Source organism: Lithobates pipiens, unplaced genomic scaffold (genome assembly GCF_037356315.1).
Source record: "Lithobates pipiens isolate NorthernLeopardFrog02 unplaced genomic scaffold, aLitPip1_a1.2 Scaffold_8, whole genome shotgun sequence".
NCBI lineage: Eukaryota > Metazoa > Chordata > Amphibia > Anura > Ranidae > Lithobates > Lithobates pipiens.
In genome coordinates, this window is record NW_027507903.1 from 222,320,626 (window position 1) to 222,464,804 (window position 144,179).

Below are 144,179 nucleotides of genomic sequence, written 5' to 3' on the forward strand. Positions count from 1 at the left end.
GACAGGTCCAGCATGCTGAGCCACTTTTTGCTGCATCTGCATCCACCAGAGTTTGACCTATAGAAGTGGGTGCACGGATCCAAATGCAGACACTGTGCATTCGGATACATGCATCCCTTCCTGTCTGCATGTCAAATTTAGACATTCGACTGTCTATGCAGCTGCTGCGTCCCAATTGACTTTGATTGGACTGCCTGCACAGTGATGCACAGAACACTGTGCATCCCCACACGGTACAAGGCCATCACACTGGGTATGAACACATATGCTCCATGTAAATGATGCCTAATTGTCACGTGGGCCAGAGAAAAGATGTCGGGTAATTAAAAGAGAAGTATGGGAATTTTATTTATGAATCATACTTACCTAGGTAGATGCTGCATCTGTCCCCCACCGGCTCTAAGACTAAGAACCGAGTAATCAAGCAGTCGATCACTCAGTTCTAAGTGCTGCCTAAGCAGAGAGCTGATGGCTGTCAGTCTCTGGCTCTGCTCTGCTCCCCCCGGTGCTCACTAAAACACTGGGCTGTGGAGGGACGGGAGTGGCCAGCTCAGGCTCTCATGGGCTCGCTGAGAGCCTGAGCTGGGTGCCGGTCCAGCCATGTGAGCAGATCCCAACAATATGGTTGCGATCTTTCCACAGCCTGGACTGATTCTGTGACATCAGCGGAAAGCAGGCTTAAGCCTGCTGTCAGTTGAAAATGGGTTACAAGAGTGCAAAACAATCTGTATTGATGTGATCAACAGGAGAAATACAACCAAACAGGCTTTGGCTTTTCTTCTCCTTTAATAAATCTATCACACGACCTGTCTCTCTGCTCCTGTTTGGCATTGTGACAATTGATGTTGTGAACGCACCCTCCAGGGCCCAGGCAGGCTCTTTCTCAGCCCATGTTTTAAATCCAGGCTCTCTCTCCCTGAAGTCCAGAGAGCCTCCAAGTCCAGAGAGCCTCCAAGATCCCCCTCTCATAGTCCAAGGCCCTCCAGACACCCACTGCCCTAGCCCAGGGCCTCTAGACACCCCCTCTACCAATTCTGGACCTCCAGGTATCCTCTCACCTAGTCCTGTATCTCCTTTGTCCCCCACCTATCCAGGGGCCTTTGCCACACCAACCACCATTTCCTAGTCAGTGGCCTACGCTGCACCCACCCCCCCCCTAGTCCAGGGCCTCTTCTGCACTCCTCTGCTAGTCCAAGTTCCCCTTTACAGCCCACCCCAAAATAAGAGCATCCTTTGCACCCTGCTGTCCTAATACAGGTCCTTTATCAACCCCACTTTTTAAGTCAAGGGCCTCCTCTACATCCCCCAGTCCAGGGCCTCCATTTTACTCACCTCCTAGTCCAGGGCCTCCTCTGTATCCCCCGGTACAGGGCCTCCTCTGCACCTCCCCAGTCAAGGGCCTCCTGTGTACTCTGCTCCTAATCCAGGGCCTCCTCTACACCCCCACTCCAGCATCTCCTCTGCACCCCCAGTCCAGGACCTCTTCTGCACCCACTCTAGCACCTCCTCTGCACCCCCCACTCCAGCACTTCCTCTGCACCTCCAAGTCCAGGGTCTCCTCTGTTCCTTCCCCCCAGCCCAAGGCCTCCTCTGCACCCCCCCTTAGCCCAGGGCCTCCTCCGCACATCCGCTCTGTCCAGGGCACCCTCTGCACTCCCCAGTCCAGGGCCTTCTTTGAAGCCTCCACTTCTGTGGGATGCTTTACGCAGAAAAGACATAGGCTCTTTGGGCACTGGGCAGGACCAGGAGGAAGACCTGCCTGTCTATTACACTTGATTGGCGGCAGTGACACCCTTAGAGCAGTGGTTCCCAGTGCGGATGGGCACAGCACCCCTGGCGGCACCCCCCTAGATGCCTCTCCCGGGGCAGGCCCCCCCGCCCCTCCATTAGTTTCGGCCCTTCCTGTGAGAGCAGTACAGAGAGAAGTTCTCCCTATTAACTGTCACTTTTTGAAATCAGCGTGGCCATGCAGGGCTCCACCTACACAGCCATGTCATTCATTCACACAGTTCTGTATGTAAATGAACTATAATTCACATTGTCAATGTACTACCATGGTGCTGTGGAGCTCTTTGATAGTATATTGATTCTTCCTGTCAGATTGTATCTGCTTGCCTGTACGGGATGTTAAAAATTTGCATTTATTCATTTTTTCTAAAACATAGACTTATCCTTTAACTAAAGGCAAAACTTTTTTTTCCATTGTGGATAGAGTAAGGTAGAGTTATAACCCCTGTCAAGTTTTTTTTGGCCCTTTGGTCCCATTGGGGAAATGTCTGTCCCAAAACAGGAAATGAGAGGAAATACCTCCAAAATGAGCGAATCCCGGTGTGTCACCAGATCTAGTTCCCCATTAAAAGATATCCCTTATGTTGGTGTTCTAATTTCAACCTTAATTTTTGGATTTTCTTTTACTTTCACTTTCAATGAAAATAGTAAATGGGACAAATAGAGAGGGTGAATCTACCTAACTGGGTCACAGACAGCAATAAAACTTGTCAAGTGGTCTAATCCCTCTCAACTCCATCCAAACTAAAACAAGTGCATTTTGCCTTTAGGTGCACTTTAGTGAACATCTTTCATCAGAATTATAACAATATCTCCCACCAACCATATAATAGTAAAATTCACCTTACACTGAGAGAATTTTTGACGGTTCTTGATGAACCGCACAAAACTCTTTCCATAGGTGGCCCTTTCACACTCGGAATTCTTCGAATCATTCAGGACCTGACCAGAAAATTGTCAGCCAAACAGTGCCTGCATCCAATCAGAGGCAGGCTCTGTATGGATATTTTGCCAGTCATCCAACAGATAATGGCTGCCCGAATACAACAGCGGCAGACTGCAAGAAAAAAATCCATACAGTATATCTTAATACGTTCTATGAAGTGTTTTAGAATTTAGCCATGCTTGCTGTATTTTTGTATGCATGTATCTAACAATCTTCTCATCAAGATCACCTCTCATATATATCACATCTATTTTATGATATCAAACTGTTATTATCCTTTCGATCATTTATTTCTATTGAAATGCTATTTTATATATCTCTATTTTGTCTCACATCTCCTTTTCTGCAGCTGCCTTATACTCCGATGTATCTATTCCTTGAAGATTGCGCAGCCCCACGTGAGATACGTCAGTGACATAGTGAAGACTGCATTTCCAGGGATGCTTATTGTGAAAATATTTGTGCTTAGCCTCCTTGGTTATACTGACATATTTATATACATTCCTTTTGTCATACCTTAGGGGAAAATACATAATCCATCATCATTTACAAACTGAATGTTATAATTTTGCATGAAACAATATCCTTGCGCCTCCACAAATGTGTATTTTCTATTGCTGGATTGTCAGAATCAATAATAATGGACAGATTAAATTCCAAAAGTACTATACTTGTTTCTGTTTTCATAATTCAAGGTGAATTATGGCTATTTGTCGCTGTCAGGTCTCATACATAACAATGGTAGATTGCCCCATCCCGTAAAGCAGATTTTTTTTTCCATCTAGTATATGTAGCTATTTGGTACTGCATATCACGTAGGCACCCCCATGAATATCTACATCTCTCTTATGCTAGCTGATATGAATAGCATTATGGACAACATTTTTACAACCAACCTTTATTAGTTTTTCAGGTAATTGAGTCACTTCTAATGCCCAGATGGTAATATTTTCACACAAATAAAATCCACTGTATTGCACAAAATTTTGACTTCTTTATGAGTATATTGTTATTTACAACATGTACATTAGGGGAAAACTTGTCTGAAGAGCTTTAAGCTAATCATTTACAGTATTGTGTAAACCATGAGAAAACCTTGAGGGATTGGTGCCAGTGAAGAAAAGTTGATGGGAAACCTTTGATTCTATATCATTTTAGCGCCAAGATAATCCAGACCTGGGGTTATCAGGCGGGGGGGTGATTAGGACATTTTGGCCTGGGAATCAAACAACCACTTGACCTTTTCATAGTGGAGATGATTTCCTTTGGCCTTAAGTTCACCACACAAAGTGTCCCACAGTGCTTCAGTGATTGGTACCTAAGGTGAATGGTGGGCTTTCTTTTAATGAACATGTTTTATTGTAATACGCCTTTTTACATTCAAATTCTGAAATTGGAGGATTATAAGGGATGCATATGAGTTCTTTATTAGCTAACCAGGATGTCTGCAACTGTGTAAAATTATATGAACTTTCCTAAATAAAATAGTAAATAAAATACCATGTCATTTGAAGGTCCCTGCTTCTCTCCTTCTGGAGCTCAGAGAGGTCATGCCTGATGAAGCAGGGGTAACTGGACAAGAATCTGCAGCCAGGTAAGAAGCCCACCAGTTTTAGAACCAGTGTGCAAGCAGCCAGGCAGGAGCATAATAGCATTCCGATTCTCCAGAGGCTACTGAGGAGAGCCCTTCCCAAAATGTTACCAAGGTACTCTAGTTCTAGTGGGGTGGCCCTTTGTCCTTGGGCCTTGGATCCCTCCAGCTGTTCACTTATGTTACCAGAGCTACCCTGGGCATTTACTGTGGAGGATGAGGTTTCTGATGATAATACCAAATAGCTTTGTTCTGAACTGTTTTACTGAAGTACAGCTATAATCTCTGTTGTTATCGAGCCTTACAGAGACTAATCTTTGTAGCTGTATGTTAGGACAAAGACTATTCTATGCAGCCATACGTTACCCTGAGTGAGTCACAGAGACATTGTTGTAAACATTCCATGTTTGTGCAGCTTTTATAATCAGATTCTGCAGTGTATAAATGTATGCCATCATCAGTCTGTATTTTATTATTCTGCAGTGTATGTATGGTTTTGCTACCCTAAACCATTTAGCATTATTCCTTCTAACTTTACACCTGTTTAATAAACTGCAAGTCACACTTACTCCCTGTTTGATCATTCAGCCGTTTACCTATTCTGTTTAACCATTAACATTAATAATCTCTAGAACGCAGCTTTCGTTAACATATAATAAACATATTTCACATGTACATATTCTTCCTGCAATGCCTTCCTTTGCAGCTCTCTGCATTTGACCCTATAACATTTCAGAGCTGCAAAGAAAGTCAATCTTGGAAGACTTCCCTTCCTTGCAGGTCTGAACAAGTGGCAGGTAGATATACAGTGCCTTAAAAAGGATACATAGCCCTTGAAATTTTCCCCATTTTGTCATTTTACAACCTAAAATGTAAATATATTTTATTGGGATTTTACATGATAGACCAACACAAAGTAGCACATAATGGTGAAGTGGAAGTAAAATTATAAATGGTTTTCAGATTTTTTTACAAATAAATATCTGAAAAGTGTGGCATGAATTTGTAATCAGCCCCCCTGAGTCAATACTTTGTAGAATCACCTTTCACTGCAATTACAGCTGCAAATCGTTTTGGGTATGTCTCTACCAGCTTTGCACATCTAGAGAGTGAAATTTTTGCCCATTCTTCTTTGCAAAATAGCTCAAGATCTGTCAGATTGGATGGAGAGCATCTGTGTACAGCAATTTTCAAGTCTTGCCACAGATTCTCAATTGGATTTAGGTCTGGACTTTGACTGGGCCATTCTAACACATGAACATGTTTTGATCTAAACCATTCCATTGTAGCTCTGGCTGTATGTTTAGTGTCGTTGTCCTGCAGGAAGGTAAACCTCCATCCCAGTCTCAAGTCTTTTGCAGGGTCTAACAGGTTTTCTTCTAAAATTGCCCTGTATTTTAGTTTCCCTGTCCCTGCTGAAGAAAAAAATCCCCACAACATCACAACATGATGCTGCCACCACCATGTTTCACGGTGGGGATGGTGTGTTCAGGGCGATGTGCAGTGTTAGTTTTTTGCTACACATAGCAATTTGCTTTTAGGCAAAAAAGTTCAATTTTGGGCTCATCTGACCAGAGCACCTTCTTCCACATGTTTGTGTGCATTCATTAATAGAACACATCGCTCGCCGTGGTATACTGTATATAGCCGAAGCTACATACAGTATTACCGTGCATCCAGCAGGCTGATATCCAGCATGCGGCATTTAATACCGGCGTATAAGGAAACCCCCGATTTTTGGGGGATATGTTTAAGTATAAAAGGTCGTCTTATACGTTGGAAAATATGGTAGTTTCCTTTGTTGGTGGGCAATGTTGCTTCTGGTGCTTCAGCTTAATTTTAATTAATTTGCGAATTGTCTGCAGCATTTAATTCGTTGATCTCCTCTGCATCCTCCATCCAAGGGTAGTCTTCACTTTCAGACTCCATATTGCTTTCTGTACTGAAAGTAGAAAGTAGACAATTTGTAAAAATTGGTAAAAATTTTGTTATACCGTGCACTCCTAAAAATAAAAATGTAACATTAGACAATTCTATATAAATAAAAACATTTTCATAAATGTTGTTATACTTACGGTCTCATTTCTATGATGGGCTTCAGGCGGTGTTAATTTTGGACGCAAATTTCGATTTAGTTTTAGTCTTAGGACTAAAATGGCATTTTAGTTTTAGTCTCATTTTAGTCTTCTGCAATTGTTTTAGTTTTAGTCATATTTAGTCAACTAAATCTCCAGTACATTTTAGTGAACTAAAACTCATTTTATTCTGAAATTGAATGGATGTAATTAAATTGTAATGCATTAGTTAACATTTCTCTATAATTTCCAAACTCATTATATACTGCTGGAGTGAAAAATATCTTATGTTATTATTTAAGGTATTGAGGTATGAACATGCACTAAAGGCCAGTGTTAATTTTGAAGTCAAATTTAAATTTAGTTTTAGTCTTAGTCTTTTTACTAAAATGCCATTTTAATTTTAGTCCCATTTTAGTCTTTTGACTAAAATACCATTTTAGTTTTATACGTATTTTAGTCATCTCAATTGTTTTAGTTTTAGTCATCTTTTAGTCGACTAAAATAGTATTTATTTAGTCGACTAAAATGTTTTAGTCATTTTAGTCGCCAAAATTAACACTGGCTTCAGGAATATGAGCTCCTCGTAGTAACAATAGACTCTACCATTTTTCTTCACACCAGAACCACTCCGTATCTTAGTTTGTATATTGTGTTCTCTCCTATAGTTTTCCCGCATAGTCTTCAACCTTTTCTTCAGTAGTTGTACTGAAAGAAATAAGATTTTTTTTATTACAGATATCTTGCCACAGGAAATACCTACACATCATTACACTATGAATTCAGAACAGGAATATCGACATTTGTAGAAATTGTGAAGCTAATATGTGATGCTATATGGAATTTGAAAAATACATTCATGCCTATTACAAATAAAGAGAACTGGAATGATGTTGCTAAGCAGGTCTGGAGCAAAACCAACTTTCCGAACTGCCTGGGAGCAATTGATGGAAAACACATTCGGCTAATAAAACCCTGTCACATTGGTAGCTGATATTATAATTACAATTTCTGTTGTGCTAATGGCTGTGGTTGATGCAAATTATAAATTCATATTTATTGATGTAGGAGCATTTGGGAGGTCTGCAGACTCTTCTGTTTTCCAGAATTCGAAATCTGAGAAGCGTCTTAAATCTAAACTACCGTATATACTCGAGTATAAGCCGAGATTTTCAGCCTCTTTTTTGAGGCTGAAAGTGCCCCCTCGGCTTATACTCGAGTCACCGCTGTCTGACTGCTCGATCAGCGTATCGAGCAGACAGACGGCGGACATTAAAATTCAAAAGCCGCGCCTCCTTCTCCGCCTCCGCCTGTGATAGGCGGAACACTGAATTTCCCAGCAGTCAGTGTTCCGCCTATCACGGACATCCGCTCATTCTCATACTACGGACGAGTATGAGAGGATGTCCGTGATAGGCGGAACACAGGCTGCTGGGAAATTGAGTGTTCCGCCTATCACAGGCGGAGGCGGATGATTGGCTTTTGAATTGTAGAATGGCCGCCGAGAAGAGCGGCGATCCTGGAGCAGCGATCCATCGGCACGACATGGGACGGAGGAGGCACGGGACGGAGGAGGCACGGGACGGAGGAGGCACGGGACGGAGGAGGCTCGGGACGACGGCGGCTCGGGACGGAGGCTTGGGACACAGGTAGGCTGGACACACACACAAGGCTGCACGGACACACACACACACACACACACACACACACACACACAGGGATGGATGGATGGATGGATGGATACACACACACACACACACACACACACAGGGATGGATGGATGGATGAATACACACACACACACACACACACACACACACACACACAGGGATGGATGGATGGATGGATACACACACAGGGATGGATGGACGGACACACACACAGGGATGGATGGATGGATGGATGGATGGACACACACACAGGGATGGATGGACGGACACACACACAGGGATGGACGGACACACAGGGATGGACAGCCATGTCTCACCCTCGGCTTATACACGAGTCAATAAGTTTTCCAGTTTTTTGGGGGTAAATTGGGGGCCTCGGCTTATATTCGGGTCGGCCTATACTCGAGTATATACGGTACTCGATTTGCCTGAAAACCGACCATTACCCGGTACAGAAAGTCCAGATAAGCCATTTGTTTTCGTGGCTGATGAGGCTTTCGCTATCAATGAACATTTAATGAAACCCTACCTACAGAAGAATATTGACACACCCGAAAGAGAATCTTCAATTATCTTCTCTGTCTGGCACGTAGGCTGTTTGAATGTTCCTTTGGTATTCTTGCCAACAAATGGCAAATATTCCTTAAACCTATCAATTTCAAGGTCGAAAATGCATGCAAATTAATAAAGGCAGCATGTGTGTTGCACACATATGGTAAAGGATAGAGATGGCGTCAATTTTGAGGACACATTAGCTCACAATTTGGAATCTGCTGATTTCCCTCATGACTGTGGTCCAACAATGGGTTTCAGAATTAGGTATGAATTGGCAGATTATTTTATGAGCCCTGCTGGAGCAGTAAATTAGCAAGGAAATATGATTTAAAACTTATACATATCAAATAAAAATGATCATTACTTTGTTTCATTTAATATTTTCTCTTATTTGCAAGTATATACTTTCAAAAATAATTGCATATTTTTATAGATTCTGTATATTTGTTTATTGCTGTATTGATTAAAGACAATAAAAACATGTTTACTTTGATGTTGTTTATACTTTCTTTAGGAGTACAATAATAATAACATATATAAATTTACAATGAGTTTGGTTTGAAGGTTTGGGACTATGGGACTGGGATTATGGTTAGGGTTGGGGTTTGGGACTAGAGGGACTGGGATTAGGGTTAGGGTCGGCAGTTTGGGATTACCGGGACTGGGATTAGGGTTAGGGTTGGGGGTTTGGGACTACTGGGACTGGGATTATGGTTATGGTTGGGGTTTGCCACTACAGAGACTGGGATTAGGGTTAGGATTGGGGTTTGGTACTAGAGGGACTGGAATTATGGTTAGGGTTGGGAATACTGGGACTGGAATTATGGTTGGGGGTTTGGGACTATTGGGACTGGGATTAGGGTTAGGGTTGGGGTTAGGGACTAGAAGGATTGGGATTAGAGTTAGAATTTAGGGTTTTGAGACTAGTCTGACTGGGATTAGGGTTTGAATTATGGGTTTTGGGACTAGTTTTACAGGGATTAGGGTTAGAATTTGGGGTTTTGGGACTAGTCTGACTGGGATTAGGGTTCGAATTTTGGGTTTTACAGGTGTTTTAAGGCGCTTTTAAAGGGCTTCCCATTTATGTCAATGGACTGGGGTGTTTTTGAAGCTCTTTTTTCAGCGCTACAAATAAGCTCCAAAAATGCTGCTTTCAGGACTTTTCTCAATACCCCAGTGTGAGATGAATGGGAGGCAGTTTTCAGGCACTTTACAAGTGATATTTTTAGCGCTAAAATTCCTGTAAAGTGCCTCAGTGTGAAAGCAGCCAAATTGTAATGAACTCCTTTACTTTTACTTTAATACGATCACTTCTTGTGGATCCTCAACACACTGAGCTCCCAGTCTCTCTCGCTAGACTTGCTGATTCACTGCCACTGAATCCTGTGAGCTGTTCTAATCTTCTTACTTTAGTATCTCCCTTAAGCGTCACCCCCACTTCCCTGCTGGGTCCCTGGCTTGGCACTCCAGATACACCTTAAGCGTCACCCCACTTTCCCAATTCTTCACTGTCCCCGGTTGGTGAAAATACTGCTCTGGTAATTGCTACTCGTTGTGGTCCCTGGTGACAAGGTGAATGATCCCTTAGTGGGGACAGCTTCCCCTCTACCTCCGACCACAACAGGCTCTCTGGCCAGCAGAACCGTCACTTTGGGTTGGACTACAAGCCGGAATCCCAACCTTACGCTGCTCTCTTGCTTCTGGATAAGCCCTCAGACGGCCTAGCAGCCAGATGTGCCTGGGATAGGCCCAAACTATAGCCTAGCAGCCCGGGCAGCACAGCACATGTCCACCCAGACAGCAGTCCAGGTGGCACAGAACCCTGATCACCTGACTCCACCCAAATATATAGGTTATCCCAGCAGGCTCAGGGGCCCAAGAAAACCCCTGCTCATTGGCTGACACACCCCATATACTCCTAATCTGTCCTTGCATCTCCCTTGTCTTATCTAATGCCACCAGGTACCTGGCCACCCAGTGACAGAAGAGGGAAGTGCAGCAATTCCAGACTTAGGGTGAATTTAACTGACCCCTAACAATTGGTCAAGGTAACTATACCTGGCAGGTAAATTTAGGAGCAACCCTGCCTAAACTTCAAGATGCTACATGTGTCTTTACAGGAAAGTGGACAGAGTACTCTCCAGCCAATCTGTTAGTTTGGAGAAGGGAGGGGGAGGAGGGGGTACGAGCTGGGCAATCCCTTGCCATACTAGGCTATGGAACTGTGTGTTTCTTTTGCTGCAAAAATATTCCTGTATTTGTTATTCACATGATAAACATATTGTTTATCATTATCTATGTATTTACTAAAACTTTCATGCGCTTTGCACACTGTTTTCGTTTTGCAATTGATCTCAGAATAATCCCATTGTACTTTCCCTATCCTTGCGTACCTTAAAATGCCATGTAAAATGTGCCAAATAGCATTAATTTAATTTACTTGGCAATTGTTGGAGTTATGCTGAAACCACAATGTGTTATATGACTCACATTGAAATTGTTTCTCATCGGATTCATGACTCAGCACATTTGGAAAGACAACGACAAACCTTAATGCACAGATAACTTTTCCAGAAACATATTGACAGTTTTGGAGCAGAGAATCATTCCTGACTTTAATCAGAGGCTGAGACAAATGTCTTCATGCAGTATTAATCAGTATAATGCACAGAACTGCAGTCATGAAAAACAGAACAAACTGTTTATTATGGTGTTGCCTAAATGTAAAATTTTTCCAATCCCTTTTTTTAGTGAAGCACACACCTCTTCAAACTTAAAAATGTACATTTAAAAAGCAGCTAAATGTATAAACAAAACAAAAATACCTGTATACACAATACAGCTAAAATAATTACCAGGAATCAAGTGTACCAAGATTAAAATACTCTCTGTTGTGCTAAAGAGCCCTAAAGCATATACAGCATATACAGCAATATAGTCTACAAGCTCCATGCCACTGCCACAACTCCCACTTCTTTGAAATGTTAATAGAGGGTCACTGCTGTAAAGTTGAGTATACAGGTATCATAATTTACTGCTGAACTGGCTGGCTTTCACTACGTGTGTATGTATGTCTAACGACCGGCTTCTATTGAACATTCATGCTGGAAAACCGTCAATCAATCAGAACTTGGAGCCAATGATTGCAAGCACTGATCTATGTATTCTAACAGGAAGGGGGGGGGGGGGGGGGGAGCCCCTGCCCCCATTGTCAGAATACAAAGACACTGTGGGAAAGAGCTTGCATCAACATTGCTTGTGTCCAGGGGCATTGCTAGGTCTACAAAAGATCTGGGGATAGAGCCCATAGCATCGTAGTAAAGAAAGTCATACACTTGGGCGGGCATACACATGTATATACAGTAATATACGTGTGTGTGTGTGTGTGTGTGTGTATATACCCAGAGAGCCCCCCACTTACATCAGGGTCCCCAGAGAGCCCCCCTTACATCAGGGTCCCCAGAGAGCCCCCCACATCAGAGTCTCCAGAGAGCCTCCCCTTTGCGCCAGGGTCCCCAGAGAGCCCCCACTTACATCAGGGTTTTCAGAGAGCTCCCCTTACATTAGGGTCCCCAGAGAGCCTCCCCCTTAAATCAGGGTCCCCAGAGAGCATCCCCCTTAAAATCAGGGTTATCAAAGAGCCTCCCCCTTGCATCAGGGTCCCCAGAGAGCCTCCCCTCCCCTTTGGGACCCCTGCAGAGACTCAGGGCTATGGGCCCTAGATTCGGGGCTATAGCCTCAAAAGTCACCCCCTAGCGACGCCACTGCTTGTGTCGATGCTGGGATCAGCATGTATACCCTGCTTAAGCATTCTTCTTCCTTTACAACCTGCTAAGTACCCCTCCCATCCATTATCAGCATGATTTTGTAAAAAAACATTGTGACTTTCAGCTTATGCTTTGCTACTAGATGTCAGAGAAACTGCTCTAACTGGATGTACAAATAATTGGCTTTATATGATTAATGTGTAACGCTCAAGCTCGAAGGGGCTGCTGGTAGTAGGTTCTCCCTAGATAGTACAGAGGCCACCAGTCTCACGAACTCACTCTAATGCCGCGTACACACGTTCAGACTATCCAGCAGACTTATGTTCCCAAAAGTTCCACCTGGTATGGACTTAAAGTTGAAGCCCTACGCCGAAAAAAACGGGGTGATGTCACATGGTGACCGCGCCCCCTTATGATGTCACAGTCCCAGCATCCTCTGGGGGACATCACCCGGTGACCCCGCCCCTTGTCCCTATATAAGTCACCACACAATGTGTCCCTGCCATTGCGGCCAGAGACAGCGTCGTGTCAACATCTCAAGGAAGAAGAAAAGAAGAAGGTGAAAAAGAGAAGAAGGCAAGAAGGCTGCGGCGGTGGCGACAGCAACAGAAGACCGGGCCAACGCTAGTAAAAGAGCTGGAAGAAGAAAGCGGAGGCTCGGCAAGAAGAACCGAAGAGGGGGACAAGACCCCCGAAGAGCGCAACAAGAAGTTGGAAGAAGACCCCCGGACTGTGGCGACGATGAAGAAGAAAGCCGGGCTCCTCCGCTAGTAAAAGAGCTAGCAGAAGATAGCGGAGGAGTCCGGCGAGAAGACCCCCCCAAGACGGAAGAAGAGAAGACCACCGGAGCTGTCCAATAAATTAATTAAAAAACTTGTGTTGTGTTTTTTTATTTACACTTTTTTTCCCAAGGTGAATGGGTAGGGGTACATGGTACCCCATACTCATTCACATGGGGTGGGGGGCCAGTATCTGGGGATCCCCATATTAAAGGGGCTCCTGGATTACAATAAGCCCCCTGCCAGCAGACCCCAACAACCAACGGCCAGGGTTGTCGGGAAGAGGACCTTGTCCTCATCAACATGGGGACAAGGTGCTTTGGGGTGGGGGGGCCGCAGTGCTCGCTCGTCCCCACCTCCTTTCCTGACCAGCCGGGCTGTGTGCTTGGATAAGGGTCTGATATGGACTTTGGGGGGGCCCCCATGCCGTTTTTTCGGCGTAGGGTATCCCCTTTAAGTCCATACCAGGTGACGGGGCTCTTGAGGTGTCAATCTCACCGATGGAGACGGCGACGTTGACTTCCTTCACTAGTCCCGTATACCTGGAACCGTGTTCAAAATGAACAGACTTTTCTCTGTGTGTGGGCAAGTCTGTTCATTTCAAAAGTCCGGCGGACTCCTGCCATAGTCCGGCAGATTGTCCGCCGGAAAAGTCTGGTCGTGTATGGGCAGGTCCACTGCACTCCACTGCAAAGTCCGGCGCTTTGTCCGCCGGATAGTCCGATCGTGTGTACACGGCATAACAATTATAGCTCAGTCTAGGAAATGTCTTTTAGGATTTATTGCAGAAGAACTTAAATGGAGAAAAGGGTTTTAGGGGCATGGGATGCTCCAAAACGATCAGCAACCACAACAAGATGAAAAACTTACTCTAGTCCCTCAATAGCAGCTTCTCTGGAAGTACCAGGAAATAGATAGTAGAAGTAGGGCCTCACAGCTGCAGACCAAAGGGCAATCTCTGACAATGGCTTCCCTTTCAATTTGCACAATTATCAGTCCCCAGTAAGATCACAGTGCCCCAGGAGCTGCATGCAACCCAGCCTCCACAGGTAGATCCACAGTAAATGGGATACCAAAGTCCTTCTATAGACCAGGACTCTGGAACAGTGTCCTTCAGCAAGTAGAACTTTCTTCCAAGAAAATCCATCCATTGGTTGTAAGGATGGAAGTCTGTGAACACATACTAACTGGAAGGATCCAAAGAGAACAGTATATTTGGATCTTTCCAGCTGGTATGTGTTCACAGACTTCCATCGTTACCACCAATGCTGGGATACCTTTGAGTGTACAGAGGCTGGATGTGACCTGGTTTCTATACAATTATGAATTGTTTTACTTATCAACAATTCATTTATCATTGTCATATGCATGTCCCCCATGCCAGTGAGCAGCATACAGGCTTTATTTGGAACATTTCGATCCCTCCAGTGGATTGCTAGCAACACGGTACTGTGGGGTTAAGATTACATAACTATTTGCCCAGGTGATTTAGTGCCTTTTGTTCCTGTTGTGGTCCTATTTGGTTTGTTGTCCAAATATGGAAAGGTTTCTTTACAGTAAGAGCTATGAAAAAATGTGGACTCCCTCCAGAGGTGGCTTTAAAAAAGTCCTGTATTCTTTCCTAAATGTACATAATATAACTGGATACTAACATTTATAGGTAAAGTTGATCCAGGAAAAATCTGATTGCCTCTCAGGGGATCAGGAAGGACTTTTTCCCCCTGCTGGAGCAAATTGGATCATGCTTTGCTGTGGTTTTTCTCCTTCCTCTGCATCAACTGTGGGCATATGATTGTGTATATGGGAGTGTATTTTTTTTTGGTTAAACTAGATGGACTTGTGTCTTTTTTCAACCTAACTATGTAACTAGTAAAAAGGCTTGATTTAAATCAACTAGATTTAAATCATAATTTTTAAAGAGCAACTGTCATCTCTGTCACACAGCGGCTCCTCCTCTGACCTGCTGTTGACTCACCGATTCACTGGTAATGCGGCAGTGACACAACAAGGTGAGGGACGTGGCGGCAACAGGTGAGTGAATGCCCACTAACAGGCGCTACCATGATGAATCTCAAATGACAGATGTTCTTTAAATGTAAGCACTTATTCTTGCTGGTAGTTAGAATCTTTAATATTTGCAAACAAAATGAAGGTTTCCTATTCAAAAAAATAAGCTGTCAAATTAGTAAAACAGCGATAAGAGAACCAATTAAATCATACAGTTTGTAGTGTACATAGATTTGAAAAACAATGGGATAAAGGAATATTCCTAAACATTGTTTTATCTCATGGTTACTGTGAAATTGTGTGAATGCATCCATGCAGTGCATGTTATCTCGGCTTGCAGAGCTTGGATTCATTAAATGAGTTTCCCAAAAATGTAAATATTGCAGAATATACAGCCTCATGCATAACTAAGGTCCATTTCATGCTGAATAAACTAAATTATTAATGTATCTTAAATAGAAAACTATCTTTAGATAGAATTTTACTCCAAAAGCATTTTCTTAAAGAAAATTTGATAAAAATCAAAACAATCTGATTTAAATAAAAATAAAAAATCTATTAGAGGCTGGCATAGCACACTGTGTATGTTGTATTTAAAAATGAGCACTGTAAATACTGAATATCATCTGTCTTCAGGCCGGTCTCATCACTCGTGGCTGCTTTCCAGCTCTGATAGATGTCTTCTGTGGGAGGGTCTGCGATCTCCCTCTGACGTGAGAGGGACATCACGTGGGCGCTCGTCTCCTCCGCAGAGGACACCCATCAGAGCTGGAAAGCAGCCGCGAGCTACGTGACAGGCCTGAAGACAGCTGATATTCAGTATTTACAGCACTCTTCATGCCAGAGACAGACAGAGAGGGAGCTGACAGGGAGAAAGGAGGGAGTGAGCGGGGAGAGAGGAGAGCAGAGAGCAGGCAACCTATCACAGAGGGAGGCACTATGACCATGGTGATCAGGGCAGAGCTGCCCTGGTTATCGTGGTATGTTTATAGAGGGCATACAGGAAGTGATAGGTTTAGGTGTTTTTTCTTTTTTTACAGTTTGGGGGTGGGGGGGGGGGGGGGAGATTACATAACACAAGTGCTGTGCTGTGTAATCTGCTTTAAGGGACCAGAATCAAATTGTATTTTTTGGGTTAACAAACGCTTTAAAGGTACATGAGTATAAATACCTTTAAATTGGCTGTGAGTACCAAGACATAGACACAAAAAAAGACTGTTTAGTGGTAAAAGAACTCTGTGTACTGGTTAGAATAAATGGTGATTTGTGCATAAATGAACACACAGGAGGTAGGTTCATACACGGTCAGCTAGACAGTATAATCACTATTCCAAGGTAACTTAGTCTTGTGTACCACTAGACTGGAATTAACTCATGAATCAGCAAAGTCAGCAATAAACAGTTCATATAAGCATTAAAGGAGTTGTAAACCCTGAAAGGTTTTTCACCTTAATGCATTTTATGCATTGAGGTGAAAAACCTTCTGCGCTTCAGCTTCCCCCCCCCCAGAGTCCCCCTTTTACTTACTTGAGCCCATCCGATCCAGCGACAAGCATGAGCCCAGCAGCTCCAGCCGCTGTCTTGAGTCCTCATTGGATAGATTGATAACAGCAGGAGCCATTGGCTCCCACTGCTGTTGATGAAATCCAGTGACACGGGAGATGGGGCGGGGCCGAGTCCTGCTGTCTCAGTCAATGGAGCATGATCGCATGGGTGCCCCATTGGAAAACGCCTCTCCGTGGGGCACCCGATGAAGAGGGGGAGCCAGGAGCACCAATGGAGCACCCCAGAACAGGAGGATCGGACTACTCTGTGTAAAACCCTTCTACAGAGCAGTTAAGTATAACAAGCTTTTTATTTTACAATAAAACAAGAAAAAAACAAACAAAAAAAACAAGCCTTTACAATCACTTTAAGTGCAATGTGAATAATATTATAACTAGTCTAGAGTGCACTCTAGTAGAATGGCTACAATATGATGCAATGTCACCTGAGAGGTACATCTTAGCATAAGTAATAAGGAAAGGTCTCTGTAGCAGCTGTTAAGGGACAGTCTTTAGTCCTAACTATTCAGCTGGCTAGCGTTGGGGCCCAGTTGTACCTTCAGTGCACATGAGAATCCCCATAGCAGCAGCTCGCCAGTCCCAGCGATATTGCAGCTCACCCCCTTGCCACACAGTCCACTTTCTGCTCTGTACCAAGGTGACTCTAGCTGTCGACACATCTGGACTTAGAACTCTGAATCCTGCTTAGGTTGCCATTATGCAGCGGTAGCAGTGCACAATGGGCAGCGATGGAAAGAGGAAGCTGTGTCCTCTACATCCTGAGAAAACGCAGCCCTTTCCCCTGCTCCTGGCAATCTCCCTCTGGGAAATGCAGTTCATTGGTCAATAGAAGTCCACATTATGTCTCCCTTTCTGAACTTCTTTTCTCACATTCCACTGTGACCAGCATAGAAGTCTATGGAGTTCCTTGACTTCCCAGCTTCCCCTGCTGGCGGGAGGCAGACAGTGGGATGAACCAGCATATCGGTTCAGTGCAAACTGCTATAACTTGTTCATCATAGCCAAATATTTGGCTACAAAAGCGTTTTCAGTTTGTGGTGCTAAGATACTGTTAAGTTCTGCTTTAAGTGCTAAATGGCATAACAAGTTGTGTTATTCTAGTTTTATGTTTGAATTTCAACTAAAAATCTAAAACATCAGCTCTTCTAAATTTAGCTGTCTCCACATCCCAGCTACATGGGTATGCTTTAATTCACTCTTCTCGCTACTTATTTTTCTGAGTTTATTATACCCTAAAAGGTAATATTGTTTTTCCTATAATTGGTATTACAACAAACTTGGCAAATGTGAATCGATTTCAATCAACTGTTATGTTTATATTTGTTAAAAATATAAAATAGTTTATCAAAAACTGATTGTATCACACTTCTTTCTAGATTCCTTTAAAGTGCCACTTTGGATATCATTATATTATAAAGTCTCAACATTCTGGGAAACAATAAGTTCAAACATTTTTGTGGAAAACCTGATAAAAAAAGGGTGTGAAAAGCAAATGATTCACAAAAAAGCAAATAAGGACTTAATAGTTGTAAAATGAGTTATGCCACATCAAAGGTCCTCTAGAATAAAAAGACGTTGATATACATAAAAGAAGAAATAACTAGTCAAAATAGTAGTAAAAGTAGATGAAAAAAAAATAAACATGAATTAGCAATACAAAATCAGTATATTGTAAATTATAACAATCTGGACACATATGGCCTGTGAGTGATGATGTTTTTTACTCCCTTGACAATTTTTTGTGTAGGGTGTGTAACTTACAAGTAAAGATTTTTAAGTAAAAACATATTAGTGATATTACTGACAGCTACTGTGGTAGAACTTAATGGTCAACAGAATTGTATTAAAAACAGCTGAGTAAGCAAGAATAGCACATTCCTCCTCATTGAAGGACTGTAGAGATATTAATTCTGTTTTTACAAGACAGCTAAATATCAAATGAAAATGTGCTAAGCAATGAGTGATTGGTTTGGGATTAACCCTACATCGAGATAATTCAGTAGGCAGAGTTTTGTGGTTATTTTTTAAATCATCTACTCATCTTTCTGTTTTAATCCTTGGGGATTTTTCTATAGTTCACATTTGTTAAAGCTTTTTTTTTTTATTGGATATGTGTACTTTCAGATGGTGTATCCAGTCTTGGGAGATAACCCATTTCAGCTCGATAAGATAAGATCAAATAAGGTAGGATAAGATAAGATACGATCAGACAAGGTAAAATGAGATAAGATCAAATAAGGTAAGCTAAAATGAGATTTATTTTCATTGTGAAATAAAATTAACAACAAGGTTTAAAAAATACTCACAATTATTAAAGCCATAAACAATACTCCACACACACATCGCTAAAACATTATAGAAAGTAAATAATAAAGATACCTAGTATAGCAAACAGTAAACCCTAACCAGTTGCCCACCGAACTTGATGTGATTTTCACATGTATGGCTTTAATAGCCTTCAAAAAAGATTTCTCTTAATCTGTTTGTTCTAACTTTATTATTCCTGTATCGTCTACCCAATTACAATATTCAAATAAGGCTCCATTCACACTAGTTCGATTTCAGATGCAGCTTGAGTCCCACAGAATTGCATGACAATGGGAATAACATTGTTTTCCCATTCACATCAATGCATCTGTGCATGGCACAATTTTGGAAAAAGTCCCTGTACTAATTTGGTGTGATTCCAGCATGATTTTGACCCCATATAATATGCAAACCACTTCAAAGTAGCATCAATGTAGCTTCCAAGTTACATCACATAATTGAAGTGACAGTTGAATCAAAATCAGATTGCAGCAGTGTGAACCTAGCCTAAATGGTGGCTGAGATGGGACAAATCACTCACTATTTTCTCCACTCTGTAAAGGCAATGGGACTGAAACATTTCAGCTAGGGGTGGAAGTTTACAGACCACACTATAATGGCTCACTGTGCAGGTGTAGTCAACAGGTAAAAACATTTAATCTAGAGGATACAAACATCGGGGCAGACCATGGCTGTCCTGCAAAGGCAAGTAAGCAGCTGGAAGAAGATTTTTTTCTGGGCAGAATTGTCCATTTTTGGTCCCTTAGGGCTCATTCAGAGGGATGATCAGTCCTATCCTCTGTACAGACCTGCTGGTAGGTTTAATTCCGTGTTGGCACTTTGAAATAAATAAGTGGGTTTTGTGTCACTGTTTGGTCACTTGGCCTCAAAAAGATGCGCCATCACTGCTTTATAGTATGTACTTGTCTCAATTAAGAGCACTAAGTGTCAGTTTTGTCTGCTGCTTAGTTCCACTGCTATCAGCATGAATCGCATATGACAAGTTTTCCTGACACCAAGAATAAAATGGTGACAGTGGAGGGATCTCCAGCTGATTGACAGCCTCAGCTCTGTTTCTGTGTGCTGTGTGGAGGGGTGTGTTTCTCTTCCCTCAAATTAGTTCTCAGAGCTACCCTCACTGAGCTCTGAAGTGTGCAATTTCAGCTCTTTGTCCCCTTTTTTTCTAAACTTGCAGACAAGCTTTATAATTCAGCACTTTGAATGGCTGTATAGAAGAGATGAGGGCAGATAAGACAGGTAAAGCTTATGTAGGGAGATTTGTTTAATCCCTGTGTATCACCTGGGGCCAGTCACTTCACTGGGTATATATAAGGGTTTTCACTCAAAGGTCATAAGGTATATGCAGGGTGGATAATTCAACCTTGTCATTTATCCTTGGAAAATACGACTAAAATATAAATACATGATAAAAACACTTCAAGCATACAACCTAGAATGAAGCAATTGTGGGCTCCTACAGACCAGCAAGCTAAACGTTTGCTTGATTTAAAACTGACAAACATATCATAGATAATAATGCAACTTGGATTGTGACTGGTGGCCCACTGCAGAACATTCATCTTTGTTGCAATATATTATTTTCCTCCTCCCTATGAATAGAGTTGAAATGGAGCCAAACCCAGCAATTTAACAGTTTCCCAAATGCCTTGAATGATATCTGTTACAGTTACCAGTGTGCTTATCTTGGCTTCCAACCAAACTGTCAAGCCATCAAATGGCTGGTGTCATAGCTGATCACATGTGCAGCACCACAACAATTGCAGGTCAATCTTCCTTGGCTTTAAAGGATAGGAGGTATAAAAGTGAAAGTGTCTTCAATATAAAACTGCAGTGGTCATTTTGCGGAAGACAGAGTGATGGTAGCCATCTTAAAGGAAACCTTAATTCATGTTTATCAAGGAAATATCGTTAACATAGGTGACTGTTATCTTGGGTGAGCCTAGATTGATGTTGGACAGACTGTGATTGGCTGAGGAGCAACCAAGAAGGGGAAGGGAGGAAGGAGTAAGCTGAGGGAAACAGGAGGAGCAAAGAGAGAGGGTAGGGCCAATGCTGCACATAGTCTACTGGCCAATTAGAAACGTTAAGATCCAACAGTATAGGTTCGACTCTGGTTTAGAGCCTGTCTTCAAATACTCAAGCATATTTCTAACATCTGGATTGTCTAACAATTATCTAGTCCTGAGAATCCGTTGTATGTTGCCTTTGGCATAACGGTTATTTATTGCATTGTGCGATTGCTCTTGATATTGTTTATGCCTTATACCATGGGTGCTCAACCTGTGGTCCTCCAGCTGTTGCAAAACCACAAGTCCCATGAGGCATTGCAAGCCGATGACAGTCACAAGCATGACTCCCAAAGGCAGAGGTATGATGGGACTTGTAGTTCCACATCAGCTGGAGGGCCACAGGTTGAGCACCTATGCCTTATACTGTATACATCAATAGTGCAAGTAAACTATAGTGTGGCCCAGGGCTAAGCCTGAGCCATTCAACTGGGTTAGGGTTATTAGAGGTTAGGGCTGGATGACTCATCCAGGTAACTCTTTGGTCCCCCCCGGTTATATCATTTTGTAGAATATTATAGAAATTAGTGTGCAGAAGCTAGGAGGTTTGTCTTGCATATTTAGGGGCCGTTACCCATTCCCCAGGAAGTGAGTATGGCAGGGAACTAAGGAGCCCTGTAAATAGACATGAGCCATGCCAGCAGGGGAGTTGAGTGGAAGATGAAGAAACAGTGCCGAAGGAGTCTGTCAGTGGCACTTGAGGGGTTTTATCTTGGGCTGGAGCTCGGGTGGCTGGCCTGAAAGTATCCTAACACAGGAGGCAGTTGGAGGAAAGCTTTCCGGAGATGCAGCAGGAGCAAAGAGAGACAGAGTGAGTAGATCAGCATGGTGCAAGGGCAGACAAGGGGAGAGACTGCCATCTGTAGCATGTCTATTTTGAAGACAGTGATTTGCTTAAGTCCTCATCTAACTTTTCCCTGGGAGATCTCTAGTATGTGGCAGTCGGGTTGACTGGGAAGAAGGAGCAGCCAGGTGGGCTGGTGGAATGGCAGCCAGATGGGCTGGCATTTCAGGCAAGAAGTAGAGCTGGGACCAGTGTCTACACGGTTGCTAAAAATTGTCTCAGGAAGCATTTCACTCCACGTGTGCTACTTCTTTAACCACTTCAATACAGGGCACTTTCGCCCCCTTCCTTCCCAGCCCAATTTTCAGCTTTCATCGCTCTAGCGCTTTCAGTGACAATTGCGCGGTCATGCTACACTGTACCCAAAATACATTTTTATCATTTTGTTCGCACAAATAGAGCTTTATTTTGGTGTTATTTATTTGGAAAAAAAACAATATTTTCTTTTTTCTATTTTAAAAGAAATCCAATAAAATCTAATTTTGTCATAAATTTAAGCCAAAATATATTCTGCTACATGTTTTTGGTAAAAAAATTCCATTAAGTGTATAATAATTGGTTTGTGCGATCACGGACATATGTACGCAAATGATCATGTACATATGTGTGCAGGTGATCACGTACATATGTGTGCAGATAATCATTGGGACATGTGATTTTAGTGGGACATATTTGGGGGACATGTTTTTATTATTAGGGACATGTGTTTTTATTATTTGGGGACATGTATGTTTTGGGGACATGTGTGTTTTGGGGACATATGTGGGAACATTGTGTTTATACTGTGTGGTGTGTTGTGTGTTTACACTAGACTGATGATTAGTGAGTAAAAATCTGTAAAAAACAGCTCATACTCACTGATCATCAGCCGGCTGCAGCGATCTGCTCTCCTCAGCGATGACTTCTGTGTGAGGAGAGGAGGAGCCGATTGCCTAGCAACCGGCTGTTTGTTTACATCACATGACGGCTGTGATTGGACACGGCCGTCATGTGATCAGGAGGGCCAATCACAGAGCCCTCCTGCCGATCTGAGATGCGCCGTGTCCGGGTGACACAAGCACATCGGGATCGCGCTCCTTCTGAAGGACGTTCCTGAACGTCCTATCAGAAGTAGACGGCTCCCACCTGGCCGTATATGTGCATTGGCCGGGTGGGAAGTGGTTAAGGGGCTAAGAGTTCCTAGCCTGTAATGGGCTGTTGCTAAGCTAACAAAATGATTGTTAGCTCATAAAGGAGTGAACCCAGCAAAGCTGTGAAAAGGAGCAAGATCTGTGCAGGACGATTGATTGGAAACTGGAAATAGGGAGGAAGTTGTCCCTCGTTCTGTTGTTATTATCATATTGTTATTATTGTTGATATCAAGTTGGGCATCCCATAATTCCTACCCCCATCCCAGTAATTATCCCTCAATAAAACAACAAAAACAAGCAAAAGACTGTTTTCTGTGTCTGGATGCAAGAAGGAAATACTATGTGACTGGCTGTGCAGCAGCGGGGAACCCTGACATTTACAACTCCTACAGGGGTAGCACTACATGTATACCGTATATTATTTGGTTTCAAATGCTGCTTTATGCATTGACATACCTCCTTAGGCCCAGTCTGTCTAAACAGTGTAGATACCTGCTGACATAGCACCATCCACATGCAGCTTAACTTTTCAAAACGACACAGATGTTGAATCCAACACAGTTTTGCTTCATATAATTTCAGTACATAGGATGTTTTTTCCAGTCTTTTTAAGTCTAAGACAATGCCTTTCCTAAGCCCTGTTTCTGTGCAGAACTAACACTGACTGAAGGAACATGGAAGAAACAGGGAAAGTCCACTAGGACTGTACTAAATAGCACTAACCAGGAGGGGAGGACAGGGGGAGATACCAAATTACATTAGCAAAGAAGCTGTAGTTTCCCAGAACCACCACTAGATGTCACCATACTACAGAAGGTCATTGATATATTGGTGCTCTTATTAACAACTATGTTGTTACATAGTACATAGTTGGTAAGGTTCAACCTGTGTAGCTGCGTGTGTGTAGAAAAATCATTTTCCATATCCCGTATATTGTTTTCTCTAAGATGCTCATTCAAGAGTCTTTTAAAACTACCCATACTTCCTGCCAACACCACTGATTGTGAAAGAGAGTTCCACACCCTTACTGCCCTGACAGTGAAAAACCCCCTACGCAGCTTAAGGTTAAACCACTTCTCTTCCAGTCTCATCATGTGGCCCCGTGTCCTCTAACACTCCCTGACACTGAAAAGTTTCATACTTACACTGGGATCACCTTTAAAGTTTCTATATCCTGCTGTGTTGTTATTGCCCTGCATATTTTTGTGTCACCAGCAAACACTGAGATTGAGCCCAGGACAGAGCCTTGGGGTACCCCACAAACCACTCTAGACCATTCTGAGTACACGTTATCACAACCCTTTGGACGCGCTCCTGTAGCCAGTTTTCTATCCAAGAACAGACCTTATGGTCTATGCCTACAGACCTCAGCTTGTAGATTAAGCGTTTGTAAGGGGATTGCATCAAATACTTTTGCAAAATCCAGATATACCACATCCACCGGCTTTCCTTTATCTAGATGGCAGCTCACTTCCTCAAAGAATGTAATTAGGTTGGTTTGACAAGTGCGACCTTTCATAAACCCGTTCTGATTACTACTAATGTAACTATTTGCGTGTGCAAATCATTGGATATAGTCCCTATTCATCCCCTCAAATAATTTACAAACTACTGATGTTAGGCTGACCGGCCTAAAGTTCCCAGGAATAGATTTCTGCCCTTTCTTGAATATTGGCACCACGTGGGCCTTTTGCCAATCAGCTGGTACCAATCCTGTCAGTATGCTGTCCATGAAGATTAGGTATAGCGGTCTGGCTATAACCTGACTGAGTTTAAGGACTCTCAGGTGTAAGCCATCTGGTCCTGGTGATTTATTTATGTTAAGCTTCTCTAATCCTTTCTGGACTCCGGCCTCTGTTTGCCACAAGGGTAGATCCTGTGGTGTGTTGCTAACAATACTGTTGTAGTTTTTCCATATGACAAGGTTTCACATTCTGAAAGCCAGCATATTTATTGGCCAAATTAAATTTCAATTGTTAGACATCAGCATGAGTCACCTCTGACAAGTTTTCCTGACACCAAGAGAAAAAGATGACAGGAGAGGGCACAGGCTGTGATTGACAGCCTCAACTCTGTTCCTGTGTGCTATATGAAGGGGATGTGTACCTTCCCTCCAATCAGCTCTCCGAGATCTCCTTACTGATCTAACTTCAGCTCCCCACCCCTGCTTTTCAGAGCTGAGAGATCCTGTGTAAATTCTGAATGTATATAGGGAACAGGCCGCTGTAGATAAACAGTTATAACTTATGAAGGAGGATAGGTTTCATCCCTGTATATCACCTGAGGCCAGTAACTTTAGTAGGTATATCTGAGGGTTCACATCCACTTTAAAGTCAAATTATGAGATAAACCTAACTAGTCTTGGAAATATTGCCTTCCACCTCCTAAAGCCTATCCTGACTAACCTGTATAAGACAAATTTATATACTTACCTATTTTCAGCCTGCTCCAGTCTGGTCACATGATCATCTGTGTCTGCCAGCATTGGCTGCAGGATAGAAGACAAAGTGCTTGACAATGACTGGTAAAGTCTGGAGCCCTGAAGTCACCCATGGGCTCCTAAGGCCCAACTGGCACTGCCTCCTCTTCCCTACAACCCCCCCAGCTAACACAGAGGAGCCGCATTAAGTGATTGGAATAAAGCAGGATGTAAATAAGTAAGCAGGTTTATCTTTCTTAATAAAGAGTGTTAGGAGGATGGAGGAGCATTTTGAAGACTAGGTTTATCCCAGAATTCTTCTTTAAACTTCTGGTGCCCAACATGCGGCCCAGGGAATACATTTTTATGGGGAAAATGAGCTGTGCATTCTTTTAAATGCCACTCCCCTATTCACTCCACCAGGGGTCAAGTCCTGGGGAAAAAAGTGTGGAAACTCCCACCCAAGATCCACTCGCCCACCAAAAAAAATAAAAAATAAAAAATGATACGCTCATATGCACAAAAGCTTCAAAAGTGGTATTTTTCATCAATTTTCGTATTGTGTGTATGAAGCTTAATTGTTAGTACATAAAAAAAACAATCCTCAATAAACATAAATACGGTAATTCTCTCAATAATCAGCATTCATTCAATTGTTCTTCCATGGAAATGTGAACATCATGTTCTGATCTTTATTGGGGAATTTTATCTTGTATATAGAATGTTTATGTGATGAGTTTACACTTTTCATTGAACAGAGTTTGGATAACACAGGGTTAAGCGGAAAGGTCATAAATGAACTGCACATTATCTGGACAGAATGCTTAGGGAGATAGTGATGTGTTCCTGCTTAGGAGATGTATGTTAGCTGGGGGGGGCTGCAAACTCTGCAGGGCTCCAACACACACTCGCTGCTATTCCAGCCCTTCACATATTTCCACATAAACTTCCCTCCTGGCATTATACTTTGCCAGGTATTGGGCTCAGCTTACCACCCCAAACTGACGTTCCTCCCTCAGCTCACCTCTCTGCCTGCATGTCCTGTGAGCAGAATAGCTGTGCTCCTCCTCTGGGTTCTCTCTTCATATGGCACTGAAGATAGAGGAGGGGGGGATCCAGCGGTACACACAGAGCAAGTATTCAGGAGACTGGGGGGGGGGAATGAGGAGACAGAAAATCAGGGGGGGGGCGGCAGGAGGAGCACATCACGAGAGGTCTGACTAAATACAATCCCTTAGCAGCAGGGACCTGATCTACCCGTCAGCTAGCAGTGATTGACAGGTAGATCGAAGCGGAAGCTGTCATGGGGCCCCCTACTGGAAATGCCTGAATGGTCAGGTGTGCGGCACTTACTATTGCGAGCTGTGTTGGCAGCTGCTGGTGTAGCACCTCCCACACAGCTCGCATACTTCAAAGTCTTGCAGGACAGGGCTGCTAATGGGAACTGAGTTCCTGTTGTGGAAAAAGTACAGGAACTCCGTTCCCATGAGTTCCCACAGGACTTGAGCCCTGCACTCCACACAGTTTGGTGTTCGTCAGCCTCATCATTTTCACAGATATTATGATCATTTTTAGCCACTACACCATGGTGAAGCACCCCACCTAACCAATATACACATTTATGGTTGGTTCTCGTCACAATTTCCCTATTCTGGATGTGCTTTTGCATACGCATTTTTTTATGTATTTGCAGTATATTTACTTTCTCTTCTTTTATTTTGACACTTGAAAAATGTGTATTCCAGTGTGTTTTTGGTGTGTTTACACACATTCCGGTGCATTTTTGGTACGTTTACATGTGTTCCGGTGTGTTCCATACAGAAAAAATGCAGTGAGTTCTACTTTTATTGCCCTTTCCTGTCTAAAAGACACATGCGCCCTTCCGGCTCAGCCCTCTTAACTACAAGTAAATAATATGATTTTTTAATACAGCTTACCTGTAAAATACTTTTCTTGGGAATACATCATAAATGAGAAAAGAACTGAAAATGGGTCAAATAACGGTGAAGTGGTCCAATCCCTATATACTTGTCAAAAAAAAAAGGCTTCCCCCTGAGTGGGTGGGATTTTAAATGACCATCAACTCCGGACACACATGGAAACAATAATATACAATTTTTTTTTTTAACAATAGAATTTTTATTAAGCAAATGCACAAACACATAAACAGTATGCATAAATGTGGTACATAAATGTGATACAGCCAAAATCGGTCACAAAATAGCCAAAATACTTAGAGACAGGAGCTCATATCAATCCGATAAGGGTAGCCGGCTCGCACTGTGTGTTCAGAGCCACCTGTTAAACAAAACTAAGTAGAGCCATGGCTACGCTATCCCAGTATAACCACTACTTAGGAAATTGGCCGAAATGCGATGGTGGGGGAAGTTGGGGGGGGAGGTAAAGAAAAAGAAAAAGATAGGAGGTGGGAAAGGAAACACAAAGAGAAAGCGAGCGAAATAATAAGAAGAAAAGAATAGGCAGAAAATGTCACCCCAAGGAGGTTCGAAGGGGCGTAGGGCAAGCCTCATCAAGGCTTGGGTCCTGTGTCAAAGCCCGTTATTGTGCACTAAGGGCGATACCTCATCCAGTGAGCAGGCTACGGAAAGCCTCCGAGTATTTAAACTGAACCCAAGGAGACCAAGTTTTGTGAAATTTATCAGCAGTATCTTTTGCGGTGGCAAGCAATTCTTCCAGAGCAAAGATGTGATTGACTGTGTGTACCCACTCTACAACTGAGGGTACTGTAGGAAGTTTCCAGTATCTAGGAATTAGGGATTTGGCCGCTATCAGCAAATATTTTGTCAAGGATCTATTGTACTTGCTCAGCAGTAAATTTGATATGTGCAGGAGACAGCAAGCCGGTGTAAGCTTTATTTTGGTGCTTGTAATCTGTATTATTAGTTTACAAATTTTTTCCCAGAAACTACTCAACCGTGGGCAACTCCACCAGACATGCAGCATATCACCCGCCGCTTCCCCGCATCGCCAGCAGAGATCTGAGGACGCCGGGTACCATCGTTTCACCTTGGTCGGGGTGGCATACCACTGCTAGAGCAGTTTGTATGAGTTTTCTTGCAATCTGGTGCTAATAGTGCCTTTGTGGGCTAGAATGCAGGCATCACGCCATTGTGCGTCCGTAAAGCGGGTATGGAGTGCCGACTCCCAGCGTTCCTTAAATCTATCCGACCCTGAGCGATCTAACTGTTGGAGAGATGCATACATGAATGAAGTGGTTTTCTCCACAGGTGCCCCACGCAGACAAACCAACTCAAAGGGTGTAAGTTCCCTAAGAACTGCCTCCTTCCTCACAGGCGCCAGGAGGTAATGGCATGCCTGTCTGTAGCTCCAAAATGACAATGTATACGCAAGCCGTATCGATGTATGAGGGTGGGTCAGAAAGAATAATAAATCGTCTGCGTAGGCAGCGGTTTTATAAGTTCTCTGTCCAACGGTAAAGCCCGTAATGGAGGGAGTATTATTGACCGTTCGTATAAATGGTTCCAAGGTGAGTATGAACAAAAGCGGGGAAAGGGGGCACCCCTGTCTCGTCCCATTGCGTATCTGCACGGGTTCGGACAGTGTCCCATTAATTTTCAGTTGCGCTGTCGGGTTCTGATATAGGGAGGAAATCCAGGAAAGCATACGAGGTCGCAAGCCAATATGAGCACAGGTAGCGAACAGAAAGTCCCAGTTGACTCTATCGAAGGCCTTCTCCGCATCCGTGGACAGGAGAAGGCCCCCGAACCGAGCTCTCTGGCAGTGGTGGATCAAGTTCAACGCCTTCGTCACATTATCCCTGGATTCCCTCCCCGGCATGAATCCCGCCTGGTCAGGGCCAATCAGGTGGGGCAAGAAGTTTCTTAGGCGGTTTGCAATAATCTTGGACATAATTTTTAAATCTAGGTTAAGTAATGAAATGGGGCGGTAATTAGCACATACTGTGGGGTCCTTCCCAGGCTTGGGGATCACCGTTATGTAGGCCCCTAGAAAAGAGGTCGGGGGTCGGGGGGGATCCTTAAGAGAGTTAAGAGCTCCCAGAAGTGGTTTCTCCAACAAGCCCGAGAAGACCTTGTAGTAATGCGCCGTCAGCACATCAGGACCGGGGCTCTTGCCCGGTTTGAGGCTTCTTATCGTCCTTAATAACTCCTCTGAGGAGATCGGACTCTCCATAGACTCTGCATCCTCAGGGGATAGAGCGGGCATGCCACTCTGGGATAAATAATCCTGTATAATTTGTTTTCTCTCTCCTTGCAGCCCGCCCGGCTTATGTTGAGGGGGGATGTTATAAAGGTTGGAATAAAACTGGTGGAAGCTATCAGCAATTCTGTCTACACGGTTCGTCAGGTGGCCATCCTTCGATTTGATCGCTAAGATGTTATTAGATAGAGTGGCCTCTTTTACTGCTCTAGCTAAGAGTTTACCTCCCTTATCTCCATGTTCATAATACATTTTTTGTTTTAGAAAAAGTGCACGTTTACTTCTGGTTTCCATAATGTTCTTCAGCTCCGCCCTCACCCGAAGCAAGTCCTGAGCCGCCGAGACAGCCAAGGAGTGCTTGTGTAGGGATTCAAGCTGCGCTATTCTCGAGGCCAGAGTAGTGACCTGTAATTCCGCCTTCCTTTTACGCGACGCCCCTGCTCTGATAAACTCCCCCCTCATCACACATTTGTGAGCTTCCCATATAGATAAAGGGGGAAGTTCGTCTGTGACATTTTCTTTAGGCTAGGTTCACATTGCTGCGATGCGGGAACGCCGCGAATCCGCGGCGTTTTCCCGCATCGCATTACTCCCGCCGGCAGTTCACACTGCCCTATGCGGACGGCTGGGGGTGTCAATGTTATGTTAATGACACCCCCAGATCCGTCGGCATATCGCAGTGCGATCTGCCGACTCGCACAGGAATCGGATCGCATGGTGTGAACCCCCATGCGATCCGATTCCGTTGCGGACCCAAAAAAGGGTCCCGTGCGAGTTTGCTGCGGGACCGCTGCGAGTTCAGCCATACTATCTGTATGACTGAACTCGCAGCGCTACGGAGATCGGATGTGATTTGCTGTGCGAATCACATCCGGTTCTCCCCCCGCAGCGGTGTGAACCCAGCCTTAAAGTAGTTGCTAAGGGCTTCCGTCAGTGTCGGGAGAAGTTCTACGTCTGTTAATAGGGACGGGTTCAGTCTCCACATACAAGTTTTCGGTCTTGTGTCCGGGTGCGTCATTAATAGCGAGATCGGTGCATGGTCTGAAAGAGTCTGGAGCCCGATGTGCGAACCCCTGACTTCTAACAAGTCCCTCTGTGAGATAAAAGTGTAGTCTATGCGTGCGTACTTGTTATGCGGAGCTGAATAACAAGTGAAGTCCCTGCCTTCCGGGTTTAAGGTGCGCCAGGTGTCTATCAGAGTTAATGAGTGCAGCGATTGTTTGATCTGTTTCAGTGTACGGAAGGTCAGGCTCGATTTGCCCGTAGACGTGTCTTGGACTGGGTTGAGCGGCACATTAAAATCCCCACCCAATAAAATGCACCCCGTGGCAATGCTTTTTAACTCCGCCACCACCTGCTTGCAAAAAGATACATGGGCACTATTGGGGAAGTAAACATTGGCCAGGGTTAGTGGCGTATTGCCCCATTTCCCTTTCAGAAACAGGTACCTACCCTCAGGGTCCGCTAGTTGCTGGGCCACCTCAAACCCTGTCGACCTGTGAATGAGGATCGAGACCCCTTTCGTCTTGGCATGAGGGTTTGCTGCGTGCAACACCCGCGGAAAATGTTTGCTAAACAGTCTGGGGATTTGATTTGCCCGGAAGTGTGTCTCCTGCAGATATACAAATGAAGGTTTTACCTTATTCAACTCCCTGAGAATAGAGGTGCGTTTTTCCGGAACATTCATGCCCCTCACGTTATGGGATATCAGAGTCGGGCAACGACCCAACGATGAGTACGCCATGTCTAGGATATCAGTTCCCTCCTCGGGGGACTCGCCCTATAGAAAAAAGAATAGCGTAAAAGTGAGAAAGATGGGATACAGAGAGAGGACAGGAGATAATATACAATTTTTATTCATAAATTACACAATGTACATAATATTACCAGGGAGTGCAAATGGGCTAAACAATGTCCTCCTGGTATATTAATAAATAAACAAACATATATACAGAACAAAATATGATTAAAACAATGCTTGTCCTATATCACCCACACCCTTGAATGAATAAAAATTGTATATTATTGTGTCCATGTGTGTCCGGAGTTGATGGTCATTTAAAATCCCACCCACTCAGGGGGAAGCCTTTTTTTTGATGGGAATACATCATGGGACACAGAGCTCTATCAATTACTTAGTTGGTTATATAGTCACCATCAGGTGATTGGTCACTGGCCATCCCTAATTACAAAGCGAGTTCCTCCCCTATATAACCCCTCCCATATGGAGAGTTCCTCAGTTTTGAGCAAAAAATATCCCAACGTATATATACATACATCCCGAAGAGGGGCGGGAGCTCTGTCAATTACTTAGTGGGATGTCCCAGAGCAATGCCCAAATTGAGGGGAGGGAGACACAGATCAAAAAGCAGACCTTCGTCGGACGTGAGGACCTATACTGCTGTCTGCAGCACACTGCACCCCAAAGGCGGTATCCTCATGCCCTTTCACATCTACCTGAAAGAATTTAGTGAATGTATGGATAGAAGACCAAGTTGCAGCCTTGCAGATATGAGCCAAGGAGGCCTGGTGAAGCACTGCCCATGAAGCACTTAGTGCTCTAATCGAGTGCGCTCTCAAATGAAACCATAAGCCTGAATAATAACCTGCCCAATCTATTTAGAGATAGTGGATTTCAACACTGCCTGGCCCTTTCTAGGACCTTCCGGCAGCACAAGCATAGCATCAGCTTTTGTATCAGAGCTATCGCTTTCAGATAGACCTTGACTGCTCTTACTACATCAAGAGAGTGTAACAACCTTACTTCCACAGAATGCAGACCCATACAAGGAGTGTAGGACAACATCTTGGTTCAGATGAAATCCTGATACCACCTTAGTCAGAAAAAAGCTGTTAATTCTGATACCCCTCTAGCAGAGGATATGACAACCAGAAACTTGATCTTCTGGTCAAAAGAACCAAAGGAATATGGTATATTGGTTCAGAAGGCTGTTTTTGTAAATCCCACGGGCACAAGGGAGACTCAACTGGTGGAATTAAATGCGACACCCCTTGGATAAAAAGCCCAGACTAAGGAATGAGAGGTGAGTGGCCTCTGCAAAAAAAAGAAAAATTGATAAGACTGAGAACTGACCCTTGATGTGCTCAAGGCCAGTTTCATTTCTACCCCTAACTGTAGAAAGGCAAGACTTCTGCCACTGGCCTACCTTTGAGGATGCCAACCCCTGGATTCACGCCAGGAAACATACACCTTCCAGGCTCTGTGATAGACGAGCCTGGAGGCCAGCCCCCAAACATTAACCAGAGTGGAGAGAACTGGAACTGAAACCCGCAACTTTTCAGGATGTAGGTATCAACAGTCAAACCATCCATTTTAGATTCCGTAAGGAAGGATGGAATACTAGTCCCTGCGAGAGCAGTTCTAGGCGTAGTGAAAGAATCCAGTCTTCCTACCGCTATCTTTATGAATCTTGTATACCAAGGTCTTCTGGGCCAGGCTGGAGAAACCAGAAAAAACGGTTACTTCCCAGATGCCAAAGGAGCGGAACCGGAGAAAACACCTAGGTCAGAGAGAACTGATCCCAAGGAATTATCAATGTGTCAGTTCCGCATGCTAGAGGACCCTTTGTTCTTGACCAAAAAAAATCGTCCGGCTTCATGTTGAACCTAGAGGCTAGAAGATCTACATCCGAGGTACCCCATTTCTGGCATATAGCCGAAATATGGAGGGGTGTAGAGACCATTCTCCTTGACACAGCTGCTAGATAATCCGCCTGCCAAATTTCTATCCGTGGAATGAAGGCTGCAGATAGGCAAGGAACATGCTTCTCTGTCCAAACAAAAAAATGGTTCACCTCCCTCTGGGCATTTGGACTCCTGGTGCCTGCTTGATTGATATAAATCACTGCTGTAACATTGTCGGATTGTATCCGGACAGGACAGCTTTGTGACCTGTAAGTCCAGGCCCTGATGGCCAAACATACTGAATCTCCAGAATATTGATGGGCAGGAACCTTTCGGTTTGTACCACTTTCCTTGGAGCGAAAGCTCTTCTAGGACTGCGCCGCGGGCCTATAAGGATGGTATCCATAGTTACTACTTTCCTGGTGACTGTAATAAAGGATTTTCCAGTAGACTTTTGCCTAGCAACCACCAACTGAGGCTCTTACTTCTAACGTCAGGTGCCTGGGAAAAAACTACGTTTTGGATCCTCTTGCTCCAAGCAGACAGCATGCTGTTTAGTAATGCCGTTCAATGAAACCCAGGGCGAAAGGAACAGCTTTAAATGAGGCTACCATCTTCCCGAAAAAACCTCATACAAAGGCAAATGGAAGGTCTATCCATTGCTTTGCCCACTTGGGTCAAATTTTTATGGTCTTGGCCTTTGACTCAGGTAAAAGGTACCCTGCTTTGGGCTATGTCCCCAAATACTCTAGCCTCCATAGGCTATAAAGACCATGCTGGACACTTAGGTCCGCCTATGCTCCCAACTGATCTATCGGCAGCAGACTGCCTTGGTATGCCATTACAGCTATACCCTGAGCCCTTTAGACCTGCTAGAAAGGAGATTACCAGAGAAATACACTGGACCCTCTAGGCTTCGTGGGATCCCCCTTTCAGATCATGTGGCAGAGCCTGCAGTGGAGGAGGTGAACGGCTTCACAGACTGGCATCACTGAGCGTGTATCCTGGAAGGCATGTAAGTAAGCAAACAGGTAAGATATGCAAACTACTCATAGAAGATAATCCATAAGGTGTATACTTAGGATTGTGTTCCCTTACCTTATCCCCACCACAGGACTGCTGAGAACAGACAGATCCAACCTTCATCCATCATGGTGGGTAATGTTGTGCCAACCTTCAGGGTTCTGGGTTCCTGATTACAGGATCCTCTTCCCTGGATCTGTTGAAGACTCTGCCAGAAACTTTTGATGCAACTTTTAATTTGTGCCCCAAAGTGCTGGATCCCAGAGCCCAGTCCTCAAAGAGAGACATTACAGGCAAAACCTTGTTTCTTCTTTCACAAGGCCCAGGTATCATCCATCTTAAGCGTTTTTATTGGCCCGGCGCATGGATCCAGTTGTATAGCTTCTAGGCCCCTGTTTGAGACCATCAAACAGAGCTTTCTTCTTAGCACATCTTTAATGCAACCAACCATCTTAGACACTGAGGTACTCTCCATATGGGAGGGGTTTTATAGGGGAGGAACTCACCTTGTAATTAGGGTTTGCCAGTGTCCAATCACCTGATGGTGACTATCTAACCCACTAATTGATTGATAGAGCTCTGTGTCCCGTGATGTATGAACAAGAAACATGGGTTTATGGGTATAAGATTTACCCACAATCCCATGTTTTTCTCCCACCGTTAACAGGGAGAATGAGAATCTACTGCTTTCGAAAATATACAAGCTAAATCATATATTATTATGCTATATGTTATAAGATAATCATTTATTATTTATCTATTTACTGTAAAATTACCGGTTGGAAATTATAACTTCAAATTTCAGAAATTTGTGCGTTAAGCAACCTGCTTGAGTACCATTTTTGAAAATAGTAAATTACCTTAAAAATAAATATATACTCATTATTTGTATATTACTTACTTATGGTATTTAACCCCTTGCCACCCAGGTCAATTCTGACATTTCTCTCCTACATGTAAAAATTATATATATATATATATATATTTTTTTTTTTTGGGGGGGAAAAAAACAGTTTCAAGAATAAAAAAATAAATAAAAACAGACTAAAGTTAGCCTGATTTTTATTGTATACTATGAAGGATGATGTTATGCCAAGTAAGTGGATACCTAACATGTCACGCTTTAAAATTGCGCACACTTGTGGAATGGCGCCAAACTTCAGCACTTAAAAATCTCCATAGATGACACTTTAAAAAAATTTACAGGTCACATGTTTAGAGGTACAGAGGAGGTCTAGTACTAGAATTATTGCTTTCTCTCTAATGTTCGCTGCCAATGTAACCTCTGTGTATCTGGCTGTGATACTAGCCAGTGCCTCACCAGCCACTGACCTCACCGCACGTCCCTGATTGATATTCTAATTACAACTACAGAGCTCCTTTACCTTTCCTCATCTTCATTATATAGATAGCAAGTGTTCTGTAATTAACAGTAGAGAAATAGGAAGGCTGATAACACTGTTTGAAATTTCTATTTAGTGCACAGGAAGTTACAACCACCCTGGAATTCTAGCAGGATCAATGGATATTCAGCCTTAAAAAAGAAAACAAATGCAGTCGCCATATCTGAGGAACTGGCAGGGACATTATTGCTCTTGGGTTTAGATACACTTTGAATTTGGATTTTAAGTGTTACTAAATCAAGGACTCTGCATTCACTATATCTGGTCTCCCACAGTACACAGAACATGGAAATGCAATAATTTTAGTAACGGCTAAATACCTTTTCTCATCAAAAGCATATAGCAGTTTTGTGACTTCTATCATTGCCTGGTTAAAGCTTGTAGGAGATGTTTTCATACTGCACTGAGCTGTCCTATCAGGATGCGTGACCCCTGACCCTCTGTCTGCACAGTGCTGATTTGCCCTGTACTAATCCCATGCCCACCAAACTGAGCATGTGCACCCTGACTCCATAGACTCTGTCTTATCCGGACCTGTTTTAGAGTCAGTGGAAGAAGAGGAGGATCTGTGCATACAGAATCAGACAGCCTTTTTTACACAATGCACAGGATTAATCCCTTCAGTTCCACAGTGAATATAGCAAGCATTGTTTACTGCATATACAGACTGATTTTACTGTTGTGGGTTTAGTAACACTTTAATGAGTACCCTACCAGTTAACATCAGATGCATTAAACATCCAATGTAATCGGACTAATATTACATATGTAATTTTCTTTTATTTCTCTGAATTGTTAAAATGAGCCACAAGACTCTCTGCGGCACAGTAAAATGCATACTTTTGAAAACATTGATGTAGTTGAATTATTTTACACTAGTTTAGTCTTCACAACAAATGTAAGATGTCCCCATACTTATTTTCAAGTTTACAAAAAAAAGGGAGTAATCTGTAAACCAATTTAATGAATGCCATTGATTATCCATCAGATAATTAGGGGATATTATGTAATAATTTCTTTCTCATTATCTTTGGAGAAAGGACATAGTTTACATTACAAATAAAATGAGCCACAATCAAGATAATGTGTTTCATAGTATTGTAGACTTTTAATTTCCCACCAAATTAGAATCTTACCAATTAAATCCAAATTGGAATTAAAATCTTAGTAGCCGGAGATAATGAAGTAGGAGCTGAAAAAAAAAATAAAGATTACAATTCTCATGTGCCTATTCATAAGTGACAGCATGGTCATTGCATTTGTTGTCTGAGAAATCCCCTTCCCTTTATTCTTCTTGGACAATACCATTATGATTAAAGACTCTTGTCTCTGTTGTAATTATGTGAATATACAATGAAATAAAAAAAGTTTAAAAAATTGCCTCGAAAAAATGATTACTACAAACACTCTGTTCTAAAATACTAGTCTGCAAAGCTCTCTTATATTACAATGGAATTGCATGTAAAATTAATTAAAGTGACATATCTTATTCTGCATCCAAAATAGCATTGTAATTGATTCACAGTATAGGCACTGATGTTTTTTTGTTAAGGGCTTGCTTGTGTATTTTTGTCTGATATAACTGATTGCCATGCTTGGGTATTACTTAGAGTACTATAACAACGTTGGAGACCAATTTAAGAAACATTTAATGTTGCATATTAAAGTTCAAGTCTCAAAACAATAGTTTCTGCCAAGAACACATCAGATTCTTGAAATGTATAAGCAGTTTGCCAGACACAATAAAGCTATTGCTATTATTCATGTATGTAGTTGCTAGCTCTTCTGCATCAATTAACAATGTACATTGAGTCATGAGCAACGGTTCTTGGCCAAATGGAGCCTACGATCTAATGACTGTACTGCAGTATTGTACACTCTCTTCAACCCTTTTTTAAGCAATTAACTACTTCATAGCTGTGGGTATTTAATGCCTTTGGGATCACAGTCATTTGAGTCAGAAAGCTTTAGTACATTCCACAACTGTTGTGGGTAACAGGTGCTGCTGTGACTAAAGGTGGGGATGTATGTTAGGACCAGTAGGGAGATTATTATTATACAGGATTTATATAGTGCCAACAGTTTGCACAGTGCTTTACAACATGAGGGCAGACAGTACACTTACAATACAAATCAATACAGGAGGGATCAGAGGGCCCTGCTCATTAGAGCTTACAATCTAGAAGGGGGGCCAAGTAGAACAATAGGTAATAACTGTGGGGGGTGAGCTGATGGAGAAAATGAAAATACAGTTGTTAGGTTTGGGTAGAGTAGGCTTCTCTGAAGAGAAGGGTTTTCAAGGATCGTCTAAAAGCTAATAGAGTAGGAGATAAGCGGACAGATTGAGGTAAGGCATTCCATAGGATTTAAGAGGCTTTGGAAAAGTCCTGGAGGCGAGCATGGGAGGAGGTAACAAGGGAGCTAGAGAGCAGGAAGTCTTGAGAGGAATGAAGAGAATGAGTAGGTTGGGATTTAGAGACTAGGCTAGTGATGTAGCTGGGGGGCTAAATTGTGAATGGCTTTGTAAATAGTTGTTAGTATTTTGAATTAAATTTGTTGGGTGAGCGGAAGCCAGTGGAGGGATTGACAGAGAGGGGTAGCAGCGATTGGTAAGGTAGATGAGTCTGGTAGCAGCATTTATGATGGATTGAAGAGGTGATAAACTATGTAGAGGTAAGCCAATGAGAAGGGAGTTGCAGTAGCTGAGGCGAGAGATGACCAGTGAGTGAATTAAGAGCTTTGTTATGTCATTGGTTTTTGGAGATGTTGCAGAGGTTGAGGTGGCAAGATTTGGCCAGTGATTAGACGTGGTGCTTAAAGGAGAGTTCAGAGTCCAAGACTACACCTAGGACCTTGGCATGTGGGAATGCACTTATAGTTGTGCCATCGATTTTGATAGAGAGATCAGGGAAAGGGAAAGGGGCATATGGGGGAGGAAAAATGATGTTTGGTTTTGGATGGATTGAGTTTGAGGAAGTGGTGTGACATCCAGACTGATATATCTGATAGTAAATTAGTGCTATGTGAAGAGACAGAAGGAGTGAGCTGAGGGGTAGAGAAATAGATTTGGGTGTCGTCAGTGTAGAGGTGGTATTGGAAGCCATGGAAGGCTATCAGCTTACACAGGGAGGAGGTGTAGATTGAAAATAAGAGAGGTCCAAAAACAGAACCTTGAGGGACCCCAACAGAGAAAGGAAGAGTAAAGGAGGAAGTAGAATTGTAAGAAACACTAAAGGTGCGGTTGGATAAGTAGGAAGAGAATCAGTGAAAAGTACAGTTATGGAGACCAAAGGCATGGAGTTTTTTGAGGAGGAGGGGGTGGTCAACCATATCAAATGCAGCAGGGAGGTCCAGGAGTAGGACTACAGAATAGTGTTGATTGGTTTTGGCCATTAGTAGATTGTTTGTTAGTTTTAGGAGAGCAGTTTCTGTGGAGTGTTGAGGACGAAATCCAGACTGAAGGGGATCAAGAAGACTATTACCAGGTGGATGCGCTGTAGACCAGACGTTCAAGGAGTTTGGATAATAAGGGGAGCAAGGAGAAGGGGCGTAGATTGTTAAGATTAGATGGGTCCAGTGAGGGCTTTTTAAGTATGGGACAGACAAGTACATGTTTAAAGATTTGGGGAGAATTTGATTTAAGAGAGGGAGAGAATGAAGATGTGGGTTAGAGAGTGTAGCATAGAGCCAGAGGGCAAATGTAGCATTTGCGAGGGAACAGGATCCAGAGGGCAGGTGATAAGGTGGACAATGTAGTGGTGGCTCCTGAAAATTGCCTAAACTGCAGTTTGGTTTGGGTACAATTATCTAAATTAGACTTCAGCATTAGTCTAACTGGACTGTGAGATGTTCGGACTGGCCACAGGGGGCACTGTCTCTTCTGGCAGGCATGGAACTATGGTCTGGTTAGGTGCTTAAGTTACTCTCTCTCGGAGCATGCCCAGTGGGAGGGGCACTCTCGCTGTGCTTTCTGGGAGAGGGTACTTAAGATGCGGACATCACGTGTTTCAGGGGTTCCGGTCCAGAATGATGTACTGACTTCATGGTCCTGGTCCTCCTGACCAGCCCCCAGGAAGGCTATGGCCTGGGGAGCGGATCCACATGACTTTGATGTCTCAGGGCTGGCTAGCCCGAGGCAAGGAAACTAGAAGAAGGATTCTGAGGTGGTTGGGTGCCGTCTCCAGTTTGGGAGACACCCAGTAACTTCAAGCATTCCAGGGGAGGACTCTTCAGAAGAGGACCACGTACCGGTTGGTTTTCTTAGCAAGAGCCTGGAAGGGCAGAAGTAACCGAGAGAATCCGGTCTTGTGGATATCGGCAAGCTGGCTGAAAGATCCAGGTGTCCTACAAGTGTTCTCAAGCTTAGTTTCCCTACGTGTTCTACAACAACGTCTGTGGCAGAGACATTATCTTGTACGTTCTACAACAAGTCTGTGGCAGAGACTTGTTCTTGAGTAAGCACCTTGTTGGCTGCTAGGCCTTGTGAGAGAAGGACTGTCCAACCTGAGTGATTGTCCAGTTGCAAATGGCTATTCTCTGGATGCAGTCAAAGTAAGCAAGTTTCTTCAACATTTTGACTTTGACACTAAGAGTACCTGAATTCCCTTTCCAACCCTCTGATCCCAAGTTAAGAGACTGTTCATTGCCTACATTTTGCTAATAAAATCCATTCAAGTGGATCTGTTGTTGGTCTCTCAAGTTACTGGGCCATTACCACGGGACACACCTAGACGTACAACGAGCAAAACAGAAGGTAACGGTAAGCCCAAATCTAACCAGCAGCTCCTTCTGGGGTTAGTGCTACACCAAGTAGTTTAGCAACCTCGTCTATAGTGGTCGGGTTGAAAGAGGGATGTAATGATTATGCCTGTGGGCATGAAGTGTAAAGCGTGGAGCGTATCTGAACAGTAGAGATCTCCTTGTGAATTGTATCAATCTTCTGTTTGAAGTGATTGGCGATCTTCTGGGCAGTGAGTGAGTTGGGGGGTGGAGGCAGTGGAGGATGAAGTAGAGAGTTGAAGGTAGAGAAGAGTTGATGGGGACAGGATGATAAGTTGCTAATGAGAGTGATAAAATAGGTTGGTTGCTTGGCAGTGAGGCGGCTGGAATTGTATTTTTGGAGGGCAGATTTATATTTGTTGAAATCTTTCTGAAACTTAGTCTTATGCCACAGGCACTCTTGAGCACGACTATGTTTTTCAAACTTCTAGTATCATTTGCCAAGGTTGAAGGGGTCGGGGCTTGATTTTGTGTGTAGTGAGGGGGGCTGGTGAGTCCAGTGAGGTTAGAAGTGAAGCAATGTAGACAGAAGTGGCTAGGTTGGTGCAGGATAGGGGTGAGATTTTGTCATAGAGGTTGTCGGTAGCAGAGTAGAGAAGAGAAGGGTTGAGATGACATAGGTTTTTTCAGGTAACTTTTAGGTGGATGAAGGGAGAGGAGGTGGAGGAGAGGGAGAGAGTGAAACTAATAAACTAAGGTGGTGATCAGAGAGAGGGAATGGATAGTTAGAGAGGTTGCATGGAGTGCAAAGGTGAGAGAAAATTAAGTCAAGAATATTGCCTTCAGAGTGAGTAGGAGCGTGCCTCCACTGCTTCTAGCGTAAGTAAGTCTTGTTCTGCTTTCCACAGTGATGGAGACATGTGCTTTTAAAAGTGCTCCCCATGATTTTTTAATTATATGAGCATTCATTTTGTCCTGATCAGTGTCAGGTATCATCAAAGCTGTTAGGGCAATCAAAACACTGACCCTAGTGGGTGTTGCAATGTGGCATCAGTGATTGTTACGGGAATTGTGTGCTAAGTGGGGGGGGGGGGGGGCTAACATGTTGCAGTTAGGCACTGTGATTTATAGCTAAAGAATAGGTGGCATGAACATATGTTTTCTACAATTATATTACCGCCAGGAAAACAGAATTAAAGGGTTAGTTCAACTTTTCACAAAAAAAAGAAAAAAAAAAGAAAAGGTGAATTAACCCTTTAAAGAAACTCACAGAATGGGGTGACTCTAATGTGATGGAGGAACACTAATGGAGGGGGACAGACTCCGATAAAATAGGGGGGAACTCTGATGTGAAGGTGTCGCCCACAGGAAGAAGGTGTCATCATCCAATGGAGATGCCAATGTCCTTTAGCCCAAGAAATACAGTTTGGGCCTTGGTTCCTCCTGATTTTAGCCACTTTTGGGCTAAAAATAATGCCTGTAAAGCTCCTGAAAAACACCTCCCCTGCAGCCCCAGTGTGAGAGCCCAAGTGCTTTCACAATGGGGCGGTGCACTTGCAGCACATTAGAAAAAGTCCTGCAAGCAGAATCTTTGGCGCGGTGGAGGAGCAGTGTATACACCACTCCTCTACCGCCTCTGCCCTTCGAATAAGAATGAGCAGCGCCTACAAAGTGCTTTGGCAGTGGTGCCTTTAGGGAGCTATTAACCCTTTCTTTGGCTGCTAGCGGGGGTTACAAGCACCCCACTAGTGGCCCAAAAAGCTCTGCTAATATGACTGTAAATTGCCACTAAAACTAGCGACCCTTTACCACTAATGCTGAGCGTTGTCATTGTGAAATGGGTTTAAAGAGTTCCATGACTAAAAAAGGTTGAGAAATGCTGGCCAAACACATGTGAGAAGCAGGAAAAAAGTTTTTCCTATTCACTCCTGCACCACCTCTGTACTACCCAAAAGTAATTTTAGACATTATGGGGGTTATTTACGAAAGGCAAATCCACTTTGCACTGCAAGTGCACTTGGAAGTAAAGTCGCAGTAGATCCGAGGGGGGCATGCAAGGAAAATAAAAAACAGCATTTTAGCTTGCACATGATTGGATGATAAAATCAGCAGAGCTTCCCCTCATTTCAGATCTACACCTTGGATTTATAGCAACTGCAATTCCAAGTGCACTTTCAGTGCAAAGTAGATTTGCCTTTCGTAAATAACCCCCTATGTCCGGTTACTGCACTCCAGGATCAGACAGGTTGAATATGGCTGTGGTACTGAAATCTATGAGAACTGAATTATTATTTTGTTTGCTGCCATTTTTCAAGGCTAATTCGCAAGCTTAGGTTAAAAAAAGGGTATGAGTAGCTGTGCACTGCCTTGGGGGGGCATGTACTGATGTACAAAAAATGTTTCAAGAATACTTTTCAGTGCGAAGAACATGTTTTATTGTGGCCTAAAGTGCAACATTAAAAATATACAAATCCTTTACAGAACATGTTTTGGAGTCTTAAAGCTGCATGTGAAGTTAGGCAGCAATACAATGCAGTCCTTTCAAAGTGACATGTTTTATTTATAGACAGCAGTCCGGGAACTGACATTTCAAGGCAGAAACACTGCTGCCACTAAATAATAGATCCTTGGCAAGCTTCAATTTATTAACCACTTTCAGACCGGACCAATTTGCTGGTCAAAGACCAGACCACTTTTTGCGATTCGGCACTGCGTCGCTTTAACTGACAATTGCGCGGTCGTGCGACGTGGCTCCCAAACAAAATTGACGTCCTTTTTTTCCCACAAATAGAGCTTTCTTTTGGTGGTATTTGATCACCCCTGCGGTTTTTATTTTTTGCGCTATAAACAAAAATAGAGCGACAATTTTGAAAAAAACGCATTATTTTTTACTTTTTGTTATAATAAATATCCCCCAAAAATATATAAAAAAACATTTTTTTCCCTCAGTTTAGGCCGATACGTATTCTTCTACATATTTTTGGTAAAAAAAATCGCAATAAGCGATTATTGATTGGTTTGCGCAAAAGTTATAGCGTTTACAAAATAGGGATAGTTTTATAGCATTTTTATTAATAATTTTTTATTATTTTTTTTTTTTTACTAGTAATGGCGGCGATCTGCGATTTTTATTGTGACTGCGACATTGTTGGGGACCCATCGGACATTTTTGACACATTTTTGGGACCATTGTCATTTATACAGTAATCACTGCTATATAAATGCAGTGATTCCTGTGTAAATGACACTGGCAGTGAAAGGGTTAACCTGTGGGTGGCAGTGTAGGGGTTAAGTGTTCCTAGGGGTGTGTTACTAACTGTGGGGGGGTTGGGCTTTCATTTAGTGTACAGTGATCTCTGCTCCAATCACATGGAGCAGAGATCAGCGTCACTAGTTGCTAGGCAGAATGGGAAAATGTTGTTTATACAGCATTTCCTCCATTCGGCCGCTCCGTGAGACGATCGCGGGGATGCCCGCGGCGATCGAGTCCGCGGGTCCCGCGACCGGACTCACGGGGGTCCCGACCAGCGCGGGAGCACGCCGCCGTCACGGCGGCAACGAATATTGGACGTACATGTACGCCAATATGCCTGCCCGTGCCATTCTGTCGACGTACATCGTCGTGCGCTGGTCGGGAAGTGGTTAAGAAAAACAAACAAAAAAAACAAAAAAACGCCATGGATCCTGGATGATAATATATTTTTTTTAAAAGGACAATACACATAAAAAAAAAGATATCCAGCACCCACTAGGTGAATGAGTATGGGCCGGCATACATAGTACACTTGATACCTGAAAAATATTGAAAATAAATAAAAACATCCACTCTGTGATAACGTTCCTTATTTAAAAGATAAAAAAAAAGCACGATGCCCCTAATGTAAATCCAACGTCAGTCATGCCGTCCAAATTTATTGTTGACATCATTTACCAATATGGCTGACCTAATCTGGTCAATGGGGTAATTCAGAATTCCTGGCTGGTTTGATTACAAACATCAGGCAGGGATTAGGGCAGGCGAACTAGCAAACAGGCTAGGTTTAGGTCAAACATGTTCTATCCAAGCCTGAAGCTCATTTCTACTTGACGACAAGTTTCATATTGCAGAGATGAAATGGAAAAGTCCACCGAAGGTGCCAGCTTCTTTCTGTGATGGTGTGGCAACAATTCTGCACTGTTCCTGAATTGTCACTCTCATGTAGGCAATGTCTCTGTTGGTTCAAACACTTGTTGCTTGTTAATCAGACCACACCTAATTCTGACTGCTGTTTTCGGGATTGACAACACTACCTTTTCTTATAACCACTGTGAGCTGTAGTGTCTGGAAGGTGGAGTGTGTAGGGCATAAATGAAGAAGGATTTGGCTCAGTCAGGGAAGGTAAAATGTTTTATCAACCCTAGCATTGAGCTATTGCACCTTATAGCAATTCTGGCTATGAAAGCATAGGTTTGGGGAGATCAATCCCCCATGCTGTTTGTTCCTTTTTTTTCATGTGAAAGATTTAGAATTGAAAAGAGTGACAGTATCTCTGTACCCAAATGTATCTTCACTGAAGAATTCATCTAATTTCTGACTGAGAAGTAATATGGAATGTTCAAGTCACATGGAAAGAACAAAGCTGTGAAGATAAGTATGATGGAGAGTCAGAAAGGGCAAAGCAGAGAAGTCTACAGAGATTCATACACGTAAACTCTGGTCACGATCAAAGAGGCCTGTAAATGAAAAACTAAAATTGAAAGCAAATAACTTTTCTGTTTTAACAGCATTTAGTCATTGACTGCAAGCTGTGAGATGTGTTTTTGCTGTTAGCAATCAGGATATACTCTCCCAATTTTAAAAATGAACTGCAGTGGAAAGTTAGGGTAAGATTGAAGAGGCATTTTTTTGTGTCGGTATTTAGATTGGAAACACATGTGGTGTAAGTCGCAGTATGCATGTTTCTCACATACAGTATGAGTGATTGTAAACTTCCTGTATATTATTAGCTTTTCAAATCATAGAACGTCTACTGAGTCGCTTTCATTTTTAGGTTAGCTTCTAGAAATGGAATATTATACCAAAAAAACAGAATATATTTGATTAAACATGATACTATTTATTACTAACTCAGCTGACTGAAAACTGTAAGCTTTATAACATTATGCTTGTTGGGCATGGTACAAAAGAAATCTTCTTTTTTTTCAATCAGCGTCAGTAAAAATGACCTCACCCAAACTGGTCTTCCTGAGTTTCATATATACATTGAGGTGAGCCCCCAGGATGGCATTTGTGGGCAGGTTCCATGCTCCCTGCTGGCCTTTAATTTATTTTATAATATGGAGAATCCTTCAAGGTGGGTGGTAACACCCAGTACTGTAGGGTGGAGCAGATCTCACTGTCAGAGTCCCAACATATAAACAAGCCAGCCGACTTACCTTACCAAATTTCACCTGTCATTGAAACATCACTTTTAAGCTCACTGATTATTTTACTCCAAACATTGTAATATTCTATAAATGTAATTAGTTCAAATCATTTTGCTTATTTGCACTTGGCACAAGCATGGTCTGTCAGTGCCAGAACACTGAATCACTTGCTGGCTTACTATATCTCTCAGTGGCTTAAAAGCAATGTATGTCCAATGAATTCAGTTTTTCCTAGATGTCATTTTGAAACCTGATGACGTCACATAGCAGGAATACATAAATCACTGTGTAATGCATCTGTCGGAGATTAGCACCTTTGTTATGGCCTTGAAAGAGAGGGCAGAGACAAAAAACGAATGCATGGAAACCTTGTGATACAGCCCAGCGATAGGCATTTATGTAAATCTAAAGCTCTAAAGCATCAGTTACTGGTGACATTGACCTTTGAAGGTACACTTTAGTGAAACATGAACCTTTTGCATGGAGAGCCAAAATAAAAAATAAAAAAACACAAAAATCAACACAAGTGATGTAATTTACAGTCAGTAGGATTTATCACTTGCTCTGATGCTTCTTCTGTTATGTGAAATCATCTTCTGTCCACCCCCCCCCCCCTTTACTTCTCTCTCATTCAGAGTGTCCAACTATGCTCGCTCTTTACACCCAGCTCCGCCATTCACAGAAGCTGTACTACAGCTTCTATGAATTGAAAGTGGAAAGTCCAAACCCCATTGAAGTCTATGGGACCCGAATTTGAAAAATCAAAAACCTAAATTTTGAAGGCTTATATGCAAGTTATTTGCCATGAAAAGGGTATGGGGGCCCAGGTACTGCCCTGGGGGACATGCATCAATGCAAAAAAAACTTTGTTTTCAAAGGAGCAGTGATTTTAATGATGCTTAAAGTGAAACAATAAAAATGAAAAAATCCTTACCACGTATAGAACCTGCTGCAGCAAAACTGACATTCTTAAAAAAAAATAAGGCATTTAAATTGCTGGCAACACAATACCATTGCTGCCAATACAAAAACCAATACAACCCCCCCCCCCCCCAAAAAAAAACGCCGTACCATACCTGACCCTTATCCGAGCATGCAGCCCGGAAGGTCAGGAAGAGGGGGAAACGACTTATCGCCCCCCCTCCTGAACCATACCAGGCCACATGCCCTCAATATGGGAGGATGCTTTGAGGCAAGGGGGGCTCTACCCCCCAACCTAAAGCCCCTTGTCTCCATGTTGATGGGACAAGGGCCTTTTCCCGACAACCCTGGGCTGTGATTGTGGGGGTCTGCGGGCAGGGGGCTTGTTGGAATCTGGAAGCCCCCTTTAACAAGGGGGGCTCCAGATCTTGGCCCCCCTATGTGAATGAGTATGCGGTACATACCCCTACCCATTCACCAAAAGAAATTCAAAAATAAATAAAAACACACACAGATTTTGTCAATTCCTGCATTAAAAATTTAAAAAAATGCCCCCGATGTAGATCCATCACCAATCATGCTGCCGCCACACACAAGAAAAAAGCTTCACTCGTGATGAAGGCTAACCACTATCATCAGGTGGCTCACCCCTTACTTATTTAAGAACTGTCAGATGGCAGAGCAGGCAGATGGCGGTTAGCCTTCGTTGCAGGCAAAGTGTTTTTTTGGGGGGGGGGTCTGGCCTCGCTCGCCCCCCCTTTTCTGGTCTGCCGGGCTGCATGCTCAGATAAAGGTCTGATATGGATTTTGGGGGGGGGGCTGCACCATTTAAAAAACAAAATTGCCATGGGGTTCCCCTCAAAATCCATACCAGACCCCAATGACCTGGGATGGACCAGGGGGACCCCCACACCTGTTTTTTTCCCATATTTCTATTGCTGGCAATGTTTTTTTTTTTCATTCAGCTGTCAGCGGGAAAGCCCATTGACAGCTGACAACTCGTCTGGGGGCGCAGCAGCCAGCTTCACAGCCTCAGCTACATAAATACCACCAAATCACCCAAAAAATATTTGAAAAGAGTTTACCTATGATATAGCAGCCAGCTTCCTATTGTTTCCTCTCACTTCTAGGGGGAAGAAGATACACATGGGTCTGGAGCTCAGCTGGAAGAACTGGTTCCCACCTATGCATTTTTATGTATGTTTTACAGTGCGTAAAATTGCATTTGTCATGAAAATACATTCAGTCCAATGAGGCCATTCACATCTGCGCCCTGTGTTGTAAAAAATTAGGTATGTTCGATTTTACATACTTTTTATTGACATTTACTGGCCCACTAACATCTATGAAAATACACAAAAATGCACATATTGTGCATTTTCATGCATTTTTTTAAAATGCATTTTCAACTTGTTGTGGGTGAGCATATGGCAGCTTGTCATCCCATGGTTACAAGCACCATACCTGGATACCTACTATGTGTTCAGCCACAATGATGGCTGCCACAGTTGCCTCAACTCCATACACAGAAAATCAGGGAGCACAATCCCTTATATCACTACAGGCAAAGCACCCTCATTGGTAACAACAAAAATGCAAAAGGCATGCAAATGCATGTAAAACACAGTAACAACCAGCAAAAATGATAGACAGAATAAACAGAGAGATGTGAACAGAGCCTAAAGCCCCATACACACATCGGATTTTCTGCTGATTGTTGTCTTCAGATTTACCAAAAACCATATAGTGCAAGGGCCTACCTGATTGCATACAAATTGAAACTCCTAAGGTTTGACCTCATATTATATGGTTTTGGTAAATCTGAAGGAAAAAAGTCAGCAGAAAATCTGATAGTGTGTATGGGGCTTAAGAGGGAAGCTCAGAAAAGCAGAAGTCTCTGTCCTCTCTACAGAAGTGGTATTTCTGATTTTTAGCAACTGTGGTGTGAGTGTAGTCCAGTATGGTCTTTCCCCAGTATTCTGCTCCCAGCGAACACACAGATCACTGCCCAGTATCTATACCAGCAGTAATGTGCTCCTCCAGTACATAGAGTTCTCTAGCCAGTATGAGTATGTGCATAACCCAACAGTGACCAGTCTGCAGTGTATGTGGATTAACCTCTCAGTGATCAGCCACCACAGAATAAGCAGTAACGCTTTATTTACATGCCTTGAGGCTAGGTGTTAACCCCTCAGTGACTCTTCCGCAGTATATGTGCATTTTCCCCTCTGTAATCTGCTTCGACAACATATGCATGAACGCCTCAGTAACAAGTATTAAGCTCTCAGTGACCTATGTCCAGCATGTAAGTGTTAACCCCTTTGCGCCCAATCCCCAGCTTATTTACATAACCCCCCAACACTCATCCCCCAATAGAATCTGTGATAACAGCTCAATTCCCAATTCTCAGCCCATGTGTGTTATTCTCTTATGCCGCGTACACACGATCAGAATTCTCGTTGGAAAAAGCTCTGATGGTTTTCCCGACGGCATTCCGACGGAATTCGGCTCAAGCTGTCTTGCCTACACACGGTCACATCAAATTCCGATCATTTATAACGCGGTGACGTACAACACGTACGACGTGACTAGAAAAAGGAAGTTCAATAGCCAGTAGCCAATAGCTTCTTTCTCGTAGTTGAATCTGAGAACGCGTAATTTTTGGCATGTCGGAATTGCATACACACGATCGGAATTACCGATAGAACGTTTTTCCGTTGGGAAAATTGAGAACATGCTATCAATTTTTGGCTGGCGGAAATTCGGACAGCTCTCATCGGTCTTTTTCTGGCCAGAATTCCGATCGTGTATACACGGCATTAGTGTTTTGTCCCAGGCATGTATATTAATCCTTTACCCAGTACCATGTTAACCACTTAGTATTTATTTTAAGAACAAACTGTCTTCTGTCATACTCTCCATACTTTTCTCCAGCAGATACTGTTTGGTGTCATATCCTATCATATTCTGGATGCTCCTCTCCTGCATGTATTGTCATCTCCTCTGTGCTCCTCTCCTGCACCCCCTTCATACCATCCACCCTTCTTGCCTGCATATTATGCCAGCTGCCAAACTATTTTGTTTACTCTCCTCCATAAAATGACAGCTTGGACAGTTCTATAGCATTGGCTTTCAAAGCTACAATCTATTCTGAAACTAGCTGTCAGGAATGGGATCTGAACCCACAACCTCTGCTGTGTCCAGCAGGAGCTCTCTCCTTGCTGAGCCACCTGAGATGCTTGACCATATCTTGTCTGAACAGTTGGGTAATCTTGCTTTGTACCTTGCTTCTGGAAAACCTGTAAAGTCAGTCGCTGATACATTGGTATTTACTTGACAGATGTGCTGGCTCCACCAGACTTAGCATTTTTAGCATAGAAAACCTCAAATAAATGTTAAAATAAGCACAGAAATTTGCACCGCAGTCAGAGTTGCATACCGGAGTTAAGTTTTAAGCATAGAAATAGCTATATACTTTATACTTTGTAATACCCTGCACTTCTGCCTTGCCCCAGAGACAAGCTCTTCCCTTGTCACTTATATACCATAGGTCAACATTTGAGTTTTAGAAGGACATTGTAAATATAACCCTGATAGGTCCCATGTAGTCAACAGCAAATCAGGATCTGTTAAAGAAATACATTCTCTGTTCCCACACAACTAGATATAATGAATTTAAAGCTAGGAGAATTTATATAATAAGATACAAATTATCAGTGTTTTTTAAAGAATAACACAAAGTAATGATGGATGGTGGGCCACCTTAAATTTGTCCTCTTAATCCTTTTACGTGTAACATAAAATATTTATGATTTGGTCCAGTAAAGAGAAAAAAACTTTATACTAATTATTCTATGGCTCACCTGGGAATTTATTTTAAAATCCAATATGACAACACTTAATTCAACAACTCAGTTAGTAACACTAATATAGATTTATATGAGTAACTAAATACTTTTTATACATCATTTTTATTTTCCTTGCCATGACTTAGATGACTGTCCCACATGGCGAACTACTTCTCGAAACCCTTTATTTTACCTTTTGCTTAAATTGTTATTCTAATAAACAATAAAATATGTATGCCATCATATGGCTATTATGACATTAGTGGGAGAAAATAGTTGATATTGTTGATGTATATTCAGAGGGCAAACTGATTATTGCAGACTAATTCCAGATTAAAATGTATAAGGATCCATTAACATAAGATGGCAAAATCCAATCATCCTCTGACCATTCCATAAGGATGGAGCCCCTTATTTATATTACAGGTGATCCTGTTGATAGTGACAACTCGCTAAATTACAGGATTGCTAGCCGACCATTTAAAGTGGTTGTAAAGTCAGTGAGCACAATTACTGCCATCCTCTCTGTTATAAGTAGCTATATATGTTTTTTTTTTTAAATTCGGCAGCTAAATATTTAATTTCACATTGTCGCTGTGCAATCACATGACCTTCCGCTACTCTCCTTCCCTGATCTAAGGACTATAGCGGGAGGGGCTGAGATACCCCTCTGATGTCAGCTGGGAGGTCCCGTGACTGCACATCGGCACTTTGAAATAAGGTATTTATGTATAGAATCTAAAAAAAAACACAGACACTGGAAAGTGCACTTGGAAGTGCAGTTGCTCTAAATCTAATGCCACGTACACACAACCATTTTTTACCTCAGAATAAACTCTGACGGTCTTTCCGACGGAGTTCCAACGGAGTTCCGCTGAAACAGACTTGCCTACACATGATCACACCAAAGTCCGTTTGTTTAGAACATGATGACGTACGATGGGACTAGAAAAAGGAAGTTCAATAGCTAGTAGCCAATAGCTGCCCTGGCATCGTTTTTGGTTCGTCGGAATAGCATATAGACGAACGGTTTTCCTGCTAGGATTTGATTTCGTCAGAAAGATTTAAAACATGTTCTATTTCTAGGTCCATCAGAATTTTTGAAAAAAAAAGTCTGATGAAGCCCACACACAATCGGAATATCCCGATAAAATTATTCAGTTGGACCTTTTCTGCCGGAAAGTCCGGTCGTGTGTACACGGCATTAGGGGTAGATCTGAAATGAGTGGAAGCTCTGCTGATTTTATCATCCAATCATGTGCAAACTAAAATGCTGTTTTTTATTTTCCTTGCATGTCCCCCTCGGATCTACAGCGACTTTACTTCCAAGTGCACTTTCACTCCCCCCACAGTCAGAAACACCTCCCAGGGAACACATTTAACTCCTTGATCGCCCCCTAGTGTTAACCCTTTCCCTGCCAGTGTCCTTTATACAGGGATAAATGCATTTTTTTAACTCTGGTCACTGTAATAATGTCACTGGTCCCCAAAAAGTGTCACTTAAGATCATATTTGTCTGCCGCAATGTCTCAGTCCCACTAAAAATGGCAGATCGCCGCCATTACCAGTAAAAAAAATGTAATAAAATAAAAGTCCCTAAATCTATCCCATAGTTTGTAGACGCTATCATTTTTGTGCAAAACAATCAATATACGCTTATTGGTATTTTTTTTCCCAAAAATATGTAGCAAAATAAATATTTGCCTAAAATGATGAAGAAATGTTTTTTATTTATTTTTTTTATTTTTTTTGGATATGTATTATAGCAAAGTATTGCAAATATTGTTTTTTTTCCAAAATTTGTTTATATTTAAGGAGATGTCACTTCCTCACTGTTTCCACTCTAGGGCCTGATATTTGTTCTGTACTAGCAAAGGAATAAATAAATGAAGGAAGCTTCTTCTGGGCGACATGTTGTAAGCAGCAGAACCACCCACGTGACATGGCTCTTAATATATGCATACTTGAAGCATATGTAAGTTCTCATTGGTTCTGCATACTACTGCAAATTCCTGATGGAGACTTAATAGAATGTATTGTCTGAGTCAAGAGGAACTTTGCAGTGGCTGTTTTTACCTAAATGTACTGTCAGCCATTGTTAGAAATGTTCAGCTCAGCTATTTCCTGACATGCAGCAGAAAGAATCATATGTATTTCTTGGGATATAGGTTTTGCCTGGAGTGATATACAGAGACCCCTTTATCCACAAAAAAACTGTTGGTGCTGACTGTGAGCATTCATTTTTGGCACTAAGACTTCAGAATTTGAATTGTGCTCTGAGTTTATATGTAATTTTGTGAAAAAAACTGTGTGTGCTCACTTAGTAAAGCCAATTAATTTTGGGGAAATTTTCAGTAACACGCCATCCTGCAAAAAAATAGAATGAGGGGAAAGCTCAACAAAGTCAGAAAAAAATCACATTTTGACAGTTGTCACTGTAAGAAATGTGACCTAACGAAGAATTTCTCGCTATTCCTGTTCTGGTGACAACTGTAAAATGTTGGATTTGTTGTAATTTTTTATCCCAGTGACCATGACAATTAAAGAGAGGGCAAATCTTCCCAAGGGAAAACAGACAGCAATAAAAACATATTGCTACCAGTTGTTCTGTATCCTCGCCGTAATAAAGGGAACACCTGTGTCTCCCAAATTGATAGTTATGTTTTGTATAGGACGTCAATAAAAAATATTGCAAATGCACATGATTTGCTGGCTTTCTCTAGAAATGGATATTTGAAGGCACCACTTTTGGTCAGATACACACAATAGTTATCTGGCATCTGTAGTTGGCTGCTGCAAGGTTACTTAACGTTCTCATGGCAAGAGGCATTTTACATTGTGGGTCATATTGCAGTCACAAAGGGGTTAAACCAGTGGTTGTCAGCTTGTGATGTATCAGGGGCCTTAACTGTGGTCCCAGACATCACCAAAGGGCTGTACATAATGTTTAGTATATGTACTGCTAGAGAATATGGATGTGATTGGATCTTAGTATGTACCCACTTGAGTGAGCCACCCAGGAGGCTGTCACTGTACTGTGCCAATCATATGTGGTCTGGGTATTCCCCGCTCATTGTATACATGCACCTGTGAAGCAGGGAATGCCCTGGCTGCAGATGATAAGTTCAGTACAGATGACAGCTTCCTGGTGGGCTTACTCGGGTGGGTACGGACTATGATCCAAATATACCCAAGCTCATCATTACTAGAGAGGTTAGATGGTCAGAGATAATGAACATGCTACAGTTGAGGGAGGCCCAGAGTAAAAGAGAAGAAGGCACGTGGACGTAGGGCCAGCATGACAGGGGTTAAGGGGCTTGCCATGGTAAAAAAAGTTGGGTCAAGTAAAAGTACAAGAGAAAGAGTGGTGCTTATTGGTCTAGGTCATGGAGGGGCAGAACTGCAGGGGGGTTTCTTTGTGGCCAAGTGGGTGGGCTTCAGTTGGAGGTCAGCAAGATAGAGAAAGCTTTCCATCCTCCCACCCTAATTGTATGGGTGTCACGGTTTGGGTGCTGGGTTGTGCTTGGTAACTTGGTAGGGGTGGTGGGGTGCAAGGTCCCTTTTAGGTAATGGTAGGGACAAGTCTGAGGTACGGCTCCCATTGTTGGGATGTGTATCTGCTGGGGTCCAAAAGCTACACAACAAGTACCAAAGGTTGGTCACCAGAGGGTTAAGCTATGATAAAGTATGATAGCATAGTTTAAGCCTGCTACATGAAGCCAAGTAAACAGTATCTACATAAAGCCAAATGACCATGGCTGACTGATATGATGTCACCAGTATTTGATGGTATGTTGCATAACCCTGAATAACACCATATAATAGAGGTTTGTCTAATCCTTGAGGTTAAGGCTCCTATTTAATGATTATCATTCTTCTTTCACATACGTGCATGCCCCCTTGCTTTGGTGCCACCTACACAGAGTCTCACTCAATGAGAAACTTAATGGGCTACCAAAATATATTGTGTCTGCTGGCTCTTTTTAGACGCAGTTGCATTTTCCTGCCATATTGCATTATACTCTATACCATAGCTCAAAATTTCAAGTCCTGAGCTACTAGCCAGGTCTTGAGAGTTACTTGCCACCAGTCAACCCCACCCAACCCCTACCCTGCTCCACCCCTAATTCTGCCCTAAACACGCCCTCATAAATGGTCTCATGAAATTACACTGTTAAATGTTTTATGCAGAATTAAGTTACAAAAATAAATATTAACAACTTTATCAGTGCTCATCAGTGCAGCCTATCAGTGCCCATCAATGTAGCCTATTAGTGCCCATCAGTGCAGCCTCATCAGTGCCCATCAGTGTAGCATCAACAGTGGAGCTTATCAGCACCCATCAGTACCGCCTCATCAATGCCCATCAGTGCAGCCTCTTCAATGCTCATCAATGCAGCCCCATCAGTGCCCATCAATGCAGCCTCACCAGTGCCCATCAATGCAGCCTCATCAGTGCTCATCAATTTAGCATTTTCATTGTCCATCAATGCAGCTTCATCAGTGCAGCCTGATCAGTGCCCATCAAAGCAGCCTCAGCAGTGCCCATCAATACAGCCTGATCATTGCCTATCACTGCTGTCTCACCAGTGCCCATCAATGTAGCCTCACCAGTGCCCATTCATGGAGCCTCACCAGTTCCCATTAATGCAGCCTGATTAGTGCCCATCAATGCAACCTGATCAGTGGCCATCAATGCAGCCTCATCAGTGCAGCCTGAGCAGTGGCCATCAATGCAACCTCACCAGTGCCAATCAATCCAGCTTCATTAGTGCAGCCTCATCAGTGCCCATCAGTGCAGCTTTACCAGTGTCCATTAGCATAGCCTTATCAGTGCCCATCAATGCAGCCTCATCAGTGCAGCCTGATCAGTAACCATCAATGCAGCCTCATCATACCCATCAATGCAGCCTGATTAGGGCCCATCAATTCAGCCTGACCATTGCCCATCAATGCAGCCTTACCAGTGCCCATTAATGCAGCCTCACCAGTGCAGCCTCATCAGTGCAGCCTCACCAGTGCCCATCAAAGCAGCCTTACCAGTGCCCATCAATGCAGCTTCACCAATGCCCCTCGGAGCAGCCTTACCAGTGCCCATTAATGCAGCCTCACCAGTGCAGCCTCACCAGTGCCCATCAAAGCAGCCTCACCAGTGCCCATCAATGCAACTTTACCAATGCCCCTTTAGAGCAGCCTCGTCAGTGCCCATCAATGCAGCCTTATCAGTGCCCGTTAATGCCCATCAATGCAGCCTCATCACTGCAGCCTGCTCAGTGCCAATCAATGCAGCCTCATCAGTATCCTTCAATTCAGCCTTATCAGTGCCCATCAATGCAGCCTCACGAGTGCATGGGGATCAGAGAAAGGATCATTACACAAAGCAGGGATTGTCTGCTGTGACACGGCTTTGAATTGAATTGCCTGGTGGCCGCAGTAAGTTGAAGTCTTGCCTCCTGGACCGGCTCCTATGATAGATGCCACACATCCCAGTATTGCACCAGGAGGAGTACAGCCTGTGGCAGTAGGATATCCACATTGAGGTAAATACTTTGGGAACAAATGATGCACAATGTTGTAAGGAAAACAGTGTTATGGTCATAATTACATGTACAATGATGAAAGATCCTTCCTATCAGGTAGAAATATTTAAGTTGATTTACTAAAGGAGTTGAGAATTTCTGCTTTGAAAAGTGACTGTTTACTTAGTTTTGTAAATAAAACAATGCTTTATAGTCACTTTGATCATCATCTAATCAAATGCAAGCAAAAATAATTAAAAAATAATAATTTGCAATTGATTGGGTATTTATAACAAACATAATTTCACCTTATTTACTAAGCAAAAGTGAGTAACTCAACCTCATTGATTACCAATTGCACTTGGAGCTGTGAGCCTTATTTTGTTCCTATTCCAATCAAATGAACGCACTGGTTATTCAGGAAAAGACGGGGGTGGATGTGCAGTCTGAGCTACATTTAATTTCATCCTGTCCTACACTTCTCTAGTGATATTTTACCTTGGCTCCCTGCTGAGTTCACACTTTCCAGTTACATTTATGAAGGAAGGTTGTAAGAATATGTGGATTGCTTAGTGTCAGTTGGGGATAATATACCTAAATAAAAATACGCAATGTGTGAAAATACCATTTTTATAGTGTAGTCTTTGCTCCTGAGAATTCTCTACGTCAAAACCTGGCAGGAGGCAGAGCTGTTAGTCAATGCAAAGCTCTGTGCAGCAAAGGGAGCCGCTAGTTCTGAGCAAATATCGGCGCTAATTGCAGAAATTAGTCAAATAAGCTAATTTAACTAGTTGTTTTCCAAAATGGGCTGAGTATATGAGCCAAGTAATGGGCCACTATATTTTCATTCATAAAAAGTAAATGGAAATATTATGGGCATTACACATAGTATGTAAGGCTTTGACAGACAGGCCAATCTTTGTCTCCAATGTCCTCTTGTATTAAATCATTGAAGCAAAGCTCCATAGCCTTTCCACCCTGTTTTGGCTGAGGGAATTGATAAAAAAAGTAATGGAAACAATCACAATAACAGTCTACAACGCTGTCAGTAACTGGCTAACAGTGACTTAACAAATCAACAATCAGGTCAAAGTTTAAGAAAAACGTATACACACCCACACTTCCTTTTCTACACATAAAGTGGGGTGAGGTTATAGGGTGGGTTGCCCAGTGGGCATGTCCTCAAAAGCTTGGCAGTGTCGAATCACCCGAAGGTACCATCCAATAACCCAGGGTCTATGAATATTTGGTCTCTATCCTGTATTCTACTCCAAAATATGTAATTTACAGGTAAGTCAAAATTCCTTTGTCCCCTTCAAAACACCCAGTACCAAGGTTTTAAGCATGGTCTAGGTTTTTAAGGTAATGTATTTTGCATAGTTTACATTGGTGTGTCACAAAAACATGAGTCAGATGTCAGGTGTGTCGGGAAATGTGTCACCTGACCACATGAAAAGTGTCTGAGAACTACCGCAATGTATCAACAGACTGCTGTGTCAGAAATCAATAAGGAAGACACTGCTATTATACAGGTAAGGTACCACAAAATAACATATAGAACATATAATAAATACAGATGGAAACAATTTAATGAGTCAGTGTGTGCTGTAGCACCCTCTATATACACCCTCTTCTAGAAATAATTTTTTTAAATATAGTTAGAATTAAAGCCCAATTAAAATTCTAGTTTAAATCAGCTATATACATTCCAGTTGCATCAAAAAAGATGGTATTTAACCACCTGCTGCCCGGGGCAGCTCTCGTTCTGGGTGGACTTCATATGATGGTGCAGCTGAGCCATGCTGCTAGGACATGGCGCAAACCCGATCTCTGTGAAGAGCTGCGGCCGTGGCTCTTTAACCATGTGATCGGCTGTGTCCAATCACACTCGGTTACATGTAAACACGGAGATGCTCATACTGACAGAGTGTGAGGAGAGCGATCATCTCCTCACAGAGGACATCTAGGCATGTAATCAGGGCACTGATAATCAGTGCCCTGATTACAATAAAGCGCTCACAGTGGCAGAAGTGAGTGCCTACCAGTGCCAGCAGTGAATGCCCACAAGTGCCAGCAATCAGTACCCATTAGTGATGCCAGTCAGTGCTGGCTATCACTGCTGCTTATCAATACGTAAATGTATTTTATTGGGATTTTATGTGATAGACCAACACAAAGTGGCACATAATTGTGAAGTGGAAGGAAAATTATAAATGTTTTTCAATTTTGTTTACAAATAAATATGTGAAAAGTGTGGCGTGCATTTGTATTCAGCCCTCTTTACCCTGATACCCCTAACTATAATCTAGTGGAACCAATTGCCTTCAAAAGTCACCTAATTAGTAAATAGAGTCCACCTGTGTGTAATTTAATCTCAGTGTAAATACAGCTTTTCTTTGAAGCCCTCGGAGGTTTGTTAGAGAACATTAATAAACAACCAGCATCATGAAGGCCAAGGTACACACCAGACAGGTCAGGGGTACAGTTGTGGAGAAGTTTAAAGCAGGGTTAGGTTATAAAAAAACATCCCAAGCTATGAACATCTCACGGAGCACTGGTCAATCCATCATCTGAAAATACAAAGAGTGTTGCACAACTGTAAACTTACAAAGACATGACCGTCCACCTAAACTAACAGGCCGGGCAAGGAGAGCATTAATCAGAGAAGTAACCAAGAGGCCCATGGTAATTCTAGAAGAGCTGCAGAGATCCACCTCTCAGGTGGGAGAATCTGTCCACAGGACAACTATTAGTCGTGCACTCCACAAACCTGGCCATTATGGAAGAGTTTACTGCTGGGCACTGTTGGGGCTGCACTGATAATCAGGGCACTGATGACCAGCACCCTGATTATCTGTACAGGTCTCTCCTGTGAGGAAATGCTGATGATCGGCTCTCCTCACACTCTTTCAGCGTGAGGCATGGAGAGCCCATAACCGGCATTTCCTTGTTTACTTGTGATCAGCTGTGATTGGACACAGCTGATGACATGAATAAAGAGCCTTGCCATCGGCTCTTTATTGAGATCAGGGTCGTGTCCGTGTCCCAGGGACACAGTGCACCCATGATCACCTCGCTCAAATGCCCGCGAGACTGGGGCAACATCATATGATGTCGCCCCAGAACAGGAGAGCACCCCACCCACCAACTTTTGGGGGGGTGGGAGGTGGTTAAAGATTCGGAGTGGGCTCCAGTGTACTGACTCTTTCACATGTGCTCCTGAAGAAGGATTCCTGAAACACCTGAGTCCACATGTGAACTGGAATCAGAATCTTTGTATGTTGTTAACCCCTATGTGGTGAGTTATTGTTAATGTATGTAATACATTTTTAATGGTATATAATAAAGTTATTTTTATGGTACTCAGTTTTTCTTCTATATGTCCACACAGAGTCCACTTCACGTTCTGTTCATAGAATATATATATATATATATATATATATATATATATATATATATATATATATATATATATATATATATATATATATATATATATATATATATATATTGCCCAATCACAAGAGATAATGAAAAAAGTTGCACGACTTGCATTATAGAACTATGTATAGTCTTCTTTGGAATAACTAAAATCAAAGATGAAAGTTACATAAGTCCTTTTCTGCCTGTGGAGCTCATACGATTACTGATAATAGCGGTCCTGGTCACATAGGCAATGGTTCTGCTGAAGTGGGCATGTAGCTGTTGAAATGTATGTGGGAGGGTAACAGAGGTAAGCTGAATTTGCAAGCAGAACATACTGTAAGTAGTGGCCTAGTGGTACCCTACCTAGAAACACATTCCCATGACCAGGGGCATCAGGAGGGGGTGGCTAGGGGGGGGTGAAGCCCTGAATGTGACCCCAAAAAGCCCAGAGTCTATGGAATGCTGCATTCCTTTGTTAGTCCCGAGCGTTGGCTGCCGGGACCGATCTGATTGCGAGTGCGGCCGAAAGTGTCCGAAAGTGGTCATGTGCCAAAGCTCACAGGTCCCTTGCACTGCTGGGTTTTGGAAGGAAATGTCTGGATTTAAATAAAAATATATAAACCGTGGGAGAATTAAAATGCAAAAACCGGATCTTAATATTATTATTCCAATTTTTTTTTTTTTAAACCAAAAAAATTTGATCCAATGTATAAACCTGACCAACTAATTAATTTTCACGAATCTTGTCAGTGTGTGTTCCACAAAAGATTATTTCTATTTCTTTTAAAAGAAAACGGCGTTTAGTCTTCCGACAAACAGGCTGATATTTCAGGAAAAGGAAGGCATCATATTTCAAGGAATGTGAACTGCAGCACGGTATTAGAAACTCACAGTAAATATTTATCTGCACAATGATTTCTTAGCAACAGGTGGTGGACAAATGTATTGTATAGCGTTATGTAAAATAAATATTATTTCATTACAAATTTACAGCAAGCCATATGATTGGAATAGCATATACAGTATATATTTTAGTGCAGAAACCTGCCCTACACTGATCACTTCCAGATAGCAATGAAATGCGTGAAAGGTAAAATTCGATTTACAGGGCAGTATGTGATTTCTTATATTTGTACTTATTCGTTTCATCACTGAGTTTGTCCTCTTGTTCCTCTTGCAGGGAGTGACATGAAAATACACACAGCATTGGTTGATATGCAGAAAAACAATACAAAAAAGGAAAATGGCTTCTACTTTAATGTCAAAGTTATTCTTTCCAGCCATTTTTGCTTCCTGCAGTATTCTCTATGCTATGTGGCTGTTATACTCTAATGCAGGGTCAGCACTGTGGGTAGGCGAGGACAGAACTAGGAAATTGCCCAGGGGCCCCATCCTCCAACCTGGTGCTGGAATGCTAATGACATGATGTCAGAGCCCATAGTGCAGGACATGCTTTCTTCGACTGCTGGGATATCTTACCTCCCACCAACCACCAATGTAAAATATATAGCCCTGCGTGTTGCATACTCCTGACCCTGCGCTCTATATGCTATGTACAGTCATAAATGTAACAGATTTGGTCACTTTAAAAAATAATTCAGTACCAAGGAAAATGCATTCCTGAGTTTGCATCTTCTATAGTGAAATGCAGGGGTCTATCTGCCTCAAAACAAACAAGGCGTTTGTCACCCCCACCCGTTTGCCTGCAGAAGGGATACTAGCAGTCGGACTGGGCCGCCGATCAGTCATCCCCTGAAACTAGGCTGTAGATTTACAGACTGACCACCGTAGCACTGTCTCCGTCTCCACCTCTGTACCCATCTTCACCGCTGGCTGAGGCTCTTACTGGCCACTGGTTGCTAGAGTCATCTAGCGTCTAGCAACCAGCGATGTCACGGCCGCGACTCCCCGCTCTGCAGATCTTCTCTGGGCCTCCACTGTGGCATACTTTGAGGGGAAGACACCGAATGGGAAGTCTGTAAGGTGAGGCCGTGCATAGGCTAGTTTTATACAGTGTGTGTCATCATGTGCAGTCTGCAGAGCCAGAGACCCATACAAAGAAGAGGGGCTCATGCTGGGACTTGTAGTCCTTCCCTTTTGGGGGATGTGACCCCTTAAAAGCGAAGGACTACAGGTCTCAGCATAAGCCCCTCAGAGCTGAGGATGTAACACCCCCCTGCCCCCCTCAGCTAGTGAAGGACTACAGGTCCCATGAGATCTAAGGGGCTACATTCTTAGATCTCAGGGATTATGGCAGGAATTTGTAGTCCTTCGGTGTTGAAGGGGGTCACATCCTTAAATCTAAGGGGCTCATGCTGGAACTTGTAGTCCTTCACTTTTGGGGATGTGACCTCTGAAAAAGGACTACAGCTAGGTCTCAGCACGAACCCATCAGAGGACATGACATCCCTCCAACTAGTGAAGCACTACAAGTCCAAGCATTAACTCCTAAGATCTAAGAATATAACCCCTTAAATCGCAGGCCCAGGGTTAATTTATTCTTGGACCACATAGCTACCACCAGAGACCATCAGGGGAGATGGGCGCCCGATTTTGGTCTTACCTAGGGTAACACAAAACCAGAATACACCACTGTTCGAATGGCTGATGTCCTACATTCCTATTGGCCCACCACTATGATGTGCAGTTTCCTCAGCCACGTGTGTGACGTGAGAGGGATTGGGCAAGCTCTGCTACTAGTAGTGATGATCAAATCAACCTAAATTCCATTTAGCAAAAATTTATCAAACCTGAATTTCATAGCAAGTTGCATTGAAGTCAGTGAGAATGGGGCCACAAAAAAGGGTTGTGGCTCTTTTCCAATAATAAAAAAAAAAAAAAGTAAAAATCAGAGTTTTGGAGCTGTTATGGTTTTCAGGGACAGCATCAGCATATTAAATGCTGGCAGTGGATATTTGGATATGTATATATATATATATATATATATATATATTTATATATATATTTTTTTTTTACAGTTATCTTTGCTGAAAGCATCAGACCAAATACTATTAATGATATCAGTTAAAAAGGCTTTACTTTTCAGGTAGCTTTAGCAGTAACAAGCATTTTTTCTTTCAGGATTACTGGGCTTCTGAGACCAACAGCAATTGTAGCTCCAAAAGGGCTAAATGGAAGCCGCACGGAGGTGGAGAAAATTAGAACTAAACCCCTCAAGTATCCATGGGTAAAAAATTGCACAAAACAAAACACTTTGCCAGCTCCCTTTTTCTCTTGGCACAGAACTGAAACTTTATGCCACTGCCCCTTGTTCCCCTCATCTGGATTTTTTTTCTTTTTTTAAATTATGCCTACAGCTTTCAGATATGGGTGAGTAGAAATTGTTCAGTGGCACCATAGTTAAATATAAAGACAAACAGCACAGACAGTTGTACTTCTAACATAATATAGATACAGCCCTCAGGTATGAGTGGGTTGAAATTGGCCAGGGGCATCATAGCTTGAAAGTGGCACAAACAGGACAACATGCTGAGATAGAAGGCACAGACAGCATTTTTTTTTTTAAATTAGGACGACAGTCCTTTTGGTGAGTAAAACATGGTCAGAGGCAGAACAGTTAGCAGCAGTGAGAACAGGCTTAAATGTACAAACAGAGGGCACATGCAGCAATTTTCATAAAAAAATAGACCTCAAAGGTATCCGGGTATGGGGGTGAGGTGGGGGGTGTTCACCAGTGGCACTAGTTTGGTGGCAACGTAACCACTTGCTGACCAGGTCACTTGTTGTTTACAAGTAAAAATCTGTATTTTTTGATAGCAATTACTTAGAACCCCCAAACATTATATACTTTTTTTTTTTTTTTTAGCAGAGACCCTAGAGAATAAAAGGGTGGTTGTTGCAATTTTTTATGTCACATGTACAGCGTTTTTTCAAATGCATTTTTTTTTCGAAAAAATACAGTTTCATTAATTAAAAAATAAAACAAAACATAATATATCTCTTTTAATTTTTTTAGCATAATATGACAGATGATGTTATGCTGAGTAAATGGATACCTAACATGCTTTAAAATTACACAAGCTCGTGGAATGGATCCAAACTACGGTACTAGAAAATCTCCATAGGTGACGCTTTAAAAATTTCTACAGGTTACCAGTTTAGAGAAACAGAGGGGTCTAGTGATAGAATTATTGCTCTAGCTCAGACATTCGCGGTGATACCCCACATGTGTGGTGCGAACACAGATTACATATTTTTTTTCTTACATTTGTTTTTTATTTTTACAATGTCCCTTTTGCTTTGATCACTTTTATTGCTAACGCAAGGAATGTAAATGTCCCTTGTGATAACAATACAGCATGACAGGTCCTCTTTATGGAGAGATCTGGGGACTAAAAGACCCAAAATCTCTCCTCTACCCTTAATGCCACATACACACGATCGGATTCTTGTCAGAAAAATCTCTGATGGATTTACCGACGGAATTCCGACAGGACTAGAAAAAGGAAGTTCAATAGCCAGTAGCCAATAGCTTCTGTCTCGTAGTTGAATCTGAGCATGTGTGAGTTTTGGCGTGTCGGAATTGCATATACACGATTAGAATTTCTGATAGAAAGTTTTTCCATTGGGAAAATTGAGAACATGCTATTAATTTTTGGCTGGTGGAAATTCAGACAGCTAAATTCCGATGGAGCATACACACAGTCACATTTTCCAATGAAAAGCTCTCTTAGGTCTTATTCTGGCCGGGATTCCGATCTTGTTTACGTGGCATAAGGATAAAAAATAAAAAAATGTTATTACATTTTTTTGCTTAAAATAAAATGGCCTTGTTTACATGTGGCCGGAACCGGAAGTGACGTCACTCCAGTCCTCCTAGGGCATAGAGATGAGCGGAGGCCATCTTTCCTTTGCTCATCTCTATGTCCAGATTCTGCCAGCGCCGAATTGGTTTTCGGGCTCTCTGATCCGCCAGGTTAGCCCGAAAACCACCTGAAAGCACGGGGAGGGTGAATCTGCTGCTCGGGCCACTTTTATGAGAAAGATCTTACTGCAGCCATAACTCTGGTATTTAATGGCAAAGTATATATGTTTTTTCCCAGTTAGATGGCCAGCAAGTGTGTAAAAAGACCTAAATGTGGAGAAGCAAAGCCTCCCAAATAAATAAGAACTACAGCTGTCAGTGGCACCACAGTTTTATGTTAGTGTAAGCAGACCTATAGTAGTATAGTATGTAGAGACTAAAAGAAATATGAGCAAGATATTAGAAAACTAAAATCCCACTCCCTCAGCGCTCACAGTAAGTGCTAAACTATAGCTGCTGCTATATTACTCAAAATTCTCAAATATGGTGCCAAAGAAAGTGTAGATACACTTGTGTCTAAATGTAGAGACACAATGCTCAGGAAGCTGTTTTTATATAAAAAAATAGATTCAGGGCTCTTAGGTAAAAATTTGCCAGTAGCCACAATGACAAAGGGCACAGGCAGCCAGGGCTTGGTAGGTCCAAATTAGTCAGTGGCAACATAGTTCGGCAGCAGAAACAACAGGCACATACTACTAAAATAGAGCGACAACCCTCAGATATTAAAGGGTGGGGGTTAGCCAGTGACATTACAGTTTGATGGCAGTATAAACATGTTTAAACATGGACACACAAGGCATATGTAGCTTTTGTAAAGCAATTTGTGTTACTGCCCTCAGTGGCACCATGGGTGGATAGCATTGCAAACTTAAATGTGAAAACACAAGGCACAGGCAGCTGTTTGTCTATGAATATTAGAGCTTCGCCCTAGGTAAAAATTAGCCAGTGGCAACACAGTTTATTTGCGTTGGCAACAGGAGTAATTGTGGATACACAGGGCACATGCAACCATCTTCCTTAAAATTAATATTAATGGGTAAAAATGGTTATGGGCACCACAATTTAATGGCAACACAAACAGGCTTTAATGTGGAGACTCAAAGCATGGACAGCTGTTTTTTTAAATAAAAATGAAAGCTATAGTCTTAAGGCCTTATTCGCACAGGCACCAAAAACAGGCAGTTTTCCACATTTTTGTGTTCCCCGACCACCTGTCAATGCTCTTCATTTAGTTCAATGGGGAACAAATTGAGTTGTACACATGCATGCATTTAAGTTTTCTGGCATCACGGCAAGGTGCTGCTTAGGATGAGAAAAGACAAACCCATAGCACAGAAGGAGTTTATTGTATTTACTCTATAGGCCTGTGTGAACTTAGCCTTAACATGTCATTAAAATTATCATTACATGCTATATAACATAGTGGTCTTACTCAAAGCCACTAAAGCATTTGGTTTTGTGTAGTGAAATACCCCACTACAGCCTGAGATTGTGTAGACCAGCTGGTATCTTCTACTCAAAATCTTCTGCAATTTCTTTTTTTTTTTTTTCTGTGCATCTCAAATGAAGCTGTCACACATGTGGGCATATACGTATTGGTAAATTACATTCCCCTTCCCTCCCTTCTCCTCCATGCAGTAGTGTATTTAGGTTTTATGCTGCCCTAGGCATGACTAAACTCATGCACCCCCTAATTTGCTGTTTAAGACCCGACCTTAAATTTTCGAGTGGGGACACTAGTTTTGAGGGCCTGGGGGGGGGGGCAATGGATTCCATTAATTTGCATAGATTTTCTCTCACTTCCTGTTTGGCTATGGGGCAGGAAGTGAAGGGAAATCTATGCAATGGGACAGGGATGGTAAAAAAAATAAACTGACAGGGGCTATAACCCTCCCTTATTCTTTCTAATATGAAAAAAAAAGTGTTGAGTATAGTTTTACTTTAAGCACAAATTTATGATAATTTTATGGAGAGGACTAAGAACCATGCCAATGATGCAGCAGAAACATATATCACAGTGAGGAAGGTTTATGGTCCAGGATGATAGTACAGTCAAAATTAGAAGCGGTGCCCCCCCCCCCCCCCCACACCACGGTTGCGGAATGCCGGCCGCCCGCATACTGGAAGCAGTGCGGCCACTTTATGGGGGCCCTGGACTAATTTGCCTCTCAGCCCAGTATGCCCCATAAGACTGGCGCTATACTAACAGTGTAGCGCAAGCCGACGGGGACTCTTTCCGTGCTGCCCCCCTGAAAAGTGCTGCCTAGAATATGGTATGCTGATTGATTACATTCACTAAGAAACTCACAAAAATGCTTAGTTTCAATATAAATCAGTATTAAATATATCTAATCTAATTGCCAATACCTGTAAAGTAAAATAAGAGCCTTAGATGCAGATGCTGTCTGAACAAATTAAAGCTAGTGTCAAATCATCTCCAATCATCTCCACCTCCACCAAATTAAAGAGGAGCTGCACCTTAAAAAAATATTAAAAGTCAGCAGCTACAAAGACTTTTAATAAATGGACACTTACCTGTTCCAGGGTCCAGCGATGTCAGAAGCAGGTGACGAGCAATCGCTCGTCTCTCAGCTGCCCCCGCCGCCATCCTCTGTCAGGGAATCAGGAAGTGCAGCATTGTGGCTTCACTGTCTGGTTCCCTACTGAGCATGTGCTAGTTGCGGTGCGTGTCTCCACTGGTCCCTGCTGTGTCCTGGGAACTGTGTGTTTCCCAGAACACAACGGGGGGGGGGGGGGGGCAATCTGTGGCTAGCTTGTCCCGGAAGTGGGTGAAGATACCTAGATTATCCAGGTATCTGCACCCCCTCCCTCCGGTGCCAATTGTGGGAGGGTTCCAATGAGCGGACCTTCCACTTTAGAGTGGAGGTCTGCTTTAAGGTACAAAAAATACACATTTGATGTTCAATAATTATTTATTGAGAGATATAAAACAGTTATTTAATATTTATAATCTAATTTTAATTTCTCTTCTGAAACAGTTTTTTTTAAGTCATGTGTCTGGCACAGCACCAATCAGAGCTCAGACACAGACTCATACTGTAGAGAGCATACATTAGCAGAATAATAGAAGCCCCTGCCAAAGACCTTTCCCTGCAGATGCCAAAGAACAGGGAAAGATCTTATGACCACACAACAGCACTTCAGGAATAGGGCACATAGAGGATTAAAAATCAAAATGAAACAAAATACAGTGGCATGATATATATGATTTGTGTGAATGAATTATGGTAATTAAAGTGTTACTAAACCCAGAACCTGTAGTCACTATATCTGGTCTCCCACAGTACACAGAACATGGAAATGCAATTATTTTAGTAAATATAAACTGATAAATACCTTTTCTCATGAGCAGTATATAGCAGTCTTGTGACTTCCATCAGTTCTTAATAAACCTTGTAGGAGGAGATTTCATACTGCACTGATCCTCTGTTTGGACATGTCTGGACAGTGCTGATTGGCCCTGTGCTGATCACATGCACTCTCCCAAGAAAAAAAAAAAACTCTCTATACACACCAAACTGAGCATGTGCAGCCCGTCCACTGGCTCTGTAAATATCAGGTTATTTTCTTTTTTTTGAGACAGTGGAAGAAGAGGAGGATTAGAGAGAGAGGATCACATAACCTATATACACAATGAAAAGGATTAACCCCTTAGGTTTCACAGTGAGTATAACAAACATGTTTTACTGCATATATAAACTGATTTTACTGTTGTGGGTTAAGTATAATTTTAAGCTTAAAGTTTTTTATATTTAAAAAAAACAAAAACAAACATGTCATACTTGCCTCCACTGTGCAGTTCGTTTTGCACAGTGTGGCCCCAAACCTCCACTTCTGAGGTCCCTCGGTGGCACTGGTAGCTCCTCCCCGCATCATATAACCCCCTAGGAGAAGCAATCTCCTGGGGGGCTACCTTGCGGGCGTGGCATTTGCGTCCATAGATGCTGAATGCTGGACTCGGGCCCGGCCCGTCATTTGATTTGGTTGACAGCAGCGGGAGTCAATGGCTGCACTGCTATCAATCTATCCAATCAAGAGCCGAGAACCCTGAGGAATTACGGGGCTCAGGTGAGTAAAACGGGGAGACTGGGGGGCTGTTCACTAGAAGATGTTTTTTCAACTTAACCATGAAGAGGGTGCTTTGGGTGTTGATGGAGACAAGGGCTCTTTTTGACAACCCTGACCAGTGGTTGTCGGGGTCTACGGGCAGGGGGCTTATTGGAAAGTTCACGACGTCATATGACATCACATGATGTCAGAAGGGGCTGGGGGCGTGGTCCTACCCTTGCCTATATAAGAGCTGTCAAAGCAAAGAGACAGCAGTTGGCCAGAGGCCTCCTATGGAGGCAGAGCATTTTGCATTTTTGCTGATTTACATCTCTGGACACTTTTTTTCTATTTTTTAATAAAGGACTTGTCAAAAACTGTCTCTTGTGGTTTTTACTTTTTACACTTTTTGGTGAATGGGTGGGGTTGCAATGTACCCCTACCCATTCACATAGGGGATCTCTCTATATGTCAGGCTCTGCCACAAGAAATGGGACAGTGTGCCTGCTGTTTTCTGAGTGTGGTTTCCTCAGAAGCACTGGTAGGTGCAGACCCACCCCTTTCCCACTTTGCTTAATCCAATCTCGTCCTCTCTATGGCACCAGTAGTTCTTCTTCTGTGAAGTAAAGAAGACTTGCACAGTAAGGGTGCCCCTAATGGACAGGCTGCCGCTGATTAGTTCACTCCTAGCATTGCACTGCACTAAAAAAAATATATATTTTACTTAAGCTGTTGTGTTGGTGTCTTCTGGGTACCATTCAGTGTGCCACCAATTGTGGAAAGTAGAAGGACCCTGCAATCAAATCAAATGGTGAGTAGGTATATTCTGGGTACAATTGAGGGTGTCACCACTGGTGGAAATTAGAAGAACCTTGAAATCAAATCCAGCCACTCTTGTGAGGGTAGGTTATATACCCCCCTGTAAAAACTAGTATATACTGTATGTCATGTGCAAGCTGATACATTTTCTAGATACTACTGGAAATTTACTGCCGTATAGTAAAAACCGCTATTGTAATGCAATATAAACAAATGACAGCCAACCCCATCTTGTACTGATCTACTCACATGCACACTTAGGATCACATCTTATGGAGGTCCTATCTCTGTTTTATTATAATACTTTCTTGTATACTGCGCTGTCCTTTCTAACGATTCAGTCCAAAAGTCCAGTCCAAAGCTTTTACTAGTGGCCATGAGGCTCCCAATAGGGCTCCTAAAAAAACTATGAGAAATAAATAATAATAATAAAAATGACAAAGATACAATTGTAAAAAATAAAATAATAAAAATAAAAAAACTACTGACACCATGCACTGCCCTACTGACACCAATCTCTCCCCTACTGACATGGTCTACTGCCCTACTTACAAAGTCCAATGCTCAACTGACACCAACCTCTGCGCTACTGATATTGTACACTGGCACCATTCTCTGCCCTATGACACCATCCCCTGCCCTACTGACACAGACCTCTGCCCTACTGACTGGCACTGTCAATAAGCTTATATTTTTACAGTGATATTTGTTTTACTATATTTTTCTATTTAGTTAGGTCTTGCTAGTTAGTTTATTAAAAACAATACGTACGCCGAACCCTGATGGTTTTTAATTTCTTTCATGTTGTTCAGGTAGATCTCTGCCCCTCAAAGGTTGCCTACTCCTGACCTACAGTTTGTAAAGCACTGTGTAAGTTGTCAGATGGTTTGTGTGAACGAAACCTAAGATAGGGCACTGTGCTGGGAGCTTTACCCAAAAACTACCTTTGCTAATGCCAAAAGTTAAGACAGATCTCCAGATCCTAAGCCCAGGCAATGGGCAGAATGATGTAATGCCTCGTTTCCACTGAGCAGATCAGTTCAGTACGGTTCGGTACGGCATGCTATTTTGAGTGTTTCCATTATGAAATGGCCCATACAATCGAACCATACCACACCATTCAGGGTCCTGCTTCAGATGTGGGGCCACAGAAAATGGTATGGTACGGTTAGGGTGGAGCTACCATACATTCCACTGATTGGCGGACAGAAAAAGTCTGCCAATCAGTGTGACGCCACACTAGGTTTTTTTTCGAAACCCCGTATGGCCCCTGGTGGTCCAACTTGCAGTGGAAACGTTCAACTGAATAGGCCGGACCATTCTAACCCTTCCAAATTGTATTGACCCGAACCGATCCGCTCAGTGGAAATGAGGCATCAGTGTCATCCTTCTCGAACAGGACCAGTGGTGTTGGACTGAGAAGGAGGCTGGAACTTAAGCTGGCCATACAGGGATAGAAAATTGAGTTAATAGACTGATCATTCGATTTTCATATGGTTAGTGTACTGGAAAATGGAAAATTAACAAAGATGAAAAATTAACAAAAAAACAAGCTGGAATTTTTTTTTCAATCAAACAATTTTCTAATCATTTGTGGGTCAATTGTTTAAGTGAAATGCACATGAGCAGTAGGGGTAGTAGTAATCGATCAGAAAAAAAAAGATGTTTAATGAAAAACGATTGGAAACATGTTGAAATTCACTGAAAAATCCTAGCTACAATGATTGGGCTGTCAGATGTTAGATCAAAAGAAAGTTTCGATTTCTGTACAATTTTTCATTTGTTTTTCTATCCATGTATGGCCAGCTTTACTGTTTTCTCCATGTATTTATAAAGTTTCAAGAGATATGGTATGTAGAATGACTGACTGCACATCTGTTTTTATAAGGCAAATACCTTGGAAATCTTTGTGGACCCATCCTTGCAATTTGCTAGACTTTACAGAGACATGGTCATATTTTTCCAACCTCTGCAAAGCAGTTACATACAGTGTCATAACAGCACCATCAGCACTCTGAGCAAGTCTCAGTTCTTGTTTTTGTCTGTTTTTCTTAAGCTATTGATTTATTACTGTTCTGGTCTTTTGTTTCTTCTTTCTAACGTTCTCATCTACTCACATATCACTAACACCTAACCGTGAGCACTGAACAATAGACTCAGCTGTTGAACTGTATGACACTCAATATGTCAGTTAACCTGCACTAACTGTGACAGACTATTAAGAAACACTTATCCAGTGATCAATGGATGATTTTCTTTTACTGTGCTACAAGCCACTAAAGGAAAGGAATAAAAATCATTTACTAGGACTCAAATGACTTCAGTCCTGATAAACCCTTTTGTACAGGAATGTAAACGAAGGAGTGATCATCTTTTCTGCAGCAGGCTTTTGTGTTCTTCTAAAATGTCATAAATTAAATAGAAGTCCAACAAGAGCTTAGCTACAACAAAGTCGAAATACTTGAGAATAAATAACCGGTGAGCTCTAGACAATACTAAAATGTGTTGACCTTCTTTTCCGTCGGGATATGTATAAAGTAAATCTAAGTTGTAGACTAACCTTAAGAGGCCTTTTCTATTTAGCAAATATTTCACACCATGCAAACCCCTACATGTTTATAACCAAGATTTACAAAAAAAATAATGAGATTAAGGTTAACCCAAACACAAATTTGCAGTGAATTTTCAAACTTCAAACTTGCAAATTTTGGCAAATTCTCTTATCACTGTGTGAGAACAGCAGTCCGGCTCTCCACTGTGCTGCAGACACAGGGCAACTTTTCCAGTGCTAAGCACTTACATTTAGCAAAAATTTTAAATGTACCCTTTTCTTAAAGCAATCATTCATCTATGCTCCCTGGCTGCATAACAAGTAAAAAAAACAGAGGTTTAAAGAACTCCAGGGAAAAACAAAAATTCCATATAGTAGGGTTGAGCCTGCACTGCATGGATTAATTGCTCATTTTGTCCAGGGGTTAACCAAAAGCCTATACTTACCCAATCCTTTGATCCTCTGAAAAACAGCGCTCCCCCACTTCCAGCAGTGGACTGTTTATGCAGTCCTCACGTCCAGAGCCAGTCTATGGGTGGGATGACCTCAGGAACAGTCCATGCACAAGACTGCTAGCATGCGCAGGGAGGGCTGGAGCGGCAGGGACCAAGCCTTGTGCTTGGAGGATCAGCAGATTAGGTAAGCATATCTCTGCTCTCCTCGCCCCTAGGCAAAAACGAGCAGTTAACCCATGCAGCGGGGACACAGCCCCACTGTATAGAAAAAAAATATTTTCTGGAGTTCGTCTTTAAAGTTTGGGGTTATTGAACCACAGAAGTTACATATTGGGGACCATTCATTGGCGAGCAGCAAACCACTGTATCATTTAAAAACACAAAATGTAAAAAAACATTGTGTACCATATCCCCTAAAAATATACCAACGATGGCAGGAAAGCCTAAAAACAGTGGCAGCAGTGTGGCCATGAAGGTAGTCGGGGATAGTCAGATCCCTTAGCTGGTCCTTGAACGATGAGGTCCTCATAAAGCCTACCGTATCTCCCTCCTCCTAGGCAAAAAGCAGTCAGTACTAAGCCAGTGTTGCTCGTGCACACTTTTCCTACTCTTCCACTAATCCCCCTATATCTCAACTTATTCAGATCGGCCACAAGAAGTTGGCAGAAGTTTTAGAGCATTCTATTTCTGGCTTGTTGCAGGAGGCACCACAAATAGTAAAATAATTTAATTAGAGCCATAGGCTCTAATAGACTTCAAAATCAGAAAAAGCTGCTCTCACTGCCTGCATCCACAGTAAGGACAGCAGGTGGTGGAGGGGGGATGTTAGCGCTGTGCAGCACACGGGGGGGGGGGTAACTGGCAGTTGTGCTAGTGCTGGCCCCCCGGGTGGGAGGGTGTTTGCCGCCCCCCCAAAATAAACCCCACCAGCCGCCACTGGAACTAATTATTCACTAGACATCCCAAAGCAGGCATACATGAACAGTAACAGAGGTAATTACATACATTGATCATACATTGAAATAGCAGTGTGAGTGGTAAAGGAGACGTTAACCTAACAACAAATAACTAAAGCTGTAAAAATAGTCTAATGAGCAGGGCCCTCTGATTCCTCCTGTACTAAATTGTATTGTAAGTGTACTGTCTGCCCTCATGTTGTAAAGCGCTGCACAAACTGTTGGCGCTATATAAATACTGTATAATAATAATAATAATAATAGTGTCTCTTTTGTCATACTGGCCAGTGAAGACTAGATATACAGAAGATAAGTAAATATCCACCACCAGCACGTATGTAAGCTTCTAAAGGGATCACACTTCTGTGAATGTATACATTCAGCCAGCCAAGTGTAAAAGTGAACGCTAGCTCCCTATAGGGTACTACACACTTTTAAACATTTACTAACGATTTATTGAATTACACGTTTCTTAAAACAGAGCATTGTGTGAAAGAATTGCAAAATGTGATGGTGTTATACATTTTGATAGATATGTCCGTCACTGAAATCCTTTTGGTCTCATACTGATATAACCCTTCATACTTCAATTAGATTTCAGATAAGGTAAATTTATACCTTTCTCTATATTGCTCTTTGTGGTGCTGTTTGAGAGATTTCAATTACTTTACAATTTTACTGATAAAACAGTCTTCGTCCCCACCACAACAATTAGCCATTGCTTCCTGTCCAGATAGGAAGTGAGGAAACATTTGCCAAATGGGGACACAGACCACAAATAAAAACCTGACAGGGGTTCTAACCTTCCTCATCCTGTCCAAAGTTAAAGTGAATGTAAACCCAATTTGATTTTTAATTAAGGCTTGCACCTTGCACAGTATAGGATTTCATGTCACTTGTGCCCAGTCTTGCCACAAAGAGTTAATCCAGCTCTGAGCAATCCTCTTATAATTTTTCAGTAAGATAAAAACTGATACACAGAGAAATAGGAGTCAGTTCTCCCCCCTTGCTGTGAGTGACAGGTGATTTACATATCTCATGCACGAGCCTGAGAGAGGCATTACTTTGTTCTCCAGCTCTCTAGGATTGGCTGCTCCACACCTCAGCATGATTGGGCATGCTGAAGTCATGTGGGGACTTTTCTGGGTTTTGACTGGATGTTAGTGATCATAGCAGAAATTCAGTGTTATGTATGCCCTGTACACATGGTCGGACATTCCAACGACAAAATCCGTCGGATTTTGGCCAAAGGATTTTGGCCCAAACGTGTCTTGCATACACACGGTCGCACAAAGTTGGCGGAAAATCTGATCGTTCAGAACGAGGTGACGTAGAACACGTACGACGGGACTATAAAGAGGCCAGTAGCCAGTAGCTTTCGTCTCATAATTTATTCTGAGCATGCACGGCACTTTGTCCGTCAGAATTTTCTACACACGATCGGAATTTAAACAATCGGATTTTGTTGTCCGAAAATTTTAGATCCAGATCTCAAACTTTGTGTGTCGGAAAAGTCAGATGGAGCCCACACACGATCGGAATTTCCGACAACACAGTCCGATTACACATTTTCCATCGGAAAGTCCGACCACGTGTACAGGGCATAAGAAATACAAAGGAGAAAATGCATGTTGACAAGGGGAGTGTAGAGGTGGGCGGGGAGTCTACTGACATCACGACTCCACCCACCGAGCTCGGGACAACAGACCCACCCACAAAATCTGCAGTTTTTCGGGTCTCATAACAGACAGAGGGAGATATTTGACAGGTAATGATAACCACCATGGCAGTAGTTTGGAAAGGACTACTTTAAGAAAAAAGTTTTTGCTGTCCATGGTGCTGTTAGAGAGATTTTACTCACTTCCTGTTCCTGTGACAGCAGGACAGGTGAAGTGAGTGGTTGTCATTGAGACACGAAGCCCTGTGAAGTAATAATAAAGGGACATAAGTGTTAATCTATCCCCATTTCACTGCTAAAAAAAATTTGTTGCAGTCTGTGTCCATTGGAATGATTTGCCATATGGAGTTTGCCTTTAAAGTGATTATTTACCCAAACATTTCACATTCCTGATATGTGTATGTTGTACCATGCACTTGTGTTAAAAATGATCCTGTTCTCTTTGTATTTATCTATTTGTGTATAATCCCTGGTGACCCTGCCAGGCCTCTCTGCTTTTCTATTTCAGACCTACCTCACTAGACATGAGAGTTCATCCATCCCAGCGTGGTCAGTTTTCTGTCTTTGATGGGAGCACAGCCTGCTTGTCCTCCTGCCCCTCTGGCCAAGCTGTGTGCTGACATGCCCCCCTGCACAGCCATTTACTGGGAAGATCAGTGTATTGCCTTCTGCTGACATGCCCCCCTGCAGTCTCCACCTCCACCTCTTTAAGCTCCTTATGCAGCTGAGAACAGAGATCATAAGATCATTTATAACAAAAAAATAAAAAGGTATTTATATATTTTTTTAATGTATAAATATGTTTTGCCTTTCATTCATATTTTAAACTGAATGGGTTCTTTTAACAGGTAAGGCAGGCCATGCACGGTGTGAATATCTTTCCTGCAGCCACGGGTTGCAGGAAATAAATTTGCATTATTCCCCCATCAACACAGACAGTGCTGACAGGGAAATAAGCAATTGTCTTCTCCAGGTGGGGAGAAGACTGTGATCTTACATTGCTATAGCAGCTAGCGATAATTGTAAGAGAATCCGGCAGGCTGGTTGTACACAAATTGATCGACCGATCAACTAGGTACATTCGGCCTGCTCATTAACAGTTCGAATCTCCGCCAGTTCCTACTGAACCGGCCAAGATTTGAACCGCGTATGGCTGGCCTAAGGGTTCACTTATACTTGATTGCTCATTAAAAGTGTGGTTATTTTTGACATATATATATATATAAATGTTATAGCAAGAGAAAAACTGCTTGGGACCATTTATTTATTGTTGTAATATTTCAGATTTAATTAATTAACCATGTCTTTACTTTCTCATCCAGATCATTGTCACACTGTTATTACCTGTAGTATCACTTGACCCTACCTGTGAGAATGTAAGATCTCAAGAGCAGGGCCCTCCTAACCCTCTTATCTTAAATTGTATTGTGGTTACTCTCCCTTTATATTGTGAAATGCTGTGCAAACTGTTGATGCTATATAAATCCTGTATAGTAATAATAATAATGGTACACAAAGCAAGTGGCCCTCAGTGCTACCTTAAGCTTAAAGGTCTGCAGGAAGGTCCTATGTATAGGGGCCCTAATACAATAGAAGTCACACAGAAGCAGGGACTAGTGCTTTTTGAAGTGAAAAATGAAAAATTTACCTTTTTTTGTTTAGCATTCCTTTTGAAAAATAAAAGTCCTGGTATGTAAGGTGCCTAGGAACGCCTGAGCCTACAGTCCTATAGCTGTATATTTGTAGTCTTAGATCAAGGCGCTGCTGTTTCTGACTGCTAGTCTCTTGAGATTCGGTTATGGCACTACTGTAGTATTGCTCGCTATTGTTCTTGCTGGAGGCTCTGACACTGGACAGCAAAAGTTCTAGTTTCGCTTTTTTGTCACAATTTTCAAGAGTACAGCTTCTCACTAAAGGGAAATTAAAATAGTTTCACTTAATATTTTTTATCTTTTGTTTTAAGTTGTTTTTGTTTTAAGTTTGTACAGTTTTAAAGAACAGCTCCATTTTCATTTAGTTGGGGCTGCAGTTGGCCAGTTAGGTGAAAAGGATGGGGGCTGTCCATGTTGGCAAAGGCAATGGCCAATAGAGGAGGCCAGAACTGAGGTAAGTAGTAAGAGATATACAATATTACCAAAAGTATTTGGACGCCTGCCTTTACACACACATAAACTTTAATGACATCCCAGTCTTAGTCCGTAGGGTTCAATATTGAGTGGATCTACCCTTTGCAGCTATAACAGCTTCAACTCTTCTGAAAAGGTTGTCCACAAGGTTTAGGAGTGTATCTAAGGGAATGTTTGACCATTCTTACAGAAGCGCATTTGTGAGGTCAGGCACTGATGTGGACGAGAATTCATCCCAAAGGTGTTCTTTCGGGCTGTCAAGCTTACCCATTCAAGTCAATGGAGGCATGTTGCAACCTCAAGCCAAATGCTTGGCTTGCAGTTGCAGCACATTGACAAAGTTCATTGAGGTGCATTGCTGACAAGCTGTTAGAAGCAAAATGTACTCTGGTGGCAAGAAATAGTCTGTGTAAATAGACTAAAGGGATTTTCAGAGCACTATAGGCCAGCTAAGGAAAGAACTCAGCAGACGCTGCATGCTTTGTAGTCATCCACTAAGGATTGAGCCACTGCTTTCAGTCACTTGGATAAGCCATCCATTTACACATGTATTTGTAACTTGCACCTGCAGTATATAGCCTGGTTTTTTTAACAGATTGTAATAGTAGGAACTACAAATATGAAAAAAAACTCCACCTGCTGGATAACATTTTTAAAAAATTCATTATATAACATTTCACATTTCCCTGCCTAAAAAATGTGGGTTTCTTAAATAATAATGAAAATAAGTCTGAAACAACTATGTGTCCCTTAACAGTTTACTAAAAGGAATATAGCAGGAATTGAGGGTAAGGGTAGATATTGAATGAGGGGGGTGGCATAAGTCATTATAAGATATAACATTTGTCATACTTTTATTATTTTCATGTGAGCACGCAAATACATTTTATGGTTTACAAAATTTTGAACATACTGCACTATATGCAATTTATGTTTTTATATGATGTGAGGGAAGCACTGTGGGAGCATACTGGACATTGGTAGTCAAGCTAAGGCGCATGTGCAATTTCTAAAAGGCTTTATTCTCTTCATTTTTTTGGGAGAGCATAAGAAGAATATTGCAACCCAAATATGGAGGTCAATTTGAAATATATGAACTTTTAAAAAGACTTTAGAAAATATAGGAAGCATTGGCTTTTGCATACTGTTGATTTGGTCTGCCCAGGGAGCAGCTGCTGGGAATTATTTTTTTATACCCTCAGGCTCTGATTATTTGTATGTATATTTAACTATGAAGGAGATTTGCTAAAGAAAGATGTGTCCCTTAACAGTTTACTAAAGGGAATATAGCTGAAAACACAATGTCCACAAACCTTACACTAGACTTACTGCCACCCTGTCTTCATCATTCAAGATGTTTCTCCTTCACAGAAGAGCTAGTGGTATGGTGGCACACATCTACATCTGCCACAAAGTTGTGGTACAATACTTCTTTCCACAGCTCATCTTACTCCAGTTTATATCTTGGCTCCACTTTACACAGGAGTGGTGAATTCCAAGAATTAGGAGACAGAAGAGCTTATGTAGCTCGTAACTCATGATAGCTTCTTCACAGCTATTTCTTCAATGACTGTCTCACTCATGTGTCAGCTGAAAGGCTGTCTATCAGCAGCTACACCCTTGCACAGCATTACTTGCTTCATGGAGAAACTCTGGCTCTCTGCCATCTCCTCTATGATCCTGCCTATTGGCTCAAGGCACTTTCTCTGCATTTCACAAGTTGTAAATCAGTACTTCTGCACACCTTTGAACAACAGGATGTACAGAAGGTAAGATCATGAAAGTTAGACTGCAGTAGTCAATGTATCAAACACAATAAAATGCCATCATTACGGGCAGCCAGGCTTTCTAAAAGATAACGTTGAATAAACTTGAAGCTTTGGAATAATTGTTTTTCTTTCAGTACAATATATTTTTAATCATGTATGATTCTAAGTAACATACATGATTAATGTCCCCATTATGCATGGAATGCTCCTAATTCTTTGTCTGCATCCATCAGCCTGTTGGCTGTCTTCCCTGTTTGAGTTTCACTTTCCAAGAAGCATTTCTCATTTTATTTGTAGGGATAAGTGCTCTTGTAGCATAGAAATTAGGGGCAGAATGTCTTTTCACTGTCCCTCTAAAAGCTTCAAAGCTTTCTAAGCAACTTATTAAAAGGCAATTCTGACTTGTAAGTTGAAAGAGGCTTGTCATTGTTCCTTAAGACAAACATTTAGAAGACCTTTTAGCAGTCTCTTTACAATGAGATTAACAATGACATGTCAGTAAATACATGGTAACCTTTACTCGTTTGCGCCAATGTATTTGGTTAATTTTGATCATTAACCATGTTTAAGATTCCACAATCCAGGGCATATATTAGTATTTGCTGGATTTAACCCACCAGTCCACTTTGCAGGAAACCTTCTTATCATTCACTGAATAATCCCTTCATACCTTGAAGCGAGAGCATCTATTCCAAAGGATAAAAAGGGTGGAGTGAAAGAGATGATGTGCCAGTGGAGAATGACTCCACCCTGGAAATAAGATATATTACGTGTGACAAGGATGAAGTGCCATGTAAACTGTGCAGAGAATTTGCCAAGAAAATCTCATAATCCTGAGTTACAGTGAAAGACTTAACTACACGTTTGCAGTAAAAGCTTATTAACTCTCAGTGAAAGGCAATGAAGTGCAATAGCCCACAGCAAACAAGCAGATTTTACTTTACAGCAGATCAGTGTAGGCTTCTGCAATTTGCACATTGTTCTGTAGCCTATTAAAATAAATGTATAATGATTTTGTACATATTCTCTTTACACATACATGAATATAGTATATTCTGGAAAAACACACAAATAAATAGTTGGTGTGTAGGACCATAAAGCTACTAGCACACAAGGTGACCATACAACAATAAAGCTGCTAGCATGCAAGATTGAAGGGTTGATTTACTAAAACTGGAGAGTGCATAATCTGATGCAGCTCTGCATAGAAACCAATCAGCTTCCAGGTTTTTTTTTGTCAAAGCTTAAATCAACAAGCTGAAGTTAGGAGCTAATTGGCTACCATGCTCAGCTGCATGAGATTTTGCACTCTCCAGTGTTTAGCGAGGCTTGGTTCACACAATTGCGATACGGGAACAATTCCAGTGTGGGTCTCTGGCAGGCAGTCCACAATGCCCTATGCAAACTGATGCGGGTGTCAATACAAAGTTAATGACGCCCCCGGATCGGTTTGCAGATCGCAGTGCGAGCAGCCAAATGGTGTAGACTTCGGATCGCATGGGTGTGAACACCCATGCAATCCGATTCCATTGCGGACAAAAAAAAGGGTCGTGCACCATTTTGGTGCGAATGCAATGCAAATTCAGCCATATAATCTGTATGGCTGAATTTGCATCGCACAGATGTCGCATGTGATCTGCACAGCAGTGCTGTGCAAATCACATGCGATGTTTAACATCGCACCAGTGTGAACCCAGCCTGAGTCAACAAGGTGACCATACAACAATAAAGCTGCTATAACATAAGGTGACCATACAAAGCCTTGTACATAAATATATTAAATGCATAAAAACATATAAACATAAGTGAGAAAGAAAAAAGGTACGGTATATATATATATATAGATATATAGAGATCTCTCTCTCTCTCTCTTTCTCTCTCTCTCTCTCTCTCTCTCTCTCTCTCTCTCTATATATATATATATATATATATATATACTGCATATATAGATATATATCTATATATAGATAGATATATTTATCTATATATACTGTATTTATATAAAACTTAAGTAACAAAGAAAAAAGGAATAAGTTCAAATGTTGATAAAATAATAAAGCAAAGTAATTGAAAGACATCAGCCAAATGCAAAAAAAAGATGTGTGCTTGAACCCCATCTAACTATGCACTCAGCGCAATTAGATATTGCAATGCATATAAAAGATAATAATCTTTAAAAAATTATATATTCCACCAAGTGTCAGGAAATCCAGTAATGTGAAACCTCCATTGATTATACACTCACCAGACTTATATGGTATAAATGCCTATATACAATCTGCAATGAGGAAGCTCAGTGGTTTGTTTATATTGGAGAACTTAAATAGAGGTGTTTATACCATATAAGTCTGGTGAGTGCATAATTTTTGGAGGTTTCACACCATTGGATTTCCTGACACTTGGTGGAATATATATATTTTTTAAGATTATTATCTTTTATATGCATTTGAAAATTTGAAATATCTAATTCTGGTAAGTGCATAATAAGACGGTATTCAAGCACACGTCATTATTTTTGCACGTGGTGGATATCTTTCAGCTACAATTTGTTTTATTATTGCCTCAGCATTTGGACTTATTCCTTTTTCTTTGTCCCTTATGTTTAGACTTTTTTTATGCAAGCGCTGCTCTTGTGTTTAATATAAATAATATATATATATATATATATATATATATATATATATATATATATATATATATATATATATATATTGTAAATGTGTGCCTGTTCATTGAACAAGATGATTTCAAAAGTGTGTGTTGGTGCAGTGGTGCTATGGTAGCAAGTGAATAAGAGGGCATAGCTTTAGTAACTTCAAGGGAGTTGTACGCATCGATGTAGTGGCAGAAAATAAATAAGTGCATGTTGATACAGTGGTGGCAAGTAAATAAATGTGTGTTAGTGCAACTAAATAAGTGCACGTAAATAAGCATATGTTGGCACAATGAAAGTGTCATTAGGCGTGCATCTGTGCAGTGGCAGCAGGTAAGTAAATATGCTTTATTAGTGTAGCGGTACTCTTCCACAGGAGCCGCTGGTGTATGTGATTATCTCCCACCCTGCATAGCCTGCCACACAAATTTTCTGTTCATTTCAGAGACAAGAAGCAGTTTTTGCAGATTTAAAAAAAAAAATGTATTAGGGGAATTTAACTTGGATAGGGACGGGTAGATATGGGATGCCCATTTGATCAGTAGAACTCTATAGGGACTTGAACTATGTACACCCAGTATATACACACTTTCCTCTTCTATCTCCAGCACAAACTTGCTTGCAGAACAACAACTCCCAGGACCAGCTAGCACAAGTTTCAGATGCAGTACAGTCTCAGCTGAATCTGGACAAATGCCCTTTGCAGGCAGGGACCACGGGCCCCTATGGTGTAGCCAAAATAGAAGTCTTGGCTGCTAACTGTCCTATCTGTGGCTTCTGCCACCTCTTCAGGCACTGTCAGCCCTCCTGGCTGCGGCTGCCCCCTTCCCCTGCCTGTGCCACCAAGTCCTCCAGAATGGCACTACATCCATCCCACACTGCTCCCTCCCTGTAATCTCAGGCATGTCTCCCAGTCCTCCTGACTGTGTATCACTCACCAAGTGAGCAAAATTCGCTCCCATCACTGTACCTTGTTGTTGTAGGTAAAAATCTCAGTTAAATGTAAAGTAATTGTGTGTCAAACAGAACCTCATAGCTTTTATGATAAAAGAAGCTTGGCGAGCGTTCATAAGGGGATCCATTGCCAAAAAGTGTTCAAGGGCCATGATGCTAAAGGAATGCAGAATGGAGGTATATAGTGAGCTGACGTCCAATGATAACCAGGTGTATGTTGGTTCCTATGTGTCTGATGAAAGGAGTTCCAGAAGGTGTGTACCATTTCTAATATACGACAGGAGTTGTTGGATTAGGGGTTGCAGGAATTGGTCCACATACAAGCTAAAACCAGAGGTGACACTATCCATAGAGGCTACAATGGGTCTGCCCGGTGGATGTTGTTGATCTTTATGGATTTTGGGAAGGTGGTAGAAGTAGGGCATAGAATAAAATGCTTTGTGGAGAAAGGAGCTTTCGACTTTCGAAATAATGCCATCTAGTAAAGCGGCTTTGATCAACCGGTCTGCTTCCTCAGCAAAAATATCACAAATGTATTGAGATTTTCCTTTCCGCTTGGCCCCTCCTCCGTCTGCCCTCCGCTATTTGACAAAGGAGTGCAGCCGTCACACCATCCATGGCTCTGCCAGCTCAGGAAACGTGTTGCACGTTCGGTGGCCTCATTTCCCCTCGCCTCATCCCCTCATTTCCTCTCGCCTGAAGCCTTGTTTGCATTCCAAGCCTCGTGCGGACGCCCCTCTATGCTGCTGGCCGGATTAAACACCAGCACTGCCGCGATCAGGTGAGGACAGACTTACCAGGATTCAACATCTTAAGGGAATGATTACACCGATGCCTTCTCCCCCCCCCTCCATTGTATGGGACCGGTACACCGCCTGTTTTTAATCACTGAAATGTGAGTTTTATTACTATTATTTACATTAAAGAAACTGTTATACAGTCTGCACCCAGAGGCGCCTCTCGCACTTTTTTGTTTTCTTCAGTACTACCGGGAACTTGGTTTCTGTTTCCATCGGATGGCTGCCGTGCTTGTGGACTGTGCTTAAAAAAAAACCCTCCTTCCCCCCTCCCCCCAGCCCCTTTTGCTTTTAATACCCATATTATGTTTATTGCCTTTTTATGTGCATATGGAATAGACCTATAGCATTGTAATGCTTTTAAGTCTGTAATCTATATACTGAGCACTGTGTTATTGGTTTTCTTTTGGGAAAATTACAGTAGATTGTTGTTTTATTTTCTAGCGCCATTTACTTGTATATACATCAGCACGTAGACTAGGCCACGAGAATTGTTGGGAAATGGCCCAAAAGTGTTGATTCTTCCCAGGGTGGCCAGCAGCCTTGGGAGAATGGAAAGTCTGGAACACAGCAGTACGAAGACTCTCTGGGACAAAGCAGCTGTCACAAGGTTTCTCAGGAGAAGAATGGATCCGACGGCAAGAATTTTGTTACCCAAAGCGGAAGTGAGACTGGTGCAAACCGTAGCCAAAATACAATCAGGAGGAATCACAGGAACCAGAACCAACTCCATCTTGAAAGTGTAGGAAAATTGTTGTGACAAAGCATCAGCCCTTACATTCTTAATACCGGGTAAGAATGAAACGATGTAATTGAAACTTGACAAGAAAAAGAACCCACTGCACCCTTCTGGGAGAGAGGCGTTTACCTTTAAGGAGATGTCTCCATTCTTCCAGGGCTAAAATGATCACCAACAGCTCTCTGTCACAAATCTCGTAATTGCACTCCGCAGGTGACAATTTCTTGGAAAAGTAGCCACAAGGATGCATAGCGCTCTCAGGAGGTAGGACATTGAGACAGAAGGGCACCAACTCCAGTCTCAGAGGAATCAACCTAAAGGATAAAAGGTAACATAGGATCAGGATGGGCCAACACTGGAGCAGAAACCAAGGCCACCTTGAGACTCTCAAAGACCTTAATGGACTCTGGAGACCAACTGTGTGGGTTACCATCCTTTCTGGTCATATCAATCAGGGGCTTGACCAGAGACAAGAAGTTACAAATAAACTTCCGAGAATAGTTTTACTGTACTGTGAGAAGCGCTTTACTTTACACATATACACCACTTTTATATTAATTGGACAAGTTTTTAGGCATAGAATTAAACTACCCTACTGATACTTCAACTAGCTCTAGAGGCTTATGCTGTACCTATACAAGGGGACTTACCCACACCTGAAAGCTCAGAACACCTTAGACGATTCCACATGTTCTAGAGACCTACGGGCATTTATACTGATGCTACTACGGAAACTGAAATGTGACAGACTACTAACAATTATATGGGAGGAGAGGAAGCCCACGCACTGATGTTTTAAGTTACATTTTGTAATGTCCTAATAGGATATAATTTGAGCTGTCTTTATTTTACGGGGCCGTTCGGCCTTTGTCTTTTCTGTTCTTTAGTTATGTTCCCTGATTTTTTAGTTTTCATATTTCTGCACATTGTAATAACTACATATCCGACAGTCCGCTGATGCCCAATGGTATTTCTTAACCTGACCATTTGCTGTTGTTTATAAGCTGTTTGGCTTGCTTGTACTGACTCATATTCTTCAATAAAAATTGCTATTAATAAAAAAAAACTTCCGAGAATAGTTGGCAAAGCAAAGAAAATGCTGCAGAGGACATAAGCCCATGGGTCGGGCTACTGTAGGACTGCTGAAAGTTTCTCTGGGTTGATCGAAAAACCAGCAGTGGAAATGACATAACCCAGGAATTTCACCAGCCCTCTTGACTGTTCCTTTTCCTCCTGGAGATTTGGCAGTATTCTTCTGCTGTCCTCGCCTTGCCCCCGAGCCTCCTGGCCAGGACACCTCTGCATGTCTTAAAGAGGGTCCTGTCCGCACCTGAGTCCAGGCCCAAGATCACCCCCCACAGACTGGGGAGCTCCTTCAAAAAGGCCATGATAGCCTAACACTCCATCTTCAGTTTCCACCCAAACTCCACACTGCCCCTGCTGGGCTGACTCTGAGTATTTTTGGGGGCCTGCCCCCTGCCAACCCTTCTGTTGGGGATTGGTCAGGGCCCTCAAAACACTCCAGCTAGCTCCTCCTGGACTCCTCCTATCTGCTTCTGGAACCTTCTCCAAGTTTCCAGCTAGCAGGGAAGAGTTCGCCAGAGAAGCTGCTGATGAGTAATCCAGCCTACCTGAGCCACTCAAACCCTGACCCAGATAAACACTCAGGCTTGGCTGCCAGTCAAGCCTGAAATTTACCTACACTAGCAAACAAAAATCCTAACACTCTAGCAACACAGCTAGGGGATGCTACATTTGTGTGGTGGCAAGGGGGGTTTGTGCGTCAGTGTAGTGGTGGCAAGTGTGCTTATGCGCAGGTGCTCTAGTAAGATCAGTGAGGATGGGGGTGTGCGGGTGCGGTGCTGGGGCATGCAGGCACAGTGTTATGAGCAGGAGGCAAAACATGCAGACAGGGGGATGAGGGAAATGGGGAGTGGAATTAGTAGGAGCAGAGACGAAGGCATGCAACTGCGCTGATGAAAACAGGAGAAAGAGGCCTGCAGACATAGTGGTGGAAGAGGAGGGAGGGCACAGTGTGGAGAGCATGGAAGAGTGTGGGAGTCAGGCACAGTTGTAAAAGCAGGTGGTGGGGATCAGGCACTGGTGAGAGCAAGGTGGGGGGCAGTTGTGTATTTGTAATGTTGAGAGCAGTGGGGTTGAGGGGGAGATACAGTGGTGAGAGTGGGCAGAAGGGACAGGGAAGCTGCATTTAAAAAAATATGCCAATATTAGTAGCTCTGATATCTATATTCTTAAAGGTCCACTTTAAAGCATATGCAAGTGTGTCATGTATGTAAAAGAGAACACAAATGATAGCAGGCATCAAATGAAACATTGGTGTTAAACTATTTATTTTGGGCCAGATTGTGTGACTTTGTGCGACATGTACTTGGGATTTTTTAACATTTGGCACACTAACTGCACCTTCCTGTTCAAACTGCTTATTTTTTTGGGGAGAAGTATTAGACACATTCTATGAATTAGTGTTCTGTTTGCCATCATTAGTTTATCGTGCCCAGCATGCATCTTTAAAATTAATCCAGGCTGTCCTATAATGCAATTAGAATTGATTTTGGTCCTGCCACATCAGTATCCACTCACTATTCTGCTATTCTAGACTATACATTGTCCCTAGTGAGGTGACTTCATCCTATATAAAGGAGTACAGAGAAGTCTGTCTCTCATTTTTTTGCAATTGCAATTATGCATTCTGTCAGTGAGTCAATCAGTCAACCCAGGCAGTGACAGCATAAAAAGTCTCACAGAGTACACCGTGCTAACTCCTACCTTCCCAACTTGTTCCAGAGACAGTTCAACTCCAGCCGTGCACAGAAAAAAAGAGTGCAGCATTTACGTAGAAATGATAAAGTGCCTGTACAACCATTCACTGGAAATGTCGAGTAGTAAATGACGCCAGGGGTGGGCACACTTGATGCACTATAGTTAGGGGTCTAGCATTGGATGCCAAGTTCACTCAAAACACTAGTGTGGGGTTTCAAGAAAATGGCACCTGTGGCTTGTGAAACCAGAGTCCGGATTGTTGAACTATTATTGGGTTCAAATTTGGTAACTCTAGAACCAACTAAGGCTGTATGAAGTAAAAGTTCTGTAGCAAGTAAACAGAGTGGTACAAGTTTTGCTCAAGAATATCCCTGTATTTAGCACCATCCCTCTTTCCCTCAACCAGTTTCCCAGTTCCGACTGCTGAAAAACATCTCCACAGCATGATGCTGCCACCTCCATGTTTCACTGTGGGGATGGTGTTCTTTGGGTGATGTGATGTGTTGGGTTTACGTCAGACATAGCGTTTTCTTTGATGGCCAAAAAGTAAAATTTGAGTCTAATCAAATCAGAGCACTTTCCTCCATACATTTTGGGAGTCTACCACATGCCTTTTCGCAGACGCAAAACGTGCCATTTTGTTTTTTGCTGAAAGTAATGGCTTTCTTCTGGCCACTCTGCCATAAAGCCCAACTCTATGGAGCGTATGGCTTATTGTTGTCCTATGTACAGATACTCCAGTCTTTGCTGTGGAACTCTGCAGCTCCTCCAGGGTTACCTCAGGTCTCTATTCTGCCTCTCTGATTAATGTCCTCCTTGCCTGCTCCTTGAGTTTTGGGTGTGCTGCCGTCTTTTGGCAGGTTTGCTGTTGTGCCATGTTCTTTCAATTTGGTTATGCTAGATTTGATAGTGTTGCTAGTGATCATCAAAGATTTGGATTTTTTTTTATAACCTATCCCTGACTTGTATGTCTCAACAACATTGTCCCTTACTTGTTTGGAGAGTTCCTTGGTCTTCATGGCAGTGTTTTTGGTTAGTGGTGCCCCTTTCTTAGGTGTTGCAGCTTCTGGGCCCTTTCAAATAGGTGAGTGTGATCACGGGTCCTGCACACTCGATGTCCGCAGGAATACCCGCGATCGTCTGACAGAGAGGAGGAATGGGGAAATGCTGATGTAAACAAGCATTTCCCTGTTCTGCCTAGTGACATTGACACTGATCACCGCTAATCGCTAATAGTGATCAGTGTTGTGTCACACATAGCTCCCCCCCCCCCACAGTTAGAATCCCTCCCTAGGACACACTTAACCCCTACAGCGCCACCTAGTGGTTAACCCCTTCACTGCCAGTTACATTTACACAGTAATCAATGTATTTTTAATTGCACTGATAGCTGTATAAATGTGAATGGTCGCAAAATCGTGCCAAAAGTGTCTGATCCGTGCACCATAATGTCGCAGTCACGATAAAAATTGCTGATCGCCAAAATTACTAGTAAAAAAAAAAATATTAATAAAAATGCCACAAAACTATCCCCTATATTGTAGACATTATAACTTTTGCGCAAACCAATCAATAAACGCTTATTGCAATTTTTTTAACAAAAATATATAGAAGAATACGTATCGGCCTAAACTGAGGAAAAAATATTTTTTTTTATATATTTTTTGGGGATATTTATTATAGCAAAAAGTAAAAAATAATGAGTTGTTTTCAAAATTGTCGCTATATTTTTGTTTAGAGCGTAAAAAATAAAAACCGCAGAGGTGATCAAATACCACCAAAAGAAGGCTCTATTTGTGGGGAAAAAAAGGACGTCAATTTTTTTTGGGAGCCATGACCGCGCAATTGTCAGTTAAAGCGACGCAGTGCCAAATTGCAAAAAGTGCTCAGGTCTTTGGGCAGCCAAATGGTCCAGGGCTTAAGGGGCTAAAAAAAACATTGAACTAAAGCCTGTAATGTAACAAAATAGGCAAAAAGCCAGGGGGGGGGGGTAAATACTTTTGCAAGGCACTGTAAATACAGACTCATATTGATGCCTAGTCATGTCTTTGGATGTCTCCTCTAGCCCTCAAAATCCTGGGTCACTGTGATATGCAGATACAGATGCTTTGTAGAACTGTTGAACAAGGCCATTCCTCTTCTGATGTCTACATGTTTCTAATGGTCCACCTCTAAATTGGGTGGCCTTACTGCACAATAGGAAACAACAATAGGAACAATAGGAAACAACAATCCATCCACATGCCTTGCAATCAGGCAAACCCTTGGCTACATAGTTATTGGCAGACCTAATAGCAACAGTGGAGTTAGACTATATAGTCATATTTACTTATTGCATAAGGCCAGGGGGTCAGTGGAATTGTGCATTCAAAAACAGTTTACTTTGAAGCACAGCAAAGGGGTTGTAAAGGTTTGCGTTTTTTCACCTTATGCATTAAGGTGAAAAAACATCCGACAATACCGCCCCCCCTTACCTGAGCCCGTTCACCCGATCTCCTCTTCGCCGCTCAGCCTGGCTGTTGATTGGCTATAGTGAATGGATTGAAAGCAGCGCAGCCATCGGGCTGCTGTCAATCACATCCAATGACGCAGCGCGCTGGGGGGCACGGCCCAGTGATACAGTGATCGGCTATAGCTGCCGGCTGTATCACAGGAGCGCGCCCGCAAGAACTAACCACCATGCGAGAGAGCTCGCATGAAGGTGCTTAGTTCTTGCAGGGAGGAGCTGAGACAGTCGCCAAGGGACCCCAGAAGACCAGGTTCGGGGCCACTCTGTGAAAAACAAGCTGAACAGTGGAGGTAAGTATAACATGTTTGTTTTTTAAAAAAAAAGAAAAAAAAATTACCTTTACAACCCCTTTAAATGTCACAGAATTATTAATATAAATAATATCCCAGTGCAAATAGACAATGCAAAACCAAAACCTTACAAAAAAAAACTATTATCACAAATCGAATACATTTTATACTGATAGGCAAAGAAGTCAGTTATTTTGTAAGTCTAGCCATGAAGATCATTAGAGCAGAGAGGGTACAGAACGTGCTATATTTGTCACTGTGCCCTTGTAAATATGGTATTTATAGTTTCACACAGTAGCACATGCTATAAACTGTAATTCTTGTGCTCACTCAAATGGTTATAATATCACACTGTCTGACTTGCATGACAAAAATCATTAGCTTGCAAATTATGCTTTTAATTGTCAGCATGTATTAACAAATACTGCCATTGATAGATGTTAAAGATGGGAATGAAACAAGCATGAGCTGTTGCTCAATCAGACAATGGTAATGATTGGGAGTTCATAGCTAAAATAAGAGGATTCAATGATAAGGTCAAAAAGTGCCAAAAGATGAAAATCATTATTATTAAGAATCATAGTGTGTTCAATAGCTCTTAACGAGGCATTTTCTGATCCATTAATATGTCTGATGTACTCCCTCTAAAATTGATTTAATTTTAAATTCACTCTATATTTCCCTTGGTGAAGAACCAACTAAGAGATATTCCTTATATGCCTTGTGCCGCCAATAATTAAAGTGATACTGTGTCGTTTTATAAAGAGATATTGCATGTTTTTTCTTGATTTGTCATTTTACATAATCTACTTCTTGTTATTGTAAAAGGAAGCTATACTATATTTTGGACAATTTCATTATTCTTGTATTATAAGTTGATCCATTTACACTATATTGTCAAAAGTATTGGGACACATGCCTTTACACGCACATGAACTTTAATGGCATCCCAGTCTTAGTTTGTAGGGTTCAATATTGAGTTGGCCCACCCTTTGCAGCTATAACAGCTTACACTCTTCTGGGAAGGCTGTCTGCAAGGTTTAGGAGTGTGTCTATGGGAATGTTTGACGATTCTTCCAGAAGCGCATTTGTGAGGTCAGGCACTGATGTTGGACAAGATGGCCTGGCTCACAGTCTCCACTCTAATTCATCCCAAAGATGATCTATTGGGTTGAGGTCAGGATTCTGTGCAGGCCAGTCAAGTTCCTCCACTCCAAACTCGCGCATCCAAGTCTTTATAGTCCTTGCATTGTGCATTGGTGTGCAGTCATATTGGAACAGGAAGCGGCTATCCCCAAACTGTTCCCACAAAGTTGGGAGCATGAAATTGCCCCAAATGTCTTGGTATGCTGACACCTTAAGAGTTACCTTCACTCCAAATAAGGGAAACAAGCCCAACTCAGTCATCCCAAAGGTGTTCTATCGGATTGATGTCAGGACTCTGTGTAGGCCAGTCAAGTTCCTCCACCCCAAACTCACTCATCCATGTCTTTATGGACCTTGCTATGTGCACTGGTCTAAATAATTTGGTGGAAGGGGGATTATGGTGTAGGGTTGTTTTTCAAGAGTTGGGCTTGTTTCCCTTATTTGGAGTGAAGGTAACTCTTAAGGTGTCAGCATACCAAGACATTTGGGGCAATTTCATGCTCCCAACTTTGTGGGAACAGTTTGGGGATAGCCGCTTCCTGTTCCAATATGACTGCACACCAATGCACAATGCAAGGACTATAAAGACATGGATGCGCGAGTTTGGGGTGGAGGAACTTGACTGGCCTGCACAGAATCCTGACCTCAACCCAATAGATCATCTTTGGGATGAATTAGAGTGGAGACTGTGAGCCAGTCCTTCTTGTCCAACATCAGTACCTGACCTCACAAATGGGTGCCTGGAAGAATGGTCAAACATTCCCATAGACACACTCCTAAACCTTGCGGACAGCCTCCCAGAAGAGTTAAAGCTGTTATAGCTGGAAAAGGGTGGGGCAACTCAATATTGAACCCTACGGACTAAGACGGGGATGCCATTAAAGTTCATGTGCTTGTAAAGGCAGGTTTCCAAATACTTTTGACAATATAGTGTATGTTGTGTCATTGTTTTTATATGTGTATAAAATTCATATTTTACTTCTGGATGACCACATGCTTTAGTCTGTGCAATGCAAGCTTGCATACCGATCTGTTTAGTTGGCACTGTCTCTTTTAGAGACAAACCCTAGTTATTTAGCTGAATCAGGGGCGGACTGACCATTCGGCCACTCGGGCACTGCCCGAGGGGCCCTGGGCCACTATGGGGCCCCATCAGGGTTGCTGTAGATAAAGGAGAAAAAGGAGAGAAAGGGGCGCCTCTGGGTGCAGATTTTTTTTAAAGGTTTTATTTTTCAGTGTAAAAAACATAAAATTTTGCACTCACATTTAGTAGGCAAAAAGTAAGCATTAAACACCAGGGGTCATCTGGTATATCTGATTTTTGGGACGTCAGCCAGTGGTCCGGTCCACATCTGTCATCTCATCGCGTTGTTCCTGTTCCTCTCACATGCTGTCCACTGCAGGTGTTTTGTATGAAGCAGCCGGCTTGTGGTGGACACGAGATGTGTGGTCTTCAAAACGAGGCTTGGGAGGCAGAGACGACCAGGGCGCGGGGCTGTGACGTCAGCGGGTATGCGACGCGTTTCTTGAGCGTGCGGGTCGAGATTGTCGGACGACCGCGCTCTTTCATCAGGCAGAATCAGAAAAAAATGCAGGGGACTCAGGATATAAATAGGGGCAGGCTAAGGGCAGTGGGCGGGGCTACAATCGAATATGAGAAGGAAAACAATGAGTAATGAGGGGAGAGGGAAGTGGGATGAGTAATGAGGGGAGAGGGAAGTGGGAGAGAGAGGGAGCTGGAGCGGCTTAGTATAAAGAGGAAGTCAACGTCTATGGTGAAATCTTATGTACATATCGGTAAAGATATCTATGGGATAAAATCCTATTTGGAAAAAATCAAAGAATGGATGGAAGAATGAGTAAACAAAGGGGGATGGAAGGAAGATAAAAAATTTATATTAAAAATGGGTAAAAGGGCTTAAAAAACTTAGAAAGGAAGGTAAAAAGAGAGGAGCATACATGGAGTGTGTAGATATAATTATATTGGAGATTGGACATGCAGGACATATGTGTTATAAGGGAATAAAAATAAAAAATAGTGTATGTGTATAGACACATACACACATACACGTGTAGATCCGTACGCTTATCAGTGTTTTAATGTAATTAATAATGTTATTCTAAGAGTATTGTATACAATAAAATGAGAATTAAAAAACAGAAGTATAATCAGGAAAGCACACATATATGCCTACATGGACACATGAGTGTATGTGTGTGAGCACATACATGAGTGTGGGGTGCGGAGATAGGAAAAAAAGGGGTACGAGGGAGTGGATTACGGGGGGGGGGGAGGGGAGGAAATAAAAATGGGGGGGAGGGGGAAAGGGAAAAAAAGGGGGGGGGGGAAAGGGGGCCACAGGGACAACTCAGACCATATATTACGAAATCGGATGAGCAGTTGTAAAATTCTTTTAGTTCATAGGTTTTGCCTTTGGTGGTAAATTCTTTTTGTCCGTGTTTGACAAATTTGCATGTTTTGCAAAGTGCTTTGTGGCATTGATACATCCCAGTTAGAGGTATCAGTTGGAGGGTTTTGGGAAAAATGGATTGAGTTTTTAATTTGCTGGGTGCGATTTTGTTCCTCAAGTTTGGGGCCCTGCGGTAAGTGACAGATGGTCGGGCTGGGAGTTCAGTTTTTAGGTGGGGGTCCTGCTGTAGGATATTCCAGTGTTTTTTTTTAAATTCTTTCCATAGTTTTATGTTCATTGTGAAAAGTGGTGATGAATCTACTAGAGAAATTCTGTGGGGGGCGGTCTGTTTTTGTTGCAGTATTTTCTGAAAGACACTGTTTGAAAGCGTTTTCTATAAGGGGTGCAGGATAGTTTTTTTCTTTAAATTTAGTTTTCAAGGTGTTACTGGATTCGATATAGTCGATTTGTTTGGTGCAGTTTTGCCTTAGGCGCCAAAATTGTCCCTTTGGGATGTTTTTAATCCATTTTGGATAGTGACAGCTATTAAAGTGAAGGTAGGAGTTGCCCGCGGTTGGTTTTGTATAGTTTTTTGAGATAATAGCATGACCTTCGTGTCCCAGTTCTAGGTCTAAGAATGCTATGGTCTCGCAGTTGGTATTAGACGTGAAGGATAGGCCATAGGGGTTATTGTTACAATGTTGAACAAAGGGGGGGATTAAGTCAGCTGCTCCATCCCAGATGAGGATAAGCTCGTCTATGTATCTACCGAAAAAGATTATGTTTTCTGAAAAAGGATTATTTTTGTAGATGTAGTGGGACTCCCAGAAGCCCATCGCAAGGTTCGCATATGAGGGCGCAAAATTGGCGCCCATAGCTGTACCTTGGATCTGTTGGTAAAAGTCACCGTTGAAGGTAAAATAATTATGTGTCAAACAAAAATTAACGGCCTTTAGCACAAAGTCCGCTTGCCTCATATTCATTAGGGGGTCATTGATTAAGGAGTTTTCAATAGCTACCGATATTTATGGAAAATATATTAGTATACATATTGTTTCCAACGTTACTGCATCTCTCAAGCGATTATACTCTGTCTTCTCCTTGCAAAGAATCATGCACTGATATTGGCTTGTATATGTACCCATGCATTTCTTTTAGAAAATTATTGTTATGATTTTGTATTTGTGTAATACTCCCCCCCCCCCCGTCCACCCCCCCTCTTTTTGCTGCCCCCCCTCTCCCCAGGCCCCCCTCCCTCTCCCTTTCCCTTTCCCCCCCCCCTTTTTCCCCCCTTTCCCCCCCCCCCTTTTTTTTCCCTTTCCCCCTCCCCCCCATTTTTATTTCCTCCCCTCTCCCCCCCCCCGTAATCCACTCCCTCGTACCCCTTTTTTTCCTATCTCCGCACCCCACACTCATGTATGTGCTCACACACATACACACATGTGTCCATGTAGGCATATATGTGTGCCTTCCTGATTATACTTCTGTTTTTTAATTCTCATTTTATTGTATACAATACTCTTAGAATAACATTATTAATTACATTAAAACACTGATAAGCGTACGGATCTACACGTGTATGTGTGTATGTGTCTATACACATACACTATTTTTTATTTTTATTCCCTTATAACACATATGTCCTGCACGTCCAATCTCCAATATAATTATATCTACACACTCCATGTATGCTCCTCTCTTTTTACCTTCCTTTCTAAGTTTTTTAAGCCCTTTTACCCATTTTTAATATAAATTTTTTATCTTCCTTCCATCCCCCTTTGTTTACTCATTCTTCCATCCATTCTTTGATTTTTTCCAAATAGGATTTTATCCCATAGATATCTTTACCGATATGTACATAAGATTTCACCATAGACGTTGACTTCCTCCTTATACTAAGCCGCTCCAGCTCCCTCTCTCTCCCACTTCCCTCTCCCCTCATTACTCATCCCACTTCCCTCTCCCCTCATTACTCATTGTTTTCCTTCTCATACTCGATTGTAGCCCCGCCCACTGCCCTTAGCCTGCCCCTATTTATATCCTGAGTCCCCTGCATTTTTTTCTGATTCTGCCTGATGAAAGAGCGCGGTCGTCCGACAATCTCGACCCGCACGCTCAAGAAACGCGTCGCATACCCGCTGACGTCACAGCCCCGCGCCCTGGTCGTCTCTGCCTCCCAAGCCTCGTTTTGAAGACCACACATCTCGTGTCCACCACAAGCCGGCTGCTTCATACAAAACACCTGCAGTGGACAGCATGTGAGAGGAACAGGAACAACGCGATGAGATGACAGATGTGGACCGGACCACTGGCTGACGTCCCAAAAATCAGATATACCAGATGACCCCTGGTGTTTAATGCTTACTTTTTGCCTACTAAATGTGAGTGCAAAATTTTATGTTTTTTACACTGAAAAATAAAACCTTTTAAAAAAATCTGCACCCAGAGGCGCCCCTTTCTCTCCTTTTTCTCCTTTATCTACAGCAATCCAGGAGCTCAAGTTTCAGCTCTTTTAAGGTGGCAGCCCTGCATGCGGATCCATCCCCCCCTCCCCATCCCTTTTCCCCTCCCCCTCTCCATGAACTAAAGAACATTTATTCCCTCCTTTTTTTGGTCTGGACAAAGTAGTGCATTCCCTGCACTCACCATATGTAACCTTATAGACTCCTTTTTTTCAAGCGGGAACCTAATATCTTTGATTTGCGCCAAATACTTGTCTTATCCCCATCAGGGTTGCCAGCCTCAGTAAAACCAGGGACAGTATGTAAAAATCTGTGTTTTTTTTATATCTGTCTCTGAAAGTCCCTTACTGACATCCTTTTGGTCTAAAAATCCAGAGATTATAGCTGCCCCACCTCTCCAGTACCTTCTCAGCCAATAGAAACATATCTGTGTATACTTTGTGATTGTATACTGTGTGTGTGTTTGTGTATACTGTGTGGCCCCTGATTGCCGGGGGCCCCATAATCTCCTATTGCCCGGGGGCCCCATCAGTTATCAGTCCGCCCCTGAGCTGAATCATTCATCTATGTGAATAATCAATAATCTGGTCTAAAACCATGGCATACCAAACCTACAATTGTTACCTGCTGGCTGCAATCGATTAAATAGGAAATATCAACATATCAACAAATTTGTCTATACGCGACTTCATTTTTGTTCAACATCTTTGTTGCAAGAATGTTGTGATTAGTGGGGTCAAATTGACGGCATTAGTGGGGTCAAATTGACATTTGCTTTCGAACGCAGGAGCGGGATAGAAAATATTTCTCGAATGTATGAATTTCGAACAGTGTATGTGGTTTTAACTTGGCAGTCTATTCATTGCCTAAATGTTAAAAGCAAACTAAATCTTAAACTGCTTTTGGATGACATTCAAATGTGCTGAGAATTTTGATACAACGTTTTCCTACTTTTCATAGATATTTTCATTAAAAATACTACCAGTGTACACCCAGCTTTTTTTTTTTTTAATCAATTGTATTTTTATTGAAAAAAGAAATTTTTCCAGAGAGGAGATACAAAGGGAAGTGCAACAACAAATAATTGTCAGTGTCAACAATGTTACAAACAAAAGGCCAAAGAACAAGAAAAAGAAAATAAATAAACATACAGAAAATAAAAATCATAATGGTCAGGCAATATCTAGTCACCGGCACAATTAAAGCAGCAATTCACCCAGCAACAGGGGGGATGGGGGGGAAGCGTCTGGAGGGAGGGAGGAGGTAGGGAAGGATCCAGTGGGTAGGTAGGCCAGATACATGAGTGTCTGCAGAGAAAGCAGAGCTAACCACAGCATCTGGGGTACGCTCATTTCCCGGGGGAGCCTATACCAGACTGAGGCAACCTCGGGGGGAGACACATACAGGTGGAGGGGTAAGGGAAAATATTGGGGAATCTCGAACGGTCTATAGGTAGGGGGGCAATGGGACTGCCCCTCTGCACCTCCGCTCAAGAGGGTCAGCACTTTTAGGGGGGAGCTGTAGGAAGTCCTGGATTAAGCTGGGAGTGGTCCCATAAGTCCCAAACTCGGAAGAACCTAGGCAGTGTGTCGTGAATAATATTGGTAAGGTGCTCCATTCTATGGATCTGTTCCAGAGTTTGTAGTACCTGTGGGAGCGTTGGCGGAGACTGCGATAACCATCTGACTGGTATGGCCCGTCTCGCTGCCAGTAGAATAAAGCCTAAAAGTTTCTGGACATTTGCAGGCAGGTCAGGAAAGGGTAAGCCTAACAGAAAGTGGATTGGGGTTAGAGGGAGGATAGTGTCGGAAAGTTCTTGCAAATATGCATGGACAGAGGACGAAAAAGGTTGGATGACAGAACATTCCCAGAAAATGTGAAAGAGAGATTCAGTAACCTTCCGACATCTCCAGCAGAGTGGGGAAACCCCGGGATCGTATTTATGTAGGATCTTTGGGGTCCTGTACCAAAACATTAGAATTTTATAGATTGTCTCTTTTTGTTCTACACATCGAGACGATTTAGAGGCAGTCTCCCAAATTTTCAGCCATTGGGGGGTGGTAATGGTCTGGCCAAGAAGCCGAGACCACTTGTGCATATAGAGGTGACCTGGGCCAGAAAGAGAGTGAGAGGCCTGTAAGTATTTGTAAATCTCAGAGATGAGTCGCGTTTGGTATGGACCTTGGGAGCAAAGAAGTTCAAAAGGGGTAGGGGTGTTCAAGGTAAGGGTGGGGTTTTTGGAGCTAAAGTAGTGTCTGATTTGAAGATAGGAGTAAAATAGACCCTTGGGGACCTGAAATTTAGTACACCCAGCTTTATTGAAATAAAAAGAGGAACCCAAAAAATCTCATAAGTATATATTTTTACTCCTGAACAAAATACACAAATAAAGTAAACATATTAAAAATCACAATACCCTTTAAATTAAAGTGTCTTTCTAAGGAATATGAAATTATGTCATCCAGGTCAAAGAAGTCAACTGAAATGCAATTACCTTTGTAGACACCAGATATTCAATACATTGATGAATAACCCATTCATTTTTTTTCTTTTGACATTGAGGCATTTGTGGGTTGCCTTCAGGCTGATTCACATGCCGTTGTTTTGAATTCCCTTTATTATATTTTGCACTCAACACATTTTGATGATAATTGGAGGAGTAATTGTGTAACTTTAAGAATAACTGGTTTCTTCTGTTTGGACACACTAGATTGGAGATAACTTATTGGAATAGGAAGTATTTTGCCTATTGTTTGCCTACGCCTACATCCTATGGAGAACAAAGAGAGGTAACCTTCCTGAAGGAGTGTCAAAGCATGACCAAAACTGTCAAATAATTGTTACACAATTAAATATACGATGATGGTCAATGGTTGGAAACATATTTTCTAAAAGATCTTTTGTTTACCTGAGTCTTACACTGAAAATTTCCATTTAAGCATGCATTTGTTTTTAAAATGCAGGGACACTTTTATTTCTGAACAAACAGTGGAGAACAGTTACCTTTCCACACAAATTACTATCCAAGGCAATTAACAGAGCACCTGACATAAACGTAGTCCCTGCCCTCAAGGAGCTTACAGTCTGAGGCCCCCTAACTCACCTTCATACATACACATAGTAGGGCAAATTTAGGCAGGAGCCAATTATCCTACCAGCATGTTTTTGGAGTGTGGGAGAAAACCAGCTTACCCAGAGAAAACCATATCTAAGGACTGTAAGCTGTAATGTATTACATTTTTTTTAGTTAGTATGTGATGCACAAGCCTCATAAAGTAGACACAAAACTTCCCTTACCCTCCCCAAGTAAGCCAAATCCTCCATATTTTTTGAAATGCCCCCCCCCCCCCCCCCAGACACTGCGGCTCCCAGGGAAGGGTGGGTCAACAGCAGAGAAAGTGCTGTCAATCCAGAAAGCAGTGGACAGGCATATGTGTGGCCAGGCACTAATAAACAAGGTTAATAAATAGGCAGTGAAAAAGCCGATAGTCATGCCCAATGTAATATTTTTTATCCCACTGATGTACAAGCAGTAACATCCTACGTGAGAGTAGCAACTTTCAATTCAGGAGCAGTGCAACATTGTTTTCACATCATCACAGGATGCGGTGGGCTTTACTGGTAGGCTCATTAGGTACAGTACTTGGGCCTTGACAGGGGGGCTAATAGAAAACCGTAAGTGCAGATGCACTTATAATTAAAGTGAAATGATCACCTAATAAAACAAGTAATGTTCAGTATAAAATAAAAATGAAAGGCAAAACATTTGCATATAGATAAAAAAAGCCATTCTAAATACCTTTTTTTCCCCTTTTTTGTAAGTGATCACATCCCCTCTTTTCTCAGCTGCATAAAAGCTGGGGGAGGAAACACAGCAGCACACTGAGCTTACCAGTGAAAGGCTGTGCTGAGGAGGCATGTCAGGACAAGTCTTATCATTGGAGGAGAGTAGGCTGAGTTCCCAGCATAGATAGAGAACTGACTACTCTATGCTCTCCTGCTTAGTGTGGTCAGCTTTTAACCTCCCTGGCAGTAATCCCGAGTCTGGCTCAGGTTGGGATTTTAGTTCCACGAGCGGTAACCCCGAGCCAGACTCAGGATCGTATCGCTGGACACAGGGAGAAGTTACTTATCTTGTCCCCTGGATCCAGCGATGTCCTCCGCGCTGTGTGATCGAGCTGTCCTCCGCTCGATTCACACAGTGCCCGAGTGCCGCCGAGCTCGGTTCCCTGCGACATTACGGCGCACGGGAGCGGAGATCGGCGCCAAATTCAAAAAAGTTAAAACACACAAAACACACACAGTACTGTAATCTTACAGATTATAGTACTGTATAAAAAAAATGACACACCCCCTTTGTCCCTAGTGGTCTGTGCAGTGCCCTGCATGCACTTTTATATTATAAATACTGTTTTTTCTGCCTGGAATTTGGAGATTGTCCATAGCAACCAAAAACTGTCCCTTTATGTTAAAAGTGATTTTAGACCAACTAGAAAACAGCGATAATAAATTATAATCACTTGCAGAATTGAGCGATAGCGATTTGTGGGGAAATTCGTCATCAAACACTAAATCTAATGACAGCGACAATTCTGCAAATGAGCAAATTTCAGTGTTTTTGGATTTGATTACATTATTGAATAATTTTTATTATTATTTATTATATTATAAACTTTATCATACCCGGGATGTCTGCTAGACTCTGGTTTGAACAGATTTAAGAGAGCTATTCCTAAGAATTGCAGGACTACAATATAAAACGCCAAAAATGCATGCAAAATAATTGTACCGCTTTCAGCACCTAAAACCAGAACTAATCATACTGCCAGGGAGGTTAAAAGGAAAGCAGAGGGACTGGCAGGAACTCCAGGGATTTCACACAAAGGAAGCAATACAAAGAGGACAGAATACCTTTCTCATACAAATACATCAGAAATATGCAATGAGTGGACCTCCAGCTGTTGCAGAACTACAAGTCCCATGAGCCATAGCAAGACTGACAGCCACAAGCATGACACCCAGAGGCAGAGCACAATGGGACTTGTAGTTTTGCAACAGCTGGAGGTCCGCTAATTGCATTTCCCTGAAATACATGGTATAGCAGGTGCATATCAGGAATATGAAATGTTGGGGTAACAAACACGTTAAGTGCTACCACACTTTTTTTTTTATGTGAGGTCATAATTGCACTGTCAATTTATTCTAGAGCCATATCTATCGATTTATCTCCCTCTATAGCCAATTCCATTTTTGTCTGAACCTAAAGCCAGTCATACACATGGCAACTTGATGTCAAGTTCTCAAAACAGCCTAAAGCATGGAATATCACCAACTGAATCCAGAAATGCAAGAAAAATTTAATTGCTTTTGACTATAATGCTGTAGTTTTTCTCTTTCAAAATTGTATTGATGTTGCCATTGTATTGCCCATTTTCATCTTTACGAGAAACCTAATTCTAGTTTTTGATTGAACATGGGTGTGGCACATTGCTTAGTACCAGGTAAGTACTTTCAATCAATTTTGTTATACCCAGGGGCTAGGATGTTTTTGAAATTGTTATGTGCATAATCAGTTCACAAGCATGGGGATACCGATGTCTATGGTGTTGATTTACTAAAGGCAAATAGACTTTCGCAAGTGCAGTTGCTCCAGAGCTTAGTAAATGAGGGAGAGCTCTGCTGACTTCCATCATCCAATCACGTGCAAGCAAGAATTCATTTTTCTTTTTTTTTCTTTGCATGTGATTGGGCATGCTTTGTAAAGTGAAGCTTTAGCTCATTTACTAAGCTCTGGAGCAATTGTACTTTGCAGCATTAAACTGCACTTGCAAAAGTGCCCAGTCTATTTGTCTTAAGTAAATCAATTCCTATGTGTACCAACAATGAACAGTGTAAAGTAGACAACAGGGTTTATTTACTAAAACTGGAGATTTCAAAATCTGGTGCAACTCTGCATAGAAACCAGTCAGCGTCCAGGTTTTATTGCCAAAGCTTAATTGAACAAACTAACTTTAGAAGCTGATTGGCTACCATGCACAGGTCCACCAGATTCTGAGTGCTCCGGGTTTAGTAAATCGACCCCGATGCAAGACTTTATTTGGTGTCTAGTACTATAGTAAAGAACTAGAATACAGACAATAACCCAGGATGAGCTGAAGAAATAATGCAGTGTGACAAGTGTTGACCTTTAGCAAGGCTTTGATTTGAGAAGGTCATGAATACAGCATATCCATGGTTTAGCACTGTTGCACCGTGTGAGTTTTGACACCTTGCATGCTGCAGTGAGATTTGAGTTCTGAGCCTCTAAAGTAATTCAAGGCTCTGGGCCAAGTTCTCAGTTCTAGATTCCATACCATCTTTGAAAAGGTTGCACGAACTTGATCTTAAGCTATTTTCAGCATGTAACAGAAGTTGCTTCACGCTAAAGGATAAAAGAATGGTTGGCAGAATATGGACCAAGTAAAGTGCACACTTACAGAACTGGGGCAAAAAAAAAAGACTTAATTTCTTTGTGAAAGTTCCTTTTCATCATTAATAAGTAGGGTCTTTTGAAGGGATTTGCATGTTTTTATAGCTTCACATACCCAGCCATAAATTATTTTAACACACACTATTCTCATATGTTTGGCATGCCTGGATTGCATTAATGGAAAACCATATCTCTCAAATCTTTAAAAAAAGACAGTACTGTCAGCTTCAAAACATACCTTATTTCTGATGATTTATGTTACAATAAAGACATTTTATCTTTTGGTTGACTTAAATACATGCTTAAACTAGCATTTGATTGGAGTACATTATCTATAGGAATGCATAGTAAATCTTGGAAAGGAAAAAGCCAAACATGTAATTGTAAGCATCTTTCCTATGGATCAGTCATCCCACTAATAGAATGAAGGCTAAATTATAATGTTTCCATGTGTAGATGATGAAATATAGCAACAAGCAACATATCTAAATCAGGTATTAGGGATAATGATTTAGCTCGTTATGTGTCACACACACGCAATCAGCAAAACCTTGAAAAAAACTGAATAGAGAATAACCACTCATTTATGATTATAAATACTACTGGGATGCTGGCAATTCATATTTTTAGGTTTTTAGTGTATGCTGCAATAAATGCCCCCTGTTTCCAGCAAATCAAACTTTATTAAGTCCCTAATACTTACATTTAATATTGTTTAAAAATATACCTAAGTGTTATCAAACTTTACTTTGATTGTCACAAAACATTATTTTAAATGTCAGTAAATGTAAGCTTTAAAAATTAACTCCAGTTTTGATGGAAAAAAACAAACAATCCCCGCTAGGTGATCAATAACCATTGCAAGGATTTCAACAAACTTTGTTGCCGATTCCTATATGTTTCTGCTCCGAGGAAATAGCTCTTAGTTAGGCCATGTCTTGTGCAGGACTGATTTTTAATGTGGGTGACTTTTATCTTGACAGACTTCTGAGAAAATCAGTGAGCCAATCACACAAGCAGGAAGTTATATATCTGGAGGTTTTCCTTACAAAAAGGCCTGATTCACACCTATGCATTTTTAGTGCTTTTTGCATTTTGCAGATTTATACTACGGTCCATTTAACATGGTTTCCTATGGAACACGTTCTATAGTGAAAATCTGCAAAATACAAAAAGCACAAAAAATGCATAGATGTGAATCAGGCCTAACTGTATATAGAATGCCTCTACGTTATCATATTGCCTTTAATTTTACAGAACATTACAGTGCTGCAGATTGAAAGGGAAAATAGTTTTTAACACCTTTCCACCCGGGCTATAGCAGATTGATGGCTGGGTAGGACTTTCCTCCTTTTGAGTGGATGTTATATCAGTGGGCGTCATCTGAGTGGATGCTGCGCATAGGCGCGATCTGCCACCGGCTGTGTCCATTTTACACTGCCGATGACTGATTACTATACTGGCCCAGTGCCAGGATCACAGCAGATCACATGACAATTGTAAACAATGGATGGCTTACTTTCCTATACAATTGAAAGCTGTGATGGGTCAAAGCGATCACATGTTACAGACAGTGCCAATCACAACCCAGCTGTACTAAGTGATTAGCTTTGGGCAAACACAGCTAATCACAACAGGGTGCTACCACGCATGCGTGAGTGAAGGTTGACCATTTGGTTCCTGGAGAAATGACCAATTGTACCCAAACGGTTGTTTTAAGCTATTTTTTGTAAGTGTTACTCCTTTTTACAATAAATTGTTTCAAACTGTATCACTCTATGTTAGCTACCTTTTTGGTTAGATGCCTGGTGTTTCTTTTTCATTGTTGCGGGGGAGTTACGTCCAGAGGTCTGTGCTTCATGGTTTAGCGCTATCTACCTCAGTGCTGCCCATTCATCCAGCGACAGGGAAGGAGATCTACGAGATTTGGATCATTGGTTTGGTTAATGTAAACAAAGTTTATGTGACTGCTCTTATTAGGGGGTTGCATGTCCTCTGGTAAGCATGGCTTGTTGATTTTGGTTGGTGAAACCCAATCTATCTTACCTCTCACTTCTTTTATGGCATGTGGGACTTCTCATCCTGATTACTCCTATGTGATTGCACAGGTGCTTGGAAAAACCTTGGTGTATTTGCACTCATATGAACTTTGTGAAATATTTTTTCATTTATTTCTGCACATATTCATGTTTTGCATGTTAGACCTGCACTTTTTGCTTTTTATACATATATAACAGGTGTCTGGACATTGTGTTCAGCTGCTGTTTATTTAATTGCTCAATTTTTTTTTTGCGCAGATATATTTTGTTTTATATAATCACAACAAAAGACACTGAATGAATCAGGTTCATTAACCACTTCCTGCCCGGCCTATAGCAAAATGACGGGCAGGCGCTGGTTCAGTTATCCTGATTGGACATCATATGACAGGATAACAGCAGCACAGCGATCGGTGGTGCGGCATGTCAGCCTGACACACCGAAATACCGTTCTTGGTAAAAAGTCTCTGACGGAGGCTCTTTACCACGTGATCAGCCGTGTCCAATCACGGCTGATCACAGTGTAAACAGGAAAAGACATTTATCGGCTTTTCCTAACTCACTTTACCTCTGAAAGACACAAGTAGAGGAGAGCTGATTGGCTGCTCTCCTGGCAGTGGGGGTCGCCCCCCCCACAGATGCCCACCCAGGACCACCAGAAATGCCATCGAGACCCCCAGGGATGCTGATCATGGATGGCCACAAGGTATGCCACCCTGGACCACCAGGGATGCCAATCAGTGCCGAGACATTATGCCAATCAGTGCCCAGACATGATGCCAATCAGTGCCCATCAGCAATGCCTGCCAGTGCCATGATGATGCCTATCAGTGCCATCTATCCGTGTCCATCAGTGCCACCTATCAGTGTCCATCAATGCCACCTATCAGTGCCCATCAGTGCTACCTATCAATGCTGCCTATCAGTGCCACCCATAAGTACCCTTCAGTGCAGCCTTCCAGTGCCCATCACTGCCCATTAGTGCCACATATGAGTGCCCATCAGTGCTGCATATCAGTGTCACCTATCAGTGTCCATCAGTGCTGCCTATCAGTGCCCATCATCGGTGCCCATCATCAGTGCCCATCAGTGCCACCTCTTTGGTGCCACGTCATCAGTGCCGCCTTATCATTGCCAGTCAGTGCAGCCTAATCAGTGCCCATCAGTGAAGGAGGAAACTTATTTACAACATTTTATAACAGAAACAAATTTTAGGTCTTTTTTTATTTGTTTAGCAAAAACTAAAAATGCAGAGGTAATCAAATACCACCAAAAGATAGCTTTATTTGTGGGAACAAAATGATAAAAATTTTGTGTGGGTGAAAATTAGCCTGGGCAGGAAGGGTGGAAAGTGCCTGGTATTGAAGTGGTTAAGAAAAAATGGTTGCTTATACCAATGAAATGCATTAACATAAGCAATAATAATGTGTAAAAAAAACAAATCCTGATCACTTCCCCAGAGTAGTTTAGTGTTACTATGGTAACACTGTACTACTCTAGTCACATTGTGTTAAAGAAATTGTAAAAATAAGAAAAAATGCAATAAAAAAGAAAAAAAATTAAAAGTTATTTATTTTTACATACTGTCACCAGTCAGTGTCCATGATCACTGCCACACCAGTTATATGATAACCCTGTACTGCACTGGTGACAGTATATATTAAAAAGTGAGCATTTATTTTTAAAATTTCTTAATTTTTTAAAAAATTGTAAAAAAGACATTACTAAATAACTTGGACTGTCTACCTTCCAAAAGGGGATAATTTGGGGGATATTGCCCATATTAGGCAAAAAAAAAAATGAGAATAACAAAAGTTTATTCATGCGTGGTGTAATTTCTTTTAAATTTTTGCTTACTTTCAAATATCGGTGGACCAGGTAGGTGGATTATGAGCCACTTCCTTTCCTGTACCTTCTTCTGGGCACTAGGGGTGCTGAAGAGCCCAGTCCTGGCCAGCACCAGGCTATAGTACCTTTGGGGAACCCACTTGTTTGGGGAAACCAGCTCAAACCACCACTCATTTTGAAGGGCATATGTGCTGATATCATCATAGCAGTGGGATGGCACACTTTTCTATGCTATGAGCATACCAGCCTGGCATGCCAGAAAAGTTTAATTGAGGATGGGGCGATATACTTTTTTACATTTACTTGTTTTACAGTAAAATAGAACATTAAACACAAAATAATTACCCATTGAAGTGCTGAACCTGTATTTAAAATATAGGCTCAGCACTCTTCATAAGAAAAAAAAAACACAGATCCATAGAAAATAAACTATTTAAAATGCACACTCCCCAGTTCAAACCAGGGGGTAGTTTGAATAATAAGATAAAGACGGGTGAATAATGGCAAAATTTGAGAATGAATTGACATTTACTGAATAACAAATAAGATGAAGTATAGTAAATTACTTTCCCGTTAAATAACAGATGTTAGGCAAATCTTGTTTGATGAAATCTTCACACAGAGGTCTTTGTTGAACAATTTTGACAGGTGAATTTTGTTTGAAAATTGGTAAAAAACACTGACAAGCAGAGAGGGATGGTGGAAAATGGAATCTTAATAAAAAATAGGTGAATATTGGGTAAATATTGGGCAAATTGCTTGCAGAATTATTGCTAGATACGCCAATAAATGCAGTAAGTTTGATTTGCTAAAGGTAAATAGTCTGTTCACTTTGCAATAGGATTTTCACTTTGCAGTAGAAATTTTCCCTTAGTTGAATGAGGTACAGCTCTACCTACTTCCATCATCCAATCACGTGCAAGCCATAATATAATTTTTCCCTTGAACATGATTGGTTATTCTTTGAAAAAGTGAATTTCCACCATATTTCCTAAGCTAAGGGAATATTGCAAAGTGTACAGCCTATTTGCTTTCAGTAAATCAGCCCAAATGTGTTTAAATGCACGTTAAAACACGTCATTCTCCAAAGGAATATTAAATATAGGAAATATCTGCTCATTGGATTGTTAAAATCTGTTGGTGAATGCTTGCCAGGGGCGGACTGACCATTCGGCCACTCGGGTACTGCCCGAGGGCCCTGGGCCACTAGGGGGCCCCATCAGGGTTGCCAGCCTCAGTGAAACCAGGGACTGTATGTCAAAATATGTTTTTTAATTTTATTTTTAATTTTTTTTACCTCTGTCTCTGAAATGTCCCTTACCGACATCCTTTTGGTCTAAAAATCCTGAGATTATAGCTGCCCCACCTCTCCAGTACCTTCTCAGCCAATAGAAACATGTCTGTGTACACTGTGTGTGTGGCCCCATAATCTCCGATTGCCCGGGTGCCCCATGAGTTGTCAGTCTGCCCCTGGTGCTTCCACTCTTCTTGATGACTTACTTCCTTACCTGGTCTAGACATCCTCCTTATTATTTCATTGGGAATCCAGAGGATCCAGACTTATTTCCAAAACTGGTCAGATTTTTTTGTGCAATTATCAGCCAATAATTAGCTAAACAGTACTCTATTTTTACATCCTAATTCTTCTCGCACTGTCACCTTTACAAATAATTAACTGCCTACAATAAATCAATCACAATGATTTGTAGGTGTTTTACCTGCTTGAACATTAGATGAAAAAAACATTATAACCTATAACATGGTATTCACTTGTACAAATGTCTGGAAAATTCCTTCATTCCACACATGAGAACTTAACAGCCATTTTTTCCTGTTAGTAATAGAGAAGGTTTTGAGTTACTGGTGATGCCCAGCATTTTTTGTGTTGTTTTTGTGCTGCTCTGAAACACTTGAAAAGCATGTCCTGCGGATACTCATGGAGAGCAAACCTCTGCTCTCTGCTGACTTGTCTGCTAGCCCCTAAGTTACCTGATACAAATATTCCTTTTCCTCTTACAATAACCATCCATTTACAACTGTCAAAGAGCTCAAGTGTATGGTCTCATAGATGTCCCCAAAACTCTCTGATGATCTCATCTATCAGTTTATCAGAGTTGCTTAAACACTTATGAGCAGTGCCAGTGTGTAAGCGTCATGATAATGATCAACAAAACCTTTTATGGTACAGAATGATGTTTTAAAAATGTATGCATGTACTTGACCATATTAACTGAAGCACAGATTGAGTTGCAGGACGCTGAATGGAGAATGCTGATTCTGTAACTACAAATCATTGGCCACATTAGTCGGTTCTGTCTCAGTGGAATGTTGAAAGTGAAGGCTGAATACAAAATAGAGTGAGACGTTAGGAAATGAGTCAAGTGGGTGTAGACAATTGTAGACAACGTTCCAAAACCTAGAGGCAAAGGAGAGAAGAGATATAGAGCAGAGACATAAGAGTCATACTGGGTCATAGCGGCATTATATGCGTTAAAAAAAAGAAAAAAAGATAGATCCATAGAGTGGCTTAAACATTAGACTCAAGTACATTATAGTGAAAAATCTTAGTCTTCCCAGCTACTTGAAAAATAGCTTGCATTTAGTTTTAACTCTACGGGCTGGGCAGTAATCTGCACACTTATTGATTAACAAAATTAGCCATCAAGCTATAGGTTGGGGGAATGAATATCCTTTTTTCACCACAATGTCTCTAAGAGAACATCTTTTAGGCAAATTCCTGTACAGGCTACGTGATAAAAATCAAGGAGACAGACTGTGCTCTTAGCAGACTTCTGAGACAGCAGTTGGGATCAATTCAAGTAGTAAGTGATAGCTTACTGCCAATTTAAAAGCTCACAACCGAGTAACATCTAAAGCAGGGGTAGGCAACCTCGGTCCTCCAGCTGTGGTGAAACTACAAGTCTCATCATGCCTCTGCCTCTAGGAGTCCTGCCTGTGATTGTCAGGGTCTTGCAATGTCTCATGGGACTTGTAGTTTAAAAACAGCTGGAGGGCCGAGGTTGCCTACCCCTGGTCTAAAGTATCAAGGGATTCTTTGGATGAAAATAAGTTTGGATAGTTTATGGTATAAAAGTATATCTTTAAAGTTTAACTCTATTAATTACCAAATATGGAGTTATATTTGCCACATAACAGAGACATTTGTACTATGGATGTGACTTTATAGGCACCATGAGACAGAATTATATTAAAATATAAAAATGTTTACTGTGCATTTGTATAAAAGCTAAACACTATGTTAAAACTCATACAAAAGTTTTATATCCATATGCATAGAAATTTCTGTGACAAAGTATTATTGGAAACCCCATCAGTCAGAAAATTGTTATGACAGAGTAAACCCAACGCGTTTCAACTTGAACCGTCTTCTTCAGGGGGTTATTTCAAGTGAGATGGGTTCTAAAGAAACAATAACAACCATACATTCAGTAAAACAGCAAAAGTACAAAAAATATTATTAATAATAACTGTATCACATACAGAAATATGTTATTTGTAACATTATATATATATATATATATATATATATATATATATATATATATATTTGTTTTTTCACGCATGTTTGTGTTTGGAATATTTTGGACAGGATATGATGCCAAAAAAAATCATTCTTCCTCCATAACAGCTGTTTGGCCAGCTCTTTCCAACCACTAATTCCTAGCAAAAAAATAAAAAAAAGAGTAAAAAATAAGTGGGTATATAGTATGTGCATTTTTCATTAGTAAGCTTGCATGTATATGTTTATTTCAGCTTAAATATTTAGTTTCAGTTTATTACTGAAACCAGACATCATTGACTTCTGAGCTAAACCATGCCAATTTGTCCTTCCCTTCTCCGATGAGAGAGCTTCAGTAATGCAAAAATTGTATACTTATTGAACATGGAATTGGATGGTAGTTTTCCTCTTAGTGTGTTCCACCTGTGTTTTCTAGGATTTACTTTACTTAAGTGGATTCTGGCCAAACTGTCACTAGAGTGTGAATGTGCATGGACAGCTGTGGTGAATATATTAGAATATATGTAAATGGGTGATTAGGCTCTGTAAGGCAATATTGAAATATGCCATTACTATACACATGTGAGAAAAACACATATTGTTGATCAAATAAGCTCTTAAAAATCATATGAAAAATAATACGGTATACGTCACAATATGCAATTTCCATTGCTGCTTTCACGCTTGCCAATTGTTAGCAAAGAAATATGTTTTGAAAGTAGGCTTCTATCTCAGATGCAGTTTTACCTTATTTTATCATAAGAGCTTATTCACAGACTTTTTAAAAAGATAATGATTTCTAAAATTCCATTACTTTGTTCCTCTTATTAACAAAATATTTTCAAAATGCAAATAGCCTGTAAAACACAAAATCTGAAACATGAAAAAGCATCGGAATTTGCCTTAAGGCCATGGAGTTAAGCTATCAAGTTAGCCATACTCTCCGTTTCTACCAACGAAAAGCATAGTTTAAACAGCCTACCATGCTAAGTCCCTTGTGCTCTGCATTCTGTTATATCATATAACTACATCAATATGTGAGGAGTGGCATACAGAAATATGTACAAAGTTGTAAGTTATGTTTGGACACACACAAAGAAATCAGAGGAAATCTGATGTTCTAGCTGATTGGAACAGTTGACATTTCAAAAGGAATAAAAGAAAGAAAATCCTGGAACCTAAGTTTCTTCTGGCAAGAAAAGGTAGAAAGGAAACCTGTGCATTAGGTCAGGTTCTGCCTTTTTTAATGTGTTCATATTAACTGATATTTTCATTTGTTTTTCTTAACTATTTCCTTTAGTAATAAAATAACAGTTTTATGTGCAATTTTCTAAATGAAATAATACATGTTAATTATCATTTTCAGTTGTCATGCAAGAATGTAAGCTCAAAACTTTAGATTGTAATTCTGCATATATTTGAAACAAAATAAAAATGACAACAGATTTTATATAATCAAGATGTTACTAAAGCCATTTTTCTCATATTAAAATAATAAACGTGTTTTATTATAACGTATCTTTATTACATGTTAATGGGGGGGGGGGGGGGGGGGCAGCAGGCTGTAAAGCATTTTTACCTTAATGCAGGGAACTCATTAAGGTAAAAAAAAAAGGTTTAAACTTTAGATCCACTTTAAAATATTCTCTATGCACTGGTATAGTGTCAGGGGTCCCATGGGTCATAATCGTGACCTTGCCCCATGCTCCAGGGGCCCTGTACGGCCCACCATTCACATTCCATTTTACAAAAACACAAAAGAAGAGAGCGCAAAGTGTAATTCGGCTTTAATATGGTAAAGTTAAAAACACTACACTGGTCAAACTCACATGGTGTAAAGATTGATACAGCATAAGGATTCCACTGTGGCTGCACTCCTAAAACCATCTCAAGATCCCAAGAGAGGAGAGGGAGCCGTGGATGTTCAACCTAGCTGCCCGGATCCTGGTAGCAGATCTGAGGCTATCCACCACCATGCTTGACGTGCAGATCCTGATGTGCAAGTGCCTGGACCAGTCAGTGCTTCTGTTTCCGAGAACAACAAACCCACATGAGCAGAAAGTGTGGCTGTCACAGAGTTTTTATGACAACGTGTTGTGGAAGCATGGCCTCCTTCCTCAGGTTGAGCCCACTCAATGGTAAATTTATACAGGAAAGAAGATACGTTCACAGTGACACTTCCGCTGTCTCAGATCTCAAAAGGGACACAGGGGTAGGCGAGGAAAAAATAATTACAGGCTTTGGTTACAACGGTGGGATTATAGCATCTAAATGGATTAAACAGCATAATACATTCCTTGATCGTGGTAATAAAAACAATTAAATAATTAATAGTTTGAATATGCTTAATTATGCTAAATTAAGGGATCAATCATGAGACAAAGAGCATACTACTCCCATGAAATGATACTTTAATCACTAAACTGACCTCTGTAATCACCCATTTCCCTTGATACTCATTTTAAACAAAACTGAGCTTTATATAAATATAAAAAAATAACAATTTTACACCTGGACGGGAGGGGCAACATAAATACAAACTGATCCTCTCCACTTTACTTTTTGCAGTTGCTGAATGCCTGATTCCCCTCTTCTCCCTCTCACAGGCATTCAGCGGCTGATGGAGGAGATTAATTCCTGTATATGCCACCCCTCCTGTCCAGGTTACTATGCTGGCCAGGCCCCATGTGTGCTCCTATCTCTGTGCTTCTATCTCTGCAGCTGAAGCTGCAGAGATAGAAATTGTGACCTCAATCTCTTTTCTCTGTCTCAAAAGTGAGACATCAGGGATCCTGGCCCTGCCTGTTTTTAAACTTAGGGCTAGAGTCCTATCTTGAATCACCCAGACTGGTACTAATGATGCATATACAGTACTCTGCAAACATTTTCAGTAGGTGTGCAGAAATGCTGAAGAGTAAGAATGATTTCAAAAATATATATTTACATTTTTTATTTTTTTTATCAATTTACAAAAAGCAAAGTGAGCGAATATATTAAAAATCTAAATCAAATCAATATTTGGTGTGACTACCCTATGGCTTCAAACCAGCATCAATTCTTATGCTTGCATACTTTGCACACTTGCACAAAGTCAAGCATTTTGTAGGATTCGAGTCAGGTGTATGATTGATCAATTATACCAAGCAGGTGTTAATGATAATCAATTTCATATGTAGGTTGAAACATGGTAGTTAACTGAAACAGAAACAGCTGTGAAGGAGACTTAAAACTGGGTGAAAAATAGCCAAACTCTGCTACTAAACTGAGGTTGTGGAAGACAGCTTCATGCCCCAGGTCATACATCATGGCAAGACTAAGCACAGCAACAAGATACAAGGTAGATATACAGCATCAGTAAGGTCTCTCTCAGGCAAAATTGTCCAAGCCTGAGTGTTTCAAGATGTGTTGTTCAAGCTCTTTTGAAGTAGCACAAAGAAACGGTCAAGGTTGAGGACCATAGATGCAGTGGTCGGCCGAGGAAACTTAACAGCAGATGAAAGACACATGATGCTTACTTCCCTTCAACATCAGAAGATGCGCAGCAGTGTCATCAGCACAGAACTGGCGGGAAACCAGTGGGGCCCAGGTACACCCAGAAGTCTTGCCAGAAGTGGTCTTTATGGAAGAATTGCGGCAAAAAAGCCACATACCACTGATGTGGAAACAAGGCTAACTGACTCAACTATGCATGAAAACATAGGGACTGGGGTGCAGAAAATGGCAGTAGGTGCTCTGGACTGATGAATCAAAAGGTGAAATTATTGGCTGTAGCAGGAGGATGTCATTAAGGACCTTCTTCAGCGTAAAGAAGAACAAGGAGTCCTGGAAGTGATGTTTGGCCCCCACAGAGCCCTGATCTCAACATCGAGCCTGTCTGGGATTACACGAAGAGACAGAATGATTTGAGTCAGCACTACATCCAAAGAAGATCTGTGGTTAGTTCTTCAAGATGTTTGGACAACCTACCTGCTGAGTTCCTTCAAAAACTGTGTGCAAATGTACCTAGAAAAATGTATGCTGTTTTGAAGGCAAAGGGTGATCACACCAAATATTGATGTGATTTGGATTTTTCTTCTGTTCATTTACTTTTACTATTAAAACCTCTATTTCTGAAAGCATTGTTAATGTACAGATTTTTTTTCACACATAAATGCAGAAACAAATCATCAGTATGCTATCCATTTGCAATGTAATACTATTTTCAGTGTCTGTCACTCCTCTCTGCCAATCCCACAATTTCTACCTACATTACCAACGTCATCTCAAGATATAAACAAAACTGCCCACGCCACTCCTCCCAAGACTGCCTGCTCAGCGTGGCCTGGCCCGAGTCCAGGCTGAGGTTGCCACTCACATATTTATTCAAGGGTCAGCACAGTTGTGCAGCTGCAGGAAGAGCTTTATTTACTGCCTACTCTTTAGCTCCATTGTCACCAGTACTTGTGGTACTCCGTACTCCAATCTGTTCTGCTATTCCTTACTCTGTCTGCCTTTAGGCAATCCCTGAAAACTCATCTATTCAGAGAGGCCTATCACAACTGCACCTAATAAACTGTACTTTTACTTTCTCTCAACTCATCCCTAACAGTCATGACCAGGGTTCAAGTTCTGCAGAAACACATGGGAACAGCGTTCCTGTACTTTTTTCACAGCAGAAGCGCTGTTCCCATTAGTAGCAGACTGGTCTACTGGGGTACCGGGAAATTTCCCAGTAGGCCACCTGCCCTGGGGCCGCTTTGAGTTGTAGCTGCAGCGGCACCCAAAGCCGATCCTAAGAAGCTGCAGGGCAGAGTCCTCCCCTCCCTCCCTCCTCCTCCTCTTGTGTACCTCACACACTGCAATGTTCGGCGGCCAGCCACCTCCTACCTCCTAGACTAGCTCCTGTGATAGACAGAACACTGATTACATTTCCTGGCATTGGATCAGTGTTCTGTTTATCACAGGAGCCATCGCAGGTCTGGGAGGCGGGCTTTGTTACAGTTGCAGACCCAAGCTTGACATCTAGATTGTGTATAATCCTGGCACAGGTGAGTCTGCATTTGATGGGCACAGTGAGGCTGCATTTGATGGGCAGTGAGGCTGCAATGATGGGCACAGTGAGGCTGCATTGATGAGCACAGTAAGACTGCAATAATGGGCACAGTGAGGCTGCATGGATGGACACAGTGAGGCTGTGTTAATGATGGGCACAGCGAGGCTGCATTGATGGGCACAGTGAGTCTGCATTGATGTTGGGCACAGTGAGGCTCCATTGATGTTGGGCACAGTGAGGCTGCATTGATGTGAGGCTGCATTGATGGGCACAGTGAGGCTGCATTAATAATGGGCACAGTGAGTCTACATTTATAATGAGCACAGTGAGGCTGCATTGATGGGCACAGTGAGTCTGCATCGATGGGCACAGTGAGGCTGTGTTATGGGCACAGTGAGTCTGCAGTGAGGGGAATCTTGGGTGAGTTCCCACACTTTTTTGCCAGGACTTGACCCCTGCTTATGACCGTTTGTGTCACTTTGGCCTGGCCCTCCAAACCCTCTTGTATTGAATTGTATTGTAACTGTACTGGCTCCCTTTATTTTGTAATGCACTGTTAGAGATACATAAATTCTGTATAATAATTATAATAATATTTTACATATTGCATATATAGTACATAAATTATTATTAATTTACGTCTATACAAATCTATACATATGTATTTGTAAACATGTATGAAATACGAACTGTACTGTTGTATTGTCATGGTCCAGAACAGGTTTACTTTTGGCTGAGCTGAGAATGGTACAGCAGTATTGCCAACCGTCAGAATTTCTCCTGCCAGTAAATGGCAGTAACAGGAAAAAATTGCCACTTGCTAGTAAAAAAAAAATACGGCTATGACACTCGGCACGGAACTACAAATGCGCAGTTCTGGGCTGGAGCCGGCCGAGACCATTTGAGTGGCTGCTACAGTGTGTTTTGGCAGCGCCGGCAGGAGACGGGTCTGGTAGAGGCAGTACCCGAGCATGCCGTGGGATGTCATGGTGCAAGGGAGCTCGTGTGTGGATCCACGGGATGGGAGAAGGGCAAGCCAGGAGTGGCACTGTCAGTGCTGTTTAGACTGGAGTGGACTGAAGGAATCACCTGGCATGGAGAGAGGCTGTCACTGTGACTCTGGAGTCATGTCAGTGAGGTGTCATCATCTGTGCTGCTGTACACTGCTGTCAGTGTCACTGCAAGAGCTAGTTTCATGTATGTGTGCCTGCCCATTCTAATTTCTTGCCCTACTGAGCCCTGGGCCTGAACTACTTACTTACTATTGAAAATAATATATGAAGTATGATTTTTGCCTTTATATCTACAAAAAAACACATTGCTAATTGTATATTGTACATTTTTATAGCCTAAATACTTACATTTACACTACTCTTGTAACTTTTGAAAATGTCAGTAAAAATGTGGCGGTGCCAGTAAATTTTGGGTGTCGTGTCAGTAAACTTCAATATGGTAGGTTGGCCACACTGCAGTACAGGCAGTTCATATTTTAAGTGTGTCCATAGTTATGGATAAAGTCATGAACATTCAAAACCCTTGTCAGGTTTTTTTGCTGCCTGCATCCTGTTGGGGGGATTTCCATTCACTTCCTGCCTAGAAACAACAGGACGTAAGAGCACATCTTTTCAAAGTGAGGGGAAACCCAACCCTAAACAGTCCTCATTACAGGTGTCCCTGTGAAGATCCCCCCTCTATTTTGGTGACAATTGTGTAATTTAGTATTTTTGATTAATTTCTGTTTCGGTTAATGGTCACTGGGGTAAATAGAGAGGGTAAATCCCCCCAACAGGATACAGATGGTGATAAAAAGCTTTGCCTACAGATATACTTTATTAAACTATTATAAATGAGGCCCAGAATCACTCTTGAATGTGGATCAGTTGCATGCCACCGTGATTAATGACCCATGAGCAAGCACTGTGGCTTTACCACGTGTTCTCTACAGACTAATATAAGCTCCGTCATAATTGTTTGTATTGATTACTGTTATTTCACTGTACGCTGTGAACCGGGGCGGACTGACAACTCATGGGGCCCCAGGCAATAGGAGATTATGGGGCCCCCAGGCAATAGATTATGGGTCCACTCAATATACACACACACACATACAGTATACACATACAGACACACAATATACACACACAGTATACACACACAGAATACACATATGCACACATTGAAAAGGTACTGGAGAGGTGGGGCAGCTATAATCTTGGGATTTTTTTAAAAACACCGATTTTTACATACTGCAACTGGGATTATTGAGGCTGGCAAACCTGATGGAGCCCCTTAGTGGCATGGGGCCCTCGGGCACTGCCCGAGGGCCCGAATGGTCAGTCCGCTTCTGGCTGTGAACTTCTCACAGTAAGCATTAGAACCTGCAGCAAGTCAGATAGAACCCACATCATTTCCTGGTTGGAGGAAGTCCAGCGTCATCTAGCTCTTTGCTCTCCAGCCTGACTATTCTTTGCCCACCTCTTTCATTCACTGGATTTAAGTTCTTCCATGGAGGCTCAAAATCACATGTAGGCATTATCTAGTGCATTCTGCATGCAAATACAGTCGTTCTAGGAATTCCAGCCAGCCAGCCAGCCAACTCTTTGGATAAGTGCTTAAGAGGAGTACTGAGCTAGGGTACTCTAATGTTTTCAAAGAGCTATATACAGCATCATGCTGGCCCCTCCCACAAACCATCATCTGCCTGCTTTGCATAAAGAAGCACAGAGACCTAGTGATGAGATCACTGGATTCAAAATAAGGTATATAATGAAAACAGAAAGATGTTATTTAAATGTCATTTGCATGTTGATGAAGAGAGGAAAAAAGGGATTACGCAATGGAAGAAAAATTAGCAAATTCAAGTTCAGCGTTTTATAAGACTCCACTAAGACTCCTGGACATTCTTTTTTATATACTGGTGACTTTGTTGTTAAATGAAGAAGAAAGTTTGTAGATAATGTCATGTTCTTTCTTTTCTGTTCAACAGAGTGGCCATAAATCCATGTACAGTGCCTTGAAAAAGTAGTCATACCCCTTAATATATTCAACATTTTGTCATGTTACAACCAAAAACGTACGGTAAATGTATTTTATTGGGATTTTATGTGATTATGTGCCACAAGGTGGCACATAATTGTGAAGTGGAAGGAAAATTATAAACGTTTTTCCAAATTTTTTTTTATATATAAATATGTGAAAAGTATGGCGTGCATTTGTATTCAGCCCCATTTACTCTGATACCCCTAACTAAAATCTAGTGGAACCAATTGCCTTCAGAAGTCACCTAATTAGTAAATTGAGTCCATCTGTTTGCAATCTAATGTAAGTACAAATACAGCTGCTCTGTGAAGCCCTCAGAGGTTTCTTATAGAACCTCAGTGAAGAAACAGCATCATGAAGGCCAAAAAACACACCAGACAGGTCGGGAATAAAGTTGCGGAGAAGTTTAAAGTGTTAGGTTATTAAAAAAAAAATCCCAAACTTCGAACATCTCATGATGTACTTTTCAATCCATTATCCAAAAATGGAAAGTGTGTGGCACAGCTGTAAACCTACCAAGGCAGGGCCATCCACCTAAACTGACAGGCCAGGTAAGGAGAGCATTAATCAGAGAAGCAGCCAAGAGGCCCATGGTAACTCTAAAGGAGCTACAGAGATCCACAGCTCAGATGGAGAATCTGTCCACAGGACAACTATTACTCATGCACTCCACAAATCTGGCATTCATGGAAGAGTGGCAGGAAGAAAGCCATTGTTTAAAGAAAGCCATAAGAAGTCATGTTTGCAGTTTGTGAGAAGCCATGTGAGGGACACAGCAAACATATGGAAGAAGGTGCTCTGGTCAAATGAGACCAAAATTGAACATTATTGCCTAAAAGCAAAACGCTATCTGAGGTGGAAAACTAACACTGCACATCACCCTGAACACACCATCCCCACCGTGAAACATGGTGGTGGCAGTATCATGTTTTGGAGATGCCTTTCCTCAGCGGGGACAGGGAAGCTGGTCAGAGTTGAAGGGAAAATGGATGGAGCCAAATACAGGGCAGGCTTTAGAAGAAAACCTATTAGAGCCTGCAAAAACACTTGAGACCGGCGCAGAGGTTCACCTTCCAGCACGACAACGACCCTAAGCATACAGCTAGAGCTACAATGGAATGATTTAGATCAAAGCATATTCATGTGTAATGCCGCGTACACACGATTGGACTTTCTGGCGGACTAATAAGGAAGTTCATAGCCAGTAGCCAATAGCTGCCCTAGCATCGGTTTTAGTCCGTCGGACTAGCACACAGACGAATGGATTGTCCGCTAAAAGCCGAGTCCGGTGGACAAATTTGAAGCCAGTCTTATTTCTAGGTCCACCGGAGTTTTGGGAAGAAAAAGTCACCTGGAATCCACATACGATCGAATTGTCCGATGGACAATTTAACCACTTGCCGACCGCCTAACGCCGATGTACGTCGGCAGAATGGCACGGGCAGGCATAAGCACGTACATGTACGTGATTTGCCTCCCGCGGGTCGGGGGCCCGATCGGGCCCCCGCCCGGTGCCTGCGGCGGTCGGTTTTCGTTCGGGAGCGATCCCGGACGAGGGGACGGCCATTCATTCATGGCCACCCCCTCGCGATCGCTCCCGACGAATAGAAATCCCCGGTGACATCACTTCCTCTCCTGTAATGTAAACACAGGAGAGGAAGTGATGTATTCTCTCCTCCGTGTCGGTATTTTTCGTTCCGACACGGAGGAGAGCGGATCAGTGAGTTGCACCAACACATCCCACACACAGTAGAACATGCCAGGCACACTCACACCCCCCCTTTACCCCCCGATCACCCCCCCAATTACCCCTGCCCCCCAGTCACAGTGACACCAATGTCATTTTTTTTTTTTTTTTTTTTTTTTTTTGCATTGGTGTCATTTGTGACTGTAATAACTGTTAGGGCAGTTAGAGTTAGCCCCCTTTAGTTCTAATGTACCCCCCTAACCCCCCCAATAAAGGTTTAACCCCGTGATCACCCCCCGTCGCCAGTGTCACTAAGGCTGGGTTCACATTGCAGCGGTTTATGAGAACGAATGTGATTCGCACCGCACTGCAGTGCAAATCACATCCGATCTCTGTGCGATTCGAGTTCAGCCATTCGCCGCACCCGCCGCACCCGCCACACCCGCCGCACCCGCCGCAAATTCGCACGGGACCCTTTTTTTGGCCCGCAGCAGAATCGGATCGCATGGGTGTTCACACCATGCGATCCGAGTTTGCAGATCGCACTGCGATATGCGAACTGATCTGGGGGTGTCAGTAACATTTCACTGACACTCCCAGCAGTTCGCATAGGGCAGTGTGAACTGCCGCCGGGAGGCATGCGATGCGGGAACCCGCCGCGGATTCGCGGCGTTTCCGCATCGCTCCAGTGTGAACCCAGCCTAATAAGCGATCATTTTTCTGATCGCCGTATTAGTGTCCCAGGTGACGCTAGTTAGGCAGGTAGGTATTTAGGTTCGCCGCAGCTTTTTATAGCGCCAGGGACCCCCATATACTACCGCATAAAGCCCCCTGATTGCCCCCTAGTTAACCCTTTCACCAGTGATCACCATATAACTGTTACAGGTGACGCTGGTTGGTTAGTTATTTTTTTATAGTTTCAGGGCACCCGCCATTTATTACCTAATAAAGGTTTAACCCCCTGATCACCCGGCGGGTGTCATTTGTGACTAATAACTGTTAGGGCAGTTAGGGTTAGCCCCCTTTAGTTCTAAGGTACCCCCCTAACCCCCCCAATAAAGGTTTAACCCCGTGATCACCCCCCGTCGCCAGTGTCACTAAGGCTGGGTTCAGATTGCAGCGGTTTGAGAACGGATGTGATTCGCACTGCAGTGCAAATCACATCCGATCTCTGTGCGATTCGAGTTCAGCCATTCGCCGCACCCGCCACACCCGCCGCACCCGCCGCAAATTCGCACGGGACCCTTTTTTTGGCCCGCAGCAGAATCGGATCGCATGGGTGTTCACACCATGCGATCCGAGTTTGCAGATCGCACTGCGATATGCGAACTGATCTGGGGGTGTCAGTAACATTTCACTGACACTCCCAGCAGTTCGCATAGGGCAGTGTGAACTGCCGCCGGGAGGCATGCGATGCGGGAACCCGCCGCGCATTCGTGGCGTTCCCGCATCGCTCCAGTGTGAACCCAGCCTAATAAGCGATCGTTTTTCTGATCGCTGTATTAGTGTCACAGGTGACGCTAGTTAGGCAAGTAGGTATTTAGGTTCGCCGCAGCTTTTTATAGCGCCAGGGACCCCCATATACTACCGCATAAAGCCCCCTGATTGCCCCCTAGTTAACCCTTTCACCAGTGATCACCATATAACTGTTACAGGTGACGCTGGTTGGTTAGTTATTTTTTTATAGTTTCAGGGCACCCGCCATTTATTACCTAGTCTCACTAGTGTACCCCTAAATTTAGGGGTGTCTACTTTCCAAAATGGGGTCATTTGGGGGGGGTTTGTGCCATCTTGGCATTTTATGGCCTTCAAAACTGTAACGCCCTTAGAAAGCCTGAAGGCGGTGCTTGGTTTTCGGGGCCCCGTACGCGGCTAGGCTCCCAAAAAGTCCCACATATGTGGTATCCCCGTACTCAGGAGAAGCAGCAGAATTTATTTTGGGGTGTCATTTCACATATGCCCATGGCATGCGTGAGCAATATATCATTTAGTGACAACTTTGTGAAAAAAAAAAAAAAAAAAAAAAAGTTTGTAATTTTCCCGCAACTTGTGGCAAAATATAAAATATTCCATGGACTCAACATGCCTCTCAGCAAATAGCTTGGGGTGTCTACTTTCTAAAATGGGGTCATTTGTGGGGGTTTTGTGCCATCTTGGCATTTTATTGGCCTTCAAAACTGTAATAGGTAGTGAGGAGTGAAGTCAAATATTTACGCCCTTAGAAAGCCTGAAGGCGGTGCTTGGTTTTCGGGGCCCCGTACGCGGCTAGGCTCCCAAAAAGTCCCACATATGTGGTATCCCCGTACTCAGGAGAAGCAGCAGAATTTATTTTGGGGTGTCATTTCACATATGCCCATGGCATGTGTGAGCAATATATCATTTAGTGACAACTTTGTGAAAAAAAAAAAAAAAAAAAAAAGTTTGTAATTTTCCCGCAACTTGTGGCAAAATATAAAATATTCCATGAACTCAACATGCCTCTCAGCAAATAGCTTGGGGTGTCTACTTTCTAAAATGGGGTCATTTGTGGGGGTTTTGTGCCATCTTGGCATTTTATGGCCTTCAAAACTGTAATAGGTAGTGAGAAGTGAACTCAAAAATTTACGCCCTTAGAAAGCCTGAAGGCGGTGCTTGGTTTTCGGGGCCCCGTACGCGGCTAGGCTCCCAAAAAGTCCCACATATGTGGTATCCCCGTACTCAGGAGAAGCAGCAGAATTTATTTTGGGGTGTCATTTCACATACGCCCATAGCATGTGTGAGCAATATATCATTTAGTGACAACTTTGTGTAAAAAAAAAAAAAAAATTTTTTTTTTGTCATTATTCAATCGCTTGAGGCAAAAAAATAAAATATTCAATGGGCTCAACATGCCTCTTATCAATTTCCTTAGGGGGTCTACTTTCCAAAATGGGGTCATTTGGGGGGGTTTTGTACTGCCCTGCCATTTTAGCACCTCAAGAAATGAGATAGGCAGTCGTAAACTAAAAGCTGCGTAAATTCCAGAAAACGTACCTTAGTTTGTAGATGTGACAACTTTTGCGCAAACCAATAAATATACAATTATTGACTTTTTTTTTTACCAAAGACATGTGGCTGAATACATTTTGGCCTAAATGTATGACTAAAATTGAGTTTATTGGATTTTTCTAATAACAAAAAGTAGAAAATATCATTTTTTTTCAAAATTTGCGGTCTTTTTACGTTTATATCGCAAAAAATAAAAATCGCAGAGGCAATCAAATACCATCAAAAGAAAGCTCTATTTGTGGGAAGAAAAGGACGCAAATTTTGTTTGGGTACAACATTGCATGACCGCGCAATTACCAGTTAAAGCAGCGCAGTGCCAAAGTGTAAAAAGACCTCTGGTCATTTACCAGCAAAATGGTCCGGTCTGAAAGTGGTTAAATGGAACTTCAATATAAGCTCTACCCCTCAAATAAGCCCTAGTTAAAGGCCATGTAGGTCTTATTTTCAGGGTAGGGCTTATTTTTGGGGAAACAGGGTAGGGCTTATTTGGGGGTAGGGCTTATATTGCAGCCAACACCGACAATCACGCTAGGTCTTATTTTCGGGGAAACAGGGCAGATTCCTTTGAGATCAAGAACGGAACAAGACAGGGCTGCCCATTATCCCCGCTCCTTTTAGCCCTGTCTTTGGAACCATTCCTGCGTACTGTACGCGCCAACCTGGACATCACTGGAGTGCTGGAAGTGGTACGGGCTCTACTTGCCAAATGGCACACAGGGTTACATTCATGGTTCGAAAGATGCAATATCCTCAAGATGTGCATTCTTCATAAATTTCTCTACCTCTTACAAGCCCTCCTGATCCAAATCCCCTCCAGTTATTTTGCTCAGACGAGAGCCCTGTTTTTTTACTTTATATGGGCACATAAAAGGCCTAGACTCAACAGACGACTGCTTACATTTCCCAAAATGTATGGAGGCCTTGCCGTACCAGACCTCCATAAATACCACCAAACACTCACCTTGCCGGACTTATTGATTGGAACAGTCACCAGTCCACTAAATTATGCCTCCGACTGGAACAATCGCAGTGTAACATACCTCTGAACAGAGCTCCCTGGTGTAATAACTTACTGCCAAGTGACATGAAAAACCACCCCCTGATAGGCACGACCACACGAACCTGCTCTTCCCTTTTTACATGTTCCTGCCTTGTGACACATGACTCCCCGCTTTGCCCAATATTGAGGACCCCAAAGTTCCCCCCTGGATACACGGATCCCATCTTCTGCTCCCTGAGAAGTTCTGGTCATTTTCAAGCTTCCCATTTTCTCGTGAACAACCAATGGTTATCCACGACCAAACTCATGACACCAGACGGACCGTTCCATTTAAATTATTGGAGGGCACTCCAACTCAGCCATTTTCTCAAATCAATCCCTCCACCTGGGAATCCCAACCAAACCTTAACTATTTACGAAACCTACTGCTCAGAGGAGGGTGTCATGTCACATATCCTATCTGCCACCTACCAATTGTTGGTTACACCACCTAATGGCCATCAACTGCAATGCCTCGAGGCGTGGGAGAGGGACCTACAGTGCACTTTCACGACACGTCAAAAACAAAATATTCTCCACTTTACATACAGATCCTTAATATGCACGAAGATGCAGGAGACTAACTACAAAATCATCACTAGGTGGTACAATATCCCCGCAAAATTACAAAAAATCTTTCCCTCTGCCTCGCATCGCTGTTGGAGATGCTAGGGTGAACGAGGTATGATCCTGCACATCTTCTGAGCTTGCCCCAGTTTGGAGTATTTTGCAAAGACCATAAAGCACACAGCTCAGAAATTCACTGAACACCCAATCCCCCTGAAGGATACCCATATAGGACCCTTCAATGCATTACTTAAGCAGTTTATTTGGAGAGGTAAAAGGCTGAGGTGCGCAAAAGCACTGCTGGTGAAACATAGATTAGCTGGAGGTATGGGCTTAGTAGACATACAGGATTATTACAGGGCCTCACTCCTCACACAACTCAAAAACTGGCTTAATCCCTCTTCCACGACACCTTGGGTTGAATTAGAAAAAGTTCTATGCCCGACAAATGACTTAAAGCTAATGCTTCTCCTGAACACCCTAAAGCCATATTCCTTATACAACGTTCCTCCCACCATCCAGGCTTCCCTGGTAGCTTGGAGAACTCTCCAAAAATTAGCCTCAGAAGGACAGGGTGAAATGTCTGTACCTGTAAGGACCATCTCGCACATTGTCCGAAATCTTTTTATAGCTAAATGACATGACAGGGGGATTCGATTTCTTTCTGACCTTTATGACGAGACTAGTCCCATCGAATTTAGCACACTCCAGAACCGATATGGCCTCCTACCCTCAGACAAATATACACACTATCAAGTAATGCATTGTTTAGGGTCTATACGTTCCCATCAGGTATTCATCCCGGGAGAAGCATGGAAGTTCTATAGCTCTAGCTCCCCCACCCGAGGTGGGATTTCCCTTTTTTACAACTTATTCCAAAATAAATTGGAATTTACAAGGTCTCGCCCCTATGTAAACTGGGAAAGAGATTTGAACACCACATTCACGCCCCAGCAATGGAAGGAGGCTTTCTGGGCGATTTACATTTCCTCTAAATCCATCAATCATTGGGAATTATCGCAAAAAAATTGCCCTACGATGGTATCTCACACCTTATAAAATCTCTAAGTTTGATCGCAAGGGATCCCCGTTGTGCTGGAGGAAGTGTGGAGATATTGGGAACCTATACCATATGTTTTGGAGTTGTAGGAGCTTGACTAGCTTCTGGAACTCCATATTCCGCATCGTCTCCGGCATTTCTGGAATTATTACAAGGCCTAATCCCTCCCTAGCCATATTGAATAGTGGAATAGATAGTTTTCCCCCTGATTTCAGGGTAGTAATTACACACATACTCTTGGTAGCCCGTACACTCATAAAAAAACATTGGAAATCCGACATTGCTCCAAGAGTATCTGAAGTCCTAATGACCACCCAAACTCACTTTGTATATGAAACCCTAATCGCAAGTAGGCAAGGTAATAGAAGGAAGTTGGTAGGAAAATGGCAAGCGTGGACAAACTGGTATAAAACTGGTTGATTTTCATATTTCCTATTTCTTACTGTTGTGAAAGGAGCAGGTGAGAGAGACCACCGGACCAATGACCCACTAACCCCCACCCTTCCCCCCTCCCCTTCCCCAGCCTCTCCTTCCCCTCTCCCTCTCCCTCCCCCTCTCCCCCCCTCCCTCTCGCCCCCAATAACCCTTAACTGTTCATAATCAGAGTAATGAAAATGTTCTGTCAAATTGAGAATTGTGCCTAACAACAGTAGGCTTAGGCAAGAGTAATGTTAAGCTTCGGTTCATGATTTACGTTTTATGGATAGAACCCAATGAGAAATGTATCTAATACTCATGCTCTGAAAATAACCTATGTACTCTTTTCAACTTAGTGAAATGTACACACCCCTTATTTTCTCCTTTGTATGTTTTGACCTTTTATTTTCTTTATTTTAAAATGTTTCTGTAAGTGTTTTATACGAATTTTCAATAAAAAAGAATTATAAAAAAAAAAAAAAAGAAATTCACTGAACACCCAATCCTGGCAGAATTGGCCTTCTTCCTACTCCATGCCTCCAACAACTCACGTAAGACCTATAAAAAATCATTGATCTGTCACTTACTCGATGCTGCCAAGTAATGTATCCCCTTATGTTGGAAACCCACACAATCCCCAGCCATAAGCCTATGGCTTAGGAAGGTGGAAGAAATTTAAAAAATGGAAGATCTAAGCCTCGCGGCCTGCCATCAAAATGAACATTTCACCAAGACATGGTTCATTTGGAACATGTTTATCTTCTCGGATGAGGGTCGGGCCCTTTTAGAAAGTAATACACCAACTTAGACCGGCCTCATTATAGATTAACCGCAGATTAGAGAAGTGCGCAGATGACTTTCGACTGTGTCGATCCGTACCTGTAATCTGAGAGGTACGTGTATGCTGCCTCCATGTGCCCCAATTCCCCTCCTTCTCTTGCCCCCCTATCCACGCACCCTTCCCCCTCTCTCAACTCCTTTCCTCCTGCCCCCCCCCTCCATCTCTAATTCTTTTTCCTTTCTCTCTGGCTCTATACGTCTGGGTTTACAGGGACCTACGGGTTTCCCCCGCGGGCCTACATTGTTCTGTTCCTCTAATATACCTGAAAATGAGGGCAAGGTCCGCGGAACCGTCCAGGATTCCAAGATTACCTCTAGAAGTAAGATACCCTCTGTCCCTGCAGGGGAAGAGGTTGATTGCAATTATTACGTTTCTTCAACTTGGAATTGTGAGTTGTTTTGGATAGGAATAAGTGATGATTGAGATGTACATGGACACCCTATCAATGTCATGTTATGTTGTTAGACTTACCCTATATCATTGTGTCTATCTTTTTCCTAGGAAATTTAAGTATATTGTATTCCGTGTACCTTTGCCCTTTTAATAAATAAAAGATTTGAAAAAAAAAACTATTGGAAATCATTTATCATTTTCCTTCCACTTCACAATTATTTACCACCTTGTGTTGGTCTATCACATAAAATCCCAATAAAATACATTTACGTTTTTGGTTGTAACATGACAAAATGTTGAAGTTTAAGGGGTATGACTACTTTTTCAAGGCACTGTACATGGATTTATGGCCACTCTGTTGAACAGAAAAGAAAGAACATGACTTATCTACAAACTTTCTTCTTCATTCAACAACAAAGTTGCCAGTATATAACAATGAATGTCCACCAGGAGACTTAATGGAGTCTTACAAAGCGCTGAACTTGAATTTTCTAATTTTTCTTCCATTGCGTAATCCTTTTTTTCCCCTCTTCATTAACATGCTAATGACACAAAACTTTGTGTTTGTCTATCACATAAAATCCCAATAAAATACATTTACAATCTTGGTTGTAACATGAGAAAAAGTGGAAAATGTCAAGGGGTATGAATACTTTTTCAAAGCACTGTATACTGCTTTTGTGCTAATCATAAAGGTCCTCGAAAAGGAGATGAGTGAAGTCATATGAAGAGATAATAATCTCAGTTTCCACCATCTTCTTTTGAGGTCCAAGGACCTCTATGAGTAGCACATCAGCAGGATACATGGATTTTTGACTGTACAAACGAAAGAACATGACCTATCTACGAACTTTCTACTGCATTCAACAGCCAAGAATCTTATGGGTACACTGCACATAGGGTTCAAGGAACCCTAGAGCAGCAGGATAAGGAGGGGATTATCCAATCCCTAATTCAAATTTAAATTAAAAAAGGGCAAATATTTAGTTTTATCACTTGAACTTACTATTCACTCTGCAACTTTTAAGAACAGACTGTAAAAATGGTAAGACTCCACTATGACCCCTGGACATCCATTGTTGTATACTGAGACAATATTACAACCATATGTTTCCTTCAGGCTTCAGCGTCATTACTGACCCATGGCCACAGGTCACATAGTAATTTTTCCATGTAAACAAATAAGACTATTTACCCTTCAACACAAGACTACTAAATCTTGTTTTACTTAAATCTGTTTATGTTGTTTTTATGTTGGTTAATTTATATTTTTAATTACTCAGAAGCATTTTACCGCTGACTGTGCTGACATATTGGTTTGTAAGGTAAAAGGAAAAAATAATTTCATGATTTAACTTTTTTGTTCATTTGTCTATTTTACAGAAGTAGATGTTCCATTTTGAATACTGAATACTGTGTAAAGACATTGAAAAATCAGAAATGTTCTTAGCATGTGATTGGATAAATAAAGAGAATTCGACTTTACTGAGTGAGAAATATCTTCCTTTAGTAAATCAACCCCAACTAACTTGTGAGATACCCAACAAAATTTTGAGAGATTTTAAACTTCTGATAATATTATATATACATGGAAATATAGTAAAATATGCATGTCAAATGTAAGTTGTTTCAATAAAAGATTAAACTGTGCTCAGTGAAAATACTATACTTTTTCTTCAACTCTCTCATGACTGCTTTTGTGGTTTGATCTTATTAACATATTATTATTATACAGGATTTATGTAACACCAACAGTTTGTGCAGCACTTTACAACATGAAGGCAGACAGTACAGTTACAATACAATTCAATACAGGAGGAATCAGATGGCCCTACTCGTTAGAGCTTATTTGACCAGCACAACACTCCATGCCTCAATATCCTACTTGCATAGATTTTTTCTTTCAAAATAAAAATATTACATATAATGAGGATGTAGCCCTGGAGGATGTAGCCCTTTAAGGGGAGCAGCAAATCCCAGGCATCATTTTGGCCATGTGGCAAATCATCTGTCTCTCCTTGATGGAGGATGTAGCCCTGGAGGATGTAGCCCTTTAAGGAGAGCAGCAAATCCCGGGCATCATTTTGGCCATGTGGCAAATTATCTGTCTCTCCTTGATGGAGATTAACAAGCTGCAGGTGGAGGGGGAGGAACAATAGGACGTGATTATCTGCACTGGTAGCCTCAGACTTAGTGCTACCCCAGGTTTAAGGACGGACATTGACGGTATGGGGGAAAGTGATTGGTGACATGAGCAGTGGGGTATAAGTGTATATCCACAGGCCGGTCATGTCTCCACTAAGACAACAAGCAACTGGATCTTGTATAGCCCTCACAGGTGGTGAATCTCATACATGATGGTATTAAGATTCTGCTGTCCAATACTGTTCTTATTTTTTCTTGCCTCCCTTTGCTGTGCTTTCAAGTCTGTAAGTAGATAAAAAACCTCCTAATTACTTAGTAATGCCGCATTTGCATCTTTTCCCCGTCCAACCAGAAACTGTATAGTAATGTAACACATTACTATACAGTGTCTGAGTGGACGGGGAAAAGATTCAAATGCGGCATTACTAAGTAATATACCACCTGCTAGCGATGAATTAAATGTAAAATCTGGCAGTACTGGGGTTAGCCAACCGAGGCATGTTGCGGAGCGACAAACGCTCCCATGACCAGGACCCCTCGCGGGGCTACCCCGGTCCAGAATTAGGAACAGGCCGCTATCGCATCACAAACGAACCTTGAACACGTGACTTCATCATCTTAAGTACCCTTCCCAAGACTCCTCAGCAGGGCCAGGCGCACCCACTGATTGGCTCCAGGAAAGCTGATACCTAAAACGTCCAACCAGACCTGGTTCTAAGCCTGTCATGTGCACCTAACTGTACACATGACCAGGCAGAACTCTAACACAGCCCAGCCAAACTGATGTCAAAGTTAAACCTACATAATTAACTCTCAGAACCCCTTTACTGTTCTGAGGCAAAAACTAAATTTGTACATGACAGACACTTAGTCCAAAGTATCATCGCTACACCTGCAACCAGACAGTGTTAAGGGGGGGGCAGGGATGGGTATTGGAAGCCACCCCCTGCTAGGAGAAGACAGTGATTATCACTAGCAGCTATAGCAGCTATTGGTTGATTAAATTATATATGTACATTGTTTAAAATAAGACCACGCAAACAGTTAAGTATAATTAAAATAGTGTATATACATGACATTTTTATACTTGCCAAAGGATCTGTAACTTGAGAGTCTTGAAAAACAGGCACAGCTATCACACAGTACATCCAGTGACCTGCCTTTTTTTTCAAAGTTTTTATTGGATTTTATCATAGAATACAAAACAGAGGAAACCAGTATCCATCGTCCTTCAGTATATAATAGAGGTACATAGTCATTTGTTTACGGATCACAAAATCAAAGGATAAGAAAGTTTATATGTCAAAAGTGCTTCAGCGAAATAAGGTGCGAATTGCATTGTCACCCCCCCCCCGACACCCCAGTTGGGAACATACTGTGTCGTGAGGGAGAGACAACACAGCCAACCCCCATGTTACAACAGGTTGTAGAACAAACAGTTGTCAAGAAGTGGTAACATAAAAAAAAAGGTGAGGGAGCTCATCAATTAGATAGCAGTTAAATATTACAAGTGTGTATAGCTATGAGTAGCTGAAGTGCTATAACTATTCTTCTATAACTTAGAATGGATAACAATAAAACAAAATAGGAAGGGCCGCACATCAGCGATCATAGTGACAGAGCAGGTGATCCCTTCGGGTGTCAATATTCTGGGGTTGTGTTGTAAGCGTAAGAGATTAAGATAGGGGTATACATTTGGGGTATAATAACCAGGGGTTCCATTTTAAGGAATAGGGACTAGCAGGTGGGCCCTGGCATGCATGAATTCCATGAGACAATGGTTATTTAGCAACTGAATCACTTCTGTGAGTGAGGGGGACTCAGAAGATTTCCATTTCCTGGCAATTATCAGCCTGGTAGCAATGAGGACATGAGTTAGAATGGGATGAGTTGCTGAAGGCCAGGATTCAAAGCCTAAACCCAAAAGGATGGAGGAAAGGAGTTTTGTAAGGGCAGCCCAAAAGGATTTCAGTTTAGGGCAAGACCCCCATAAATGTATTGTTGTGCCAGAGTGGCCACAATTTCTCCAGCAGGAGTCAGATGTGTTTGGGTAAATCTTAGCCAGTTTGGACGGTTTAAAGTACCAGTTATGTAGGATTTTTTGTACCGTTTCCCAGTGAGTGATACATCGAGAGAATTTTAGCGGTCTTCTGAGGACGCTGTGCCATTGCTGGTGGGTGAAGGTACATTTGAGTAGGTTCTCCCATTTCAGCATAGCAGTTGTCTTGGTTTCCGGTATTGGGTCGGTGAGGAGTTTATAGATATATGAGATGCCCTTTAGATGGGGAAGTCCTGTGTCATAAAATTTAAGTAGGAGCCAGAAGGAGGGATTTTTAGACCAGGTCACTTGTGAAAGCGCTGAGCGGATTCTAAGATAAACGAAGAAGTCTCTATGTGGAATGTGGTAGGTCTTTTGTAGTTGCTGAAAGGGCAAGAGCAGAGTGTCGTGGTACAAATCTCCAATGGTAGTGACTCCTTTATGTATCAGTTCAAAATTAGGAGATCAGGTAGGATTGATTGTAGAGCTTCGAGAGGTATTGCATGAAGTAGCCAGTGGGGTATGCTACCTAGTTGTTGAAGAAGATCTCGCCATGTTTTAAGAGTCGCATTGACTGTGGAAACATAGCTTTGCTGTTTGTGATGTTGCAGGAGTAATGCTCCAAGGGTCAGTTTAGGTTGAGTTTCTAGGACTGTTGCTTCGATTTGTATCCAGGGAGTTTGTAGGTCCACTTTCCACCAGTGTTTGGCTTGATCAAGGATAGTGGCTTTGAAGTACGCTGAGATATTGGGCGCTCCCATTCCACCAGCAGATGTTGGTGAACAAAGAGTAGATCTTTTAATCCTGGGGTGTTTCCCATTCCAGATGAAAGAGGTTAGGATAGCTTGTAGTTTGTTGAGATGCGATTGTAGGAAGGGAATAGGTAAGGTCCGGAATAGGTAGCGTATATGAGGTAAAAGGTACATCTTGGTAAGCGCAATGCATCCGGCCCATGATGCTTGCACACTCCGTAAGTTTTGTACAGTATTCTGTAAATTGATAACTAGATGTGAAAAATTGAGGAAGAGTAAGTATGAAGTAGGTGTAGTCAGGCGGATACCTAGATAGGAGAGGGTAGAGTCTGGGGCCCATGAGAAAGAGGTGTGTTGAGCATGAGCAATGCTACATTTGGTAATAGGATCGATATTGGCTCCAATCATACATGATTTGGAGTAATTAATTTTGTATAAAGATGCTGTACTGAAAAGGTCAAGGGTATGATGAAGCTGAGGGAGAGATTGTGTGGGGTTGGTAATAGAGACGCTCACATCGTCTGCATAAGGACCAATTTTGTGGCTGCGTACTCCAATTTCGATGCCAGAAATGGCAAGGTTTATACGGATGGAATTGACTAGTGGTTCCATGGTAAGAGTAAAGATTAACGGGGAGAGGGGGCAGCCTTGGCGAGTTCCATTGGTTATATGGAAAGGGTCTGAAAGAATACCCGAGTTGATAGCTCTGGCACTGGGAAAAGAGTATAGCGCCATTGTGGCATTCAATAAAGGGCCAGAGAAGCTGAATTTCACTAGGACTGCTTTTAGGTAAATTCCAGTCTACCCTATCGAACCCCTTCTCCGCATCTAAAGAGATGAACAGAGAAGGCGTTCGATGGTGTTCAACCCATTGCAACAAGTCAATATAGCGGTGGGTGCCATCAGATGCTTACTGCCCAGTAACAAATCCCACCTGGTCCATCCGGATGACACCGGAAATACGTGAGGCTAGGAGCTTAGCATAAAATTTTGTATCAGAATTTAGCAATGAAAGGGGTCGATAGCTAGCTAGATTGTCAGTAGGTTCGCCTGGTGTAGGGATCGTGCTGATGGTTGCTTCAAGGGCTTCCGGACGTATTGAACCTGTGTGTGAGTGTGTGATTGAATGAGTTGCATAAATACGGTGCAAGTAATGTAGAGAATTGTTTGTAATACTCATTGCTGAAGCCATCAGGACCAGGGGCTTTGTGCAATGGAAGAGTAGCTATAGCATTTTCCACTTCAGAGATCGTGAAGGGTTGAGAGATGGTGTGTATTTGGTAGGGAGATAAAGATGGCAGGTGTAGGCGATCTCGAAATTGTGTTATATCAGTGGGTGTGGGAGGGAGAGCATCACCAGTATTGACTAAGTTGTATAAGTTGGCATAGAATTGACTGAATTGGTTGGCTATGTCTTTGGGATTAGTAAGGCGGGTGTGGTTAGTGGATGTGAGGTATGAGATTTTTGAGTGTATTAGGTGGCGTTTGAGTTGTATTGCAAGGCAGGCTCCTGGTTTGTTATGGTGTGCATAAAAGTGTAATATTAACCTTTTCAGTGATAGGTCAAAGTTAGAGTGAAGGTGTTCATGTAAGTTTCTTGTGAGATTGTGTAGTTCAGTTTCCAAAAGTGGGGAGGGATGGGCTTTGTGCGCTTTTTCAAGAGAGCATAGAAATTAGTAAAAATAATTATTCCTGCGCCACGTCAAGGTAATGGAGGGAGATAAGATACTGCTGCACACACTGGAAGGGAAATATCTGAACCCGAAGGAATAGTGAATAGGAAAGGTAGTGGTGCGCTGTACGTTGGGAAAGTATATCTATTGGTAAAGGCAATATATAAAATCAACAATTAGGGGATATGCATAAAACAATATAAATATAGTAAGAAGGTGTGCCTGTGTGGCCGATTTAAACAATAACACTCATTTCTACTGATATATAATCTTCAACATAAATACATAAAGTAGTGGAAAAAAACAATATAAAATCCAAAGTTCAGTGTGTTGCGATCGTACAAATCGCATTAAAGTGCAAGTGTTCCACTGTGCCTGTGTGGCCGTTTAAACAATAGTACTCGTTACTACTGATATATAATCTACAACATAAATACATAAAATAGTGGAAAAAAAACAATATAAAATTCAAAGTGCAGCGTGTTGCGATCCTATAAATCGCATAAAGTGCAAGTGTTCTGCTGTGATGCGCATAGGCAAACCTTCAAGCATAAACGGTAATAAGGTGACAAACAATATTAGTGTATCAGACAAAAGTCAGTTTCAGGTGCAAAGTGCTGCGATTATTCCCATAATCGCACAGGGTGTGACTCCTTCAACATGATAAACCATGTGGAAATGTTGCAATGGGAAGGGCAGTGGTGCTGATGGAAGGGGATATAACCTTCGTGGTTCCGTATATGCCAATAATGGATGTCCCCTTACCTTACCGCTGTAAGGTAACAGCGTATATATAGGTCTTTGGGATCCTTTAGCTGAATTTTCCCTTTAGTGTGGGGTTCCCAGGTCCTGACCAATGTTATGGTCCCTTTAAGGGGGTTTCCTCTGAGGTATTGCAGTCAGGATTCCTCAATAGTGTGGCATATGCATGGGTTTAAGCAGAGATGGAGGAAGGATACTCCATAGTGTGAAATGCTTCAACATGTTTATTTTTATTTAAAAGGTTTAAAAGATACTCACAGACAAACAGTCTGTACAAACAGTGTATAAACAAGCTGCGGGCTTGGTCTACGTCACTTCCGGTCGCTGTGTCCAGACGCGTGTTCATCACGAGTCACGTGACTTCATCAGGGGAATGATGAAGTCACGTGACATGCATATCCCCTAATTGTGGATTTTATATATTGCCTTTACCAATAGATATACTTTCCCAACGTACAGCGCACCACTACCTTTGATATTCACTTTTCAAGAGAGCATAGCTGTTCTAGAATGTTAGTGGTGGTAGCATTATGTTCCTTTTTCTTATGTGCCCCTAATTTAATAAGAATACCTCTGAGACATGCTTTATGTGCATTCCAACAAACAATGGGGTTTGATACAAAACTGCTAGTTAGAAAATAGTTTTTGATTGCGGATGCGACATGTTTCTGGAGATGAGGGCGAGAGATAAGGGAGGTGTTGAGCCTCCACTTTTTTTAAATTGATTAGGGTTGGGAGGAAAAAGGTTTAGCAGAATAGGGGCATGGTCAGACCACGTGATGGTTTTGATTTTTGCAGTTTGTACTGTTTGGAGGGTGTATTTATCTACCAGAAACATATCTATCTTGGAGTAGGATTTTTGTGTGTGTGAGTAAACCTTTGTGTAATCCTTTTCAGAGTCATGTAGGCATCTCCAAGGATCATGTAGGTCTTCAGAGTGGAGTAGGGATGAAAGAGCAGTGGATTGTCTCCTGGCTGGGTTAGAGGAGTCAAGGAGTGGGTCTATAATTTGAGTAAAATCTCCACAAATGATTAGGGGGTGTTCTCGAAAGGGTATTCGTTTCTCCATGACGGCTTTATAGAACTGGCCTTGGCAACTATTGGGGGCATACAAATTGACAATTGGAATTGTGTGGTTATTAATGAAGGCATGTAGTATAATATATCTGCCTAAAACATCTATTTCTGAGTGGATCAGCTGAAGTGCTACAGTCGAGCAAATCGCTATGAGGACGCCAGCTTTTCTTAGAGGAGTTGGCAAAAAAGCAGTGCGGAAATCTTTTATGTGAACAAGATGGCAGTTTAAGAGAGGAGAAGTGGGTCTCTTGCATGCACATAAGATCTGCGTTAAGTCTTAGTGCTTCTTTTCGTGAGTGGTGCTTAAAGGGGGAGTTGATGCCTTTGACATTTAGGGAGGCAATGGTAAGAGCCATAGTAAAGGCGTGTGGGAGAGGTGTTGGGGTACGGGGGGGGGGGGGTGAGAACACCTGTTAAGTCAGACACCAAACAGCTTAGAAATATAGTGCCTATTAATTGTTAATATAACAGCAGGTTTAAGAAAGCAGTAAGTAATGGCTTGTTGAACTTGTAGTGAGGTATAGATCTTGTGATAGAGTGCTTAGCGCCCTGCATTATCCAGGGGGGAGAAGAGAGACAAAAAAAAACACAGTACAACAAAAGGCAACGAGTAAATAGAGAACATAGAATACTCATCTGGGACAGTCAGTTGTTACGGATTGAAAAGTAAAGTCCAAATCGCTCGTATAGGAACATAGTTGGCCTCGGATGAGAGTAAGGTGCTAACGTAAGCGTTGATCATGAAGTGAGGCGCGGTTGGTATAGTCACGGCCATGTGCAGCTGATTTCGGATGGCGAGAGTCCATCACTGGTGGGGGTGCGGAGGTGAGGCCCCAATTTAGCAGACGTTTGATGCCTTCTTTAGGAGTGAAAATAGTAGTGGTTTGATTTTGGAATGTTACCACCAATTTGGTGGGGAAATCCCACTTGTAGGTGATGTTTCGGTCACGGAGGACAGTAGTGACTGGAACAAATTCTCTTCACTTCTGCGTAGTTGCAGCGGATATATCTGTATAGAGCGAAATTGAAGAATAAGGTTTTGGCAGGGGAGCAGTAATGTGAGCAGCAGACATCATTTTTTTCTTTGGTTTGGAAGAAATAAATACGTGCCAGCACATCTCGTGGGACCGTTTCTATTTGATGGTTCAGTTTTGCCATCCTGTGAGCACAATCAATAGCAATATCCGCTTGTGTTAGTTGGGGAATGAGCTTGAGAAATAGTTGCTGGATGTAGGGTATGAGGTCTGGAGGTTTGACAGTTTCAGGTATACCCCTGAACTTTATGTTGTTCCTTCTGAAACGATCTTCGAGGTCCATCACTTTAGCTTCTAACAGTTGGATTTCTTGGGAATGCTGGTGGTATGCATCAGATGCTTCTTGATCATTGGTATGTTCTGTGACTTGCCTCTCCAGTAAGTCTGTGCGCTCCTCAATCTAATCCACTCTGCAGTGGAGGGAGGATAGGGATGAGCGGAGCTCATTGCGCAAATCTTTTTGTAGGAACAGTAACATCAGTTTCAGGTTGTATTCTGAGGCAGGCTGGTCGCTGGCAGGTAAAGCAGCCAGTGATTCCTGTGTACTCTCACTTTCCTCTGGTTCATTCCAATGCTGTTTTTTGTACAGCGGGGCTTTGGAAGGAGGTGCTGGGGATTGTGCTTACCTCTATCAGCAGTGGAGCTTAGCATAGGAGAACAATCAGGGTCTGTGCTGTCAAAGTCCTCTAGAGAGCTTGCTGGGCCCTGTGGTGCCTCTGCTGCTGGCGCGGGATGAGGGGGAGATGCCACTCCGGTGCCATTTTGACTGCTCTGCATGTCTGTGCTTGAGGGGTTCTGTGAGTAATAATCTGTGAGGCGGCAAGATGTGTTTGTGTGGCGGTTTCTCTGTTTAGTGATACCGCTCTGATCTTGAGAGTTCCAGCTACCCTCCAGTGTAGGAGAGAGGGCAGAAAGTCAGCTGTATGCAATGGAGGGTTGCTCACTGTCCCAGGGCTGAGCGGAGTGTGTGGATCTTGCTCCGCGGCCATCCACGCCCCCCCCTTTTTTTTTATTGCAGATAAGCAAAACAGCTTGGTCACCTCCAACCTTACTCTGTAATTGGACAATGAAGGAGAAGCAGCTCACTAATGAGGTCACGTTCTCTCCTTCTGTATGAATGTTAACATGACAGCGCCGCTTAAAGCAAAAAAGCCCTATGTGATTCAGATTACTGACTGTCCTCTTCCAGACTTGATGCGTAGGGGATTACAGGAGGCTGATGTCAGAACAGAATCAAGTATTAATGCTAATGCTATGTATCCATTGATTTTTTTTAATGGATACATACCTGAATTAAATGACGCCCAAAGTTCAACTTTAATGTGATATTGCCAAGAACAATAGAATTATGCATGTCAGCAATATAATAGGAAAAAATTAATTCTCCTTGAAAAGAAAGTTAAAGGGATCTGTTCTTTGTTGAAAAGATTTATGTTTGCAGGCAGTGATGTCACAGGGTAGGTATGAGCAACAGAATCCTTAAACCTCCTTTTGTTACAGTTATAAAACACGTGGCCTTCGAGCCCTAGGAGAGTGAAGATTAATGAAGAATATTGATATTGTACTTGTCCTAAGCAGTCAAAACATAAGTGCTGGGTTAAACAACACCTTATCTATGCTGTGCTTGTGTTTTATAGCTCGTTATTTCAACATGCACAGATTTATGATGACAAATGGTGTTAACTAGCTGATAATGAGCGAATAGCTGAGTGAAATTTCATTCTTTAAAACATTCCATAATTTGACTGTGTGTGCTTTTCACATTCTCCATCAGACACATTCATAGTTTAAACATTTGTAGACTGGAAACTCAGCTGTCAAGTTCAGTGCTGTGTGTGTATTTGGAGGTGGAGGATGATATATTCATAGGACAAAGCTCTGAAGAGGTCTAAGAGGAGGCCAGTGACTCTGTGAATTATTCACTACTTTGCTGTGGTCTACATACCAGGTCACCAGCATTCACAACAGGGAGAGAAGCATTACCTATTACCAAAATAGCATAGCTCGCTTGAAGGAGACTGCTTTTTGTTCATTGCTCTTTCAGGTTTTAACAAGACACTGCATTCTTGTAATCTTCCCCTAGGCAGCAATGCTCTGCACAAGAGAGAGATGTATAACAATAGGAAAGCTTGCTTAGCCTTTTTTTTTCCATGTTATCCCTACCTTTGTGCTATTTACACATCATCAAACAAGGGACATTCAGTAACGAGTATTATAACCTGTAGAGAAATTCCAATGGAGTTTAACTGATCAAAAAATAAAAAGCAAAAATTAAGTAGAACTTCCATCATTTTTTTTTTCAAATTGCTATCTTTGTCCGTATTTGAGAACTAACTTAAGTATATAGCGATACCCTCACTTAAGAGGGCCGCAAGTTTGGTTTGGGCCCTGAGCACAGCTCCGCCAACCCCCCCGGCAATCTGCTCTACCCACTCTGGCACAGTTAGTATCTAGCAATACACATTAAATCGCTTATACTCTAAATATGTGTGTGTGCGTGGGTGGATAACTCAAGCTCATAGACAATCTTTGAAAGTATATAACTGACTTTACTTGTTGTTTTTATAAAAGGAATAACATGAATCGAACATTTGGTTTGCAACACATAAACAGGTCCCTGCAGTAACCAGTAATAAAGATAAACAGAGTAATCAGCATAATAAAGTATTGCTATGCAACTCTAGCGCTGCCCTTTTTCAGCTACTTCCCCGCATGGGTAAACTAACACCCAGCACTATCTACCTATGCAGTCAGGCCTGACTGATCTAGATGGAAGTCCAGTGAAACAATATTCGCTAGCAATCTTTCGGTGGTGCACTTGAAGAACAACTTTGTAATCCAAACGAATAATAAAGATAAAGTATCTGTCTTTAAACAGCTCTCACCACCCGGACCAGTCCAAGTCCGTTTTCTCCGCCGATTCGTCTAGGAACAGGAATCCACCGACCTCCGAGTCTTCAATCCTTCTGGTGTACTGCAGCAAGGATGAGAAAATGTCTCTCAGGTGCAGCTAGGCTGGCAGAGGGCTCTTTGGAAAAGAGCACAAGGCCCAGGCTTCAGGCCTTGTGCCTCCAGCAGTTCAGCACAGACCTCCTCTTGCTAGGAGAGGGGGGGGGGTGTCCAAAGAGAGCGAACTAGGCCTCTCCCCCTCCTTATATGCCCTCCCCCATGAGTCTCTGGGGCATAACTCCAAACATCCTGGGAACCAGCGGGGTTCTGGGAACAGTAGTTTTATAGTCCTTAAAGAGACCCCGCTACACACTCCCCCCACTTAAACTCTTTGGTCCCCAAAGATAAACTTTTAACACATATCCTGTACCAATTTTGAAAGTGCTGGGTATGATGTTGGTATAGGGAATTTCCACCAGAACTCAGAGGTGGGATTCCCTGTCCCACAGGTCACACTGGCATGAGTGGCCTGCCTAACTGTGCCAGAGAGTGAGCTGGGGTTGCCCTCCACCAAATGGTCAGTGGAGGGATTAGAGCGTTCAGCACTTCTTCTAGCAGTCACAACAGAGTCCTCAGAGCTCTCCCCCATTTGAGAGTAGGTTAGCTTCTTGGGGGGTCTCACAACTCGGCAAGCTATCTGTTCTCTTGGGACTTCAGGCTCTGGTGCCACAGGCTCTACTTCAGGAACACACTCTGACAGCATCACTGGTTCTGGAACATCGGTCCTTTCTTCTTCTGAGTAAATGCTAGGGATATCTTCCCAGCCTTCAGGCACACCACTAGATGGAATGAACTCTGTAGCTTCTGGGTTCAGCGTCCCATCCTGTGTATCCTCAGTAGGTGGGAGATCTATGGCAGAATTTCCTGGAGTTGATGAAGGCCACAGCCACTCAAGCTCTCCTCTTCCACCTTCACCTCGTTGGGAATCTTGTCCATCTCTAACCCGGGAGGTCTGAGACCGAGTGCTAGGTCCCGGGGTATCCAGAATGGAAACAGATTCAGGTGGATTTCTCACTGGAGGTATTCTGACTGCTTCAGTAAGCGGGAGCAAATGATTCCTGTGCCAAGTCTTCAAGGGCCCCACTTTCCCCTCTGGTTTTAACTTATACAGAGGCAATACAGGTAGCTTTCTGCAAATGACATAGGGCTCCGATCTCCATCTATCAGCAAGCTTGTGCTTCCCAGGGATCCCCAGATTGCGTAGCAGTACACGGTCCCCAGGCTGCAGGTCTTGCACTCGAACCTTCAGATCGAAGTTCCTCTTGTTGCGGGCTCCCCTTTGGTCCGAGGCCGCCTGAGCTCGTTCATGGGCCACTTTCAAATTGTGTCTAAGTCGGTCCACATATCCCTTGTGGGAGGTAGCAGAGGCATGGTCTATGGAAATACCAAAGGCCAGATCCACCGGCAATCTTGCTTCTCTCCCAAACATGAGCCGGTAGGGGGATTAACCCGTCACATCACTTGTGGTGCAGTTGTAAGCGTGCACCAAAGCTGATATGTGTTGGCTCCAGTGTTGCTTCTTCTCTGTCTCTAGAGTTCCAAGCATGTTTAGTAAGGTCCGGTTAAACCTCTCAGGTTGGACATCTCCTTGTGGATGATAAGGTGTAGTCCTGGTCTTCTCTACTCCCAATGAGTCCAGTAGGTACCGGATCAGACGACTCTCAAAGTCCCTTCCTTGGTCTGAGTGGATTCTCTGTGGCAATCCATAGTGGACAAAGTATTTTTCCATGAGCACCTTGGCCACAGTGGAGGTCTTTTGGTCTTTGGTGGGGAAAGCCTGGGCATAACGGGTGAAATGATCGGTTACCACCAGAACATTTCCCAATCCACTCAAATCGGGTTCGAGGCAGAGAAAGTCAATGCACACCAGATCCATTGGACCCTGACTCTGTAGGTGGCCCATTGGGGCAGCTTGATGGGGTAGAGTCTTCCTCTGGATGCATCGTGCACAAGAATGGCAATATTCCTCCACTTCTGCCCTCATACAGGGCCAATAGAACCGGCTTCTGACAAGGTGGAAAGTTCTCTCCGCCTCTAGATGGCCATGCAGGTCATGTAAGGCAATTAGTACCGTCTCTCGGTGCTTCTCTGGGAGAAACAACTGCTACTTATCTTCTGAGTTATCAGAGGGGCCCCTTCGGTAGACCACTCCCTGATGTACTTGTAGCTTATCCAACTCTTTCCTCAGCAGACGAGCCTCCTTGGAAGGGTGATGTCGAAGTCCCTCTGGATTCTCGTTCTCCAAAGCTTCAAGAAACAAATTTCCCCATGGGGTCTTCCAATTGGTCATAGCTCAGCTCCTTTCTGGACAGCTTTGGCAGGAGTTCCTCTGCTAGTTGAGTTACCCCACAGTAGGCTTGAGGGACTCCCACTGCGGTGACTCCTATCTCCTCTGCTCTGGAGCCCCCTCTTGCTTGAAACTCAGCACCCTGACAGAGTGCTCGCACTCCTTCCGGTGCTACCTGGGTCCAGTCTTCCCAGTCATTGACCATGACATGAGATCTTCGGGACAGGGCATCTGCATCCCTATTTCCAGCCCCTGGTCTGTACTTTAGACTGCAGCCAACCATCTGTGTCCGGTTGCATCTAACTTTGCAGTAGTGAAGAGGTAGGTCAGAGGATTGTTATCTGTCTTTACGGTAAACTCCGCCCCATAGAGATAGTCCTTCAGTTTGTCTACTACTGCCCATTTGAGGGCCAAGAACTCCAATTTATGAGTGGGGTAGTTCTTCTCCGAGGGAGTCAGGCTCCGGTTCACATAGGCCACTGGTCGCAGCTGCTCTTCATACTCTTGATAGAGCACTCCGCCTAGGCCCTCATGACTGGCATCGATATGTAGCTCATATGGTCTGGTGGGGTTGGCATAGGCCAGGACTGGGGCCGTGGTAAGGCTCCTCTTCAAGGTACGGAAAGCCTCTTCACACCTTGGGTTCCACTGATCTTGAACCGACTCACCGGCCCTCCTAGGTCCTAAGCCATCCTCTTCTCCTTCAGTCTTGAGCAATTCGTTTAGTGGCTTGGCAATCCGGGCAAACCCATCCACAAATCTTCTATAATAGGAGCAGAACCCCAGGAAAGATCTGAGCTCTGTGACTGTTGTCGGTCTTGGCCAAGAGGTAACTGCCTCCAACTTCTCAGGGTCTGTAGCCACTCCCTTTTCAGACACTATGTGTCCCAGATAGTTCACAGAGGATTGGTAAAACCGGCACTTCTCGGGAGAAAGCTTGAGTCCCTCTTCGCTGAGTCTTCTCAACACCTTCTCCAACCTGGCCTCATGTTCTTCCAAAGTCTTCCCGAAGACAATGACATCGTCCAAGTACACAAGGACTTCTATGAGGTTCATGTCTCCAACGGTCTTCTCCATGAGGCGTTGAAAGGTAGCAGGGGCTCCAGACAGGCCCTGAGGCATTCTGCTGAATTCAAAGAATCCCACTGGGGTTATGAAAGCTGTCTTCTCTCGGTCTTCCTGGTGCATGGGGATTTGGTAGTACCCACTCTTGAGGTCCATTACACTGAACCACTTGCCACCAGACAAACTCTGTAGGGCATCCTCTATTCTCGGTGTGGTATACTGGTCAGGGATGGTCCTCCTGTTGAGAGTCCTGTAGTCGATACAAAGCCTCAACGACCCATTCTTTTTCCTAACCACCACTATGGGGGAGGCATAGGGACTTCTAGACTCCCGAATCACACCAGTCTTCTTCAACTCCGCAAGCTGCTCCCTCAGATCCTCCAGATCAGCTAGAGGGACCCGCCTAACCCTTTCCCTGAAGGGTTTGTCTTCTTGGAGGCGGATTCGGTGGGTGGCACTCCTGGCACATCCCACATCAAACTCATCCTTTGAGAAAATCCTCTCCCATCTAGTCAGCTGGGCCTTGGCTCTCTCCTTCCAGGCTCCAGGTAGGTCCGGGTTCTCCATGGAAAGTTTTTCCCAAACATCTCCTCCTTCACCCGTTCCTTTTACTTCTGACCAGCTGACTGGGGCCGCAGGACTCACCTGCCCCAACAGCATCCTGGCAGGGATCTCTATGGGTCTCTCCGTAGGGTTTCTCACACTCACTGGGACTCTTCCTCGAGCCTTCTTCAGGGCCTTGATTGGAATCACTTCCGGTATCACTTCCAGGCCTGAGTGGCCCCTTTTTGGATCGGATTCCAGCATGACAAAGGGGCCAGGCTGCTCCCAGGTAAGCTTCACCGTGGCCCTGAGGCAGGCTACCTCTCCGGGCTGCAGCACCACTCCTTCTCTCCCAAGTCTCCACACCTTCCCTATCCCCTCTCCTGGGGTCTTCTGCTCTAGGACCAACCGTTGGTAGGCTGTCTTCAGCATGGGATGGATATTGGGATCTTGATGGTTTCTCGTCTTCACTAGAGGGGTCAGAAGTCTTCGCACCAGATCCGTATTGGTCCCTATGATGAGGGACATCTTGCTGGCCCCGGGCGGTCTAGGACACACAACTGCCAGGGTGTCAAACACCTCTGTTTTCCCCGCCACAGATGGATCGAAGGTCAGCTTTATGGGCAGGTAACCATCGTAGGGGAAACTCTGAGCTCCCAGGCCCCATATCTCCAGCTCTTCTATCTTCTGTATAGGCAAATGGCTCAAGTGCCTATCATAGAAGTCTCTGTACAACAAAGTCACTTGAGCTCCAGTGTCCAGGAGGGCCTTCGTGCAGACTCCTTCCACCTGGATGGAGACAGTGGGGGACGGGCCGACCAATTCTTCTGGGTAGGGCCGGGTTGAGGCCACCCTATTCTGGGGACCCGTCTTCATCCAGTTGGTTTTTGACTTTATTCTTTTTCGAGCCTGGTATGCATTGACCCTCCCCACAGTAATGGTAGTACAAACCCGCTGAGTGATGTTATTGTTTCTTATTTGTAGACATTCCTTCTGAGGGGTCTGGTTTTCTCTCTTTCTCTTCCTTCTATTCAGTTTGGAGTTCACTGAAAGGCATGGGCACCGGTTGACTCCCTCACCGGGGCCCTCTGGAGTTTCCCGCCGGCTGGCGGTTATCTATCTTCTTCTTCTTGGGACTTGAACATCTACTGGCGAAGTGGCCACTGCCCCCGCAGTTGTAGCATATCATCTCTTCTCGGTCTCGAGTGGGGCTTGGTGTTGGTGTATCTGGAAACAACTCCTTCCTA

At 42.5% G+C, this 144,179-nt stretch overlaps 1 long non-coding RNA gene across 1 annotated transcript; it reads right to left on the reverse strand.

Moving 5' to 3' along the window:
• Positions 1–3,644: 3,644 nt before the first annotated feature.
• LOC143963033 (uncharacterized) lies at positions 3,645–86,914 on the reverse strand. The gene is made up of 4 exons (XR_013270866.1): positions 86,818–86,914; positions 84,160–84,344; positions 7,007–7,108; positions 3,645–6,267 (listed from the first exon to the last, which is right to left on the reverse strand). It is a non-coding gene; the product is annotated as an uncharacterized LOC143963033 (long non-coding RNA).
• Positions 86,915–144,179: the final 57,265 nt, after the last annotated feature.